Raw genomic sequence first — 142,951 nt, forward strand, 5'->3', positions numbered from 1 at the left:
AATAATAAAGATAAATGAACGTACAGAAGATGATTTACGTGGAAAATCTCCTCCTTAATAAGGGTAACTGGGTAAGACGATTACTTTACTATCAATAACATAGAGATTTACATCAATATATAAGTCAAACACGTACAAAACTATTATATCTCCATTAATGAGTTAGTGTAGACAAACCATCTTGACATACTACCTCACATGCCACCCTAGAATATAAACTACGTGTAAGTCACGAACCACATACTTTTGGAGGCGATACTCCCTTTTGGGTCGAAAACCCCACAATAGCTAGCAAGAGTGACGGTATCTTCTCTCTTGATTTATCACACTTTTAGCTTCTTTTGAGCATTCATACTGTCCAATGCAAGGACTACCTCAACGTAAAGTTTAAGTTAATGGTTAGAGTTCTAGGAATAGTTTTATACTCTATCACGCCCCCTCAAGCGGGAGCTCATTGGGTTTGAAATGTAGATGCAATATAGAGCTTAATATCTGGTGTAAATATCCATTTTAAAAAGAGAGATACATGAAATTTGTACCCGTGATCTTTATGTCAGGTTGGCTCTGATACCACATTAACTCAACCAATAACTTAAGTTGATGTTTGGACTCTTAGAATTATTTTTATACTCTATCACATACTTAAATGCTTTTCTAGTACCCATACAGGTCTTCCAAACGCTACATAAACTAGATAATTAAGAAAATACATTTGACATATCTTATCACAATAAGGCTATGTTCAGTTCACCTTATTTTTGCTTATTTCAGATCTAATCAGATCAGAAAAAATAAGGTCATATCAGATCAGATCAGTTCAGATCATGCTTATATTTAAAAATCATTATATCTTTCATTACATATTAGTAAAAATTATAATAATTGAATATTAATAAAGTACTTATTGAGACAAATCAAACAATGCAAGACCCCACATGACTATATTTTTTCTTATATTGAGAAAAATCTAAAAGATAAGATCTTGTAATCAGATCAGATCAATTCAGATCAAATCAGATCAGATCAGATCTGAAAAAAATAAGTTCAGATCTGATCAGGTAAGTTCAGATCAGAAAATTTCAGGTGAAGTAAACATAGCCTAAATGGGTGAAACATGATGTAGAATGCTCAAACCGATAAATGGGAGAAGACCAGAATGCCAAAATTTTCCATTGTCAACTGCTCAACTAATAAGATTATGTTTTTTCAGTTATATATGTAAACTATATTTATTACTTACTCCTATCATATAGTAGCTTTATTTATGAACATATAAGGAGAAAGGATGAGGAGCTAGCTCATGTGGTAGAGCACTCCCCTCTGATCCTTGAGGTCAGGGGTTCGATCCTTATCCCCAGCATTATGTTGGGGTATTTCCTTAGCATGCTTTACCAGCCAATGTGCTGGTAGTTCCTACAAGACTAGTAGCCTTGGTAGGGGTTAGTCCTTGGGCTGACTTAATTTCCTAATAAAAAATAAAAATAAAAAAATGAACATATAAGGAGAGTTGAGGTACAATTATGTTGCCATAATAAATTCTTATTAGATAAGTTGACATTAAAGTTCTAAATATATATAATAGCACGGGTTTTCTCCTTTTAAAGTTAATTTGTTATCATTAATTGTATATTATCCAAGGGGTGGTAAAAGTTATGATTTATCTTCCAAATTTTAGGAGAAAGAAAGATATTGTATTTAGTTTGAACTTTTTCTGTAGAGTAAGTTGTAGTCTGGTAACATAAGTATTTATCTGCCGGGTGATTAAAAAGAGAAAAGCGTTTGAAACCGTTCACCTTCCCTCAACCCTTAAAACCCTTGCTCTCCCTGCGGCGGCGGCGCCGTCCGCGCTACTCTTTCCGGCGTGCGTCGCCGCAGGGTCATCCCCTGTTTCATCCTCCTGTCACTGTTAACTAATGTCCCCTTCACTTCTTTCCCCACTTCCCTAGTTTTCTCTCAGCTTTAGCTTCCAAAACCTCTCTCAATCAAACTTCTCCAATTTCTTCTATCCCAGTTTCTACCATTTTCAGGGTGTTTTGTTTTGTTTTGCTGCTGCGAGACTGCACAGGAGTCAAGGGAGGTGCTCGATCGAAGTTCGAACATGGAAATTAAAATCAAAGGTAAAACTTTTCATTTAGAATTGAGTAATGGTTTTTTTGAAAATTGGTGAGTTATACAACAATCGGAAAAGGTGGATTAATTTTCCAGTTAAATTGATTGATTGGGTTTCTGTTACACTTCAAGATTGTTCAGAATTGATTGAATTTGAGCATTGTAGACGATTTGGTTGTCTTTGGTGGAAAATTCAATCTGGTTATAATCGTTGGGGGTGGTTTTTGAAGTTAAGTGTGAAGATTAAAGGTTTATGGTATTCAGTTTTTGTCCCTGCTTTAGGTAGTGATAATCCTTGGAAAATTTTTGTTCATGCCTTTTTTCATGTTGCTCAAGAGGAATTGAAGGTTGTTGGTTTTGATGGTGACTGCCATAATGCCTGTTTGGATTCTTTTTCTATTCTTCAGTACGATATTTCCCCTCCTTCTCATGATAGTGAGCTTAAATTAGAAGTGGATGCTCTGCTCATCTTAGAAAATATGCAGGTTGGTTCAAGTCATCCTAATTTAGAAAGTGAAATTCTTCATGTTAAGGAACCTAGTATATTGAACTGTGTTCCTTTAGAGAACATTGGTGTTATAAAGGAGAAGATGTTGGCAAATCCGGAGAGGTTGCCAGGAAAGTGTTGGTGTGAGTGGCATTGCTAGTGCTCTTTCATTTGCAAATGAGATGTGCATCAATGGAGGAAGTTCATTTTGTATTGACGGAGATGAGGGTTCTTCTTGTGCTAAAGGAAATGACACAATATTAGATTCAGTTGGGGTTGTCAGTGAGGTTTCAATTTTATCACCGAATTCAATTATGAGCAGCGTTGTGCCGAAGTCTTCTGTTCGGAGGCTAGCAAAGAAAAATCAATGTCCCTTGCTTAATCATCTTGGTTTCAATCGTAGCATGGAGAAGAAAAATGGAATTCAAGTATCAAAGAGGCGGTGTAGTGTTAGTTATCCCAATGGTTAATTTGGTGTCGTTGATTCGAAATCGTCTATGGAGTTCATGAGTTCTTTGATATTGTCTTAGTTTGTTGTTTTTCAGTTAGTAGGCTTGTGTGTTTCTCGGTTCTTCATTGTGGTAGGGGTGTTGTTTCTTGCTTGTTGTGGTGTTGATACTGTTGTGGGTTTGTTGTGTTTGGAGCGTTTTGGTTGGCATTTTCATGTATTTGTCTTTCAAGATGTTGTAATCTTGAGTTTTCATTGTATGCTTTTTAACTCTTTTTTGAGTTCTAATGAAATGAACTAAATTATCAAAAAAAAGTAAGTTGTAGTCTGGTGATAGTATGATGTTATGTAAAGTTAGTAGCTAGGGGTTTAAGGATTCCTATCTAGACTTGTATCTTCTTATTTGAATGTATTGTAATTTTTCAATGAGATGCCATGTCATAGACATTGATGGCAGATGAAAAAAAAAAAACAAAATGTTGCAACTAATATGTAATTTTCTAAAATGGAATAATTTCTCTACTGTCTATCACAGACTTTCTCTCTCTAAACTTTCCTCTCCAGAAAACCTAAAACTACTTCGCCGCAAAACTCGAACCCTAGCGGGCTCGACTGTCGCGTGAGCCACCGCGGACTCCTCACGCCGGCAGTCGAGCCCCACCTCTCTTTCCTTTCGTTTTCTGTAGTTGTACTTCCCATCGCCGGTTCCCCTCCCCCGCCGTCGTTGCTCTCCCCTCCCCCGTCGTTTGGTTTGCTTAGGTCTCCCTGCCAGAGTCGTTCTCTTCGTCGCCTTTTGTTGCTCGTCGGTGCGTCCCCCTCCCCTGTCTTCGCACCACCCTCTTCGTCGGCCTTTTGTTCGTTGGTCGTCCCGGCCCCGAGTCTGTGCGGTTCATCCCCCTCCCCTGTCTGGTGAGTTCCCCTTCCCCGGTTCCCCCTGTTTGTGGTCCGTTTCCTCTTCCCACCCACGGTTTTGGTTCGGCTAGGTGGTTCTTCAACCTAGCTTCCTTGGTCAAGGTTTCCCCTCCCCGATCCCCCCTGTTTTACGAAAGTTTAGTCTAAGTTCCCCTTCCCCGTCCCCCCTGGTTAGGTTTAGTCGAGTGTCCCTTCCCCGTCCCCCGCTAGTGTTAGTTGGATTTAGTGTCTTTAGTATGCCAAGGAAGTTTTCGGTTTGCGGAGCTCTATGTGTCGGGTGGCAGTTTACGCTTTCCTTATTTTCATGTTGGTATGTTTCCGATCTGTTGTTTGTCGGTCTTCTGGTTTCGAGATTGTCACTTTGGATCTTAGGATCCGTCAGTGGGGCGTAGTTCATCAATCGAACTCGGCCCAATTTATCGTGATGACATCATGTGTCATCACACCTAAAAAACGCATCTTGTGGGAGCCCCCCCAACTTGTTTTGGGGCACGTCAAGACCTCCACCTCGTTTTTCGGGTTTCAGTCTAATATGACTGAATTTCGAAGACCCTCGCAGCAGGGTCCGAAGTCACTCTCGAAAGTGACTTCTTTGTTCAGCAAATCAGGAGAATCCCAGGAGGCTCATCAAGGACCTTGGGATTTCGTGCCTAGTGGACAGGATCTACTAGCAGTTGTATGGCAATCTCTCTATGAAGATCGTCCGAGTTGTGTCTTTCAACAGTTTTTCACTCACATCCATCTTCACTCTACATCGCACAAGACAAATGTTATTCGGCCTGGACTTTTTCTAGTTAGTGGTTATGTTAAATTGTTTTTACGCGTTAGGATAGTTTTTAATACTGTCTGTTGTTTCTTGTTTTTGTTTAGTTTGTATTAACATTAGGTTGTACTCTTGATTTTCATTAATGCAAATTTTCTTGTTGTCAAAAAAAAAAATAAAAAATAAAAAATAAAATGGAATATGTTACAAGTAAAAAAAACAAAAGGAAGAAGTATATGTATAGATAGTACATTGAATTTGTTTTCTAGTTAATACTAGTTTTCAAGATCTGAGCTATTCTTTTCATACTATATGTATATTCACAAACTTTTGTATAAGACAGGCCACACCTTGAACAAATGGAATGACCAACAAATAAAAAGACCCATGCTAGGCCTTATAATGAATCCCAAGCGTAAATCCATTTTCAGAAGGGTTGCTTTTTGCAACAGGGGTTACTTTTCGTAACATATATATGTTACTTTTCGTAACATATGTTACTTTTGTTGAATTGTTTTTACAGGGGTTACTTTTCACAATAGGGGTCACTTTTGTTGAATTTAGTTTTTTTTCTTCTAATGCTAAGGTTTTAATGAAACTAGGAGTTACTTTTTCGAATGTTAAAGGGTTACTTTTACTAAATTAGGGATAACTTTTCTAATACCAAGGGATTACTTTAGTGAAATTACGAGTTACTTTTTCGAATGCTAAGAGGTTACTTTTACTGAAATCAAGGATTACTTTTGTAGTATTCAGGAGTTACTTTTACTGAAATTAGGAGTTACTTTTTTTTGTAAATTATAAGGGGTTAATTTTATAAAAAAAACGAAAAACCACACAATGAGAGAGAAACTGGCAGAGTTCTTCCTTTCTCTCCCTCATTTTCCCCGTCATCTCTCTCCTCTCATTTTTCCCATTTTTTTTGCCTCATTTTCTCTCTCCTCTCATTTTCCCATCTTCTCTCTCCTCTTATTTCCCCCATTTTTCCCCCTATTTTCTCTCTGCTCTCATTTCCATTAGAATTTTACCCTTACCGTCAATAAACAAGGATGAATCTCCGACGACGTTATCGTCAGAGCTGATGATCGCCTCAGTGCACGACTTTGATCTAAGGAGATCTACCCTGAAAACTTGCATTTTTATAGAGAATTGAAGATTGAGATAATCCTTTATTTCTGAAATTTGAGAAGTTGATTAATTGATTGAACAAAAAAAAGAGTAAAAAAAAAAAGAAAAAAAAGAATGGAGGAGCGAGGAGCTAAGAGTGAGGAACGAGGATGGAGGAGCAAAGAGTGAGAAATGAGGATGGAAGAGGAGTGCGTGGAGTGATGCTGGCCACATGATTTGGTTTTCGTGTGGCATGCTTCACAGAAAACCTGTTGATGTATATTATATGGAGTAAACACATTTTAGAATGATTAAAATAATAGTAGATTATATCCCAAAATAAAAGTGTAAATAGTATTATGAAACATATAAAAAAGAAAATATAAAAAGTATTCTAGGACAGAGAGAGTACATACATATATGACGAATATGTCACTATGGTAACTTGGTAAGGCATGTGATTATAGTGAACAGTAACATCACAGCCTACCATATATCAATAACCTGAGGAATTAGGAATATGTTACAAGAGAGGACGAATCACAGATAAATGGCTATGATAATCCTTGTTCTGTCTTGTTGACTTATTGATGATCATGTTTTATTTTTGTCCTAGCTAGTCGACTCCTGCGAATACGTCAACGTGTTACATTTCTCCTTCATTGGTTTACTGGCGTAAAGCCAAAGGAAAATATTCTTGTACACAAAATTTGGAAGTTTGCTCAAATAAAGACACATAAGGGACCTCAGAAATGTAATACAACTTGGATAGCTATGTTAATTAATTTCATCCTTTAATTTGTTCTTTTAGACAACTTTATCTTGTATGATCTTGTAATCAGGCATTGATGATTTATGATAATGTGTAGCAACAATTGAGGAAAAGTGCATCATCACAAGTGAAGTTCTTCACATTTTTATAAAAAAAAAATGGTTGCATAGAGAAGTTCTTATGTACTTAAGTATATCGCAGATCGATTTTGAAAGCAAACGAGAGTGTTAAAATACGTTTCATCTAAAATTAGATATATTAATGAGTTATTAGATTTCTTAACACGTTCATCAATTGAAATTATTGTTTCATTTCTTATAGTAATGGTTTGTGTTTTACTAAAATTAGTAGCCTAAGAAAATTATTTGCAATAGTGATGTGAATTAATGGGCCATGTCCCCCCACTTTCTTTACTTCGTACTCAGTTTTAATAATTTAAAATAATCTACGTAATGATCACTGATTATGTACGTAGTTTCTATACGACGAGTAATATGTAAAACAATTTCATCAAGTCAATTAAACTCTTCTTCCCGATAAAAAAAAAAAAAAAAAACTATGAAACTTATTAATTAGTTAGAGATTTTGTCAAGGTTTATACTTTAAACAAGAAGACATGAACTTGCATGAAACATGTGTTCATATCTTCAATATATTATATAGTTGATGCAACTTGATTGCGTACCATCTCCAAAATATACATTAGACGGTAAGACTGAAGACCAATTCACTAAACACCGTAATCAATGAGTGCAATAATATATAATATATTGAAGCTCATATTGATCAGCATATCCAAGTAGTTGAATCATACAATATTGTTAGGTAAGCAATTATATACTACGCAATGTAGCAAGAAAAGGACTTTTAATGAGGAAACAAAAGGCCGGTGCAATAAAATTTTCTGTACAAAGAAAGCTTATTCTTCACATCTTTGTAAAAGTAACATCACCATTCACCAGGCTTATACAATTAATAGAAATTTTTAAGAATGGACCATCAAGCTGATCATGTTCTCATTAATGGGCCTTTCAAAACTGTTGTTGGTCTATTTTTTCTTTCTTTCTTACTTTCCTTCGCTTTCATTTAGTTGCAGCATTTTCAGTTTTGACCTTATTAGTAATATTCACTTATATAACTAGTTTTTGTGTTTCATATGTATAGAAAATATAGTTATGTGAGATCTTGTTGGATATTTGGATTCATTTATTAGTATCAAAATTTTATAATTTTTACCAAAACATAGCTAAAGATATTAATAGTGTAAATTGTGCATCAGTAAGCATGAAAAGGGAAGTGTTGCAATTGGAGGTAATATTTTTTATTTTTACGGGTTTACCTACAATATTGTAGAAAGATGATCTTTGTTACTGTAGTTTCAAGCATGCAAAAAGTGTTCGGAATTTATTTCGACCGCTATAGTTGAATTTGTCTTGAAAAATATATTTATACATTTGACTAATTTTTTCAACATTGTTTGTATTAGAAATGGTCAACTTTATTTAACATCGAAAAATACGAACGACGTCACAATGTGTGCGGGTGTGCCTTATGTTCTTTACAATTTGGTTTCCATTCTAAGGGTTTGTTCTGTTCAACTTATTTTGTTTTATCTTATCTTATAAGATTTTATTTTATCTTATCTTATCTTATCTTATCTTATAAAATCTTATCTTATATTTTTATGAAATGCGTGAAAATATGTTAACAGGACATCGTATCTTATCTTATCTTATTTGATCTGATCTTATTTAATCTTATAAGATATTATATAAGTTAAAATAAGTTGAACAGAACGGACCCTAAATAGTGAAACAAAAGGAGTTCAACATTTTTGTTCAAATTGTTGGTGGTTAGCGAGCTATCCGAAAATTCTAAAATTTTATGAGAAACAAGTATAATTTTTAAGGGAAAGTAAATTAAAACTTACAAATCTTTAGGTGATTCAGGGTATATAATTTACCTAGAGTTAAGTGTATCCATATTCTCAAAATTATTTTTATTACTTATACTTTGTGTGGATGGTTGCAAATGGGTAAAATAATCTGATAGAGCAACTAAGACTATGTTCTTTTTAACTTATTTAAGCACTTTAGTGCTTATTTTGAATTTGATCAGATCAAATCAGATCAGAAAAGTTCAGTTCAGATCAGAAAAAAAAATTAGATCAGGTCAGATTAGAAAAATTCAGATCAGATCATATCACTTTAGAAAAAATCAGATTAGATCATATCAGAAAAGTTCATATCATAACAAAAAAGTTCAGATCAGATCGGATCAGAAAAATTCAGGCCTTATCCTTAATCCTTTTTCTAATCATTATTATTATTATTATTATTATTATTATTATTATTATTATTATTATTATTATTATTATTATTATTATTATTATTATTATTATTATTATTATTATTATTATTATTATTATTATTATTATTATTATTATTATATTATTATTATTATTATTATTATTATTATTATTATTATTATTATTATTATTATTATTATTATTATTATTATTATTATTATTATTATTATACATGCCTGTACATAATATAGTATTTAAATATATATTTTCTTTGGGTTTGGTGTACTTATACTTTCTCCATGGTAGGAATAAACTTCAATTCATTAAATTGGTATGAAGGCAACAATACTTTCTCCTTGGACATGATAAAAAAAAGCAAGAAATTAGGTATAGAAGGTCCGAAATAACATTTTGAAGTGTCGAGATTTCATTAATGAAGAATATTCGACATGTATAACTTATTGTATTAAATTCATCTTATGATATATATATTTTCTAAATACCAACTCTTTCTTATACTTGTCTCATAAAATTAAAGATATTAACCATTAAAATTGTCTCATAAAAACATTGAAAAATGCAAATAGTGATATTTATTGGAAACGGAAGGAGCAGGCAACATGCAAACAAAAGGCATATAAGTGATAAGCCATGTAACATATCATATGCCTAAATCATGAATTAAACCAAATTAAAGAAATGAAGCTAAACAACTTTGGAAGCTCAATAAATCAAATCAACCAACAAAATCTTCAAATGGAGATGCTATTTGGAACTCCCATGCCAGTAACTCCTTGCACGGAGCTAGGTTTTAGCAGCTCATAAGGTAAAATGCCAGCTCCACATCTATGCTTTAGATCTTCATCCTTATTCCTGTCATTAATTTTTTCCTCTAACTTATGTAGTCCATCTTTAAACCTCATGAAGGCTTCCTTAATCTCGGGTACTACCTCCCAAGACGGCCTTATATATTGGCCTAGATATTCCTCTTCACTTGAATGACTTGAAAGCACATCCAAAACCAACATAACTGTTGCAGCTTGTCTCTGAGAGGGGAAGCATCGGAGAAGCGTTTTCTCCGGATTTTTAAGGAACGCCTCCCACTGCTCCTGCTCCTTCTCCTTCTCCTTATCCGTATCCTTATCCTTATCCTTATCCTTACCCTTATGCTCATCAGCTTTCGCAGGCGGCACACGTCCTTCAGTAGGCATCTTAGTCCTAGTGATGGTAGGCCTATTTGGAAAGTAACCTGCATAAGCATATTGACCAAAGTTTACTGCTGCATGGTGCCCTGATGTCACCCATATTATGGTTGTGAGAATGTCAATTAGACCTTCAAGTGTTTCTAGGGTTGGCCACCATGTCTCGTTCTTCTTATCGCCGTGCCCCACTGTTTTTATGTCCTCCCACCAAGCATGAAGCTCTTTATCATTTTCAAGAAGCTTATTTTCTTTATCCCATCCATAGTAGTGATGCACATAGTCTTCAACCCATTTCTTGAGGATAAACCATAAGTCTAAACCATCTTTTGCATATGGATAGTCGTCTATTGTGAGCTTCCATCCATGTCTTGCGTTTGAATCTTCAACTGCCATTCCCCTAACATATTCACAAGATCATGAGACTGATTAATTTAGGTACCATGGCCCAAAAATATTAGAGTGATAGTAAGGCTATGTTTAGTTCACCTGAAATTTTCTGATCTGAACTTATCTGATCTGAACTTATTTTTCTTATCTGATCTGATTACAAAGATCTTATCTTTTAGATTTTTCTCAATATATAAGAAAAAATATAGTCAATATGGGATCTTGTTTGATTCGTTTCAATGAGTACTTTATTAATATTCAATTATTATAATTTTTACTAATATGTAATGAAAGATATTTAATAATAATAATAATGAGTTTTTAAATATAAACATGATCTGATATGATCTGAACTGATCTGATTAGGTCTGAAATAAGCAAAAATAAGGTGAACTGAACATAGCCTAAGTATGTTATATTAGAGACCTAGACTAATAAGGAAATGAGTATAGTTTCCTTATGATATTAGGAGAAAACTAGGAAAACATGTCTTAAACTAAATACTCCCTCCATCCCATAATATAGTGCCTAATTCATTTTTGGTGGGTCAAACTTTAAAATCTTTGACTGAATATTTTCATTTGTATATATAAAAAAACATATTAATGTGGGATCTTGTTAGATTCTTCTCAATGTGTAGTTTCATAATATCAAATTTTTACATTTTTTATTAATACGGAATTGAAGATATTAAAGGTCAAAGTTACATCTTGGAGACCGTGCAAAAAAGAAACAAACACTATATTATGGGACGGAGGGAGTATAATACTAATAATATACTTAGCTAATATCAGGAAACTATACTCGTTTCCTTATTAGTCTAGGACTCTACCTAATATCAGGAAACTAATAAAGTACTTACCTTAATAAAAAAAAGGTGGTGGTCGAGCTAGATTATGACATGGCCGGCCTATGTGCCATTATTTTGGTACCACTTTCTCTTATACTACCTCTATTTTTTTAGATACAAGTATGTAATATTTTATTATTTTAATCCCATTTCATCAAAAAGACAAATTGTCCATTTAAAAGAAAACAGAAGAAGTAGTTTATTGTAATTGACAAACCTGCTTTTAAGGTCCTCTGGTAAGGCTTCACGATCAAAGCGCCAGTCTGAGCCATAGATGCTGGAGCACAAGTGCACAACTCTAAGCTGTACTTACCAGTAGTGAAAGTCTTCTCAATGATACCGTCTGCATTAATCAAAGCTTGTCGAGCAAGGGCGTTGATCTCCATGGTGTACCGGAAATGAGGATGCAACAACCTATAGATTGGGTGCATTTCACTCAACCACCGATTTGCTGCAATTATGTAAGGTTCTGTGCAGCAATGTGTTCTAAGCCTGAAATAAATCACACACATCATTGAACAAAAAATAAATGTTGTTTGTTAGTTCCATGTTATATCATAGTATAGTTTGACAACCAAAGCAATTAGCAATGTACATATACGCTACATGCATGTGTTCTTAATTATTTAGTCCTAACAAGTTGATTTTTGCACTATCAAATTATTATATATATACTCCAATTTTATACGCAAGGAAAACATATTGACGTGGTGCACACTGCACAGGGCCGTCTAGTACAAATTAGGGGTCATGTGCTAAATTAAATTATAAGGATTGAGCATTTTTGGTGCATGGGAAGAGAGAAAGAGTCATAGTAGGAGACTTTTTTTTGGAGAATAGGAAGAGACGAAGTAGAACACCATATAGAAATTAACCTCTTTGAATTTGCATATAATATTACACTCGATAAATTGGAAACAAACACCCTGTAGTTAGATATAATTTTTTATTTTGTTACTTTGGATGGACAACTAATATAATTAAGCCTTGTGCAGTTGCTCACCCTGCACATGGCCTTAACCGCCTCTGATGGTGCATCTTATTATATACTTCACATAGCAATCAATATCTTTCAAGATGTAAATATTAAATTTTTAATAGTTTTTAGTTTGAGAATTGTCAAACTGTTGCAGTGTTGCATTGGCAAACATAAATTGAAAGTTATTACAACTAAAAAGGAACAGAAGAAATATATAGGCTCCGTTTGGTAGGGTGTAAAATATTTTCCATGAAAATGAATTTTCCTTTTCCTTCCATTTTTCGTTGTTTGGTTTAATAAGGGGTGTAAAACAAGATTTCCGTCAAGGCAGTTTTAGGTGAAAATCATTTTCCTTTCAAAATGAAGGGAAAACACATTTTCCTCCCTCTTCCTTAGCAACCTTTTACTATCCTCTTATCCATCTTCTCCCTTCCCCTTCCATTTTTCTCTTTTCCATAACTTTTTTTACATTGAACCAAACAAAGGAAAATTAGCTTTGTATGTATTTGAATTTTCCATTGTAAAATGTTTTACATTGAAAATGTTTTACATCCAACCAAACGGAGCCATAGTTGCGAATTGCAATGAAAAAGGTATAGGTACCACTTACCAGTGGCTGATAAGTTGGTGATAGCTAGAGTCATGGGCAAGGACATGAGCCTTAGCAAGCTTCCAAAGCCAACCACGAGTGGCACTCGTTCTTGGTACAAATACTTCCTTCCACTGTTTATGTTGTATTTTTCCATCAAAATATGGAGGTCGAGTTAACTCAATAGCAATAGGTTTTAATGTTTCACCATCGTAGATAAACAAAGTTCGCGATCCATACAAGTTCCTGTCCTCCATCTCCGAAACTTTGTTCACGTAAGGCAAAAATGCATCATGGTAATCAATTATGAACAATTTATTTTGCTTCAATGCCTGCAATCAATATAATTACAATGTTATGATGTTCATTCTTTATCCCACTAACGTAAAATACATATAATCATTAAATCCATATATATGCTACTTATTATAGTTAAATGATTAACCTCATCAAAGGTTATGGATCCTTTTATCTCATTTTCCACCAATTCAACTTTCAATGCTGATTCGGGTGGGCCATAAATGTTGGGGTCCAATTTACTCTTCAACGGCCAGTCCTGCAAAATTGGCAATATACCCCACTTTCCTTAAACTATTACATAGCACAAAGACAATAAAAATTACAAAAGGAAAAGAGGGAATTCAAAATTCAAAACTCATAAACTGTCGCACATAGACTTTTAGGCTTTAGTCTTAATTACTAGACCAAGATCATATATGTACCTCTTTCTTGAGACACTTGATGCTTAAAGGATTCATTCCAGCAAGAGTTTGACGAGCGAACTCCTCATCCTTAAACCAAGAAAATCCATCCCCTACAATATAAGTCAACTGAGCATTAGCAAGTTAAGTAATAATTAATAGTTAACATTAGCTTAGGCTATGTTTAGTTCACCTGAAATTTTCTGATCTAAACTTATTTGATCTGATCTGAACTTATTTTTTCTGATCTGATCTGATCTGATCTCAACTGATCTGATTTGATCTGATCTGATTACAAGATCTTATCTTTTAGATCTTTCTCAATATATAAGAAAAAATATAGTCATGTGGGATCTTGTTTGATTTGTCTCAATGAGTACTTTATTAATATTCAATTATTATAATTTTTACTAATATGTAATGAACGATATTTAATAGTAATAATAATTTTTAAATATAAGCATGATCTGAATTGATCTGATTTAATCTGAACTTATTTCTGATCTGATTAGATCTGAAATAAGCAAAAATAAGGTGAACTGAACATAGCCTTAGTTTTACTTAAAAGAATCATGTGGGAGCCCGATGGTTGGAGCTCCCACCTTATAGTCGTGAGTTCGACTCTCATCCAGCGGCGGACCCAATGGGAGACATGGGGGTACAACTGTACCCCCAAACATCAATATAAATATTTCGCATCAAGTATAATTTGATTACCTGACTTGGCCTAGTGGTCACCTCTAATTGATATAGTTGTTTCTGTCCGCAACATCGCGAGGTCGAATCTGGGTGCATTGTATAATTTTTTTTCTAAATTCTATTACCCGCACTCTTATATGGAGCCACGTACTACTTGTAGGTTTGCACTTTGGAGCCATTAGTACTTCATTTTTCACTTTTGTTTTTAATATTTTGAATGTTGCACCTTAAAACTTTGACTTTGTATTTTCATTTTTTCCATCTTCATAATTTTGTAATTGTAACTATCTTATAATGTTTAAAGATGTGTAAGACAATTGCCAATTAATTGTAATCATATGATTGATCATTTATTCACATTTTTAATGCTAATTACTAAATGTTTGTACTTAATACTAACTTTGATAGGTTAATTTTTAACTTCATTGATAAGTAAAAGTAATTATAATTATTCAAATAAATAAGAACGTGTCGTCCAATAAGTTTACTCCTTAATTATCAGTTGTAATTTGCTTGAAATTTGAACTAATTGTTGAAAAATATTATCAATTAATCATCGTCATTTTTTCAAACGATTTCGTACCCTTGCGGTTTTAATCTTAGACCCGCCATAGATGTATCGTACAATTTTTTCCCTACATTTGTATTTGTTGTATGTCTGTATCCCCAAATTTAAATTCCTGGGTCCGCCACTGCTCTCATCATCCCCATATTTGGGGTATTTGTGTGGATATTTGCTTCTGGATATAAATCTCCACTGCGAAGAAAAAAAAAAACAAAAAAAAAAATTCGGGGTTCATACGTTGAAATGACTGGGGAAGCTCAAAACGAAGAATGTGATCTGTCTCGTCAGAAACTTGTTTGATAACGTGAGGCAGCGAATCTTGCACGGTTCCATGGTGTACCATTTCAGGATTATTACTTTCTCCTTCGTTGAAGAGCAAGTTTACGGCTGTCATGTATGGAAAGTCATGATCAACATCGAGGAATTTCGTCCATAATGCAGGTACTACACTATGCAGCCTCGCCTTCAGGGTGCTAAATCCGAATTCTTCCTGTTTCAGCCCTGAGAATCTTTCATCTCTAGGTACATATACACTCTTAAACATGCCTGCACATTCATCATTCATGTATATGGTAAAGTATGTCAATCATTCTCTTTTTTCTAGTTTGTTGATTGATTCTATCAATCTTTGCAACACTAAACAGGCATAGGTGACCCGAACAAGGAGGAGGGGAGATTTGGTCCATTTTATAAGCACAAGGAGGTTCCATACTAAAACCAATTGGTGATAGTAGGAGTAACCTCTCTAGTCTCTATGTTATAAAGTGTAACAATCTCTCATATTTCTCCAATGTGAGACACTTACAAGTGGACATTCAATGAGTTTCAATTGAATAATCCATGTGTAAGTCTACCAATAATTATGGAATAAATAAATTTCCTTAAAAAGGTTAGCGTAACAACAATGAATGAAAGAAAATGATTACCTCTATCAATAGGATGTCCTGTTCTACAACGTCTTGGGTAAGGAAACTCTTTAGAACCACCCAATGTAACTCTTTTTAACTTAGTATCACCATTTTCACCAAGGTCATTGTAAGTGTCATAGTTGTAGATTCTCTGAAAGCTCTTGCGTTCTTCGTAGTCTTCATTCCCTCTTGTTGTAACCTAAGGGAACACTCAAGAAGGGGGGGTTTGAATTGAGTGGTGAAATCTAATCGTTTTTCGCAAAAATCCTTTTATGGCTCAGTGCCAGGCTCTGAGCTGAACACTCGAAAATTACTAATTTGTGTTTTTGCGAATAATAAACTTAAAAGATATTAGATTTGACACAGAATATAACGTGGTTCAATCTCACCTCTGAGATCTACGTCCACAAGAAACAAAAACTCTTTTATTTCTTTGAATCCTATAATATCAAACTCTTGATACAATACGATTCCCCTCACTACTAACCCTAGTAGTGACCCCCAACACTTAACTCTAAGTGTTGACACTCTTTATAATGTAAAAGTTACAAAAAGAACGATCCTCAAAGATGTGCTTCTTAGTCAAGCAAATAGAGGACAATTACAATTATGAAATAGTAACTTAAACCTAATTAGCTCAGTGCTATGCTCAGTGCCAAGGAAATAGTTTTCAGCTTTTTAATTAGACTCGATTTATCTCTCTGAAAACGTAAGATCTAAAAGTGAATTATGAATCCCTTTTATAGAGTATGGACTGGACGAATATCCTTCCAAGGATATCTTCCAATTTCCTTAATTCAAGGGATTTAATTCTCTTTTAGAAAAACAATCTTTATCTTTTTCCTCTTTATCTTTAAAAAGATATGTTTTCCATAACAGATTTTCTATTCAACTCAAAAGATATTTTCCAAAACAAAATCTGATTTTATGAAACTCTTTACAAACACGTTTTGGAAAATCTGGTTTTATAAAAAATCTTTTTAACAACGTTTTAAGGAAACGTGATTTTTGTAAAATCTTTTTCCTTAAAACACGTTTTATAAAATTCTGTTTTTATAAAAAATCTTTTCTTTGAAAACACGTTTTTATAAAAACTTGTTTTATGAAAATCTTTTCTTTAGAAAAACACGTTTTTATCAAAAACTGATTTTTATCAAAATCTTTTTCAAAAACTTGTTTTATTAAAATCCGGTTTTTATCAAAAACTTATTTTATTAAAATCTTTTCTTAACTCGGTTTTATCAAAAACTTATTTTCCTAACCTTTTGATTTCTGATTTAGAAAACTTATTTCCTTTTTATATAGTCATATAACATTAACATAATTATTTATTCCTTAACTCTAAGAAAATAATAATTATACTAATATCATATAATCTATATTTCGACACATAGCATATCACCAAGTTTGAGCATATTACATTTTAATCTAAAGTTACATTCTAAGAAATTATAAACAAAACTTCATTCTTGATTCTTCTTTTCTTCAAAGTCTTCGTTTATCAATTTCTTTCTTCATGCATCTGTTGCAACTGTTACATACTTTCATGCTACAACTATTATATTAATTTCATCATCAAAACATAACATGTGCATAAAACATAACATGTACGTGCACAACAAATTCCCCCTTTTTGATGATGACAAACTCATAAATATAATATTGTTACATAAACAATTGTTCCCCCTTAAGTATGCATATTAACTTTTGTTCCCCCTCAAACAATGCATGGTTTAAACATTTAGTATATTCCCTTTTTGAATCTATCCGTACCTTAGATTAATAACTTCAATCATTCACTTGTCCCTACATGCTCATTTATATTTTATTCACATTATCTCAACCTAGGATATCATCAAGATTCTAGCAATATTATATGCTTTCTTTTCCCCCTTTTGTCATTCTCAAAAAGCATCAAAAGACAAAAAAACCACATATACTCAGAATAGATCAAAATAATCCAATAGCTCAACCAAGTGGGCTAGGGATGCTGGTGCTACAACCAATACCAATTCACAATCATCAGAAACATCCAAAAAGTATCCAAAAGTACCAAAATAGTTATAAAAAACAAGTTGACAAAAACTACAAGCCATCATCATAAGTTTAAAGTGGAACTAGGAGAAAAAGATGGTAATCAAGGTTTGGACAGAAGTTGAGGGTGACGTTGAGCATCTGTTTCTTAATGTGACACACTTCTTCCACCTTCTTTAAGCACCCCACACATGCCTCCCTTGGCGTGAACCCCAAAAAGTCCCTTTTTTTTTTTTTTTTTTTTTTTTTTTTTTTTTAGTAACTCATCACCAACACATAAATCCATCCTACTAGCATACCATCACCCACACGACAGGTTACTTCCTTAGAAGTAGGAGTTAACACATCAATAACATGAAATATCTTGGTGAGCCACAGTCCATACAGATAAAGAGATCGGTGATGGACAAGTTTTAGGTAATGAAATTTTGTTTACTGTGGAGGATAGAGTTCCGAAATTGAGAAAGTTTAGAAAATTGACAAACTTCATCCTCATACACGGTGTCAAGATTCCTACCCTGAGATTGAAGTGATTCCAGGAGAAACGTAACAGCAGAATTACCTAACCATTTTGTGGGATAAATTCGACCGGATAAAAACCTTGGAGAACTTGCAGATTTCAAAACTCGTGGTCGTTTAGAGGAGGAAGGAATGTCGGTCTTCGCAGCAGGTGAACCGCGCCGTTTTCGAGGCGGCGGTGTAGCAGATGTAGTGGCAGCGGAAGGGGTTGAAGTTTTTCGAGTGGATCTTCGAGGGTGTGGTTGTGGTACAGAAGTTTCCGAAATCGGAGGGTGGTTTTGTGGCGGTTTTGTGGGAGGTCGTTTTGAGGCGAGGGTTTTGAATCGGCGTTTGGTGTAAGTGGGTGGTTTTGGGGGAGACGGTGGGTGTTGGTGTGGGAGAGGGAGTTAGTGGGTCGACGGTTTTTGTGAGAAAACGCCGGCGAGCCACTGTCTTTCGTCCCATGGTGAAGGTTAGGAAGAAGATGAAAGGTGTTTAAGGGTTAGAGTGAGAGTGAAGGGAACCGGGTAGCTAGGGGGTTTTGGATATTTTTGAAATGAGGTAGGAGAGTGGTTTTCGGTTATGGGTTTTTGAGTTGGAGTCCACTTTTCTTTTACGACACATGCCTTGCATAATTTTTAGAAAAAGTTTTATAAAACAATTTTGAAATTCTTTTAGTTTTGTCAAAGCAACATCAATGGAAATTTTCGAAAATGGTGATACTTTTGTTGGAATTTTTATGGAATTATTCTGAAGCAACTTAGGTGTCAGTTATCAGGACAGCATCAATAGCCTTTTCAGGAGTCTTGAATTAAATCAAACATCTGACTTAGTGTAGGTATAATCTTTTGAACTCTTAAGTTTGCAAAGGGATCAAATAAACACATAAATCAACTAGGCACTAGAAATCAATCCCAAGGCTAATCTAAGCTTTTCAAATCTTTCACGAGCAAGTGTTTAGTGAAAATATCAGCTATTTGGTCTTCAGTACAAATAAATTCAAGGGCTACCTTTTTCTACATGATTACTTGTTTATTTTAGGAACCCATATTTGCTTGGGTCCCTTTTTCTTACGTTGAGCATCTAGTATGTCTTTCCTAACCCAGATTTGAGTAACATGTTTGACATTCTTTGCAATTCGATTTTTCTTTTTTGCAGTCGTCAATTAGATGACCATTATTTCCACAAAAATTGCAAATTAGATATTCAGGAAGGCCCACGTATTTTCTCTTTCGAAAGTCTCTTTCGAAGGTTCTGGCACTGAGCCTGGCACTGGGTTGCTGGTCAGTATATCCTAATCCAGTTTTGTTCATGTTGTTTGTGGTGCAAGTTAAGTAATTTAGAGCATTCATCCCACTAGTCCATTTTTCGTGCATCTTACGAGCAATAGAAAGTTGTGATTCCAAAAATTCAACTGAGGTATTCAAATCATTACTTCTTTTTCGGGAAGTCTCTAAGTCTCTTTTAACTTTATCCAACTCTTCTCTTATCTTTGCATCACTAGGCAGCATTAGTGGAACAATTCTAGATTGTTGTCTTGAGTTCTTAAGATCATTCAACTCGTGATTTAATTTTTCAATTTGTTCCTCAAGACTAGATTTTTCAGCTTCGAACTCAGTGACTGGCACTGAGCTATTTACGAGATTGTCAACTAGAGTCTTTTCGTGTTTTAGTGTGTTTATCTCTATGTCTTTCTCGTCAATCCTTTTCATCAGAGTTTTGTTTTCTTTCAATAAATCCTTATATTCTGTTTCTAATCCAATTTTTAGCCTGGTCAAGTTTTTTATTTCCTTTTTCATGATATCAAAATTATCATTCATGTTTTGACAATCATCAATTACGTTTTCAAGCAATATGACAAGCTTACTTTTAGAAAGAAGATGAATTGAAGGTTTTAAAGAAGTTAGACTTACCTCACTGTCTTCTTCCTCTTCAAGAGGGTTCGAACTTTTACCATCAAGCATAGATGTGAGTCGTCATGGCTCAGTGCCGTCCTCAGAGTGGTCTTACAGCATTCAGACATAATTTTGCTTCGTGGCTCTGAGCGTGGCACTGATCTTCGTCAGAATCCGAGTCTCCCCAGACTGCTGCGATCATGGCTTTCTTGTACTCCTTCTTAGACTGCTCTCGTTTTTCTCTAGGCTTTTCTTCATCCACAGAGGGCATTCTTTAATCCTGTGATCATACTCACCACACTTGAAACAACCAGAGTTAGTAGCACTTTTCTTAGGGTTAGAAGTAGTGCCTTTACCTTTGAAGTTTCCACTTCTCCTGAAGTTGTTGCTCCTGTTCTCTTTTAAGAAATTTTGAAACTTTCTAGTTAGAGACGCTACTTCTTCACTTTCACTATCGTCCGTTTCTACTTCAGTTTTTAAGGCCAACCCTTTATTCTTTGGTTCATTTGATTTAGGATCTAAAACAAGTTCATGGGTCATTAAAGAACCAATTAGTTGTTCTAGTGAGAGTTTTGTTAAATCCTTAGCCTCTTGAATAGCAGTTATTTTAGGAAGCCATTTATTAGTCAAACTTCTTAACACTTTTCTAACTAAATCTTCAGAAGAATAGATTTTTCCTAAAGATCTTAGTTCATTAGTTATTAGTGTAAATCTGGTAAACATATCTTTAATAGATTCATCCTTAGTCATTGTGAACAGTTCATATTGTTGGACTTAAATCTATCCTAGACTGTTTTACCTCGTTTGTACCTTCATGTGCCAATTCCAATGTGTCCCAAATTTCCTTAGCAGTGGTACATGCAGAGATTCTTGAATATTCGTCAGGTCCAATTCCAGATTGGAGAATACTCATAGCTTTGAAATTCTTTTCTGCCTTTCCGTAGTCAACAGAATCGTACTCCTCTTCCTTTTTGTCGAACAGGTTACCTTTATCGTCTTTGTTTTGGATAGGAAGAGGTCCAGTCTTGATGATTCTCCAGCATTGAAAGTCAGAACCTTGAATGTATATCCTCATCCTGGTCTTCCACCATCCATAATCTTTCCCGTTGAAAATTGGACACTTGGAATACTTGTCGCGAAAGTCGTCTTTGTGTTCATGATTTCTATTCTCTAGATGTGAGTCTTACGAGAATAGCCTGCTCTGATACCACTTGTTGTAACCTAAGGGAACACTCAAGAAGGGGGGGTTTGAATTGAGTGGTGAAATCTAATCGTTTTTCGCAAAAATCCTTTTATGGCTCAGTGCCAGGCTCTGAGCTGAACACTCGAAAATTACTAATTTGTGTTTTTGCGAATAATAAACTTAAAAGATATTAGATTTGACACAAGATATAACGTGGTTCAATCTCACCTCTGAGATCTACGTCCACAAGAAACAAAAACTCTTTTATTTCTTTTAATCCTATAATATCAAACTCTTGATACAATACGATTCCCTCACTACTAACCCTAGTATGACCCCCAACACTTAACTCTAAGTGTTGACACTCTTTATAATGTAAAAGTTACAAAAAGAACGATCCTCAAAGATGTGCTTCTTAGTCAAGCAAATAGAGGACAATTACATTATGAAATAGTAACTTAAACCTAATTAGCTCAGTGCTATGCTCAGTGCCAAGGAAATAGTTTTCAGCTTTTTAATTAGACTCGATTTATCTCTCTGAAAACGTAAGATCTAAAAGTGAATTAGAATCCCTTTTATAGAGTATGGACTGGACGAATATCCTTCCAAGGATATCTTCCAATTTCCTTAATTCAAGGGATTTAATTCTCTTTTAGAAAAACAATCTTTATCTTTTTCCTCTTTATCTTTAAAAGATATGTTTTCCATAACAGATTTTCTATTCAACTCAAAAGATATTTTCCAAAACAAAATCTGATTTTATGAAACTCTTTACAAACACGTTTTGGAAAATCTGGTTTTATAAAAAATCTTTTTAACAACGTTTTAAGGAAACGTGATTTTTGTAAAATCTTTTTCCTTAAAACACGTTTTATAAAATTCTGTTTTTATAAAAAATCTTTTCTTTGAAAACACGTTTTTATAAAAATTGTTTTATGAAAATCTTTTCTTTAGAAAAACACGTTTTTATCAAAAACTGATTTTTATCAAAATCTTTTTCAAAAACTTGTTTTATTAAAATCCGGTTTTTATCAAAAACTTATTTTTATTAAAATCTTTTTCTTAACTCGGTTTTATCAAAAACTTATTTTCCTAATCCCTTTTGATTTCTGATTTAGAAAACTTATTTCCTTTATTTAGTCATATAACATTAACATAATTATTTATTTCCTTAACTCTAAGAAAATAATAATTATACTAATATCATATAATCTATATTTCGACACATAGCATATCACCAAGTTTGAGCATATTACATTTTAATCTAAAGTTACTATTCTAAGAAATTATAAACTAAAACTTCATTCTTGATTCTTCTTTTCTTCAAAGTCTTCGTTTATCAATTTCTTTCTTCATGCATCTGTTGCAACTGTTACATACTTTCATGCTACAACATATTATATTAATTTTCATCATCAAAACATAACATGTGCATAAAACATAACATGTACATGCACAACACCTCTCAAACTTTTAAGCTCTTCTTCTCTCAGACTTATCAAACCATTTGGTGTTTGTGATGTCAAGTACGACTAGAAAATTACATCAATGAAGAAGTTTCAATATAAACGTTGATGGTCAAACAAGACCGTACATGACTTATAAGTATAACAAATTTGCAAAAAAATCATACTAATAATTAAGTGCTATAGAGTTGTATCGTACCTTGTTAGTGAAGAAGACCCTTTTTTCCGAATTCTGCACCCATGAATTACAGGTAATTTTAAGTGGTGCAGTACAAGAAGGTAAGCCTTCTAGGACGATATCGATGAGGTGCATCTCTACGTGGTGTTCATTTTCAATAAGCACAGCACCCACCTCCCCAAAATCTGACTCTACTTCTATTTGAGCCACATATTTCATGAACTCAACCTTTCCAGGGAGAGACGGCCTCAAAATTTTAAAATTGATGGCGCACCAACCAATAAAATAAATTATATGATAAAAGATTGAATGAATCTTCATTATAGTAAACCAGAACTTCTGAAAATGGTGGGACATGTACCACCCAAACCCCTTATCAGATCCATGATAAGTGTATTTAGTTTTTAGCTTCATGTATCCTTCCCCTTCAATCGATATTAACCAAAGGAAAAGCAAACTTCGTTAAAAAAAGGTAATCAAATGCATACATGAAGTACTTTACCCCAAATTTATACTCATTTATCACCTTTGCCAATTAACAAATTAGTCTAGGCTCACTAGTCACTAGTATGCATAAGCGTTATTACCACCATATAGGCACAAATATATGTAATTTTATTGTGAAATAGCAAGTACTTTGTTCATTTTATAATAAGTGCAACAAATACGACTATCTATTTATCAAAGTTTCTAAGTAAGTGTAACATTATTTTATTTGACATTGAGTATGTACTCACTATCTCTCTTTTCATATCAAAGATGTCTCGGCCTAGTGGTTAAGATTGAGGTGATGTGAACGATAGGTCACAAGTTCGAATATCTCCTCCCTTCTTTGTACTTTGTACTACCTTCATGGTTCATATGGATAAAAAAAAAACTATCTTTCTTTTCATCGCATGATGAGTCCCTCTTTGTTTCTTTCTCTCCTATCCTTGAATCTTAAACCACTTCACCCTCACACCAGGCTAGGGCCAGATTAGGCCACTTGCAGGAGAGCCTCAATAGGCCCGAGCGGGCTAACCTTGGCCCACTGGCCAACTGGCCAACTCTAGAACTATATGGCAATGTATTATGGAAGTTCTCTTAAATATTGAGTAATTATCTAAGTGTTGTGAAACAAAAGGGGACATACAAATTGTAAACTGAATCATAGTAAAGAATTGATGTTTTTTTTTAATCGTGTGTATTGCAACTTATGGCAAATGCCGTATTTTTAGTACAAAATTTACTATTACAAGTCAATATGCATAATAACCTAGTATATAGGTTTTGGAAAACATGTTGCCGAGCATTAAGGCTCCGTTTGATTGGATGTAAAACATTTTCAATGTAAAATGTTTTTTCATGTAGAACATTTTACAATGGAAAATTCAAATGTAAAGCTACTTTCCCTTTGTTTGGTTTAATGTACAAAAAGTTATGGAAAAGAGAAAAATGGAAGGGGAAGAGAGAGGATGGATAAGAGGATAGTAAAAAGTTGCTAAGGAAAAGGGAGGAAAATGTGTTTTCCCTTCATTTTGAAAGGAAAATGATTTTCATCACCTAAAGCTCCTTCGATGGAAATCTTGTTTTACACCCCTTATTAAACCAAACAACGAAAAATAAAAGGAAAAAAAAAACTCGTTTTCATGGAAAATATTTTACACCCTACCAAACGGAACCTAAATGTATGCATGGGCATTCATCTTTGACTTATAACACTAGTAGATACATATAGTTGTACATTATTAATTAAGTGTGGGATAGAGACTAGAAAGTAGTCTGATAACCAGGGCCGTCTCATAAAATTAGGGGCCCTGTGCTAAATTAAATTATAAAAATTACATTTTTTTTTGTGAATAGGAACAGATGGGAGGGTCATTAATGGTCTTTTTTGGAGAATAGGAGGAGAAGAAACACCAAATAAAAAAATAAATAAAATTTGCATCCAACATTACACTCTATAATATTGGAAATGAATAGTTTTTAATTAGAGTTAGGTTTTTTTTCTCCTTAAAATGACAACTAATAGAACTGGGCCCCTTATATTTTGGGGGCCCTGTGCAGTTGCTCACCCTGCACGTGGCCTTAGCCGCCTATGCTGATAACTTACTTGGTTGATCCTCATGAGCGTTAACAAGCTCCAAGGCGAAGACGGCTTCTTCCCAGCAATCAGCATATGCATCATGCAATTTATCAGCAATATTGGTTCTTAAGCTTTCAAGAAGATTTGGTTTTTGTACGGTGATGGTGGCCGTAACAAGCACTTTATTGTGGGTAGATTCGTCGACCGACATTTTGTCCAACGTTGCTGATTAATTATCAGCTTAAATGGGCATATGAGAAAGAAGAAGAAGATGATGATTAGATGCAGGGTTTGATGGAAAATGGAGGTTCAAATGATGTGATTTTATAGATGGTGATGAAGGCATACAAGGAATATTGTACTACTGTAACTATACTAATATTAGGGCAACTTATGATTATAGTATTACTAGAGCGTGGACTATGGAGTCCGAAGATGGGAACGTCATGTAGACATGTAGTGTGTGCAAAACCATTTCAGATTTCCATTTTGGGAGCATGTTGCCTATGTCAATAAAAAAAGGTTTACTTCTTTGGTCATACTTTTAATGTATTCTTCTGCATCAAACAGAATAATTTAAATGTATTCTACCAAAATACGAGTATATAAAACAATGGTGAGAATTGAGACGCAAAAATCGGAAGTGTAGGCGTGTTTTTATTTTTGCATATGCGGGATGAGCATGTATTTGTATTTGACTACTCCACTCTAAAGGTTCTGTATTGAAAAATGTTTTGAAATCGCCACCAAGTCTGTAAAAGAAGATTCATAAACCTAATTGGAAATGAAAAGTCGTAGTGACAAATTAGGGACTTATTCAATGTAGATTTACTCGTCTAGACTCCATATATAGATGCTCAAAATGAACCAAAGATTGAGTTCAGGGGTGAGGGTACGAACATGGTCAGGAACCATGTCGTTCATTGCTGGCCTCTACGGCTTTACTTAATATCGATTCATGTGTCTACAGAAAAAAAAACTTACCAAATAAGCTTGGCCTAGTGATAAAAATGATACTTTTCAATCTTAAGATAGGGGGTTTAATTTCCGCTAGGGGAACTTTGGGGAATAGATTCCTCTTATTTCCCCAAAAAATTTTAAAAATGTATAGCCCGGTAATCGAGAATGGGTTAACCAACTAGAGATTCCAGTTCGATAGAGCTTTTCATCCTACTTATATCTAAAATTAACGAAGTATTTAGCCATTGTTTAAGTATAAATAGGGCACATCATGATTCAATGATTCATGCATATAGCATACAAATGGAAAAACTTGCTAGCTGATCTTTCAAATATATGAAAAGAATTTGCCATCTGATTTAATTGGAGATGAGCACATTTTAAGTAAGAGTCCAAATTTTTAATGTGTCCAATAATTATACCAATTATATACCGGCCACTCAATATTGTATTGTATTAGATTTAATCTAATATTTATTATTAAGATATTGCAAGAAAGATAAGAAATTATATAACGTTCTTGTACGATTGACTTTTCCAAATAGTACCATTAGAAGTTTTTGCATTTTACATGAAACACCTCTATTATTGAAATTTCTATACAATACTATTTTAAATAATTATACTACTTTCAATCCTCCCCTACTAACCACTCGTCAACCACCTTCTTAGAGTCCTAGTCATCACTCATCAATATAGTCACCTATTACACGTCTATACCCGATGTACTTTTTTTGCAATCCATTTACTATAAGTAATCAACGATAGGAGTTAGCTCAAATGGATAGAGTACTCCTCTTTAGCCTTTGAGGTCAGGGGTTCGATCCTTAGCATGCTATGCATATTTTACCAGCCAATGTGTTAGTGTTTTCTACAGGTAAGATTGGAGTTAGCCTAATTTTTAAGATGATGTCATATAAAAATGTTATACTCTCTCTGGTCTTTATTAGTTTACCCGTTTTTTTTGCACAAAGTTTTAGGAGAAATAATATTGTGTGACATAGAAGGAAAGACAAACTATTATTTTATGTTAAAGTTGAATGAAATGGGTAAAGTAATAAAGAGCGGAGGTAGTAAGTAAAAAGGAGTACGTGTAAAATTCAAAAGCTCCTAATGTTACCAATGATGTCTTGGTCTAGTGGTTAAGATTGAGGTGTTGTGAACGATAGGTCACCAGTTCAGATCCTCATCGCCTTCTTTGTACCGCCTTCGTAGCTCATATGGATTTTTTTAAAAAACTTCCTAATGTTACCATATAGAAAAGTCAATGCCTCAATGGAACCATATATATAAAACTGTAATTGGGGAAAGTTGGCCTTTGTTAATAAACGTTAATAAACAAAGTTTACTAGTAGTTAAGATTGAGGCGTTGTGAACGATAGGTCACAAATTCAAATCCCCATCGCCTTTTTTGTACTGCATTCGGAGCTCATATGATTTTTTTTTTAAAAAACTCCTAATGTTACCACATAGAAAAGTCAATGCCTCAATGCAAGCATATATATAAAACTGTAATTGGGGAAAGTTGGCCTCTTTAATAAACGTTAATAAACAAAGTTACTTCTTTGGTCGTTTTAAATATTACTTGAACATATTTAACTATATTTGGCCAGTGATTTTATTTCTATGGGAATCAAAGCATAGATGTCTACTTAAATAATTGTTCCAGCGTAATGGGAAGGCGGATATTTGACTTCAAGAAGGCTCTTATCAAGCCCAAAAGCTACAAACATAACAATAATCGCGCTAATATTTTATTTGTGGTTGGTAGGGAGGGGATGGGTCCAGGACCCTATCCGAACCCTGTTGGACCCGACCATAATTTAAGGGTTTGGGTCCAACATTTTTAGACCCTAAGAGTCCAGGTCTGGGTCTAAGTGAATTTTTTAGGGTCTGGGTCCGGGTCTTAAAATTTTGGATCCGAACCCGACCCTTAGACCCTAAACTTATTTAATATATACATTTTAACTTTTTTTAGAAAAAACAAACTGATTTTCTGAAAACCTAAACTAAAATACCAAAACACCCATTCTGAACTCTTATGTAAGTTAAGTTTGTTCCGTTTTTTTCAGTTTGTATGTTTGTGTTTTTGTTTCGTTTTTTTTCAGTTTATATGTTTGTGAATTGTGTTTGTTTCGGTTTTTTTTTCCAGGTTAGAAGTTTGTGTTTGTTTCGTTTTTTTCAATTTATATGTATGTGTTTGTTTCATGCGAATTCTTATGTTTGCTTCATGCGAATTTCAGATGATTATTGATATTAATAATAATGCTGAAAATTTGGCAAAATAAAGAATTTAGGCCTGGACCCTCCAGACCCTTAGGGTCTGGGTCTGAGTCCAAATTTTTCAGACCCTTAGGGTCCGGGTCTGGACTTGCAAAAAATTTAGGGTCCGGGTCTAGGGTCCGGGTCTAGGGTCCAACTGGACCCGACCCTTGCCCATCCCTAGTGGTTGGCCATACCGTTAGTTAACGTTTTAATAGTGCGGTTATCCAAATATTAGCTAGGGAACTGGTTGTCTCTTGAGTGAGAGATGATAAGCATACACTCGGTATATGTGGGCCACACATACACTGTATATATGTGTTACTACTTACTACTAAAATGTATACATTTTATATGCGTTACTATTAAAATGTATACTGTTACTAAAAAAATTACAAACTTACAAATTTACAATCATTCGAATCTGTTTTGTTATTCAATGATATTTGAATTTACATAATACATAGACGATTGAAATATTATATTTCGAATCTAATTTCATTACCTGGTAGGGATGAAAATGTAACATTATTTTTCTACAAACAAATTAAATAACTGAAAACGACAGGAAAGTTTAGTAGAAAAATGGTGAAGATGAATAAGATGAAGCTAATATATGAATAATCTGAAGAAAAAATTACAATTCTTTTTTTTAGTTTTAAACAAAGAATTCATACAAATCTAAACAAAGAAAATTTCATAAAACAGATTTTTAAAACAAAGATAAAGAACAAATCATTAAGAACAAAATTATATATCGAAACATTCTAAATTTGTAATATTTCTAGTAACAATATACTACCTCCGTTTCTTAATAAGTACAACATTTCCCTTATTTGGAATAGTCACAATAAGTGCAACCAAGCTCAAAATGGTAAAAGAAGTTCAATATTATTACATATGCCAATAAAAAGCAAGAAGGGACCACAACTTTTTTGTTTCATCACTTGAATTACTCTACTTTATTGTGGTCCCAACTTTTTCTCTCTACATTCCTTGGTATTCCCCCACTTTCTCTATGTTGCACTTATTAAGAAACGGAGGAAGTACATTTTAGTAGTAACACATACACTGTGGCTCACATACACTGTGGCCCACATATACCAAATATATGTGTAGCCTTTGTGCTCGTTGAGTTGTTGTATTTTGAACTTACTATTTAGTACTTCAGAAAAAGGGGTTATTCATATAATTGTTGGGGTTACTTGGGACATGTTCTCTTAGCTTCACTTTATTTTGATAATAAAATTTTAAAGATAAGAAAAGTTTAGAAACAATGATAAGAATTTAGAATAAGTTAAAAACTTTTAAAAGAAATAAGAAAAAGTTACTGCAAAAAAAAATTAAGAAACGTTCAAAGAAGTTAAGAAAAAATAAAGGTGAAGAGAACATGCTCTTATTATTATTTTTAATAGAAAAATTAGAACGACAATATTTCAATGAATTACCTGATAATAACCTAACCCAAAAGATAAGGCAACTATTTTTCATATTATAATATCTAGCAAATAACTCATAAATCACAAAGTTTCAAGCAAATTATCTATAATCTCTAACAAACTCAATTTATTAATTTAAATGAATTCAAAAAAATTCACCGAACATATGAAATTATTTGTACAAACACGTTTAATAAGTAAATTAAAATTTATTTTGATCTTAACCCAAAGCACGCATCGCGTGCACAAATGGCTAGTTTATATAAATATAAGGAGTTACTTGTATCTTAATATAGTTAATTTATCATTTATATACACATAAGACTCATTGTTTAATTCTAGATCAGAATACCATTAAATTACATATTCTAAATTCTACAATAATTACCCATAAACAATAGTGCTAGTGTTTTGATTTGTTCGTCTGGAGTATGAACACACCTCAATAGTTGTTAGTGAATTATGTACTCTGTATATTATGATTTTTTCAATTTTGAAAGGATTTGGTTTATTAAGAGAGCAGGGCAAATGTGTCCTTCCAATTACCTTCCCTTCTATTGCCCCATTCAGCCCCATGTTATGTTCAAACAAGAGAAAAATGTTTCTCTCCTTTTCATAAATCTTCAACCATTTTAACTTACACATGGTTACAACTATAGAATAATACTCAGCTTCAGCTGAAAAACAGGAAACACTAGGTTGTTTCTTAGTAGTCTTCTACTCCCTCCGTCCCATAATATAGTGCCTATTTCATTTTTGGTGGTCAAACTTTAAAATCTTTGACCGAATATTCTCATTTGTATATATAAAAAAACATATTCATGTAGGATCTTGTTAGATTCGTCTCAATGTGTAGTTTCATAATATCAACTTTTTATATTTTTTATTAATAAGGAATTGAAGATATTAAAGGTCAAAGTTACATTTTGGAGACCGTGAAAAAAGAAACAAGCACTATATTATGGGACGGAGGGAGTATTAAACAAGAGAATAACCTAAGAACAGTAGTTAACCAAACAATGAAACTCAATCACTATCACAAGAAGCCGTAAGACTCAAGTCATTTATTCTCTTGAGACGTGCATCTCAAAGTACACTAAAACACAAAGCACATCATCCTAATGTGAGACCTGTGGTCGGCTGTGGTGCACTCATAAAATGTGCCAAAGTATGAACAAGATAACTAAGCTTCAAGCGAGTCATAGAGAAATAAACCAATCGTCCATCCAGACGATGATACTGATTTGGATATGAGTTATAAAGATCGTCCCTATAGCTAACAAGAGCAAGACGATGATTCTGCTCCATAGGGGTATCAATAGGCTTACAACCTAAGATGCTTGCTTCAGTCAACACATCCAAATAAAAGCATAATTACGATAGGACAACTGTTAACTTTTAGAATATACGAAAATGGGTCTGGGTAACCCAATAAGGAGGAAGAGAGTCTAGCCCACTTACAAGCCTAAGGAGGTTTCATCGTAAAACCAATTGGTGATAGGAGGAGTAACTCCTAATCTTATAAAGTGGTTTATTCTCTCCTCTTTCTCTAATGTGGGATACTTACAAGTGGGCTTTTAATGGGTTTCAACACACCCCATCACTTGTGAGTGTCCTTAGAAATTCAAAGCTAACTGGAAAGGTTAGAGTAACAATCCTCTTAGTATCGAGGTAAATCCTTATCTAGTAGCGATCAAATACCCAGTTTAGACGAGACTCGCAACCCGAGCTCTGATACCATGTTAACTTTCAGATTATATGAAAATGGGCCTAGGTAACCCAATTAGGAGGAGGAGAGTTTAGCCCACTTACAAGCTCAAGGAGGTTTCATCCTAAAACCAATTGGTGATAGGAGGAGTAACTTCTAATCTTATAAATTGGTAATTAAAAATGATTTTGATCTTCACACATAAAGACTTACATTACAAGATTTGGGTGTATATTAGTAAACGAACATGGTGGAACTAGGAATTGTTGTATGTGGCTTTATTGAACTCTTATTAGGTAGGTATTAAGCATCTTATTGGAGTAGAACCTCTTGCAGATCAATCTAATTTGAGTTAATGGGCCAGATACTTTGGGAATGAGAAAGAAAGATAAGAGATTGCTTCTTCCAGAGTATCCCTAACAGAAATTGAACAGTTAATCTTAAAGTTCAAGGTGCTCTTCATTTCACTAGGCTAGCGAAGGCGATGTGCACCGTCTTGTGCTGCAGGAATCTGGATTGTTTGTAGATTAATCAAGACTAGGGATGTCAATGGGTAATGGATCCTATTCAGATACATGGATCCAGATCCCTTTTTAGCATAGGATTTTACATAGGAATACTCTCTAAACTTGGAATTAATCTTGTTAATGTTTCTTTTTAAGAAAACTAACTTTTTAAAATTTCTGTTAATATAAGTTAAAAGTGATCAAGTGTGAAAGACAAAATTTTAAGATTTGTGCAAAGAGAAAATGGATCCAGTTTTTTAAGACGAAAGTGTAATAGGCAGTAGTTAAGTTATAAAATGTAGAGTAATGGTAAATTGAGTGCATGGTTAATTACCTAAATTACCTATAATATAAATAAACTCTTGTCTTTTGATGTCCACATTTAATTACCTAAATACTCCAAACTAACAAAATACAAAATTACCCTTCTTTTATCACTATATCCTCAATTAATAAAAATATTTATAACATCTCTAATTTATTGGTTTAACAAAAATCAGAAGGAATATAATAAACTTTGTGAGCAATTTTTCATATGTGTTACTACATAATTAAGTTTTCTATTTGTTTCCACACGCATTACGTGCATATAAAGCTAGTGTTCCGTATATTAAAATTCAAGGCTTAAGGCTATGTTTAGCTCACCTGAAATTTTCTGATCTGAACTTATCTGATCTGATCTGAACTTATTTTTTCTGATCTGATCTGATCTGAACTGATCTGATTACAAGATCTTATCTTTTAGATTTTTCTCAATACATAAGAAAAAATATAGTCATGTGGGATCTTGTTTGATTCGTCTCAATGAGTACTTTATTAATATTCAATTATTATAATTTTTACTAATATGTAATGAAAGATATAATGAATTTTAAATATAAGCATGATCTGAACTGATCTGATCTGAACTTATTTTTTCTGATCTGATCTGATCTGAACTTATATTTTCTGATCTGATCTGATCTGATTAGATCTGAAATAAGCAAAAATAAGGTGAACTGAACATAGCCTAAGATTGACAGAGACGTGTCTGGATATACATATTGATTATTGACCATGTTCCATACATCAAAACGTAAATTTTCAACATAATAGTATAAAACATGCATGACATCTCTTACATGTTTGGCACTACCAATATATAACCTAACAAGCTAACACATTGACCATTACAAACGTAGATGAAAACATTACTAAAGTTAAATAAAGATAACAATGGTTTAAAATACAAAAGATGCTCTACTCAACTCACCAACGATAGCGATTTATAACATGATTATAGTTAAAAAAACTTTAACCCAAAATTAGAAGACGGCTGAAGAAGAGAAAGTTAGAAGTAAATAATTATGCAATTAGCTGTCACTTGGTGTAATCCCGGGAATTTTGCCTCTAAAATGGAAGATTTAGATCAAAATTTCACCACTTATTTCTCAAATTTACTTAAAATAAATCTCCTTATAAAAAGAAAATTAAACTGTCAATCTTCTCACCCTAAATTAATTCTTTTCTCCTTCAACAACGACACTAAAACATGCACCCCATATTCTCTTGCTGAATAAGACATCTTCAACCCATTGAAAAATTCCATATACCCTTTGAGAAAAACATCCTTAACTCATTGTTTGTTCAAAGAAAAACACATACAACCACCATATTATTTTTGTGTTGTTCTTGTTTACCAAACCTCAACTCAGAAATGCGGATTTAATTCCGTTAGTTATTAACCCCTTTTCCTTCGGAAAAAAAAAACAAGGTCTGTCTGAATCCCTCAAAAGGGGATTAGCAAAGACACAAATCTGTCAGAAAATAAGAGAAGTTTAGAAGGCTCAAACCAACATAATGTTGTTTTCCCTTCTTTGATAAAACTAAGAAGGGGAAAGACATTTATAAGGAATCCCCTTACAATGGTAAGAGCATTTGATCGTAGCAGATCATCATCCTTCAAGTTTAGAAAAATGTTTGAAAGACAAAATACAAGTGAATCCAAAACTCCAATGGAACATCATCATCAACAACAACAACAACTCGGTTCGCCATTGGTTTCTTCTCCGAATAATAAGGCCTTAGTTTCTCGTCCTAGCAAAGAACCTGTTGTTCATAATAATTCTGCCAAGATACCCTCATCAGGTGAATTCTCAAGAGCCTTTTTTTATGTTCAAATGATATAACATCCACATACATATGTACTAATATACTCTTGACTCGCAAATGCTAGACCAAGAACATCGTGCAAATTGAGGTCTAGACAGAGTCCTTCTCCTTATCGTAAAAAAGAAAATGTACTAATGTACCCGTAGACTCCTAGATGTGATGTGGTGTCCTATAAAAATTTCCAAAGTTCTGATGCATTGTTAACATATTATCTAATCCCCACTTTGCAGTTCATACCCATCTTGTAATAATCATAAGGTTGTATATTCTCATTAAACTGGATGATAATGCTAAGAAAATCATGCTTTAGATTTTTTTTTTTGTTTAAGCTAATAACATGGTTAATTTTCTGTTTCTTTCCTTTTTCTTGTTTATGCGAAGTATATTATAACTTTTTTATGGAAAAAAAGGTGTATGCATATAATGTTATTAGCTTCTATGTCAAAGTTAAGGACAATGTTAAACATGATGGTAACAACATAAAAGAGGTGAACATGTGAAAATTATATTAGAGATTGACATAAAGTACAGGTTTATATATGAGTAAATCCTCCTCTTATTTATTGGGTAGGTAATTGGTAAGACGGTCAGACCTGTTAACAATAATAACGAATTGAACAAAAAATTATAACTATTAATCCGAATATCATAACTAATAACTACACAATTATAACTTTTATCCTAAATATAATAACTAATTATACAAAAAGTATAACTAATTGCCCAAAAAATATAACTAATGGCGATCTGACGTTAAGCTCTTTTGTAAGAATTTGTGTTATTTGGTGGGAACTTTGGAAGATCTTTTTACAATTTCATTTGGAAGATTATGGTTGATAATGTTGGATTTGGTATTTTCAGATATAGAATTATTGAAAGAAAGGTTTGCAAAACTGTTGCTGGGGGAAGACAATTCAGGTGGTGGCAAAGGTGTTTCATCAGCTTTAGCTTTGTCTAATGCCATCACTAATCTTGCAGGTGACTCTTTTTAATTTTGTCTCTCTTTATTTTCTCTTCTCCAAACTTTGATTTCGTAACATTTAGTTAATAGTCATTGAACATTATACTTCTTCCGTTTCTTCTTAAATGCAACAAATGAATATTTTATATATAACAAATAATACCAAATGAATATTTTATATCTCATAAACGGAGGAAGTACATAATTTATTTTCGAAAGGTATTGTTTTATAGATATCAGGAAATATCTCAGTTTGTTGATTTTGCATTAAAAATCTGGCCGGTGAGTTAGTGTGAAACTTGATGAGTTAACGAGAAATGCCTGATAAATATCTGTTATAAATGCTACAATATTTGGTAGTGTATTTTGTAATAGAAGTAGTAGATATAATCATAAGTTCATAACTGTAGTATGTCAAATATAAAACTAGTATTTAAAAATTAACATAATGCAAACCATTATTAGCTATATTAGGATCGGAGAGCAATATTTTTGATTTCAATATACCACTTTTCATTGTGGTATACTACTTTTGTGATATAATATGCCAATTATTTTGAGGTTATAAACATTGTAGCATTTATACCAAATAATATTAACCAAGTTTGCTTGGTGGAGGTGATAGGAACTCACATTGTGACTTGGAAATCACAAGTTCGAACCCCACTACCTACTTGTGCTTGGGAGTAGGGATTCCCTTATACCCCCTAACTCTCAAGCGTTGACCTGTGTAGCTGGGGTAACTGACCTGAGCAAAATAATAGTCCATTAGGATCCTTCTTCTTACCAAGAGGTCCCCAGTGGAGGCCCCCAAAAAAATTATACCAAATCGGCAAAAACTCATGAGTTAACCTTCCAATTATCAATTGGGTTTGTAAGTTATAACCCTAAAGGCCTAAATGTCACAACTTTTATGAGCAATGAGGTTGAAGAGTCACTTTTTTCTATAAAAAAAAAAACTATTTTTCATTAAAAAAACAAGATTATGAAATTATATAAGCCATATAATTATATATACACCCAGCTCAAAATATTCCTATTATAATGGTGCAGCTTCTGTATTTGGAGAATCAAAGAAATTAGCACCAATGCCCCCAGACAAGAAAGCGAGGTGGAGAAAAGAAGTGGACTGGCTCTTATCAGTCACTGACCACATTGTGGAACTGGTACCTTCATCCCAGCAAGCAGCTAATGGCTCCACCATGGAGGTAAAAACATACCACCCTGACCTCATTTTACTGTGCTTCTGAAGGAATACTGCAGTTAAATAAGATTTGATCCTAAAATGTTTTCTACAGATAATGGTAACAAAACAACGAAGCGATCTCCTAGTTAACATCCCAGCATTGCGAAAGCTTGACGCTATGCTTCTTGTAAGAACCCATGGAACTTTTAAGTGTACCTAAGTGAATATCTCATAAACATTCCATCTTTTTGTGATAGAAATGAACAAGAACAAAAATCTTCTCCTGATTGATGAAGAAAATGTTTTTCTGATTAAACAGGACTGTTTAGATAACTTCAGAGGGCAGACGGAGTTTACATATGTTGATTTCAAGGATGCAAACGAGGCCGAGAAATCCGCCAGTCGAGACAATGACAAATGGTGGATACCCACTGTGAAGATTCCTCCTGGTGGTCTATCGGATGTGACGAAGAAATGGATACAGTACCAGAAAGATGCTGTCAACCAGGTTCTGAAAGCAGCCATGGCTATTAATGCCCAAGTGCTCTCAGAAATGGAGATCCCAGAAAGCTACATTGAGTCCCTTCCAAAGGTATGGGTTGCTACGTTTTGATCTAGTTGCAAGTCATATATTACCTGAAGGGAACTTATTAGACCTAATAAGACCTGATTTCACCTTACACTTACACTTGGTTCCCTGATTGGCTCTGATCTGAAACTTGTTTTCTAAAGGTTATTTAGTTCAATATAAACCAGGAGAGAAAACAATCAAGAATCAAAATCCAATTAGTTTTCAAGGTTTTGGCCATTCAAACAAGTCAATAAACTATTTGTTCCCTGATATAACCTTGTTTGGTGACGATTTTGACAGAATGGACGTGCAAGCTTAGGTGATATAGTCTACAAAAGCATCACAGATGAATTCTTTGATCCGGATGGTCTACTATCGACGATGGACTTGACGTCAGAGCACAAAGTACTCGACCTCAAGAACAGGATTGAAGCCTCCATTATAATTTGGAGGAGGAAGATGATCCAGAAAGATGGAAAGTCATCATGGAGCTCAGCGATAAGCATGGAGAAGAGAGAACTCTTTGAAGAAAGGGCAGAGACCGTGCTACTAATACTTAAACATCATTTCCCAGGACTTCCTCAATCCACACTTGACATAACCAAAATCCAATACAATAAGGTAAAACAAATATGGCCAATAGTAGTATCTCATCTAGTTTAGACATGGATTACGCTTTAGGAATCTGGACAACTTTTTACTCAAGGTTTTTTGAGAAAGTATCCTTGCATAACAGTTATGGGGCAGCAGTTGCCCATAACCATGGTAAAGATGCTATTACAGCATAAACTAAGGGTAAAAGCGTAAAAAGTTTGGCTGATATAACGCCCATTGAACCAACGTCTGGCCAGGACGTTGGACCCATGGGTCCAACGTATGGCCAGAACGGTCGCCCCATGGACCCAACGTCTGGCCAGGACGTGAGGTCCATAGGGCGAACGTGTGGCCAAGACGTAGGGTCCATGGACCTCACGTCCTGGCCAGACGTTGGGCTCCAAAATTACAAAAATGTCCTGGTTATGGGCAACTGCTGCCCCATACCTGTTATGTGTATATCAGCACTCGGGTTTTTTACTTGTATTTTGTTTCAGGATGTGGGACATGCAGTACTGGAGAGCTACTCCAGGGTACTAGAAAGCTTGGCTGCTGCTATAATGAATCGGGTAGATGATGTCATTTATGCTGATACTTTAGCTACTAAATCGTCAGGTAATGAATCAGAAGATAATCTCTCACCATCACAATGCGATTCAGAGAAACCAGGGACACCAACATCAATGACATTATTAGATTTTATGGGTTGGAATATCGACCATGGAGAAGAACTCAAGAAGGACTCTGGTGATTTTGACGAGTATTTGAAAGAGCAAGAGCATGAAAAGTTTATGTCAAAGACTCCACCAGAAAACAAGAAAGTTTCATATCTTGAGAGGCTTGAGCATTGGGGTGGCCTAAGAAGTCCAACGGCGCGGCACTAAAAGCAAGAATACAACTAGGTTGGCGTGTCGTGATGAGCGCAAGGAACGCGACAGATATCAGACTGACAGAGGCACATAAAGAGTGTAGGACTAAAGCATATAGGGAGATTTTTATTTTTCTGGGATGTATTTGTATATTAAGATTTGACAGATACTGGGGTTTGTGCTGAACTAGTCCTTTAGGAATTCTTCCTTCCTATGACAGGACAGGGAAGTTGCAGCATTTTACCACTTTCGGAGGTTTCCGGCTTCCTGACTTGTAGTTTGTGTATATGAATATATGATCCTAACTTTCTCAGGTCAAAGTTTGCTTGAGCTGTAACGAGTATTATTGTTTAAACTGCTCAAGATAATTACTTTTCATTATATCCACAAGATTGTATGGTATTGATTGCAGATGAGCAATAGCCAAATAATAAGCACATTACAATTTAACCCCAAAGCTCTCTAAAATGCGTGTTTCTAGAAAAACTTCCCTCAAACCACAAACTGATAAGATTTTAGAGGAGGGTGATAACATATTAGAAACTGGATTTGAGCAAAAGATTGGGAAGGGAACCTGGACCAGGCAAACTTACCCAACAACACAAAGTTACGTAATATTCACAAGTAGTCACACATCAACTCAACACAACTACAACCAGAACTCGACCAGAAAACGCATTATGCAATAGCCAATCTCGTTCAAATAGCAATTTTGTTCTTCAGAGGAAATTCTAGCAAAAAAAAACTTCCATTCTCAGATCTCAAATGACGACTTTTACCCGTCTTCTCAAAATGATTCCGACTTTGGATTATTCCAAAATAATCCCAACTTTGAATAATTATAGAATAATCCCAACTTTTAGGTGGTATCCTTTCAAAATAATTCGATTGTGAATGTCAATTTTTCCAAAAAAAAAAAAAGCATCATATTGGATTGTGTGAAAACACAATTGTTTACTGAGGATAGATATGAGTAGCCAAAATGACAGGAAGTTTATTGTTCAAATAAATCAGCAAACCTTCAATTAACTCCTCTAGCAGTTCCTTACAATGAATATGATTTGGCTTCTTTCAACACTTACAACCGCCTAAACCCTAAAAGAGAGAGAATAATCACGTCCCATTATACATGAGAGTGAACAAGTTTCAATTAACATGGGCTGGACAGAAAGTATTAGCACTCTTTGTCTTTGTCTCCAATTGACTGCTTCAAGCACAAAGTATGATTACTCCACTCCCTTCATAAATATACAGACAAGAGAAGAACCAAAACATGCCTCGCTCCTTTTATGACCATTGTGAAGTATGCTATAAGTGTGCGTAATCAACAAAACTAAAATGTCTCCCAAAAGAAACATATCTTACCCGCAGTATATGCGATTCTCTTAGTCCATGATATTTAGTTACTCCATATACAAGTCAACAAATGTGAACATTCCAAATTTCCAGATGATTTGACTTCAAATTGTGCCTGTCCAAAGGAATTTATAGCTGATTAAAGCAGACTGTTGGAAAATAATAGAGACACACTGTTCATCAATGACAAGGAAATCAACAATGCCAAGCATGGTCACCATATAATTTAGGTGCAGAAAAATGAAAAACTCAGATTCAAGATATGCAGAGAACATTGTCCGCAATCTCCTCAGTTAAATACAGACATCACTGCTATTTAATCAGATCGATACACCACTCATGTAAAATTTTGCTTGCACGGACACAGGATACATCAGAAAAAAGGAACAAGACAAGCAAGACAAAGAGGTGAAAGCAATGATTATCAAAGTGACACCTGACACGTTTTCTATGCAATATTCCATATCAGGAAGTCAAATTAGATATTAAGACAACAACTAAAATCAGCAAGGCATGTATCACATTACATAGTCAGTAAACTATCACAATGCATTACGTCTACAGTTGCAACATACATAACCACAAAGAAAATCACTCCCTTCAATCTCAAATCAAAATCACTTTAACAGGCTCCAAACTACATTTCTTTCCACTTTTTTTTTCACATAGAGCTTGATCATGGTTCCTAGCCTACCACCTTTGAAACCACCAAAATAAATGCAATTCGTCTTCTAACAAATAACACAGAAGGTTCATTTGTGACTTTACTAAGTATTTACACATTCCTTATCTGATAGGCATAGTCAAAAATGAGATTTTTTGGAATTTGAATCTAAGAAACTAGAAAAACAAAGAACAAAGAAAAATGAAGAAGGGAAAACAAGGGTCATTTTGTACCAGTTCCTAAGCATCGATTTTGAATTCAGCTCACCCCAAAAACAAAAAATCATAAATAAACATAAATAAATCGGATAATTGAGGTCAAACCATTGGAAGAGAACAAGAAACATCACAAAAAAGATTTGTAACATCAAATCTACAACAACAACAAACAATAAAGAGATTGAATATGGCACTTTAGGGTATTTGGTTATTACCTACAAAGGCTTAAAGAGCGAACACAGCAGAGCAGAATCTATGGAGGAGTTGAAAGATGACAACATAAAAGACCATGGCAGGAGAGCAGGAGTGATCATTGCATTATGGCTACTGGTACAACAGTATTTCTCATCAGCTGAGTTGAGGTGCTTTCTAACAATCTCTTCTGCTTAAGAGCACTTTCAAATGGAAATACAATCTTCTCCCAACTTGTCCACATATGGTTGGTGCAAGATAGTCCCTTGTATACAGAGAAGTTGTTTTCTAAAAGAAAGACATTTAGAAAATTACTCGCTGATAGAGTGATAGGTGATTGCTGGACATCTCACGTTGTCTGCGCACCAAGGCAAAGTGTTGAGAGCCTGCGAACAACAGTTAATCACCACCACCATAATTTTGTTTCCCCTTCAGCAGAAAGTAAATGAACCGGACAAGTGAAATTTGGAAAAAACCTCTACAGACACATTTTTCTTGCAGACAAATGAAATCCAAATGAACGATGGTGAGCATTGCAGCCATAAGAATAAAGGCTGTCAATACATGCTGAGTCACTATTACACTGAGAGCCAGCCATCAAATGTTCAGATCAAATCATGACACACCACCAACATCATCCATCGATAACTGGAACAGAACTTGTAGCTTTGTCATGAAGTAGTACAATATGACATGTCTCCACCTCCTGGCTTGAGAAAGGGGGGCAATTGATAGTTACACGTCTGTTGTAGGTGACGCACCAGCACATATAGCTATGCAACTTGCCTACCGGATATGATATCTTGAAGAAGCATTTCGACATGGTTTGCATTAGTACTACAAAGCTTAGTAACGAATGGACAACATAAAATTTGCCGAAGCATATAGCCAATTGATAACATAGAATTTAAAATAACAAGAGCATCATCCAGCTTATCTTGCTGAAAAAGGCATTCAATTAGTGTCTCAAAGATCCTCCGTCTCGGAATAAGCTTCCTATCTAGCATCTCAGACAACCAATGCATCCCTTCAATTGGTAATCCTTCCCTGCACAATCCATCTATAATACACTCACGGTTATATATTGAAGGTTCAACACCCTGGTTCACCATATCTATCAACAGCTCCAACGCTTGCTGGGTTCTTCCCAAACGACAAAGTTGCTCAATGAAAGGAGTATATGATGAAGTTGAAGGTTGTAAACCATGTGCCAAAAGCTCTTCAAAGAGCAACTGACCCTTAGCCAAATCCCCTTCCCGGCAGAGACCTCGAATCAGAGAGTTGTACGTAATCACATCACGTTCAACGCCATTCTTAGACATCTCTTCAAACAAGTCACATGCTTCCTTTGTCTTTCTATTCTTGCATAATGCAGCAATCAAGGTGTTATAATTCACGGTGTTCAGTTTATAACCTATATCACACATCTCTTTTTGCACCTTCAAACTTTCTTCAAGTGCATTGATTCGACAATTCCCATGAATAAGCACATTATAAGTATACTCATTAGGAAGTATACCCTTCTCTTTCATTTCAAACCACAAACTCCTAGCTTCCTTAACCCGTCTCATCTGAAAAAGCCCGTGCATCATTGTTGTATACATCACCCTATCAGGAGAATACCCTCTAGTCTTGAGATCATTAAAAATCCGATACCCTTCAACCCCTCTCCCACACTTGCAAAGACCATGAATGATTCCTTGATACGTATAAATATCCGGCTTTCGACCCATTCCAATCATCAAATGCAAAAGCTCCGAAACCCTATCAAACCTTCCTTCCTCAGAAAGCCCACCTATCAATCTAGCAAAAGCAACATTATGAGGAGCAACCCCACCATCCCGAATCTGGCAAAGAAGCTCGTACCCTCTTTCCGTATTATTATCAATACAACAAGCTTGAATTAAATACCCAGCAGTCTTAACATCAGCATCAACCCCATGATTCATCATCTCCTCATACAAACTCCACAATACATCAGTTCTCTTAACTCGAATCGCCCCCGAAAAAGCCGAATTCCAAGTTACAATCTTAGGGCAAACCCCCATTGATTTCAACTTAGCGAACAAATCAACAGCCTCAACAACAAATCCATTTTTACACAAACGACAAATTAAAGACTCTAAAGAATCTGGGTTAGGATTAAACTGAGGAAAAGCATGAATAAACGATTTTGCTACAATAAAAGCCTTAGATTTAATGAGAGAATTAAACAAAGAATTACAAGAAATGGGATCAGGATTATACTCAGAATGAGAGGTCAGCCAATTGAATAAACGAAGAGAGAGAAAAACATTGTTTTGAATCTTGAGTACCTCGTTGAAGAATCTGGAATCCATGAAATTGAAGGATGGGAAGAGAGAGATTAGTGTATTTTCCCATCTGGGGCGAGTGCGGATAATGTCACAAACTTCCCCAGCAATCTTAGTAATCAGTTGTTGATTTTGTTGTTGTTGTTGTTGGGTTTCAGTTGCCACTGTAAAGTATCGAAGATAGGGTTTAGGGTATTGGCGGAGAGGAGAGATGATGAAAGTCGCGTGCTTTGCCATGGGAGAAGTAGAATGAGGAAGGCCAACCTTGTACATTGGAAATTTGGAATATAAGCAGGTCACAATCTAAGTTCTAACTTCTAACTAGAACGAGTTTATATGAGCGAATTTCGTCTATATTATTTGTAGAAGAAGTCCTTTACTTTACTAAAAGAGACCTAGAATCAACACTAACTCCTTCACTAAGAGATACTTCCAACTTTTCATAGTTAATTTTCTACTCGGATGCTGCTTCATATTTGTTGAGAATATGAACTATAACTTCGCAATTCTATTGGGTGACTCTGGTGAAAATGAGGCTATCATTAGCAAAAAAAAAAAAAAAAAAAAAGGTGAGATTTCTGGGTCACTGCGACAGCCTTAGCACCATGGATCAACTTCTCTTGGTTTTTACTTTGCATCATTTTAGAAAAAGCATCAGCAATCAAAATGAATAAATTCGGAGAAAAAGGGTCTCCTTGACGACGACCTCTAGCAGCAGTAATAGAAACAATAGATTCCCCATTAATAATGAAGGAATAAGAGACGGATGATACACAGTCCATAATGAGATTGACCCAGCAGCCATCGAATCCCATAGTCAAAAGAAGTTTGTTGAGGAAGTTCCAGTCAACTCTCTCATACGGCTTGCTCATATCAAGTTTTATAGCAACTATCCCCTTTTACCCCCTTCAAACGATATTTCATAGAATGAAAATTTTCCATAACAATGAGGGTGTTATCTGTAATTAGGCAACATGGCACAAAAGCACTCTGGTTTTCTAGTAACAATATAAGGGAAAAATTCCTTCAATCTAATCACAATAGCGTTAGAAACAAGCTTAAGAGCGTTACATAGAGCAATAGGGCGAAATTCAACAACTTTTGTAAGCTCTTTGACTTTCGGGATCAAAGCAATGTTAGTCTTATTCACACCAGCGGGGAAAAAAACCATGAAGAATACTACTAATAAATTCACTAACATCGTCGTCAACAACATGTCGGAAACATTGGTAAAAAATGACATGCATACTATCAGGAGCCTTGCAAGGGTGCATGTGTTTGAGAGCAGCACATATCTCCTCCTTAGTAAACATTCGAAGGCGAGCACAGTTACACTCATCAGTAATAATAGAGGTCACATGTTGGAGGACTTCTTGAAAGTTCATTTCACTTGGATGAGTAGAGGTAAAAATATTACTGAAATAAGTAGCAAAAATCTACTCCACATCCTCCATATCTTCACGCCAAACACCTTGCTCATCTAGGAGGCCCTTCACATAATTTATCTTCCGACGTTGGGAGGCTTTATGATGAAAGTAAGAAGTATTTTTGTCACCGTCCTGCATCTCCGAAACTCTGGAACGTAAGTACCAATAGGCCTCGTATTTTTCATTCAAGCCATCCAAATTCTTTTCAAGAGCAGCACATGTAGCACAATTATCATCCGTTATGGGAGTTTTTGGGCTTTGAGCAAATCTTTTTCATCTTTTTTAATTTGTTCTCCCAAGTTATTAAGCTTCACAACACTCCAATATTTTACTTTAGATTCATAATTTGAGAGCCGAGCATTGCTTATATGGTGGATGAGTCTGTAGAGGAAAATAGTAGTAGGTAGTAGCTATATGTATTGACAGTTTTTTGGGTCGGGATACGTGCTGAATTTTTAACTGCTCGTATCAAAGGGTACTTGCATGTCTGAATACCCCGTTATTAACACCCCTATATTGTAATGGTGAATAATGAAAGTGGTAAAAATGAAGAAAAAAGAAAGAAAGATTACTATTACATATGATAAGAGTAAAATAATTCCGGAACTATAAGTTAGAAGGATCTTGTAGATGGAATGGAAGTCAATATTTTTTCCGTTTATGCTTCCGGGGTGACAGGTACAATCCAGATTAGTGTGAACCAAATTAACCAACCTTATTTAGGATGTGTCATTTTGAGTGCAACATATCACGAATGACATCTGACACCCCCAAAAACATCGCTAAGCAGCAACAGTGGGTTGCGCCCTGTGATGGCCCAACGACGGCCCTGCTGCCATAAGGGAACTGGTGGCCCAAACGAGCTTCAGATGGGTTCAAACTTTGGGGTCTGTCATATTTTGGGCAAATAAAGATAATGATCGAGCCACATTTTGGATATAAGGCCCAAAAATAGGAGATGGTGCTGACCATTTTCGGTGGTGCATTGGAAGGTTCTAGAAGGGCCTAGCATGGCCTTAGATGAACATATGTGTAGTAGAGCATGTGTCTAGAATGTATTAGGAAGTACATTGTGTAAAACTCTCTGATTGAGCAGGAAAGGAGCTTTCTAGATTTAGGAGAAGGTAGGATGGGGGCCTATAAATAGGCAACCCCATTCATTTGCGCATAGCATCCAACACTTGTAATCTCGATCAGTCTAAGAGCATTCCTTAAAAATCTTCTCTCTAGCAATTTTTTCTACATTTAGCCAAATTTTATAGCCACTTAGCCTATCAAAGTTAGTCATGTGTCTTGACTAGTCTTCTGAAGGGAGTGTGAAGCTAGTAGGCCGCGTGCATACGACTAAGGAAGCTAGTAGGCCGCGTGCATACGACTAAGGAAATTAGTCCGCACGTGATAAACAACTTTTGCCTTGTAAGCAAGCCTAGTAGTAATGACAACTCAAAATAAATTATATTCTTTTGTAGGTTAACCACCATTCCATGTTTAGCTAATACATATAAGAGTATGGTTAAATACCAAATGGTTGTTACCGAATAACAGAGATGGAGGGGGTGATATCCACACTAGTGCAATTTTTAAAATGTTCTTCCTATATATATTGATTTTGTAAAGGAAAAATTGATTGACGTTTAGTCCTTTTTTTTTTTTGTAATCTAACATATTATCTCGTTCTCAAGCACCTATTGTTGGTATTTCTCACCACCCTACCTCGGTCATGTGCGTGCAAAAAGGGAAGAGCGCATAAGAGGCTTGCTTGCTGGCTGACTAACTAAGTTTATGTGTCTCTATCGGCAGGAGTGCAAAGATTGATCGCATATTATTACTTCACTGGGATCCCACACGAACAACCACTACAAGAAAAATGGCAATAATAGCAATGTTGCTTTAAAAATTTCTGAAACTTTCATGTAACTTTTTATATGAACACCAATCTCAAGAGAAAATAACCCTGACATATTCATGGGTATATCATCTGGACAACAATTTTCAGAATAACATGTTCAAGTTACAATTTCAAATGTATTTTCCCAAACTCCAGAAAAACCTACTTTCTTAATTATCTTGAACTCAAACCAATACATATAGAAGTCCCAAGTCCCAAACGAAAATATTTTATGAAAGAAGCAAAAAGGTGTATGGCTTTTCCAAGATGGATCAGCCTATATTCTCCAAAAAAGTGTCTTAATTTAGCATTTAGTGTCATTAATACTAAATAACAGATATGGAGGGACATTGCTACATCTAACCGGTGGGTAATCTACCCACTACTAATTGAGTTGGATTCCACTATCATCACTTATCATTGTTCTCTATTAGTGGTGGGTATATTACCCAGTGGATAGACTAATTACTTTCCGATATGGAGCGATAAGCGCACTAGTACAATAATGTCCTTTTATTGTTTTTGTAAAGGAAAAACTGTTTGACATTTACACGGTGTTTGGTATAGAAAATTGTGATGTAGGAAATGATTCAAATAACTGTTTTCATTTTTAATTGTTTGGTATGAGCTAATAAAAAAAAATGCTATTGTTGGAATCTCTCGCCAAACTCCCTCAAATTTTATTATCTCCTTCTCAAGCAGCTACTCTTGGAATTTCTCATCCCTCCCTCAATACGTACGTGTAAGGTAAAAGCGCACAAAGAGGCTTATTTGGTGGCCTAACTAAGTTTACATAGCTCCATCAATATGGGTCCAAAGGCTGATCACATATGGCATCCGAGCATCAAGATTCTTCATTATTCTTACTCAACACAATGACAATGTAGCTTAAAAGTTTTTGAAACTTCCATGCAACTTTTCAAATGAACACCAATATGAAGAGGAAAACGCATGAGATATTCATTGGTAGATCCAATTGGACAACAATTTCCAAAGGAATATGTTCAAGTTGCTATTTCAAATTTATTTTCTTGAAACACGTAGAAGCCCCAACTCCCAAGTCCGAAACCAATCAATTTTACTCGAAAGAAGCAAAAAGGTGTAGAGCTTTTCCAAGAAAGATCCGCACATGTGCTCCAAAAAGTGTCTTAATTTAGGCAGCTCGAGTAACAGCAGCATGTATAGCATCTGCAAGATGGGGGACAGTTCGAGAACTCAAACCAGCCATGCTTATCCTCCTGTAAGCAATCAATATTCAAAAAGCAGTTGTCATAAACGATATCTCAATCAACTTTTGTGGCATCATATAACATCTAGAGCATGAATAGTCTCTGTTCAATAATCTCCTCCCCCCAACTCTCAAGGCTCTAACCCACCTTTCTCCTTACAACAAAGGCCCTCTGGAGAACTGTTTGGTGGGGAACAAGACTACAAGAGAGAGAAAGAGGGGTCCCATAACAAATGAACCTATCAAATATCCTATACTCTCCTTTCTTCACCACCAAACAATTCTCCAAATAGCATCTCTTTTCTCAAATAACCGGTAATACTTCTAAAAAAAAAGTAACACGAGCTTGTAGCACAGAATTGACAATAAAGATTATGAGTAGGAGAAGTATCCCCCAGACTAAATATGTTAAAGTACACTTCTAGTCAATCGGAACATAGTAGCTGTAGACCAATATCTATCAGGAGATCATCAGCACAATACATAACAAAAGATCCTGAAGAGTAGCGCTATTTGCTTTTTGTCCTTTAGTCACTCTCTGCCACATTGATACGTGTGTGCTATGTATGTTGAAAAATGAGGAATACATTCGAATGATGACAAAACTCCTCGATAAAGAAACAAATCTTCTTACCCATCAGATGTCATATAGATATGGTACTCTGCCCTCATGAAAGTTACTTGATCAGCATTCAAGCCTGTGAAAGTGAACATTCCAATCTGCTTGATGATGTGACTCCAGTCTCCAGGTGTACCTTTCAAAAAGATTAGCAACTCTTTAAGCATATTACTGAAAGATCGTCTGCAAACAAAAAAAGTGAACGATTCTATTTGAATGGTCTCAACTTTTAACTGATGCATTGCATTGATAGGATTGAAAAGGTGAAAAATATACCATACATATCACAATCCAAGGACATCAGCATTCAAGACAGAAAGGATACATAGAATTCTTTAAAGAAGATATGTAACCTAAATCCAAGGACCAGATAGAAGGGAACCAACCAACAAGAATCTGTATTACAGACACTTGTCCTCACTCCTCACCTCTAGCATTTAATGCATCAAAAAGCTGCTGGCGCATGCTGATAATTCGATCTGCCATTTCCTTAAGCTCAATAGTCCATTCATCATATAAACTCCTGAAGACAATGAACATCGAGGTTGAATAAAAAAGCATAAATGATAAAACTATTTATTGAAATCCGATGGGATCTGTGAACATCACATAACAACTTTCAGATTATCAATTAAACTAGCTTTGTCACAGTTTTTAAGACACACCTTGACTACTAATATCTCACATCACATATTGATGATTATAATTTACAGTTTATAATCCAAAAACACACATGAAAACAGGTCTAAAGGATCACATGTGATACTGTTTTCTCTTATATATTTAAAAAAAAATTACGGTTAACATTGATGAACTTTGACCTTGAAAAAGCTAGATCACCATTAGTAATGGGCAAATTATAGTACATGCTGACATATTATTCAATCAGAGTATACTGATTCGAACTCAGTAACTTTGTTAAGAAGACAACACTCCAATTAGTAGGAAAGGTATAGACTTATCAATCTATTATACACATAAAAAGAAGTTCAAGTTGTCCAATAGTTTTCATGTTGCTCCTAAAAGTGCTAGGGGAATATGATCTCTGATCACTTTATTAAGCAAATCTTTGTTTGTCAAATTATAGACAAAGAAAAGACATACTTGTCTTTAAGGATGCTGGCTACAATGGACGCTCCATGAAGAGGGGGATTGGAGTACATGGGCCGGACCACAAGCTTCAGCTGGCTTTCCACCCTGCTAGCAACATCTGCTGTCTTGCAGACCTACAAGTGATATCATATAAGCTATGAAGAGACATCACTATTGTATAATGTTTTATTCTTATGCTGCAGCAAAACATCAAACACAATAAAAAAGAAAGAGAATATGATTATGACATTAATTTTCCCCTTTAAGGCTTAACTATAATCATCACATAAGCCAAGCCCTCTGCAATTAGAAAGAGCATATTAGAGTTGAAATATCTTATGGTTCAAATGTCTCACAATCCCAAGGGCACCAACACATTCCACATAAAGACCCGTATGTTTCGCGTAACTTTGAATTATGAACCTAACATTTCATACATTCTTAGAAAGTGTGTATTAGAGTTTAAAATGTCTTACAATGCTAAGGGCACCAACACGTTCCCCATAGAGACCCATATTTTTTGCGTAACTTTGAGCTATGAAACATTCACCTCCATCTGCAACAAACATACGAACAGACTGTGCATCTTCATCAAGGCTGCCACTTGCAAATCCCTGCCATACAAATCATCTTCATTTCAATATCATTATATTCAATCCAACAACTACTTACTTGATTGACAATCTCATCTACATCAGAATCTAGAAGAGTAATATTACCTGGTAGGCACTGTCAAAGAAAGGTAACAACCCTTTTGACCTCATCAACTGTCTTATCTGTTCCCATTGTTCCAAGGTTGGATCAACACCAGTTGGATTATGAGCACATGCATGGAAAAGCACTATTGCTCCCGAGTCAGCAGCATTAAGATCCTCCAAGAGACCTATTTTAATTGAAACAAAAGTAACTAGAAAAGTAAGCCACTTCTAATCAACAATGATATATAGACTCGGTCAAAAGAAACACAAGGTAGGAAACTATGATAATTTCAAAATGAACTCAGCACAAGAAATTCAAACCTTGTAAGTCTAGACCCCGAGTTGCTGGGTCATAGTATCGGTAACCCTTTACATTTAGCCCTCCACAGGTGAAGACTTTCGGATGGTTTCCCCATGTTGGTTGTGGAATGTATATTGTGCGCTGAATACAAGTATACAGGTGAGTCTCACCTTCCCGTCAGTATATTTGTTTTAAAGATGATAAAGTAAATCATGCAAATTAAACATACTTGGTTGTAATGCCTTGCAAGAAATTCAGTTCCAACCCTGAGTGATCCTGTACCAGACAAACACTGGGCAGAAGCAACCCTGTTCTCCAATATGGCAGGGCTGTAGGCAATGGGAACAGTGAGCAACATAAGACAAGACACTACCATAAAACCAAGATAAACAACAAAGAATTGAACCACAAAATGAAGTTTGTAAACATTTGATATTATTTCCGATATCAACATAAAGAGGCCACATCAATAAGTAAAGGTTAAACATATACTTCCTCCGTTTCATATTACTCGCTACACTTCTCAATTCACGGACTTCAATTTTTAGAGAAGAGAGAGGTAGAAAGTAAAAAGAAAAGGGACCCATGTGAGAAGAGAGAGATAGAGAGAGTTTATTGCCCAAAAAAAAAAAGTGTAGCAAGTCATGTGAAACTTTCCACAATGGAAAGTGTAGCGAGTATTATGAAACGGAAGAAGTATAAAGCTTCTTAGTTCATTAAGCATTTTTCAAGGAAAGCAAACTTAGGGTTACATTAAAATATAAGCATCATAAAGAGTACCACTCAGTATAGACATTCCCACCACAGCACCAACCAAAAGTAGTTGCCACATTGTCATAACTATATTCTCATAGAGAGTTTTTCCTGGTTCATCTCGGATATGAACAAAAATTGTTCAAAATTGTTCATATCAACAAAAAAAAAAGCTATCATATTGAATATGAAAATAGTATTGTGAAACCAAAATATCATTCTCATAACTCTTAGTATACCTCATAGAACGCACTCATATCATATGTTGGTTTCGATATGATACTTATTTAATCAATGTACAACATTAAGGATTCAATATACAGCTAATATATATTCAATATACATTCGAAAATTGAACTCAACAAATTTTTGTTCATATCCGGGGATTTCTCATAAACTTTGTCCTTGAAAAGTAAAGTTGAAAGAACACAAGGAGTACTACATCAAGAGAGACAACCCCTTTTGTCGAACATCACAAGATAACTACTGCAATCATTTCCAAGACATAATTTACGCCGAAAAAACTCAAAATAATGAAATAAAACTACAACAATCAACAATAAGAAACTTCAAAGGATCACCTGTCAGCACCAAGAATGAGCTTAGCAGACAACTTATAGAAGTCCACCAATCCGAGAATCGGAAGATATTCCTTCACACGCGACCTTCAAATAATTCGAACCACAAATGAATCAATTCTCACAAATAAACACACAACAACCAAATGTGGTGCCAAAAATCCAAATAATCACCTAATTACACCAACACTTACGGATCATTAACCAATTTTTGCTCAGCTTTTCTAACAACATTCAACACAAGAGGTTTTCCTTCCTATCATCCATAATAATCACAACTTCAAATAAATTTCCATAAATCATACAAAAACACAATTAAAATAAATAGATGAAATTGTAAAAGAAATGCACCTCAGTTCGATAAGCACCAACTCCTAGATTCAACTTTACAGGACTAGGATCCTTGTTATAAGCAACAGTGACCTAATATTTCACAATAATTCATCAAAATTCATCATCTCATATAAAAAATAAACGTGATCAATCATATTAACAAACAAATCAAACGAAAATTAAAAATAAAAAGTTAAGAAGATCAGCAAACGAAATCGATGATAGAATAACAAATAGAGTATAGAAATTAAATTACTCCTAGAATAGGATCTTCGGGAGCTTGAACGACATTAGCGAAAATGGAATCCATGAAAGAGTTTTACAGTTATCAAATATGGAGAGATTATGAGATTTTAGAGGTTTAAGAGCTTAAGTAAAAGGTTGTTTTGTAGTTGTATAGTGCAGGAAATCGGTGGGCGCAGCGGTAATTGATCACGTATTTTGTAAAATGTGTGCTTTGTGTATTGTGGCTTGGGGAAGAGGAAAAAGCAGAGCAAATAGTAGTGACGCCAACTTTCATGCTTTTCTGCACTTTTTTAAAACTCGTTGTTGTTGCATGACGTGGCAACCGGCTAGGCGTTGCTTTTTGTATTGTTGCGTTATATAGCGAACTAGGTTAGTACCCGTGCGATGCACGACTGTAAAAAATTATAATATATGGTTGTTTTTAATAATAAATGTATAATTTGAAATTTGACTTAATTAATGCTTAGTTATAAACAATATGAATCTCGTAAAAAAAATAGTATAGATTGTGTAATAAAAACTATTAAAATGGACTAATTATTACTCTACACATCGTCTTAAATTAATTGTCACAAATGTCTTTTTAAGTTGTTCATCTATTTGTCACATGCTTTTTAAGGAATCAATTGTTCCAATTTTACACCAATTATTCGTCCTATTATATTACCCTCTAAAAAAATTGTGTTGTTTTTCAGTTATTTTAAGAGAAGAAATTTATAGTATAATAATATGATACTATTATTATTATTCTTACAGGCTATTAGGAAATAAGTTTATGGTTAACTGAGGATTTAAGTTTAGGCTAGGAAATTATGGTGACTTTTTAACGCAGAAACACTCTAGTTTAAACAATAACAATTCGTATCATACTACATAGGCATTCAATACCGAGCATATATATATTATAAGTTCACAAGGTCCAAAATAATTTCCAACATCCAACATCATTATAACCTAAGAAATACCAAACAATGCTTTTAAACCAAATTTTGGATGACGAAATAATAGAAGTTTCTCAAAGGATAAAACACAACGGCAAAAACTTTCATAACACAATGATGAGTTTGCTGCAATGATCACTCATCATCATTTTCAACCTTAACATATTTTTTCTTTTTGGTAGTTGATAGTCCAATATTGACTTCATCTAATCCAACATCATTTGTTCGTTTTGTAGAGAAGGTAGGTGACAATTCACAATTCTGTCAGAAAATGATTGTCCCTCGTAATTGAAATTGGAGCCTGCCAATCAATCGGAAATATTGATTAGTGAAAAAAATAATACTATCAAAACTAATGGTAAGATATAGGTTTAATGGATCAATAAGTCATGAAGTTTATGAAATTCATCACACAAAGAGGTAGAAGTTTGAGATTTCAATTGTGTAAATATTGAGGAATGACAATCTTCTTGATTTTTGTTAAGCCTGAAAATGAAATAATCAAGTTTGGAATGTTAGTTTGAAGTTGGACAAATCTATTACTATAAGTTTGCTAACCCTTAAAAGAAAATAATGAAATAAGAAGACAACACACGAACTTGTCTTTGAATACCTTAGCTTCATCAATAGCTTCATCAATAGCTTCACCAAGAAACACTCTGGTGGAATATAGTGAACACGATAATGTGTTTTCGCTTAGTGAACATAGAAATTCAAAACATTACTAATTAATAATAAGCTTGAGTATTTTCAACCAAACTAAATATAATGTGATATTTAAGTGCATACCCATCCATTTTTAAATTTTGGCAAATTGAATCACAATGTATGAAAGAAAAAAAAATGTTATATAGGAATTGCCACGTACACATAGTATATAATAATTAAAAAATATCATTAACTTAGTACAGTAGAAACTTGATTAGCAATTTATTTTTCATATTACCTTTTCATCAAGAAAAACCATTTCTATACTCCCATCCTCATCTGGATTTGCAAAACTTGGTATTTTCCATAGGCGAATGATTCTGATTTTGATATTCCAAGAATCCTTTATAGGAGTAATGTCTCCAACGAAATGATGCTCTTGGTTCATCAATCTGTTAACATAAAAAAAATTAAACATTCAATAGCTCTTCAAGATATTATGTAGAAGATGATATGAGTATAATAGTTAGTACTTTGCTAATAAGGAAATATAGCAATATGGAAAGAGAGGAAAAAAAAATGAAAGCGTACTTTTTTTTCTTGACGGAAGAGAGAGACGGATATAGAGGGGCATAGAGAGAGAAATATGCAGATTCAAGCATACAATTTATGCTGTCAAAATGATGTATTTTATCATTTACTATAGAAGATTAAGGGTTTTTTTTTTTTTTTTGCTGTTTTTTGTGTTATCAATAAATAAATGTTGGTTTAAGGAGGATAGAGAAAGTTATGGGCGGGAATTATAGAAGATTAAGGGTTTTATTTTTTTGTTGTTTTCTCTATTATCAATAAAAAGCTGGTTTAAGGAGGATAGAGAAAGATATGGGCGGGAATTGGGCCTTCCTTTTTTTAAGGGGAAAATTCAAGAGGGAGAGAAAAATTAGTTGTAAAATAAAAGAGATAACAAATGCTGGTTTAAGGAGGTTAGAGAAAGATATGGGCAGGTATTTTATCATTTACTATAGAAGATTAAGAGTTTTTTGTTTGCTGCTTTTTTGTGTTATCAATAAATAAATGCTGGTTTAAGGAGGACAAAGAAAGTAATGGGCGGGAATTATAGAAGATGAAGGGTTTTATTTTTTTGTTGTTTTCTCTGTTATCAATAAATTAGTTGTAAAATAAAAGTATTTACTCTTTGGAACTTTATAAAGAAGAGAAGGAAGGGACTTTCTAGTAGGTAATTGATTTGGGCAGGAATTAGGAGAACATGTGCATGCCACCTAGGATAATTTTGGGGGGAAAACTGAACCATGTTTTCTCTTTTAGTATATAGTAATAGATGAGTGGTTAAGGGTCTCTTGCTCCTTAATTAATGTTTCAGGTTCGAACATTGGGTATGGAGAAAATCTCAACTGGGACTTGGGAGGGATGTTGTCCTTTAAGATACTCATGCAAACTCACGAAAGATATTAGTTCACTTGTCAAAGGCATGAGAAACTCCTCGTAGTAGGACCAAACAAAAAATTGTTGCGTTTTATTTTATCGGTGGATGCTAAGTAGCTTAGTTGATGAAATCTAATGAAGATGGCTTCGATCATATCTTGTCTATATAGCGCTTATTGATGACGATAAACAAAAGAACAATAGACCTACTAGATTAGAACAAGTTTACAAGTCTATGCACTCGACTGTATTCAGGGGTGGACTCAAAAATATATTTTAGAGGGAGCTAAAAATGTAATTTGTATTTTTGGAGGGGGACAAATATAAAAATTAAGCTATTTTATTTTTAAAAAAAATTACATTTTCAACCTTGATTTTTAGGAAAACTTAAGAGTTGGTCGGGGAAGGGACTCCCACCGATCCACGTGATGTTCCGCCACTGAGGGTATAGTACACCCAAAGTTAAATTTTGCTTATTTTCTCATTTGCGATTCTCTTATTTACTCATTAAGAAGACTTCAAATGAGCAATGAGTAAGAGATAGCATTGAATCTAGGTGTATGATAAAGTTCCTACTTATGATGTTGTAATGCCTAAGGAGGTTATTGTTTTTGAAAAATGCTAGTCTATTTGATTTTCTCTGCCAAAAATGATATGGTTATATAGAAGGATTGAACCTTCAAATCTCATGAAAAGGTTCACTTATTATACAAGGAGAACTAAGTAAGAAGCTCTATTTAATTGGTTGCATAATCTGAAGATTTAGGGAAGTTGTATTTCTCATGTTATTGCCACGGTGCCACCAAAGAAATTCATATCTGTTTCCCATTTTCTTCTCATAAGTTGAGGTAAAAGCACTATAATACTTGAATACAACCAAGCTTCTTCTAGCATGACATTCTTCAAATTTAGTTACAAATTACCACAACACTATAAGGTACAACAGAATACCTACAATGTCAATAGATACATGAACTTTTAAAATGGAGTTCTCAAATAAACGTCAGCCATTGACAATTTTAAAAATGAATACTCTAATTTTCAATGAACAAGATATAATTGATTGATGAACAAATAACAAGAGACATTACAAATACTTGTCTCTTTGACATCTCAAAAGACATCTTACTGAAAGTAGAAGCTTACATATACCAGTAACTTGAAGGCCTATAAAATAGTGGGGGGAGAATTAGCAATGAAAATAACTACATCTAGTATTTGGAACATAACAAAAGCCACAATCTATGCAATTCACAATCACAAGATCACACAATACATTAGTCTAGCTATATCATTTTGCTGATGGTTCATCGCTTCTTCCTTCTGTATGCATTACTCCATGACGAAGAATTTCTTAGGTAGAGAACTCGAGATTAAGCTTAGAGCTTAAGCTTAAGTAATCTAGATGGCTCTCTTTTACTTTTTCTAAACAAGGATAAGATCTCTTTCTCATTCTTATCTTTCCACTGCATTGTTTGTAGTAGTCTTCTGATCCCACCACGTTTTCTATTATCCTGCAATTTAAAGCCGTAAACATAAGTCAGCTTTGTTCCTATGTGTACTGTAATGTGTATGCCTACAGAAATTTCTGGTAGAAATTATGAAATTAGCTCAATGTGGAACTTGGTTCCCCATAGAACAGAGAGAAAGAATTGGAGTCGTCGTGTAGGGACTGTACCAAGTGGATTTACCAAAATGTTTCTTCTTCACATGTTTGGTAGAAAACCGTTCTCCAGATAGCCAGACTCAAAAAAACTATGGCCATGTTTGGTAAATGGTTTTTTCATTGGCTTTTGGCTTTTCAATTTGATCAAACAGCCAAAAAAACTGTTTGGTTATTAGCTTTTTGGTTGGCTGAAAAGCTGGCTTTTAAGCCAAAATGAAAAAGTTGTTTGGAGTAGCTTTTTGGCTTGGTTTGTTGGCTTGTTGTCCCACAAACTCTCTAATAAACAACCACAACTAATTTTACCAAACACTTTTGCAACACAGCTGGCTTGAACATCCAACTCAAAAGTCAATGCATACAACCAATGCTTCCAGCCAGTCAAACAAGCCAACTAAAACAACCAACAACCAACAACCAATTGCCAAACAACCCTATAGATGCATTATGAGTATTTACCTGGAAATGGAAAGACGGATTCCTTATTAACTTGGGTGCAACTGAGAATTCATCACGCACAGGCATGACTGAAATATAGTTGATGCAAAATATGGTTAGATATCGTCGGCCAAAAAGGAGTAAAATCGAGTTTCAACTTAAAGAACAGAGATTGTGTTACCAGTAATTTCTTTGGTTGTAATGTCAAGTGGTGACCTAGGACTTGTACCTAGACTTATCTTGTTAGAGCTTGTATACATGAAAAGTGGCATATCTTCAACAGTCTTGAACTCTTGCTCACTGATTATGCTGCCAACAGTTGGCTGATTAAGTTCCCTGAACAAACATAAGATCTCATCTCACATGCAAAATCCTGATGAATAGAGAAAAATAATTCTGTTTACTAGGGCTGTGTTTGGTTCATACATCGAAGGAAAACATTTTGAGCTGGATCCTGTCTTCAACGGAAAGTATACAGCCTAATTAAATGGAGAATTTGTTTTCCTGGAAAATGATTTTCCTTCAACCAAAGTACCAAACACAGCCTGTTAATGTCTTACATAAATTCACATAGAAAAAAACTCAAGATATAGCTAGTACCTCAATTGCAAGCTCGATTCTTTACTTGAATCAGCTGTTTAAAACGAACATCAATATATTAATTCCAACTTCTTTTCATAATCAAAGTTTTAAAAGTTCAAGGAGAAGAATGCATGTGCACACGCACACGCACACACACACACAACATACACGGTGGTGAGATATATCGTGGGTAAAATCTTGGCAAATCTGTACTCCATCGAATTTTAGTCAGGGTGAAGTTGTGATTGTATTGATCACATGAATCAAGTTTCTGTTTCAACACCAAGAAATTAATATATATAAACACGAAAATTACATCCATATCAACAGTTAAACATCAAGAAGCTCTAGGCTATGTTCCGTTCAACTTATTTCAAAAACTTCTGTTAATTCTTATCAGAATCAGAGCAGAATACACCAGAACCAAAAAAAATGTTGGTGAACTTATTTTGGATGAAGTGAACATAGTCTTAGGCTCTTAGCCTTTGTATTACTAACTTGTTTTAGACAGTTGATTCGGCGCTCAGCTTCAGTAACTCGGTCACTCTTCTGAATGCAGCAATCAAGATTTGCAGAAACACTTCCAAGGTGATCCACAACTGTAACCACTGCCTGACACAAGTACTCTCTTGTGTTGTCCAACACACTGCATTACACAGAAACTGCACATATTTAGCCCAAAAGGAATCATGTTTTCCCAGTTAACTTGTGCACATGAGTTAGGAAAACTACAACTCACATTGCCTTGTCCTCAGAATTCAAGTATGATTTTTCACAATAATCAGCAGCATCATGAATCTGAGCTCTCAATTCCCTTAGCTCCTACAGAGTTTTGTGGTATTGGAGAAAATTATTTACACATAAGCAACACTTTCATGGTAGTGCAAGTGCTCAATCTAAAGTTGTCGATTGGTAAACAGTTCGGGTGCAGGTTTGCTAGGAGGTCCAAAGTAAAATTCTCATCAAAAGTTCCACTTTCCTAGCTCGAAAGTGGTTTAATACTCTATCACTCCCCCTCATGCAGGCTCTAATACGATGTCAAAAGACCAACTCAACCAAGAGCTTAAGCTGATTGTTGGAGTCCCAAGAATAGTTTAATACTCTATCAATACGCACTAATTTGACAGAAGCTTAGGTCAAGTAAATGAACCATAAAGGAGGTGATAGTAGGATCCTTGTTATTTTTATTTCTCCAAATGATTATGAAAAATTTATATCAAGTAATTAAACATCAAATAATTAAGTTTTGATGAAACTTTAAGCTTATAATAACTCAATGCAAACAAACAGAATAATTCTTAAAATACTTTACTTACTAGTTTACTACTAATAATAAAAACAAGATGTAAATAATAAACAAACTCCAAAATATAAGAAAAAGAAAACAGAAGTTACCTGAAGAGACTTAAGGAAACTAAGTGAGTCATCAGAATCACCTCCTAGATTGCCATATGCATGGATACCTGACTTCAACATTCTCTCTCTAAAACACACACTCTCTCTCTTATAGTTTTCAAAAACAAGATGAAGAATATATGATGGTAAAAGCATAGTAGTATTATATAGAAAAAATTGACAAGAATAATCCATACTATCATCGTTCCGCTCAAAATACTCTTAACTGTGGGTTATTCTAGAATAATCCAAACGATTAGGAATACTTTCTCAAAATAATCCAAATTTTTAATTATCTTATATATAATAGACCCAAAAGGGATCATAGTAGGGAAAAAAAATAAAAATTTGAATTATTTTGGAAAGGTACCCCAAATAGTTTGGATTATTCCAGAATAACCCAAAGTTGGAATTATGAACGATCATGGTTGGAATTATTTCTATCAATTTTTCTTATATAATATATATTTTTTCATTTTCTCATCCTCAAATAATTGACATGTGTTTTTGTTTGATAGGTGAGAAGATTAAGAGGAAACTATAGGCTCGTGATTGATCTAGTAGTCAGTGACAAATATCACAATGAATGCAATAGAAACAAACAAAATAACACATGGTCCAAAAAATCCAATTCTTCAACCGTTATACAAAAGAAATTTAATAAGATATGCAGCACCCGTGAACTTGTGCTCCCTTTGATTACATTGTTTGTTTTGTGATTCAGGAAAGTACATTTGTGTATTATTTCAGTTTGATATTTTAATTAATGATATTCCTTTGTTCCTTAAAATAAAGGACATTTTCAGCAAGGTCTAATAAATGTTCACTAGGGAGTATTCTTACTGTGTTACTATTCCTTAAAATACAGGACATTTTCACTAAGGTTTAATTAATGCTCACTTAGTCAGTAGCATTCTTACTAGGTTACTATATATACCTTATATTGTATATAACAAAAAATTGTTAATAATACTACTTTTTCAAGTATAACCATAAACAAGAGGTTACCATTGAGAATTGAAATTAAGTTTGGCTACCAAAGAAAAAAAGCCGGAACTCAAGGTTACTATTGAGAATTTCCCATATAATAATAGTTTGTCCTACTTTCACTATACTATTTAATTGCATCCGGTTATATTTTTACACATTAACCTAAATTTCAAAAACAAGATTGTATTATAGCCTTTGTAATTAATCATGTATTTATATATATGTACTCTTTTAAATTCGAGGGTTATTATATTGATCAATAATTCATATTATAATTTACTATGCAGAAAATTTAAAGTACTAAAAGATTATTTCACGAGCATACTCCAACGCATATCTCTCTTTTTTTTTTTTCCCCACTTTTCTCAAATGTTTGATTTAACACTTCAAATTTACATTGATATAAATAATCAAAGGTATCGCTCGGGTCAACAACTAGTTTACATATATAAGTTAAAAACACTCGTCCTAAAAGGCGGTAAAAGCTAAATGCATACATGAGTAGAACAAATTTCCAAATTTATTAAATGTGACAAAAAAATCCTATCACCAGTGATGACTGGACTAAGAAACACCATGATCACTGTGAGTCTGTACTTTGTTCTTGAACAATGTAGCTAATCAAGCTCTACAACTTGTTCATTTGCTTCACTTCTCAAGTTCTTATAATCAATCACCAGCCATGCCCCGATGACGTCATGATTGAAAGAAAAATATGACGAGCCACATCAAAGGTTTTATTATATAAACCAATAAACCCCAACAATCAATATGGCAATTAGAAGCCACAGTAAGGCAACTAGAAATCAACACATGACAGGGCTATCAAACTAATATACCAATATGCAGCAGCAAATGTCACTAACAAGCTTGAAGTCAATGCTAGAACACCACCACAAAGGATAAAGTGCAGCACAAACACATATAACAGCAAACGAGAGAGCAGGAGGAAAAAAATGTATTTTAGGAATAAACAAATAAATCTGGCCGGTGGATTTTAATGAATACCCACCGGCGGTAAAAATATATATATATATTTTTTTATGAGGAAGCGTTTGGATCAATCGAAAATTTTAGAAGGCTCCATGACAAATCAGAGAGAAGAGATGTTGTATTATTGTGCCTTTATTAACTACAATTACATTATTTATATATAGAACATAACATAAACTTAACCTAATAAATTTGACCTAATGGGCCTTGCCCATAGATATAGACCTACGATCCAATATCCTCTAACACAAGCTGACATACCGATTTAATTATGTGCTCCAAAGGAAGGTTTGCAGGAATTAAAAGCTGGTTGCTTTCAGGATCACTAGAATCCGAAGGCAAGGAAAAGGATGCACCGGGAGTTCCAAGGGTAACAGAGTTGTCTTGTACCTTAGTCACACCTTCAGCTTTTGTTGCTGCAAATTCTTTAGCAGGATTCACAATTTGCTCAGCCACAGAGGGCAGTGTAACAGGAGTTGAAGGTGAATCAAATGTAATGACTAAAGGCTTCGGCTGTGACGACATTGCTATAGGATCTGCAACAGATGATGTATATGTATTACATTTCTTCAGCTCTGGTTTAGAAGATGTAGGGTGGCCTCTTGAAGTTTGGCAATTAGCATTCGTAGAAGTGGATTTTGTCATGGGTAGGAACATTGTGTCCATAAAGTCTTTCTTCCTCTGCAAATTAGTTACAGAACTGTGTCTGTTATAAAATTGTGTTGTTTGGAACCCAACAGAGAATTTACGCAGTTTACTTCTTGAGTTGAAAAACTCTGAAATTTTATTCAAATGATGAAGCAATGTTTCTTTAGATTCGTGTGTTAGATCACTTTCTGGAAGCTGTAGAAACTTAATCATCTGTTTAAGCCTAACCCGGAGATGTCTGGCTTTATTACGTCGAATTGCACTTTGTGCCTGCAACAAAAAGTTAAAGATTCAAGCATTTAAAATCAAGAGTGTTTCCATTATTCAAAGTTGAACAGCAGAAACAGAAGAGATAAAAGTATGTCCCTATCTTAGTTGTAACTAATAAGCTGAAAAAAAATTGAATCGCAACTTCGCAAGTGTGGCTTCTAACTTTAGAATACAAGTACAGAGAAAAGAATTGTCAGAAGTTGAATATGTTAACTAATTTTGAAACCAAAGGAGAAGAATACAGTAAGAACACAAGCTGATAGCTGAATTACCTTAGCACAATCTTCCACTACCGCCTTTTGCAATTTAATTAGTATAGGTAAGCACACAGTCCGTCCATAATCAAACTGCAAAGTATCCACAAAACTTAGTAATGTACTGGATGATCTTACCTTAAACAAAACAAAAAAAAAAGAAATGAATTGGAAATACTCTAAACAAACAAAAGTTCATGCAGCCATGATATCAAAGTAGCCGTCCAAAAGACAAATTATCCAATACGCTAATTTCATGAATTGAATGTTTTTTCCTCTGCATTAACAGAATGTCAGATGCCCTCTGAAACTAAACAATGGCCCCATTTGATGGAGCGTGGTTTGGGGCCAATACAATCAGCTATTAGCTACGCACTAATACAATAAGCTAACAACTATCTGTTAATTGCCAAACACGGCCATGTAGAGAGTATGTTCATTGAATAAATATTGGGAGAACACCCAAACGCCTATAGAAATTGATCAGGTATATCTATATAATTACCTGTCTCATGAGAAGCTTCCGATCAGCTGCATCAATAGTTTCTGCATCAATAGTTTCAGCATGATGTAGAGTCAATAGTTAGGACTAAGGAAAATAATGTTCCAACATAAAATTTAGCAAGAATTGACACAATTGAGAAGATATGAAATTGAAACTATAAGTCTATAACAAGTACAAGTATAAGAAAATGATATAGTTGAAGGCACAGAATGAGAAGAAATAGAGAACTAGAAAAGTCTTCCACACACAAAGTTATGGAGATCTTTTTGAGAGTGAGAAAATCATTATATTAAACTGGAGCCGATCATTTTGGCCCGGCCTGATTTTGGGCCAGCTTTGGGCAGAATTTTTCGACCCACGGTTGGGCCCGGCTCAAATTTTTTTGGCTTTGGGTAAGCCAAAAACGACTTTTCAGTCTATTTTCTAGGCCGACCCGATTTTGGCCCGAAATAGTGGGCTTTGGCCCGGCCCGACCAATGGGCAAATTTTTTGCCGCGGCCCGACCCCATGATCACCTCTATATTAAACAGGCGGATTCAGAGTTTCACTTTGATGGTAAAGATGTACCCCTGAATCATTTTATGCATTGGCTGATTTTCTGAGAGATAAAATCCATAGCAAAATTATTACCATTAGTTTCATTGATCTATCAAGTAAAAAAAAAAAAAAGTAGCAATAGAATGACAAGATAATTAATATTACTTTTTTGTTTTACGCAGAAATGACTATGGCTTATGGACACTGATGAAAAACAACCACATAGCATTAGCATACCATAACATAAAATAGAAACTCAAAGTTTTTGATCAAAAAAACAAATGAAAAAGTTACACTGGACAAATTTCCACCAATGGTCCAACAGCTTAGAGCTTAGATATCACAAAGATAGGAATGTTTCAAAACTTTGTGCATAAAAGTTACACTAGACAAATTAGACAAAAAGAGACAACTTAATATATTTCATTTATGATAACAACCAAGTAAAAATAAAAATTATTATAAACTAATAATGTGAATCAAGTTGACCGTCTAACCTGCTGCAGGTTTTGCTACATAAATCGACTTGTAATAAAGAAGAATTTTCTTAATCATCTTTAAATAATCTTCCTGCATAAACGAATAGGAAAATGATATGTTACAACTTACAACCCCATATAATCAAATAAATAGAGGCAGGAAGGCAATGTTGGTCACTGTTATGAGAATTGAGAAATACTCAAATTCATCAAGTCGACGTAGACACAAGTGCTCAAACCAGAATAAAATCGAGTGGTACACAAATGGTGGGACAAAAGTTTAGTTATATGGATTCTCCAATTCACCTCAAGTACCCGTGTCAGATCTTTGACACTTGGACGTGGACACTGACACTTTACGTGGACACTGACACTTGGACACTTCATTTTGGACCAAAATTATTGAAAATTTTCATAGATTAACCGAGTCAGACACTTAGACACGTACCCATATCAGACATGGGTATAAGAGTCTAGGCAACATAGGACAAAAGATTAAGATTCCTCAAACCATACTCCCTCAATTTTAATGCGGGTGCAATGGTAAAATGTGACGATTTCTTTTTTGGACATCTAGATTCTAGACAGATGGAAGTTGCACTGCACTCGCCTAATTCCTTTAATAGCAGCTTGTTTATTAATGTTAGCCATATTAGATGGGTAGTTCAACCACTAGATAGCGTAGAAAAAGAAATTATAGCAAATACCGCCTTCGTCTTCTTTTTTAATCTACACACTTCCGTTTTGGTCTGTTTCTCATTAATCTACCCATTCTTACTTTTACTGTTCTTGGTAACATGTCCTAACTACTTTCTCCTCTTTTTCCACCCAGGTCATCACTTTTTTTAATATGTTAACCCACTTTTTAGTTTCCCTCTCCCCTTCTTCAGTTTCTTTCTCATACTTTTCTACTTCCTATTTGTTTCCCCCCAAAGCAAAGTGAGTAAATCAAAAAAAAAAAAAGAGTATATCCCAATTAGGAGTGTTAATCGAGCGAGTCGATCACGAGCAAAGGCTTGCTCGACTCGTGCTCGCTAAGTTTCGAGTCGAGTCAAGTCGACCGGCTCAAGAGTGGCTCGTTTAGAGTCTGTTCCACCTAATTCTAGGCACTTGATTATTATATGCTCTTTTTTTACAATTGTTTTCCTTTTATATAATACTAGATCAATATATTTTTTATTAGTGTTAATGTATTTATTTATTTCAAAGAGAAATTAATTAAAACAATTGACTTGCGTGCAAGGATATCGAGTTTCAAGCTCAATTGAGCGAGCTCGAGCTCACTCTACTCAACTCGATTAGCACCCTTAATTCCAATGATCTTAAATCAAAAAGCATTGACAGAGAAGTCTATGATGAATAAGGCAATCATAAGCTAAGTGATACCAAATTCAACCGAAAAACTATAATCCAGCAAGTGACTGTCCTTTACGAATTACGACAATATATATGACTAATTCCAAGATGCTTTAGATATTGAAGCATACTGCATACACTTGTTCATCACCAAATGTCCAATATTTATCGATGCACTACTTTGACTATTATTATATATTATAAAAGTTTATAATATTAAAATATATATTGAGAAGAATTCAACAACATACTTCTTCTTTAGTGGATAGATTAAATTAATCAAATATTGCATCTAAAAAAAATACGAGAAAGTATTAGAAGATAATCATCGTCAATATATCACCTAAATTTTATTTACTTCTAATACTTCTGTAAAAATGAATAATTAAAGAATCAGTAACAAAATGTGCGCATATCCAAAGAAAATACCTTGTTTGTTGCTTTGTCATACGTAACCCTTTCGAAACAAAGAGCTACGTCTTTAAGACGGCTCTGAACATTAGGGTTTGTATTATCTTTTCTGCACCATTTCATCAACGCTTTCATGATTCTGATCAACAATAAAACATTAACAGTAAACTTTAAACATCTGGAAAAAAAATTGATTATTTAACGAAAATTAACATTATGAGTATTAAGAAAGTATGAGAAAATTACACATTATTCAACACATTGTAGCGGAAGATGAGGTCTAATTCACCCTTGTTGTGATCACTGACTTCCATTGAATTTCTCTATTCGAAACTGCACTGCAAAATTGTGAGATTTTTTATTTTTTTTTTGAAGTAAAATTGTGAAATTAATAGATAAGGAATTCTTAGATTTTAATAGCTGAAGAAAATATTTTAGGTATAGAATTCTAATAGGAAAGATAACAAAAAAAAAAAGATTGTGGAGTATATATACTACTTATACTTCGTGGGTAATTTTTTTAGGGGAGAAGATACTTCGTGGTAATTCAATGGGTGAACTTAAATATAGGCCTAAGTAGGTTACAAGTTTACAATTGTGTTTGAGGAACGTGCGAGGAAATTACATTGTTGCCAATTTAGGAGATGTTTTAAATTTTAGAGTGGTCAATGAAGTAGTATTTTGGTCCGGGCCACATATCGGGTTACTTATAATTATAGCCGGCAAAATTGATCCCTACCCGTTGGTCCGACCCGAAATATCCGACCCAAACTAACGATCCAAATACGACCCGAAACCCGAAAACCCCGACCCAACCCAAACCCGACCCGAATTAAAATAGACCCCAATATGACCCGAACTCGAATCTACCCAAACCCAAATTTATCTGATCCGGAGTGACCTGAAAATGATGACCACAACCCGAACCCGACCCGAAAAGTTGTCATATTAGTTACTTTTTAAACAAATTTAAGGAAAATATTGTATTGAAATATTTTATATAATTTAGCCACTGTCCATGAATTATTTAATCTACTCTCATTAGTTTTAGATGTGTTTTATTTATTTGGGAGATTGAAAACCCGATCTAACCCGACCCGTTCTAACAACCGACCCGACATGCCCCGAAATCTCATGGACCCGATATTAACTTATCTGAACAAACCCGACCCGACATGCACCCGAACAAAAAGTTGACCCGATTATGACCCGACCAGTTTTAACCCGACCCGTTTGACCCGTTTGCCACCTCTATTTACAACTAGCAAATTACTTTTTTTTTAAATATAAATTCTATTCCCTCCGTTTCAAAATGGAATGAACAATTTCCTTTTATGTTTGTCCCAAAGTAATGGTAATGGATTGGTGAGGATTTGAACCAAACATGAAGAAAGGAAATCAGTAATTGATTATGTTTCTTGAACCCTAAAAATAATTCCTCAACATTTATCTTATTTGAGTTTTTCTTCTCTCTTTCTCATCTCTTAGCACATCAGATATGAGACCAATTTTTCTTTTTATTTATTTCTCTCTGGTTTGAGCTAGTTTTGTATGGACTTGATCCACACTAACATTATTGTGGACCAAAACCACCTTATAACATTGTGATCCTTTCTTTTAGTATAGTAACCTTTTAAAATCTTAAGTTACACTAATCTACTATTATCTAACATAGTGACAATTTTTCTATATAGTTACCACTTCTTACATTAGTTTATCATAATAAATTTTTCATTTTATAACATAGTAACTTTTTTTTCTCTCACAATCACCTTTTACAATCGACACCTACTTCTCTTTTATATAGTAGTATATACTTCCTTAGTTTCTTTTCATTTGACTATTACGCTTCCCAATGTATAACTTCAACCATTAATATCTTTAATTACCGATTATCAAAAATTATGAAAAGTACATTTTAAAAAAATACATTAAGAGTAGTCTAACAAGATCTCACATGAATATGTTATTCCTTAACTATACATCACCAAAGATAAACTAAGTGGAGTTGGTGAATAGTGTAAAAATCAATCGTTGCAAGTAAAAAGAAATGGAGAAAGTATATTTTTTTTACATAGTGACCTTTTTTTAATAAATCAAATGTACTAACATTAAGTCCACACTAAATACCAAGTCCATATACTCCCTACGTTCCAATTTAGTTGCTATCTTTGCTTTTTCACAGTTTACGAGATGCAACTTCAAACATCAATTCTCAGAGCCTCGGACCAGACATGGCATAGATAAAGTTTTGGACAGACCTTTACATTGTGGGCCCAATAATTCTGCAGGTTCTATCAAATTTTGCTTGAAAAACGTTAGCTTGAACGAGCAGAGCCCAGAAGTGGGCTTGTTCAATCCAGAGGAAGTTTGAGACTGAGGCACTGAGCCCATATACTGTACTTCTGAGAAACTAGACCAAGCCAATTTGAAAATGGGCTGGGCCTGGATGAGCCCTGGTGATACTAAACTGATCCACTTGAAAAGAGCACTACTATAATTCTTTGTAGGGTAAATTTGTTGAGAGAGCCAATGAAAAACCTTCTGATATAATTTGAACTGAAATTTACAGTTCCTTGAGCTAACTCATGCAATGACTAATGACACTAAAATGCTACTCCCTCTGTCCCATAATATAGTGCCTATTTCATTTTTAGTGGATCAAATTTTAAAATCTTTGACTAAATATTCTCATTATTTTATACAAAAAAAACCTACTCATGTGTGATCTTGTTAGATTCGTCTCAACATGTACTTTCATAATATCAACTTTTACTATTTTTTTATTAATACGGAATTGAAATATAAAAGGTCAAAGTTACGTCTTGGAGACCATGTAAAAAAGAAACAAACACTATATTATGGGACGGAGGGAGTACTTCTTTTATTCCAAAAATGTGACGGCCAATAAGCAGTAACCTGGAAACATAAGAACTAGCCCAGCATCTAGCGTCAGGGTTGCCAAAACCAGAGAGCAATCCATACCAGAAGCATCAACAAACTTTTATCCACCTTAACATTAGAATGCTCATTTTGAGTCAGAAGTCCTCCAAAGAAAGAAGAATCATGTCTGAGTATATACCGTATCAAATCTGAAAATTGATCACACACTCACCACGCTTCTCAGCGGCCTTTATAGCATTCGAGATGGGTATAGTATGGTCTAATTTTGAAGGTGGAGATTCTGAAAGTGCATATCTACGAGCTTTCTCTTTTGGAGGAACTAGTTCTGTAGTTTTCCGCTTGCTACGAGCTGCTAATGAAGCCTTCACCTGGTGAGAAGAGTGAGAATTTGAGCTCCCATACAGCCTCTCATCTTTCATATCCTCTTTGGAATCTAATTAATATAAGCTCTATTAACTCCTTAGAAGATACATGTGTTGTAAATGATTCATACATAAAACACTAAGCTCGGAGATTACCTTCCGCTCCAACTACGTGACTTGGGTTCCTGATATGAGAGTTGAGGCGTGTAACACACAACCATATTCTCTTCTCTTCAGATTGGTGCTCCGAAACAATGGGAATATGCCAATGGCCCTTCACTGATTCCTTTTTAGAGCCAAGAATTTAAACGAATCACTACAATATATTGAATGTTTAATTTGGTTATCTACAGCAACGATTGAGTCTGAGAAGTGGTTCACTAACCTGGATAACAACTGAACATGGTGGTGGCATGTGAAAGACAGGGCCAATTTCTGAGAAGCTAAACCGAACCTTCAAACAGACATACAGAGTCAGTTATAAGCAATGCTTCTTTCTGAAAAGCATATGACATGCTACTAAGGATGAGTTATGGGAAGGAAGGGGGTGGGGGGGTTACATTGCCTAGTAAATAGAGAACGCAAAATGTTTAAGTTGGGATAAGGTCTACTAAAAAAGAGAAATCCGATAAAACCTCTAGAAAATAACTTCCCTTCTTGAGAGGAAAATGAGAATCTGTCTTCCCTCAACTACTACCTCTATTCTCCGCAAGAACAAAAAAAATGAAAAAAACTCCCTCCCCTCCCCCAAAAGAAAGAAAAAGGAACTTAAAGAAAAGCATTACACAGCACTAATTAGTCACTTTGGCATCCTTTGGTCTCATAACAAAATGATTCTGGTAACAATAGATACCCCATGTATCCCTAAATGTTTGCCTTATTTCCTTTTTGAAGGTCAAAGTTACATCAAATCAGCCGTGAATTCCCATTGACATATATGAACAAATACTATCATGTGGGATCTTGTTACACTCGTTGTAACTTGTACTTCTAAAATAAGTATCAACTTTTGATAATTTTTACGGAGACGTAATTGACGATTTTCATCTCTTGGAATCGAGAAAAGTAAGTGGAGCAAACAATTAGGGATAGAGGGCTCTTTTTCAGTTGTGCAAAGTCAGTTCTGCTCACCTGATGCCTCTCTTTCCATTTTGGAAAAAAATCATTCCCTAGGAGCTGGAACGTATGATCTCTCATCTCGTCATTGGTTACAAGTAGACACTTAAATTTTATAGCTGCATACAACCAGTACCTGAAGAACCATTTATGAACATAACCAAAGATGAGTTGCATGTATAATATTAGAATATAAGTATCCTAACTCTGAAACTATCATAGCGAGAACAACTAACTCACCAATCATCATTTGATCCAGTTGGTGTTGCATAAAGTGCATCCGCATTTCTCCACCTTTCAACTAATTCCTTATCAATAGGTTTATCAAGATTGCTTCCACTAACTCGCCTATTGTGCAGGACAATAAGTGGCCATTTTGATGAAGGAAGCATTTGTCGTATCCCATTTACAATAACATTGACCTACAAGCATCATAACCTATGTAAGAGCAAAAAAGGTTGTATGAAGGGTACGAAAGAATGACAATGGAAGGCAGGAAAAGTTGGCAAAATACACTGAAAAATAGGTTTAAATTAACACATGCCTTTGAAGGTTTGAACTTTCTCTGACTGTAAAGACCAACATTGGCTGCATCTACGACAGCCTCGAATGGACCATTGTAGTCTAGCCACCCCTGCCAAGAGCATTCTATATCAAAAATATTGGATATTAACTACTACAAAAAGAAAAATAAAGAATTGAAAAGAGTGCCATACTTGAAACTTCTGAAAGCTTAAATTCTTCTCTCTCTTTATTGCTATTGCCGCAACTGATTCAGCAAATCTCTCAGTTTCTTCAGGATCAAGGTCAATCAAGGCTAATTTTTCCCAACAACATTTACATAAACCATCAGCTCCAATTGAAGTTCGTGCAACGCTCCATTTTCCACTACCTAACCATCCCTTTCCATGCCACCCACCACCAACATTTTCCATTGCTTGAGCTATCATATCATAATCCCATTTCCTTTTCCCAACTCTCGATGCTTCTTTGCCTTTAAACCATTTTTCAATCAAATCTGCAGTAGAAGGTGAGACAGACCTCACATTTGTTCTAAGTTTATGCAACACATAATACACTCGGTCAGCTTTACCAGTTTCAACACTTACTCTAAGGAGTGCCTCCATTTCAGGCTCTTCTGGATGAACATCATTCTCCAACATGTGCTCTTCAACACCAAAGGCCTTCTCAATTTCTCCACGGCTGGAAAAAACTGACAAAGCAGGACCATAAGATCTCAATTTCGGGTTTATCCCCAATGATTTCATTTGCTTCACCACATCAAAAGCCATGTCCCCATCTCCCATAGCCATTGCCATTCTAGCAACTGAAGTCAAAGTAGCCTCATTCATCTGGACCTTCTCCAAGCACATTCTCTCATAAATTTCAAACCCTTTTTCAAGGGCATACTTCTTTACATCATCGCTTACCCTAATCTCATTTACCTCTAACTTTTGAGTTTGATCTTTTCTATCCCCAACTTCATCATCTATATCATCACTATCATCATCTTCATCCTCAACAAAACCATTTCGCTCATCTTCTAAGTTCTGAGAGGAAACTGTATCTAAACTCCTACTACCACTACCACTTTTAGCAGGCCGAATAACCCCCATTGCAGCAGAAGAACACAAATACAAGAGCACAGTATAATGGTACTGCCCCATCTTTACATCTTCCTTAACCGCCGAATCATACAACAAAATGGCACCCATGACATCCCCCATTTTGGAGCACCTGTCTAGTCCAATCCTCAGATGAAACTCTGGTGAATTAGGCTTATCCTTCTTAGACAATTTCTTCTCCTTCTTTACTTTATTAGATTTATCATCTTTAATGGCTTCTCTATCTACACTTCGTCTAACAAAAACCGACTTCGAATTCGCTTTTTTATCCCTTCTTGTAGAATACCCAGGACCCTTTTGACCCTTATCTTCAGAATCATTAAAATTTCTCCTAACATCCCCATTACTTTTAACAGCAATTTTTCCCACAATTTCCTCCACTTTTCTTTCTCCCCTTCTACTATCTCTCCTATATGAAGAACTTCCAGAAACATTATCACTTCTTTTTCCAAAACTCACAGATTTTCCACTGTTATTTACTAACCCTCTCTCATTTTTTCCCTCCAAAACTCTGTCTTTCTTAAACCCAGAACCTAAATTTTCATTAATATTTCTGAAATTAACAGTTTCAGTGGAAAAATTACAGTCTAAGCTAGAGAAAGTTCCATTATGAATTGGGCTTATAACAGTCACAGGAGATTTAACTAAATAAAAATGAGGTAATTTAAGTGGAAGGGTGTGTTTGGGAGATAAAAATGCAAGAGAATTGTGAAGAGGATGAATAATTGGAGTAGAGAAACACTTACATAGATGAAGAGAGAGAATTTCCCGCCGTTGCAGAGTGTTGAAGGTAAAGGAAGAAGCCATTTGGGATTTGTGGCCGTTAACTCATCTTGCTGCTTCGGATGATTTTCTCTTTGAGGGGGAAAAGAAGAAAGAAAAAAATATGTTTGGATGTTGGAAGTTAGTCTCTATAATTTTAAACTTTTATCTCTTATAATGTATAGGAAAAGATTATAAATAATCAATATATTGTAAATATATGTCGAAAGAAATTTGATAATGCAAGTTAATTTTTTTCTTATGTATAAATAATATAAGAGGGGTAAAACGAAGTTTGTAAATAGTGTTAAAAAAGTCAATATGGTATGACTCAAAAAAAAAAAAGTCAATGTGGTAAAATTAAAAGAAATGGAGAAAGTACAAGCGAAGAGGGGTCATAAGGCTGGCAATGATGGGAGTCGAGCTCGAATTTGACTATATTCGGCTCGAACTCGAAAAGTCATATCCAAACTCGACTCGGAAACTCGCGAGCTTCAAATTTTCAAGCTCGAGCTCAAGCTCAGTTCCAGCTGCGTATTTGCATTCTTTGTAGATATTTTATGAACAAGAAATATATGATTTTTTCATATAGTTCTATTTCTTATAGGAGAAATTCCTTCACTTTTCCTTTTGGTCATTTAATGTACTTTGTCTTATATGAATTAAGTAACTTTGAGATTTACAACTTACAAGTAAGGGCCTAGTGAATAAACATTAGATTTTTTTTCCATGAGTAATGTCAAAGGAACTATTAAGAACTCTTATGCGTTGAACTTTAAATTAATTCCATGGATATCGTCCATGTAGGATAACATGTCAGAATTTTGGTTTTTCTAATAATTCGCTACTCCAAGTAGCGGTTAATAGGCCTGTCAATCAGGTCGGGTTGGGTCGGGTTCGTGTTCGGGTCAAGTAAAATCGGGTTGAATATCCCTAACCTGAACCTGATCTGTTTTAATTTTCAGGTCAATATCATCAACCCTAACCTGATCTGAAAATTATCGGGTCAACCTGACCTGATCTGTTTGACCTGATTTTTTTTAAAACGGGTTGTAAATGGGTCAACCTGAAAACCCGATTTTTTCAGGTTGACCCAACCCATATAACCTGATTTTTTTTTTTTCAAAAAATTGTATAGTTCATAATAGGCACTTGGCATTTGGGCCTTGAAATTTTATAAAAGTATTAGCTAACCAAGTTTATACTTCACATACTTCTACCAAGTTCTAGCTAACCAAGTTCATACTTGGCAATATTACAAACCAATTTAGCAAAAATTTATGAAACTATACAACCACAAGTCCACAACTCAAACAAACATTGTTGAATCTCCTCCTCCGCCTCTGATGAGAGCTCAATTTGCTCCTTGAAGTCGTCATCAGCCATATTAAACTAGAAACCAAAGTAAACAAATAAATAAAGAGCATGAAAAACAACAGAAATTGGTAATTTGGTAGGAAAAATAGAAAACAACATTAAACAGAAAAACGGCATAGAAAAATCAAACAGAATTAAATGACAGAACATTAAACAAAAAATAGCATAAGAAAATAAAACAAAAAATTTATAACAGAACATTAAACAAAAAAAACAAAAAATTAAACAAAAAAAACAGAAAATTAAAGAACAAAAAACAAAAAATTAAACAAAAAAATAGAACATTAATACTAATTGGTAGGAAAAATAGAAAATAACATAGAAAAATAACATTAAACAGAAAAATAGCATAAAAAAATTAAACAGAAAATAATGACATGCAGAACATTAAACAGGAAAAATAAAACAGAAAATTAAACAAAAAAAATAGAAAATTAAACAAAAAAACAGAACATTAAACAGAAAATTAAACAAAAAAAATAGAAAATTAATGAAAAACAGAACATTAACAGAAAATAACATAGAAAAATAAATGACAAAATACGAAAAAAACGAAAGACAAAATATGAAAATCACATAAATAACAGAAAATAAATGACAAAATACGAAAAAAAGGGTCAAAATACGAAAATCACATAAATAACAAAAAAATAGCAGAAAAAAACGAAAGAAAATAACGGACAAAATAAGAAAAAAAATTGACAAAAGAAGAATACCTGATGTTGAAGAAGAAGAACAAATTGTGAGACTTTGCGAGACGAAGAACATCAAATGTTGAAGAAGAGAATCGAAGAAGACTGTAGAGAGAGTGAAAGACTAGAGATTTCAATGAGAGAGAGGAGGCGTTAAATTAGGGTAGAGAGAGAGAGAGGCGTTAGAAATTAGGGTTAAGAGAGAGAGTTGAGAAAGAAAGAAAGGGGCGTTAAGAGAGAGAGTGAAGGAACGCCAGTTAGTATTAGAAATTTAGATATTGGGCTGGGGAAATCTTTTGGGCTAGGCAAAGTGGCAAACACCAATTTTTTATTTTCTTAGTTCAATCATTCGGGTCAGGCGGGTCATTGTCGGGTCAGAAAATTCGACCTGAACCTGACCCATTTAACTTTCAGGTCGGGTTCAGGTCGACCCATTTAACTAATCAGGTTGAAAACCTCAACCCAAACCCGCTATTTTCAGGTCGGGTTCGGGTTGGGTTGTCGGGTTGGGTCAGCTTTTGCCAGGCCTAGCGGTTAATACCAATAATGTGAAGTTGACCGCTACTTCAACTGGCAATTATATTGCGTCCCTCAAACAAGTTATATGGCACACATATAAATCGTTACTCATAGTAGCGGTTATTACAAATCATAACCAATGCAAGCGAAAATGAGAAGAGGCACGCCACGTGGCATTTTGCGGGGATATACCAGGGTAATAGAGCATTTTGTGGGGATGTACCTCACTAACTTTTTTTGGGGAGATATACAAACCTAAATTTAAGTTTTGTTAAAAGGTACCAAAAACACTATTTCCGACAAAAAAAGTCAAATTTTCGTCCTTTGACTTGGTAGGAACTTGCGAGTGAGCTACAAAGTGACAATATGTGAGTTGGAGGAAAATGAATGTAATAGAAACAATTGAATATCACACACTATAAAAGACTAATTAAGCAATTCGAAGGCTGAAAATTTGACTTTCTTGCTAGAAATATTGTTTTTGGTACATTTTAATAAAACATAAATTTAGATTGGTATATCCCCACAAAAAAAGTACTAAGGTATATCCCAACAAAAATGATTTATTACCCTGATATATTCCCGTAAAAAACTTTTAGACTTTAAAAATTAGTTACAAATGTCTGTTCGAATCAAAAAAATTGTAACACTGATAAAAAAAAAAAAGGGTAATATATATATTAGCGTAAAATGTAGTCAAACCATGACTATCATTTATATTTTCATAACTTGGTGTATAACTAGCTAGACTAGGGCATGGGCTGGGTTTGGGGAAATGGCGGGTCGGACCCAAGCCCATGAGTGGTGGGCCGTGCCAGGCCGGGTTTGAAAAATCCAAAATTTGTCCACGGCCTGACCTAGGCCCACAGGTCCGCGGGCTTGACTCGTGCCTCCCGCAGGCCTGACCCATGTTTTATATTGTTTTTTTTTGTATTTTTCACAGTTTTAGGCTAAAAAAGAAAGGAAAGGAGTGTTCGGCCGGCAGGTCGGCCCACGCGGGCTTGTATCGGTGTGGACCTGAAATAAAATTTCTTGACCGTGACAGGCCCGCGACCCACGTAACGGACAACGGACTAGGTCGCGCCCAAATGGTGCCGGCCCGGCCCGGCCCGCATGCTGGCCTGCCGCCTGGCCCATACCCACCTCTATAACTAGCTATATGCATTGTGTTCCTTTGAATCTAGTACATATATAATCTAGTGGTCTACCCAACAGGACCCGCTCCACTGATTAACTGGGCCAGGTCTTACCCAATTTATACAATTATACTACAACAGTTATGGCTTTAACTAGTTTTACTCCCAACTAGATTATTTTTTTTGTCCACTTGTCTTAGTCATACCTTTTTCATGAAATTAACTTTTACACTTCTATTTGATTTGCATCATACTCAACCAACCATGTATGTCTCGCCACTTGTAAAGCTATATAATCATAAAGCAGGAAGTTGGTTCTTGGTAAATGACACTACTAATTACTCCCTCCCTCCTCTATTAATTTCTCTGTATTTTTTTGAAGGGTGTCCCTTATTAGTTTACTCATTTGTTTTTTTGCTGTTTTTGGAATAGGACCACAAACTTTTCATCACCCATACATTCAACTGTAATATAAAATAATAGTTTCTCTTTCTTTCTATGACTCACAACATTATTTTTCCGAAAACTCTTTGCAAAAGAAAGGGATAAACTAATAGAAAACGGAGGGAGGGATTACTTTTGAGATCATGACAAAACAAGAGAGGAAAATTAATGCACAAGGAAAAGTGCACAACTTACAAGAAAAAAATCTAGAGGTTGAAGATCTACCAAACAAAACATTATTTCATAAAGTTAGCCATTTTATTATAAACAACAACACAAAAAAGTCTAAAACAGACCAAAGGTGCTATATGTATGAGTTAATATGAAAAGCAGTGTTAATTCCATATTCTTTGCTTAATTTTCTCATATTAGTTAGCCCCTCTTCTTTCCATGTCTTCCTTTTCTTTCTCCCCTAATACACACATATATATTTATAAAACAAATGCATCTCTCTTAACTTCTCTGTTCTCTTCTTTGTGAGAAACAAAACAAAAAAAGAAGAGAAAAAAAAAGAGAGAATGAAAGGATCATTAATGACAACTAAAGCTCTTCTTTTGTTCCTTAATTGTGTGATTATCATAGAATTAATGAGTCATCTTATGGTGATTGAAGTTTATGGAGCTACTTCAATGGCTAATCAGTTTCCAGGTGGTCGTTTTTTGCATGATTATCATGGTACTAATCTTGTAAGAAAAATGCAAGCTTTCAAGAAATCTATTGCTGCTTCACCTTCTTCATTGATTTCTCCTTCTCCTACTTTTACTCCTTCTCAGGTAAATTTTTGCAGTCATTTTTTTTAAAACTTGTATCTTCATCTTTTATCTTAATCAATGTACTCCATCTGTTCCTAAATAGATTGTCGATTTCTTTTTGGCACAGTATTAAGAAGAAATGGGCACTCTATTTAGAGACGGATGGAGTAGTTTTTATCGGAATGATGTTTATTATTGAATGTCGTCAACTATCTTAGTTAGTAAAATCACGTGGGTCCCATATAACTTGAGATCTAGTGATCTAAAATCTACATTACTGCTTTTGCACAAGTCGTAAATTCAAACAAAAGAAACAATGTTTACTTGTACGGTCATCTAAGTTTTTTTTTTTAACCTTGTAAAGTCATATACTTCCTCCGTTTCTATTTAATCGCAACAATTCACTTTTTACACTTGTCGAGACATAACTTTGACGGTTAATATCTACTATAATATATATGTAAAAATTATAAAATGTTGATATTACGAAAATATTTAACGAGATGAATCTAACAAGATTCAACTTGACTATGTTTTTCATTATGTATAAAGTTCAAATCTTAGTCAAAGCATATACTGTCAATAGTGCAAAATGTTGATTGTTGCGATTAATTCGAAATGAAGTATGTAATTTTTATTAATGTAAAATTTTAGTACTTGATTATGTAATAAAAGAAGAATAGCTTACATACAGATCATGGTAAAGGGGACAAAGGAAATGTAGGGAGTGGAGTTCACTCTAAAGTAAAATTATAAAATTGGCACTTACTATTTTCTAAGAACGATGGCAAAAACTTAAGTTTGATAGTCCAAAAACTTTATACAAATTGCACAAAGTATGATGCATGAAGAATAATTTATATTCACACGATTTTAATGGTATATTTAGTTGAATTATAAGTAATTTATACTTGAAATACAAAAATATTTGTTACTATTGCTCCAAAGCTTCCTCATATTCCTTTTATTAATTTTTTCTAATCTAAAAAATATTCCAACTAGAAACATCAATAAAGAACGAAGATAGTACATGTTTTAGCCATAGATAAAGTAATCGCGTTATGTGAACTGCAAAATGATCGTACTTAATATTTTCCGGATTATTAAATATAGGGGACGACAACAAGCTCACGAGCATACCATGTAACATCATATGGGGCGGATCCAACAGGAAAAACGGATAGCACAGAAGCACTTCTTAAGGCATTTAAAGATGTTAGTGAGGGAATAAGCAATGGATTTTTAATGGATGGTATTAAGAATCTTGGTGGTGTAGAAATTAATCTTGATGGTGGAATTTACTTAATTAGTCGTCCTCTCCAATTTTCAACCATCAACCTTGGAAATGTTTTGGTATGTCACTTTTACCTTATTGTCCTCTTTTTACTTTGTTTTATGCAAAATTGAATCTAGAATATAATTTGATTAGTCTTTTCCTAATTGTGTGACTCTATCAATGTGTTAGTATTTGACAAAAACATTGGTGTTTTTTCTAGGTTAGTTGGTTCTTGGACTTATTGTACATATATGACTAAGCTCTTGAGTCAAATTTAGGTCCTTTTGTCTTTCGCATTTTTACTGTTTTTGAGAACACAATTTCTTGATCTTCTAATTTCTATGCTATAATTCCATGATGATGGTTATGGTTGACATAAGAATTTTATTTTCCACGTTTGTATGTGGAATGGAAAATATATGCATGACTTAGGTAGAGATGAAATAGTTTGGCTCGAGTTAATTCGATTTGAGTAAAATTTAGTTGATTATGACTAAGGTTTAAATCGATTCAGATCATATTTTGTATTTGATCGTTTAAAATTTGAAGCATGTAAATTTAGGTTACAAACCCTAGTTTGAATTTAACATTGAACACAAACTAAATTTATTATCTTTAAACTTGAGTATTTAGAAAATGACCATCAAAATTAATTTCCATTGTGTATGGAATAACCAAAAAGTAGCAAACGCATTTTTTTTTTTTTACTTTTGGAATGTGCAAAATCTTCAATGCACATCCTAATCTTAATTTTTTTAATTACTTATAAGTATAAATTATTAAATGCTTGTTTTTCAAATTACATTAAATAAATTTCAAGAAAAAATGGTACACTTTCCGTTTGTTATTACTACATGTAATAAATTAAAAAGATTTCACATTTCTTTTATTGAAAAGTATATATTATAAGAAAACTTGAAAAGTAATTATCAAATAGGCGTAATACTTTCCAAGTTTTCCTATAACTCGGACAAATATCAATACTCTTTCAAGCATCGTATGCTTAATTTTAAATAAACACTTCTAAATAGACGAACATTTTGTTAGGGTGTGCAGTCTTCGTGTTTTGATGTTGCTCATAACTTTATTTTGAATTTTTATGAATGAAATGAAACAAATTATCAAAAAAAAAAGGGATTATGCTAAGGGCTGCATATAGGACATAAATACACTACTTAAAATGGAAATAAGTTGTGAATTTATGAATTTTTTTTGCATCAACCGATGCAACAAATGATCAATTAATGCAACTTATTTTCATTTTTAGCTTCTTATATACAACCCTTAGGGATGCATATAGCTTTTCCCATAAAATAATACTAATTCGTAAAAATTTTATTAATCTTTTCTTGATGTTAAAAAAAATCTTTATTAAAGTTGAGATTAATTAATTCATCTATTATTGAAACTCTATAAAGAAGAGGGACATAATTGAGATTATTAATGTTGTTTTCCAAAAAGTAAGATCATCCCTTTAATTTCTTTTAATCTTTCTCAAAAAGGGTGTGTAATACTATATCAAGCATGCCGTGATCAATTTGTCATGGAAACTTGGAAAGTACCCACCTCCTATAGTATGCTGTATGCATTCTATTCCCTAGGAAAATTAATTGTTGACCTACTATATTGAAAAAAACGTTATAATGGAGTAACAGTTGAGACTTGAGAGTGATTCAAACTTCTTTTGTAAGCACATTATTGGGCTCAAATTCCACCTAAAAGACACCGAACTTTTGTAATTAGCATCGCATGCATTTAGTTAACTGCTCATTCTATTGAAAGACGTAACCAAAAGAGAATCGTGTGGGAGCTCCAATCCACCTCCCAACCTCATGGTCGGGAGTTCGATTCTCATCAACTCTAAATTTGGGGTGTTTGTGTGGATTTATGCTTCTGGGTATAAATCCTCAATTTCCAGTCTCTGAAAGCTTCCTTGGTTGGGATTCCCTTCTTACCCCCTATCTCATGAGGGCCAAGCCTGCTTGGACCGGTAAATTACCGAATTAAAAGAAAACGTAGCCAAAAGCTTCATCTATTCAAATTTAGTGTTTTATAATTTTGTTTGATGCAAACATAAACTTTGAAATTAAAAAAACTTTGACTATTGGATGGTACTATTAGTTGTGAAATCTAAGTCGATAATATATTAGAATTTATGTGTAATATACGACTACTCTCTATTAGAGTTTAAGCCTACCATATACGGGTGTGTGACTGTGTGGCATGCACAAGGGTAATGTTTTGCATATTGCTCATTTGAAGTTTTACATGGTGATAAATTAGCAACAAAAGAAATACTCTTGGATGTAAGGTACAAACTCAGTCCATACTATAAAACGCTAAAAGTTAGTCCATAAGTTGTTGTCTAACAGGCCCTTAACCAGCGAGATCGTCGAGTTGTTAACTTGTTTAATTGGACGATGACTAAGTGTTGCCTTATAATATTGCTCAACAGATACATGGAGGAACTCTACGAGCATCAGACAATTTTGCAAGTGATCGATATCTCATTGAACTATCATCATCATCACCTTCTTCTGAAAACAATAAAGAAAACACAACTTCATCATCAGACCAAAAGATTAGCACTTCTTCATCATCCTACAACTTTGAATACATAACATTCAGAGACATTATGTTAGATTCCAACTTTAAAGGTGGTGGAATTGCAGTTATAAACTCACTCAGAGTTAGCATAGACAATTGCTACATTGTCCATTTTACTTCAGAAGGCATTCATGTCGAAAGCGGACACGAAACTCTGATCAGAAATTCATTCCTAGGCCAACATATAACAGCAGGAAAAGATTCCGGGGAAAGAAACTTTACAGGCACAGGAATTACCCTTACAGGAAATGACAATGTTGTTACTGATGTAGTAATTTTTTCAGCTGATACCGGAATAACAGTTTCGGGTCAGGCCAATCTTTTATCCGGGATCCATTGCTATAACAAAGCAACCGGATTCGGAGGAACAGGTATCTATTTGAAGTTAGCTGGTCTAACACAAACAAGGATAGTAAATTCTTATCTTGATTATACAGGCATTGTTGCAGAGGACCCTGTTCAACTGATTATAACTAACAACTTTTTCTTGGGAGATGCCTTCATTTCGTTTAAGTCCGTTAAGGGTGTGGCTAATGGAGTCAACATTGCAGACAATATTTTCTCCGGTTCAGGTAACGGAATTGATATCGTGCAGTTAGATGGGAGTTTTGGAGATGTGGATCAGATTTTGATTGATCGGAATAGTGTAAAAGGAATGAATGTGAAGTCTACTATTGCAAAGGTAGCAGTCCAAGGGAATGGAAGTTCTTGGACTGCTGATTTTAATGGGATTCTTTTGTTTCCAAACCTTATAAAACATGTACAGTACACATTAAGTACAAGTGGTAATTCATTCCCTAATTACGCTTTGCGTAATGTGTCGGAAAATCGAGTGGTGATCGAGTCGAGTGTGCCAGCTCCTACTAGTGTTTATGTTATGGTTGATCAGGGAGTTGGAAGTTGATTTGATTGTAATGTAATTTCAGAGTATTATCTTTGGTACCAGATACTCATTGAAATATTCATTCAATGTTATTATTAGATTTAGTAAATAATACTTATATCATGATGAGTATAAGCTATGCCAGATCAAAGAGCATTACTCCTACATTGTAGTTTTAGAGATATAAACATACTGTGTGCTTTAGCCTTACTTGTTTGTTCCTTCCAAAATTTTAATTGACGAATAAACAACTGTGCCGCGGTGGCGCTGAGAGGAGAGACGGTCCAGCAGAGGTAGGGGGGAATCCATGGAAACGAAAACAGAGGCCGGAGTATTACACCTTTTTGTTTTGGTCAAACAGCCAAAAAATTTGTTTGGTTAGTGCTTTTTTGTAGTGGCTTTTAAACGAGCTTTTGGCTTTTGGCTTTTTATTAACCAATGTACCATTATACCCCTAATTAATCTATGAATTTACAAATTCTATCACATCTACATTTTTATTAAATGAAGGGTATTTAGGTCATTTTACATATAATAGCCAACAACAACATTTACCAAACATATTTATAAAATCAGCCACGTGATACAGTCAGTCAAACAAGCCAACTCAAACCGCCAACAACCAACAGCTTCCAGCCAATTACCAAACAAGGCCAAAATAGTCTTATAGAATATAGATCACCATCAAACTCCAACTATCAATTTTATGTTTGATAATATTGTAGGCAAATATTCAATTTATTGCCACCAAAATAACATACATCATTCAATATTTATGTTGCCATAAACCATTAAAATAAAAGCTTATTAAGTAGAGAGAACCTAGATCACGTAGGTAATTGATTCTTTACGTCCCTAAACAACATGAAGTAGCCCAAGTAGGACATTGTTCTAAAAGAGTGTATTAATTTATTAAGCATGGTACTTTTCACAAATTAGTAACCATAACTTATTTAGGAAGTAAACACCTCCATCTAATATAACCCACAACTATGAGTAGGATACATACAACAAAAACTGAAAATGCATTAATCCATAAGCTCAGCTTCCTTGTGAGTCTCAATAGTAACATCACTAGTAGGGGTAGCTATACAAGTAAGTACCCACCCTTCGCTCACTTGGTCATCGTCCAAGTAGTTTTGATCAGATTGATCTACACTACCACTTGTCACCTTACCGGCGCATGAAGAGCACGCGCCTGCCCTACATGAGTAGGGCAAGTCCAATCCCTGCTCCTCAGCAGCATCCAAGATGTACTCGTTATCCGGGCAATTGATTTTCTTGGTGCCCTCGGGTGTGATCAAGGTCACCTTGTAGGTAGCCATTGCCGTTATCCTTCCTCCTCGAGCACCTGCCTTCAACCCAAACACGGCTTGGCCGACGTTAGTAGGAAATGCGGCTATCATCCCTGGTGTTTGGTGTTTTGGCACCAAGGTGACTGCCATCGTTGTTGCTGCTACTGCCATTACTAGTATATCTATATGTAGTATAGAATTTTTGGAAGTTTTGTTTTGTGATAGTAGGAGGGAACGTAAGGAAGGTATATAAAGGAGGAACTTGGTTTGGTGCTGGTGCTAGTGCTACCCTATCTGCCACGTGGCAAATATATAGGGATGCTATAAATTTGCTTATCCATTGTTGCAGAAAGATTGCTTACTTGCTTATAGAATTGGGAATTTTTTTAAAAAAACACTACCTTTTATAACATAATTTTTTTCAAAAAACTAATAAAAAATTTCTTTTAAAAAACTAGAACCTTATATAACATTTTCAATATACTACCATTTGACTTTTTTTTTGTCGATGTTGACTCTTAAATAAGAGCAGTCATATGTGTTGTTACCAGTGGGACAACAAATAAAAAAAAGAACAAAAATGGAGGAGAGAGAAGCTAGCGAGAGGGGTTGCTGGTTAAGAAGAAAATGAAATGCGGGGTAATTCGACACCCTATGTGGGTTGTCAGCGGTGCCTACAATAAATAGCAATGAACTTGTTATGGATGATTAAACCCTCATTTAGCGGTCAATTGGTAATATTTTGAAAAAAGGTGTTGTATAAGGTTGCTTTTTGAAAAATGTTTGTTATAAAAGGTAGTTTTTTTGAAATTTTCCCTAAAGAATTCGAGTTTGTTTTCTTCAATTTAGTTTTAGAATAAATAAGAAAAAGTTTTTAAGAAAATAAGAGAGATTCAAAAAAAAATTAGAAAAATAGGGAAAAAAAAAAGCAAAAAAAAAGTGAATAGGACAAACCCTTATAATTGGCAAAAGCTGAATCATAATTCCAACTTAAACATAACGTGAAATAAGCACATTAGAATTGAGATTTTTGACCAGTGAGATAAGGGGGTTAGTAAAATTAACTTGTTCAATCAATATGGTTAAGTTAGAGACTTAGGGCATGTTTTTTTCGACATAAAACAATTGAACTGAATAGAACTGATTGCAACTGAACTGAAGTGAATTGAATTAAATTAGATTATAACTAATATTAATAATAATAAATAAATTAGGAACTGAACTGAAGTGCCTAAAACTAAACCGAACTAGTTGCAACTGAAGCACTAAACTGAAAATAAGCTAAGGAAAACAGGCCCTTAGAGCTAACATTCTCAACTCGAAATTACCTGTTTTGACCTGTTTTATTCATATGTAACTAATTTCCCTAAAATCATTTATTCATGTGTCATCTTGTTGAATACATAAAATAATATATAGAGATGACATAATTATGCCGAGAAACTCTATATACACATAGGTATGTATTAAATTATAAGTATATAAATTGTACGAAAACTTGTTTAACAATGGATCAGTTAGGGTAATTGAAATTTTCAACCCATTTATCATATATATTTTGAGTTTACAAAATTCAACTAATCGAACAGAACACAAACCCTACCCAACCCGACCTCACAAGTCACAATCACAACTTGTTTGCTAACCCTTAGTTATAGCCGCTGCATTTCAGCGTGTGCCTGCCAAACGATGATTTAGACATCTTATCTATGTACCCCACGAGGATCACGTTGGCTTTGACATCTTCTATTGCAATCTACTATCCTAAAAAACAAAAGAAGCATTTTGCTGTAATGTTCAGTAATATGATTTTCTTTAAAGGACAGTATTATGAATTTAGTCGTCATATATTAGAAATTAGTAGTCAAACCCACTATTTAGGATAATACATACTTTCTCCATCTCATATTACTCGCTACACACCTACACTTCTCAATTCACGGACTCGTAGACAATTTTTGAAGAAGATAGAGGTAGAGAGTAAAAAAAAAAATGGACCCATGTTAGAGAAGAGAGATAGAGAGAGTTTGTTGCCAAAAAAAATGTAGCAAGTAATGTGAAACTTTCCACAATAGAAAGTATAGCAAGTATTATAAAACGGAGAAAGTATATTTTTTTATGGAGGGAATATAATAAATTACCCAATCAGTCTTCACGTAAAATTGTATAATATCCTTAATCATAAAAAGTTAAGGACAATTTGCCTACTTATTCTGGACAGAGTAAATCTATAGTGTTAAAAGTTGGAGGTGAGAATTCTAAGCAATGTCAATCGCAAAACATTTTGGCTGTATATTTTCTTTTTCTCTCCTAACACATCGGAGGACCCTTTTTAAAACTCTTCGTCTTTCTCCCGTCTTAAATTGTTGTAACATGCTCCAATGTTACACTTAAAATAAAACAGAGGAAGTATTATATAATAAGTCCATATAATACATCACAAGAAGCAAAGCACCAAGGCAGCACAATTGCACTAATGTTTGTGACAGCTACTTTATCAGCATCTTAATCTCTACACAACAATTATCCATAGTCCATACCTTGCGACCAAATTTGTTCTTTCCCTAGTTGCACGGCACCAAACAAATTTACCCAGCTATCTTCACCCCCTTCCCTTTTTCTGTACTTCTTCTGTAAGAAAAAGCAATGTCTCTCGGATTCAAGTATGTGTTTAAGTGTCCGAGTCACAACAAAGATTTTCCAAGATTTTAACCTAATAAAAAGCTTTAGTGTTCACACAATGTCGGAGCCTCGGAGGTTGGATCCATGCACAGTCCAAAGACAGGATTTAATGGGTATATCTGTAAACTTACGGATTCCTTCAATCTCCACGACGGATATCTTGCTATCACTAACAAATTTGAGGCAAATTCATAGTAAATGTCATCCATTTTGATGCATCTAGCAGCACAACACGAAACTGCACCTTTATCATGACAAACTTCAAACTTTATGGCGAGAAAGGTACATGAAAGGGAACCTAAACTAAGGTCAAGCCATAGTACCTCAGAGCTCGATCCTTAGAAGCGTATTCACATATGTGTAACTGGAAAAACATACAAATAGCTTCCTAAACCTGAAATTCATAAGAACCATCAGAGAAAGGAGAATAAAGCTTCTGAAGGAAAGAAAAAATAAACAAATGCAACGACTCAATGATCACCAAGGCTCCTATGATCCTATCGAGCAAGAGGGTCAAATCACAAATGTATGCAAACATATCCTTTCTAGTGAACAAAATGTTTCTTTGGAGAAGAACGCAAAATTAGGCAATGCCCTATTGGGGTACTCGTGTGGGATATATTGCCTACTTTCATAGAATAGCTGAATCGGACAATTTAAGTAATGGCTTTTGAGTTGAAAAAGGCGGGAAAAAGTGAACGGGAGAACAATTATTTCTCAGTTTTATGAATAAACCAAGAATATCTTTCACCCTCTAAAATGAAATGGGAGATGTCATAGAACACCTACCAAACCCACTGGCTCATGTGTTGTGCCATCGCTTGAAAGCTCTTAGCAGGATGCTCGTTAAGTAGACAGAACTGTTTCGTACCAGGGAGACACCAGGCCATAAAGATAGATACCCAGATATCAAGTGGTCCACTATACTTGCGCAATATACTTGTACTATCCTGGCAACATCAACAAGAGAGTGAAAACTATCAATAATATACTCAATGTTTATATTCTCTTCGTAAGGAGTTCTCCATTGCCTTCATCCACAACTCAAATGCAGTACAACACCACCAAAAAAACGAAATTCTGAAACTTACCAATTGCCAGGCCTCGAAGCTACTCCATTGAGGATCAAGTAAAAGCTTTCTGTTACAACCCAAGGAAACATCTAAAATTTTGGTTGGAAATGGAAACTACCAAAATGAGCCTAAGAATCACATTTATGTCTGCCTGGTTATTCACCTTATACCAAAATGTACATCTCGGTGATTGGAATGGCCAGAAACCCCATAGCTATCAAAGGTAATTACCTGCAAATGTCATCACAAGTCAAATTCACAAAAGCAGCGCTGGAGGAGCCGCACAACCTTTTAAAAGTAAATAAACAAAAAACCGATCAGCATCCCTTTCCAATGATACCAAAAGGGATACACACAGAGAAATTAGGTTGTGAAGACATTCGAACACCCAAAAGATAGGAACAAGATCTCACCAAATCAATGCCATGAGTTCTGATGCTATCTTCAACAATTTTAGCAATTAAGGTGTGGTTCCACACATTGCCAAATCCATCCTAATCATATCAAGAAAATACTTTTAACATCTGAGAGTACCACTTAGTAGTACTATTGTACTTCATATAGGCAAAATATTAAAGATAATATACTTTTCAAACCTGAAGCTCTGGGTGGTCGAGGATTTCCACTTGCTTCAGGGGAACCTGCAAAAAAAACAATAGTCAAGCCCAAAGAATATATTATTGAACAAGGTCGAAACCAGTAAAACCACATTCTTCAAAAGTTATCACCAAGCATCAAACTTAGAAGCAATATGAAGAATCCTTCTTTTTATTACTAACTACACTGTTATGGAAGACAAGCATTAGAATTAGTAGAAATGACGAGGGAGGGAAAATGTTCAGGTTTTGACTTCTAGGTAGTGCATAGCTAGAATAGCAATATGCCTACAATAGATTACCTTTAGGACAGCACAAGCCTTGTAGAGCTCATCTTTCCTAATGTTTCCCATCCTGTCTGCATTACCTATATGAACGAAGAAAGTTAATTGCACAAGATAAGGATTTTGTACTAAAATTGCCAAATACAGAATATTAAGCAGAAGGGAACAAAAGCAACACAACAGCAACAACGGCAAAGCCTTAATCCCAATAGTATGGGGATGGCTGCAAGAGTCATGATTCTATCTCTAGTTATCATCCACATAGATCCTCTGCCTTCATAAGAAGTTGAATGAGTCAACGTGGAGAAGAACAAAAGCAGACGTCTGACAAAATGAAAACATATGCACAAATATACTCAGCAAAAGCTCGGGGATAAAAGGTATACATTCCTCCCCTCCTAGGCCTCAAACAACCACAGCTTAGGCAGGGCCAGAGCTACTTCTAGTATATTGGACATGATTGAAAGCCACATGATACATTCAAGATCTAGAACTAAAGTAGCCATCTCACTTAAACCGATACAGGCAAGAATAATGCTAAAAGTCCACATCAATGTAATACACTAGCCTAGGGGAGTAGGGAGTTTGAGGAGGAAGGCAGCTAGTTAGTTAGATGAAAGCATAGGCAAATCTGATATAACTACAGGGAAAGAGAAAAACATGTTGAATATTGTGGAAAGTAATTAGGAGCTTGTAGGTTGGGAGAGTGCCATTCCTCTTGAAAGTATGGCGAGGCTAAAATTGGTGATTAGTCACCTTGATTAGCATTAATTCAGTCATATCTTGCTTGTTTTTTCCTTAATCCTTCTTCTTTCTACCTTAATCTCACGTTTCTATCCTAAATCTCTCAGTTTTGATCACTAGTTTGAGCTGGTTCATTACAATCAATAGCTACAACTCCTCTGTGACTTTAAGCTAAGTAAGAAAGTCAAAATGTGATGTCGATACATGCTTGTGAGTCTGGCTGACGTTTGATCTAATTTCAATAAATAAAAAGTTCTTGAATAAGTGGGCAAAAAAAACATAGCCATAGTCCTTAAGTTGGAGAAAAAGTGCACTACCAGTGGACAAGCATAAGATATGAACATTATGCCCTCTCGACGTTAGATGGTTTAAACTCGGAGTGAAGAACCTGGCAAAATAGTAAAAAAAAGCTAATAAGTAACAATATATAATAGTACAGGTTTATTGTGTAATGCACCAAGAAGTAATAAAGGATAATGCAAACTCAGATGCTTCTTCTAGTTTTCAGGATGGACATGACTCATAGAAAATCAGATTGACTTACATGGACTCATCATCAGGATGTGCGATTACGAGTAATACAGCCTTCTTGTGTAGGGTGTCACCTTAGCAGATAAAGAACTTCTTCAAACATCGTTTTAAACAGAAAAAGAAAATCACAAGAGCTACAGATTAATTGTAATTTGTAAACATTAGAATAAACCGATACAAACCTATAGTCTCAATTTAATAGTATATGCAAAACAAATATTTTATCATTCTATCTAGTTCACCAAGTAATAAAGAGGGATGGATTTCAATGATATATATGACAATATGAGATATAAATTTGATAAAGGATGCACCTACCAGTGGTGAAGTATTGAACTTTGGACGGAAAATAAATTATACACAAAGAGGCGATCCAAAGGACAAAAGCAGACAGGACAAGTAAGAACCAGTCCATTATGCATTGACCTGCACAATTGAGCATTGAATTAGGAATAGCAAAATAGGCACGATATATCAATTCAAAAATGTCAACAGATAAACCATGAACAAAACTTAGCAATGGAGCCGTGCCAGTAATCCCGAAAACTCAGATGAATCCCAAAACCACTACATAAAAGACTTCTTCAAATTGCCCAATTCAAGAAAGACCAAGGAAACATCACAGACAAGTTCCAAACTTTAAGACATCTCAATGCTCATCCAGGATCTCATCTATGTGGGTTCGAAATTGTTCAAATATGAATTTATAACCATTAACTAGGGAGATAACTTATTGGATTACATCATAAAGATGCTCCAAACTCCTCATTCTTCACAAAATTTGGCCTAACAATTGCCAAAACAAGGCAACACGTTTTCATCATATTTCCATTATTCAGTTAACAACAGTTAACTAAAGCCACATCCATCCCACATACCAAAAACCAAAAACTAAAACTATATAAATTTGAATTTCTAACGACCCACACAAAAATGATCAATAATTGTATTATAAAATTCTGAAAATGAACAATTTATCAACTATCAAGTACTGAAGTACACCATATAAATATCCAATCAGTCCAATTATTCAAGTATGAAATATCAATTCAAAATATAAAACTAATTAGTAATCACTGAAAAATGCCCATAAACGCAGCGAAAAATTCGGAGAGAAGATACTCACAAAGTCACAACATAAGCTTAAAGCAACAACAAGGAAATGAGGCGAAGGAATAAACGTGAAACCCCCTAAAAACAGAAGCAGAGAGGCAATAGTGGGGAAAAAAAGGTTAAATACAACAAATTAAGGTTCTACTTTCCTACTCTGCCCTCCTTCTAGTTTGAAGAACTTTATGCTCAAGGGGGGAAAATTAATAAAACTTAGCCAACAGCATAGATGGGTGGATGATGGAAGTCTGGAACCACTTCTAACACTAAAGCTTCCAATTTCATCACAACTGTTGATCACTTCACCCTTTATCTTCACACAAAGATGTTCTTTAGCTTCTCAAAATGTTTTTGTCTGAACTACAAGTTTTTTCATGTTTGAATGGAAAGTGAAGATTTTTTTAGAAAAAAATTATCATATTTTTTGTTTTTAAGGAAATCATGATGGTAAATCTATTATTATCACATTATTATTGAACTTTCTACTATAGTAAGGATAATCTATAATAGATTTTCATGATAAAAACTTATCCTTTGTTCAAGTTGTTTATAAGTTAAACTTCAAAATCTAATACTCCCACAGTCCTTACTATAGACACTTTTTTCTCCATGGAGTTAGTTTCCTTAGAACCACATCGTTTTAATCAAGCTTCAGTATGCATGGTAATTCCATAAACAACAATAACAATCATTTGGTGAGTACTCAAACTTTTTGTAATTTCAAATTTATGGTCATACTATTCAAGATTTAATCCCTCCAAATAGTAACGTCCTAGAGGGTGGGAAATTTTTTTTTCTTTTGTAGGTTTGGTTGTTTAGGGGTCTTCTATCATAAATGACCCTGTAAGAGAGGTATCATCTATCATAAAATAACCCCCTAGGAAGGTCATCTATCATAAATGACCCTCCAAGGATTATTTGCTACCTTCTTTTCATTTCTTTTTTCTCATTGTTTTTATTAATTTCAATAAGTTATAGTCCTGTATAAATATGCCATTTGTTTCATTCCCTTCAAATTTCTTAATTCAATATCTAGCTTGCAGCACAATTGAATCAAAATGGTGTTACAATAGCCATCTTGATCTATATGAATATCTATATATCACTAATTTACGAGTCCTAGATGAGGTGTGTGGCGTGGTATCCAAAAGCTCAGAATCTAAACCCTTGTTCGTGTGGATAAGGTAGGACTTATGAAAGAACAGGTCGAGACTAGTCTCCACATATGTATTTATTATAAAACTTATGTATCGTAAAGCATCACTAATAAAACAAACACTTTCAAAGATGAAGCATAATCTAATCAAACTGGGGTTAGTTCATGGAATCAATCCATACTATGATAATACCACACTTGCTACTATCCAAGAAAGATTAAGACATAAGTTCTGTCATGACCAGTATTAAAACATTTGGACCCAAAAATAACACCTCTTTCCTCCTTTCTATATCTCTAATCTCTATTACATAGACGCACACAATTCACAAACACACCTCAAAATTCATCTTTCTAAACAAGCCAAAACCAAACCACATTTTTTATTTTCCCTAAAAGTGCATATAAAAGGGAGTTGTTTAACAATGTCTGAGGTAAAATTGACACTGAAACTATTAATTAACTTCTTTTTTGTTAACAGGAATTCAAAATATCATATATGAATAGATTATCCCATCTTCTATGTCTTTAAAAATTTGACAAGAGCTCAATTGCTCAAAGATACAAGCTACATCCCACATAATTGAGCAACAAAAAAACTCTATTGACACCAGATAATTAGAAGGAAAGTACAATGTACAAGGATGATTTATACTTTATCATGAACTGAATAGTCTGAATTATTAAGAGTGATGAACAATGTCAAAGACATTACCAACCAAAGGGGTTCGTGGGCTTCAGGCGACAGTCGTCGACGAGGAGTAGCTAAGGCCCGTCCCTGAGCGAGGGCAGGAGGGGCGTCCCCCAGGGCCCGGGGATGACAACACTTGAAAAATTGATCTGATGAATTAATCAAGAACAAGTGAACAATGGCATGAAAATATGCACATCTACAAATTGTAACATAAATTTTGTTATCATTTAGTTCCATGAAACAAACAAACATGAATTAACAAGTTATAACCAGAAATTCGATTCATAAAAACATGAAATAACCAAGTATATGAGATAAAGAAAAAATAGGTTGAGTTCATGAAACAAAAAAATAACAACCGCATACAAACAATGGCATGAATAATCACATGAAGCAGATCTAAAAATGGCAATTTCACACCAAAATTCGCAACAATAACAAAAATCGTCTGAACAAAGGAAGAACCTGGAACGAGCTTCTGCAATTCGAGCACGAGGAAGAAGAAGAGGAGAGAGAAAATACGAAATTTCAGATTATTTTTTTTCACAGAAATCTACACTACAAGTTTTCTCTGAAATTAAGTACTCCCTCCGTTTCAAATTATTTGCTACATTTACTTTATCACAAAGACCAAGGAAGGAGTGGGGAGTGGGGACCATTGCCATAACAAGAATTAACAAAAAAAACAAATAGGTAAATTGTGGGACCTATGTACTATATATGGAAATATTTACAAAAACCAAGGAGGGAGTGATGACAAATTTGTAAATAAAGTGTGAGACCTATGTACTATATATAGAAATAGTTGCAAATGTAGCAAATAAATTGGGACACACCTAAATGGCAAAATGTAGCAAATAAATTGGGACGGAGGGAGTAAAAGTTTGTCTAACAGTTTGTTTGGTAAGAAGAATTTGGAATGAAAAGAAGGAAAGTGAGAAGGAAATATGTTACTTTCCAATTTAAAAAAAAATTAGGTAAAAAGAAATGAGAGGGATTGAAATTAAAGACTCTTTAATAAAATTTTACTTTTCTTTCCTCTCAAAAGTGGGAGAATTTGAGAGGAAAGAGAAAATGTATACCAAACATGGGAAGTTATGGGTTTTTTTTTCTTTCTCTTCCATTCTTTTCTTTTCTCTTTCCTTCCTTTCTCTTCTCTTCCTTTCCTTTTATAAAATGAACCAGACACACCGAAATAGTAGAAGGATGTACAACAAAAAAAAAAGTAAATGTTTAATACTTCAAGTTTGTACATTTTTTAATTTTTTTAGATGATATTTGGTGATATTATTTTAAAGTAAATATTAATAACAAAAATAATAAATTTATGGGGTATAGTCCGAGCCTACAAACTAGTTTTATATTTGATTTGGCATGTGTGAGAGAAACGAAAATTGTATGAAGTTCTTTTGAAGGGATAGATGGTAGAGTAGTTGGTTAACGCATTTTTATTTAGACTACTTATTTATTAATATATTAAGAAACATGAGACTGTATAGTATTTAGTTAATGTATATATGTGTCAAATAAGATGTAATGGATTCAAGTCTTAAAACACAAATTTATTATAAATTTATCTGGCCTCAAGCGGGAGCAGATGGTTTTCAAATGTTGTTTTTTCTTACCATTACAAAAAAAAAATTATATATCATGGCTGTAATTTTGGATTTAGATTAATTTTTTCTTCATGGTTATAGTCTTAAGAACAACCTTCCACCTTTTTTGGATTTGGATAGTGTATACAACGCAATTAAAGTCAGTCAGGACCTCCTCTAGATTATTCCTTTAATCAATATATTAATATCTAAGTTTATATATGATAATTCCATCTTCCTCTCTATCCCCTAGATATCGATTATGAGAATTTTAATTTTAATTGATTACTATATCATATACATCAATTTTGTTATGCTAAATAGCTAAAGTACATAGGTTAGAATAAAATTGATAGATCATATGATCAGTGAAAATTTGAATTAAACTAAGGATTATCTGTCTCTGCATTAATAATACAATTAAATATTGGATCATCACCTAATAAAAGTAATTATTATTTTAAAATTTAATTTAACTATGTTATGTAACACAAATATTGATGAATTCTATGTGGTATTATGAATAATTATTAATTATGAAGATATATATAGATTTGAAGTTAGCTGCTAACAAAATATTTAAATCACAAATTCTACCAATTATGCACATTATAATAATTCGGTAAAAAAAATATTAGACATGTAATTTGTTTATTAGATATAAATTTACTCAATAAATAATAATTAACCGATCATGGAATTGAGATTGATTACTTGTCGAATTTAAATAAATCATATCATATTGCCGAAAAATTGATTATGTAGAAATAAATTTCTTTGAAATTAGTTCCTTAAAAGAATTTGTAAATCACAAATATTGTCAACCTTGTATTCTATAATTAGGCTAGTTTTGAATTCATTGGAAAAGATGAAATAAAGACATGTTGTAATTCAACAATATTAGAAAAATGGTTAGTAGACAATAGACAATAGTAATATTCAAATTATGAACAATGCTACTTCCAGTAACAATGTCAAAAAGCTCAAATTTCATGTGCTTATGCTTATATTATAAATCAATCTAAAAATGGTTAGGGTTAGGGTTACGGTGAGGATTATGGGTAGATTTAGTTTCGTTAATTAGGGTTAGAGGGGGATAAGGGGTTAATGATTAACGGAAATCTAACACCTTTAGTCAAAAGAGTAAGTCAATGTATTTTTTGAAAAGTGGGGGGTATATGGTGAATTTCAAAATTTGAAAGGGTATATTGGTGCAAAAAAAAAGATCAAGGGTATATGGTGGAAAAAACTGTATATTTTAATATTATATATATGCTAATATAAAATGTATTATAAAGTGGATAATAAATCCATTAGAAAACATAATTAACACTAAGAATTCACTCAATTTCCTAATTATAGTGTTTATATTAGTACTTGAGTTTCCAAATAATTACATATCTCCTTTAACTGTTGCAACTTAACAACAAATATTAGAATTAATGTAATTGTTTGAAAATGTTTCACAACAATCAAATAGAGATTTTTTTTTGGTAATTCGGTTAACCATTCACTCAAAAATCACAACCGTAACCGTACCGTTTAACTGTTAATTTTATCGGTTCGGTAACCATACCGTTTAAACTTTTTTTGTTGTTATGGTAACCACCCATTTAGACCGATTTTTCGGTATTATCGGTACGATTTTTCGTTTCGGTTTTTAATGAACACGTGCCTCCAACTACCTCCTTACTCCCCCTTTCATTTTTCTTATATTTAACCAAACAATGGAAAACTAATTGTGGAATTATTTTTTCCATTGTAAATTGTTTTCCATGAGAATCATTTTACACTCAACCAAACGGAGTCTAAAACTGACTAATGACTGATACACTGTGTGCCAAGTTTTTTTATTTGTCATATCATTGATGAGGAGTGACTTAGGCTTAAGGTCCTCGATGTGCACTTTACAATTTTTTTTTGGTTGCCCACCTGATTTACCGGAGCTTTGTCTCGACTACATTCGAGTCCGATCCGGATCGCATACTGATTTTAGTGGATGAGTCTCCCAACCAGAGTTTGTTAGAAAAAGAATAAGGGTTAAGAAGATGAATACTATGAAATGATGAATCTTCTAGGCGTGTGTAGACACTTTCCCAAAAGTGATATTCCGACCCTATACGAAGCACGGGTTGCACGGAATTCAATTTCGAGATACAAAGAAGAACAACAAGAGTCACGCTCGTATGAATCTTGTCAAAATGAGAATAAGATTTGTGTTTTGTGTTTGATGATTAATCTTCTCTTAGACTTGAGAGAGAGTGCTTGTTTTGAGAGAAATATTATGCAAAACTACTCCTTTCATCTGTGGTACTAATCCACTATTATACACGCAAAATAACAAAACCGTCAAAAACCGCACAAAATGCACAAAGCCACGACAAGAGACAGGCTCTCGTCGCGAGTCGAGACAGAGCTCGCGAGTCGCGAGCGGGCCTGTCGCGAGTCGCGACAAGCATCGCGAGTCGCGATGCTGCTCGCCTGTGCGCTGCGATGCTGCTCGCCTGTGCGTGCGATGCTGCTCGATGCTGTGCGCTGCTTGTGCTAGTATGTGCGAGTATACATGCTACTGCTTTGCTGCACCATGCTTAGCTATAACCACCAAGCATAATATGCATTATACATATTGATTCAAGTAACATTTGTACTTGTTTGCGGTTTTTCTTATTCTTCAAATCTTATTGTTTATACACCATAAACAATCTACGTGTATATTTAACGTAATTGAACAACGACACCTTAACCAAGTTATTCAAGTTACGTTACATGAACTCAATCAACCAAATACTCTAAATTATCCAACAATCCTCCCCTTTAGAGTATTCTAAAAGATAATAAGCACTAAACATCATCAAAAACAACACTCATGCGTAAATGAAAGTGTATAAAACTTGAACTTTCATATAGTAAAGTACACATTCCAAGTATCCGTATCCAATTGGTGTCGATAACGATTGAACCAATTTCAATACATAATGGAAACCCGAAGATACAATACACACAAGATAAATTTACTTAAACTCATTATAAACCGACACATAAAGCCTTGTGTCCATATCTATTCATAAGTGTATCAAAGCTATGCCCCAATAGCTCCTTGAAGCGGCTAAACTTCACACTTACATAGGTAGATCTCTAAAATACATGCTACTGTGAAAAGCATAAACAAGAGACCTATTAAGTTATACAACCTCCTTATCAACACAGTTATAGAACTATAAACTTAGGATGAATAAAAGTTCTACAATCATCTAAATGAAGAAATTAATCTTATTGAACTTAAGACCCAACGTCATATTGGGCGTTAAGTTAAGATTCCCTCATTCGTGATTCTCGAGGGGCTCCAATCCTAAACCGATTGCCATCCTCTTTACATTATCTCTAGCCAAGGCCTTTGTAAAACAATCCGCTAGATTATACGTTGTACGTACATAGTCAACAGTGATTACACTATCCTTGATAAGTCCTTGGATGTAGCTATGCCGCACACCAATGTGTCTTGACTTACCATTATAGACTTGACTATATGCTCTTGCCAAAGCAGCATCGTTATCACAATGAATCGCTATGGGGATATCGGTTTTGGCAACAAAGGAATCTCAATCATGAGATTCTTCAACCACTCCGCCTCTTTGCTTGCGGAAGATAAAGCAATGAATTCCGAAGTCATGGAGGAATCCGCTATGCAAGTTTGTTTCTTGGAAGCCCAAGATATAGCACCTCCCCAAGTAGAAATACCCATCCACTTGTAGAAGATGATCTTCTTTTTAGAGATCCAACTTGCATCCGAATACCCTTCTAAAACCGAAGGATATCCACTGTAGGATAAACCATAGTCCTTGGTTTTTCCTAAATACCTTAACACACGACGAATAGCTTGCCAATGTTGTACACTAGGATTACTAGTATACCTACTAAGTTTGCCTACCGCAAATGCGATATCCGGCCTAGTACTCGTCATTCATACATCAAACATCCAATCACCCTTGAATACTCAAGTTGAGATACGACACTACCTACATTAGGTAGTAATTTCTCACTAGGGTCCATTGGAGTTGACACAAAAGAGCAACCACTAACATCGAATTTCTTAAGAACCTTTTCGATGTAGTGAGATTGAGACAAACTCAATTTACCTTTGCTTCTTTTAATTCTAATTCCTAGAATGACATCCGCCTCCCCCAAATCTTTCATTGAGAACTTAGACGATAGAAAAGATTTAGTCCACTAACTTGGGATAAATCAGTTCCAAAAATTAGCATGTCATCTACATATAAGCAAATCATAACACCATGACCATTGTCATCAAATTTGCTATATACACACTTCTGAATTGTTCAATTTGAATCCTTAGACAACACTACCTCATCAAATTTTTGATGCCATTGCTTAGGTGCTTGTTTTAGCCCATACAAAGATCTAATTAGTTTGCAAACTTTTTGTTCTTGACCTTTGACAACAAATCCAACCGGTTGTCTCATGTAAACCTCCTCATCTAATTCTCCATACAAGAACGCAGTCTTGACATCCATTTGATGGATCACAAGATTATGAATTGCTGCAGGGCAATCAATAATCTTATAGTGGAGATTCGAGCTACAGGTGCATATGTATCGAAATAATCGATACCCGGCTTTTGAGAAAAGCCTTGTGCCACTAACCGGGCTTTGAACTTGTCAATAGTTCCATCGATTTTCATTTTCTTCTTGAAAATCCATTTGCACCCTATTGGTTTACATTTAGGAGGTAGGTCCGCTAAAACCCATGTGTTATTCCCCATGATTGAGTCCATTTCATCATCAATAGCTTCTTCCAAAATGAAGCATCTTGAGATTGCATGGCCTCATCATATGTTAAAGGATCCCCTTCCACATTATAGACATATGGAAATTTAGTCAAAACACTATCTCTTGATCCTTCAACCAAATATACATGAAAATCCGGGCCAAAAGATTTCTCTTTCCTAACCCGTTTACTTCTCCTTGGTTGAGTTGATGTAGATGCAACATTTTCATCTAGAATTTGTTCATCTAACTCATGATCATCATTTTGATCAATTTCTTGAATTTCGGTACTTGGAGTTATATCCTTTGGTCTAGGAACCGATGAATATCTATTTTCATCAAAAATGCATCCCTTGACTCCACAATAGTGTGAACCGACCAAAAGTCGTTTTGTTCTATAACATAGAACCTATAGGATTTGCTATGAGAAGCATATCCTATAAAGATGCATTCAACTCCTCTTTCACCTAACTTTTTACGTTTAGGTTCCGGCACTTTCACTATTGCCCTACATCCCCAAACTCTAATGTAACTTAGATTTGGTTTTCTTTGTACCATAATTCATAAGGGGTAACTTGTTCTTTTTCATAGGAACACGATTAAGATGTAACAAGCGGTTAAAACCGCTTCACCCCAAAAACCATCACTCAAACCCGAGTAGGATAACATAGAATTTACCATTTCTTGTAAAGTTCTATTTTTCTTTCCGCTACACCATTTTGTTGTGGTGTATAAGCCGCGGTTGTTTCATGTATATTCCTAAAGCTTGGAAATAACTAGGATTATGAAATTCACCACCTCTATCGGTTCTAAACCGTTTAACCTTGTCACTTAGTTGCAATTCTACTTCATTTTTATAGATCTCAAATTTTTCTAGGGCTTCATCTTTAGTAGACAATAGATATACATAACAAAATCGTGAATGATCATCAATAAATGTTACTATATATTTTTGTTTCCTAAAGAAGGTGTACTATGAAAATCACAAAGATCACTATGTACAAATCAAGCAATTTAGTATCTCTTTCCACATTATTAGGGAAAGAACACCTAGTTATTTTGGTAAGCATGCATGTTCTACACTTCTCAATACTTGGATCAAAAGAAGGAATTAAATCATCCTTAGCCATAGAATATAATTTTCTATAATTAACATGACCAAGTCTTAAATGCCAAAGAGAAGAATTATCATTAATAACACACACATTGTTACTAAAGCATTTGAAATGCTGAGTTTAAACATACCATTAACAAATAACCAAGTCCAACAAACAAACCACCCTTAGATAATATAAATTTGTCCGACTCAAAAACCATTTTAAAACCTATTCGATTCAAGATAGCTCCTGACACTAGATTACGCCTAAGTTCCGGAGCAAATACAACATCTCTTAACACTAGAGATTTGCCGGAACTAAAGACCAACTCTACTTGTCCTACACCGAGAACTTGAGCTGTAGAGTCATTCCCCATGTATAGAACTTCTCCATTGTCCACCTCCTTGAAGGTTTTGAATGAAGACCGCTCCTTGCACACATGTCTTGAAGCTCCTGAATCGATATACCATGAACAATCATCCTTGTTTGGCTTGGGATTGGCTAGACTCGCCTTTCCCTCCACCTTGCTCATTCTTTTTGTTCATTTTCCTCTTCCATAGGAAGCAATCCTTTTTGAAGTGTCCGGGCTTGCCACACTCCCAACAACCACGTTGTTGAACACCTCCACCATTCTTAGGCTTCTTAAAATTGTTGCCTTTGGTGAAATTATTAGCCCTCTTCTTAGGGTTTGAGTCTTTGAACTTTCCATCCTCCACCATGTTAATGGTAGAAGAATTAGGATTTACCTCCTTTGTCCATCTTGAACCCGAATGCCCTCTTCAATCCGAAGATGAGCACCCAATTGTTCCACATTTATATCATCTTTCCTATGTTTAAGAGTATTTCTAACATCCTTCCAACTTGGTGGTAATTTGTCTATTATTGAAGATACAATAAAAGTTTCATCCATACTAATATTGTGTTGTTTAAAACTTCCTAAAATCCTTTGAATTTCATGGAAGTGTTCCATCACAGGCCTTGTTTCATTCATCTTAAAGTTATTGAAATTACTAACTAAGAACTTCTTACTAGATGCATCTTCGGCCATGTACTTTGACTCAAGGTCATCCCAAAGCATTTTAGCGGATTCATAAAATTGATAAAATCAAATAAGTGTCAGACATACCGTTTAAAATGTGACCACGACATATATAATCGTCATTCTCCCACTTGTTCCTTCTCCTTGAGGCCTCCAAAGTTTCCTCTTCCACAAACTCGGGTTTTGGAGTACTCAAAACATATGCCACCGAAAGAGAAGTGAGAAGAAAATGCATCTTCTTTTGCCATCTACGGAATCCCCACCCTCAAACTTCTCAAGTTTTTGAAAATTCGAAGTCATTTCACGTACCGTAGCCATCTTCAAGAAATATCACTTTTGGATTGTTAGAAAAAGAATAAGGGTTAAGAAGATGAATACTATGAAATGATGAATCTTCTAGGCGTGTGTAGACACTAGACACTTTCCCAAAAGTGATATTCCGACCCTATACGAAGCACGGGTTGCACGGAATTCAATTTCGAGATACAAAGAAGAACAACAAGAGTCACGCTCGTATGAATCTTGTCAAAATGAGAATAAGATTTGTGTTTTGTGTTTGATGATTAATCTTCTCTTAGACTTGAGAGAGAGTGCTTGTTTTTGAGAGAAATATTATGCAAAACTACTCCTTTCATCTGTGGTACTAATCCACTATTATACACGCAAAATAACAAAACCGTCAAAAACCGCACAAAATGCACAAAGCCACGACAAGAGACAGGCTCTCGTCGCGAGTCGAGACAGAGCTCGCGAGTCGCGAGCGGGCCTGTCGCGAGTCGCGACAAGCATCGCGAGTCGCGATGCTGCTCGCCTGTGCGCTGCGATGCCTGCTCGCCTGTGCGTTGCGATGCTGCTCGATGCCTGTGCGCTGCTTGTGCTAGTATGTGCGAGTATACATGCTACTGCTTTGCTGCACCATGCTTAGCTATAACCACCAAGCATAATATGCATTATACATATTGATTCAAGTAACATTTGTACTTGTTTGCGGTTTCTTTATTCCTTCAAATCTTATTGTTTATTACACCATAAACAATCTACGTGTATATTTAACGTAACTTGAACAACGACACCTTAACCAAGTTATTCAAGTTATACGTTACATGAACTCAATCAACCAAATACTCTAAATTATCCAACAGAGTTTCTGTATATGGTGAAGCTCAAACTGAATACCTCCCTTAATCAACATAAAACGACCTCTCTTAATATATCAAGTTGCTTCTATAAAATTTCCTCAACATTTTCATACCAATTTCCTTCAACATATTTTTAATGCCAATCTTTGACTTCAACTTGAAAAAAACACGTTTTTCCTTACACTAATCTTTCCGCTATATAACTATTACATCGATAACTACTACTCCCTCCGTCCCATAATATAAGTCCTGATTCCGTTTTTACGCGGGTATTAAGGCAAATGGAATCTTCATTGGATAAATGTACCATGATTCACTTGTATTGGGAAGCACATAATTTTTGTTTAAAAAAAAAAGAAAAAAAACTGATGTATTGGATTAGGCGTGCAGCTTTTAATCCTCTTGAAGCTCAAAGGTTTTTGCTTTCTACTGCTGTACATAATGACAAATCATGTATAACAACTTGCCAATGAAATCTTATTTTACTTCTCTCAACAATAAAATCACAACAAATACCATTACACAGATTCACAGTTTCTTAAGCCAAATCTAACGGCTGTAAGTAAATCTCATCAACTAAATTAAGGATGTTGCCAAATTTTTTGCTTTTGGCGCCATGGTAACAGTATAAATATAGGGCATTTCATTTTTTTTGTTCTCACTTCCTCATTACAAACACAGTACCATACTTAACCAAAAACCAAAAAAAAAAAAAACAAAATCTTCAGCATCATCGCTGCTCCTTCATGCTTCAGAGTGAATTTGATGATGCTTGGTCACCAATGACTATGATGACATGACAATGAATTTTGCACCGAGGTGGGGACTTGGAACACTTGGGCTTCAACTGGACATTAATGAGGCACAACCAGCATCAACAGAAGACATGAAGAAGCTGCCACAGCTCATCATAAGCTGAGGAACAGGCTCAGCAGTGATAACAAGTTACAAGTCTTGTTATTCCTTCTCACAGAGCAAAGGAAGTAATTGCAATATGGCAGCATCAAATTGCTGCAGTTCAGTTTAATGTTGCAACAAAAACTGTTAGTCGTATATGGAATGCAGCAAAAAATTTCAGAAACCATGTTAAGGTGTAGTGTTGAGGGAAGACTGCATTTATGTGGTAGGAAGAGGATACAAATTCAGTCAAGTGACATAACAAAACTATCAATGGGGCAGAGATCTTGCATAAGAGATCTTGCCACATTGATTGGTGTTTCAAAATCAACTGTCCACAGAATGGTGCAAAGGGGACTAATTAGGCCACACACAAACCCATTGCACCCTGGTTTAAAGGATGTCAATAAGTTAACCAGGTTACAATGGATTTTGAGGTTACTAATGGGAGATAGTCCTCTTACTAAGAGAAAATATTTCCCAATGTATGACTTTGTGCACTTGGATGAGAAATGGTTTTACCTTAGTAACAAATCTCAAAGAGTGTACTTAGCCAGAGATGAGGAGGGTCAGTACAGAGCAGCAAGCAGCAGCAAATTCATACCAAAAGTGATGTTTACAGCAGTGGTGGGGAGGCCAAGATACAATGAAGAAGGCGAGTGCACTTTTGATGGGAAAATTGGCATTTTCCCATTCACTTACCAAGAGCCAGCAAAGAGGTCATCAAAAAACAGAGCAAGAGGAACTATGGTCACCAAAGTGGTGGAATCAGTGAACCAGAGGGTCACTAGAACCATGCTCATAGAGCAAATCATACCAGCTATCATTGCAAAATGGCCACAAGATGATGGTGGCCCCAAAACAATATACATCCAGCAGGATAATGCCAAAGCACACATATCACAGGAAGATCCACAATGGCAAACAGTTTGTCAACAAAATGGCTTCACTTTCATTTTAATCCAACAACCACCCAATAGTCCAGACTTGAACATCCTAGACCTTGGATTTTTCAGATCCATTCAATCACTCATGCACAAGAAGATGCCAAAGACCATTGACAGTTTGTTAGAGGCTGTCAACCAAGCTTTTAATGAGCTAGACCATACCACATTAAGTAATGTTTGGTTATCTCTTCAATATGTTATGAATGAGGTATTGAAAGTTGGTGGAGGGAACAACTACAATGTTCCTCATGTAAACAAGAAAAAATGGAGAGAAATGGGATGCTAGAAGAACAAGTAACTGCACCAATGTGGGCAGTTGCTGATGCATGGGAAAGGGTGGTTAATGGGGCTTCAAGCTCTAACATGGGAAGGGACTAGCAATGTTTATTCATCAAGTTGTTTTTTTTCTGTTTTAGTGAAGTAAGCAAATGGGAACAGTTACTTTGTTCTGTTTTAGTGAAGTAAGGAGGGGACTAACAGTTTGTTTTTTGTTCATCTAAGTCCATGAACTATTTTGTCTTTGTAATGTTGGAGAAGCAAAATGATTAATGAACCATGTTTCAATTAAGTTGTTGTCTATGAACCACGTTTAAGCTTCAAAAAATTTACCAATTCATGGATAACCAAAAATAGAATGTGAAGTTGTAATCTCAGAAGTCCCCAATTTTCATAAACTAAGGTGAAGTAGCTCTTCAATCTTTGCCACAATTGCCTCAATCAGTCAACTATGTTGGACTGGTGGCATAGAGGGCTAAGAGAGAGCATTCAATCACCTTAGAATGTTTCAAGTTTTAAGAATTTTTCATCACTGATTACACTTTGAACCACAGAAGGAGCAACAGAGATGATTCATAGACAACAACGGTATTTAGAGGCCAAGTTTATAACCAAACAATTTTTTCCAACACAAATCAGGCTTAGAACCAAACTTAGCATCCTTATTCTTGAAAATTCAAGCGTTACACAGCACAATTCGTGAACAACAGTAGGAACAACAAAGCAAAATGAACCCCACAAAAATTAAATCACAAACATCCAACATCATAGCAGATCAAAATCAACAACTAACCACACGCGTCATCACTAACAACAAGACTCAGCATCACTAACATCATCATCAAATTTTTTTTCCTTTTTCTTGATAATTGAAGAAGATGAGGGTTTACCAGATGGCGTTTGTTTCAATTTACCCTTTGCTTGCAGATCTTCATCATCATCACTTATCACAATCACCTCAGTCACTGACTCACCTTGTTTTCCTTCATTTTCTTTGTCACCATCGAACTCAACTGTCTTTGATTCATCAGATCTACCACTGTAACAGTGAATTCCTTCACAATTTGGCCCCAATTCACAGTAAGGATATTCAGAGCATGAATAAGTACCATTTGATGGATCATCAATGGATTTATGCGAAAATCCATGACTCATGATATGAAAACAGAGGAAATATGAAGGAGAACAGGAGAATTATGAAATTAAAAGTAGATTCATGACAAATCAAACACATTCTTGCGTTTAAATAAGAAATTTAGGAACGATTTTCAAAAATTTAGGAACGAAAAAAAATTCAAAGATCTCTTTAATTGAAGATGGGATTCATATATGAAAACATTAAAAACTGAAAAAAAGTTGCAGATTTCAAACAAAATATGAAGAAAATCACGCATCTGAAGAAAATCACGCAATATATTCTAGGGTTACATGTGAACAGGGGACTTTGAACCCTAAAATGCAAAGAAGAAAACCCAGAGAGAAAAAGAAGGAAAGAGGAAAGTAGAGGAGAGAGAAAGAAATGCGTGTGAATGATGAATTAGCTGCCAGCTATAAACGCATTAAATAAGGGAGAGAATGGGGTCAAAGATCCCATTTCTCATTAAATCTGATGTATTGGATTCCTCAAATTTGAGGGGCATTCTGGAGATTTTTTTGTTTCCATGAGGATAGAATGGGGATAATTTATGGCTTTACTTAGCAATAGGACTTATAAATTGGGACACCTTATAAGGAAAGGGGACTTATATTATGGGACGGAGGGAGTACACATTTCGCAGCACGATTATTTGCTAAGTACCAAATTAAAGCTTCAACTTTTACGATCATAATCTCATTACTCTGATAATTCATTTTCTACTCTTTCTGCAAAATCTCCGAAGAAAAATCACTAATTTCAAGGTGTAAAAATGGCGAAACCTCGAGTTTCAATGGAGGTCGGAAACGATGGAGTTGCTCTTATCACTCTATCAAATCCTCCTGTTAATTCCTTGGCGATTCCGAGTTAGTTTCTCATTTTTCGTAATCAAATTCCGTTTAATTTTCAATTTCAACTGCGAATTATATATATGTGTATGTTTCTTGATTTTATTTGTAGTAATTGACGGATTGAAAGAGTTATATAGTGAAGCTTTGAAGAGAAATGATGTTAAAGCTATTGTTATCACTGGTAAGTTGGAAATCGTTTGATCATTTGATATTGTCAATTGTAAATTGTTATGTAGTAACTGATCTGATTTTGTGATTTAAGTGAATTATCAAGTAGCTGCTCAGAATTTATATGATTATATTGATTTGCCTCGAAATGAGGATGAAGGAAGCTTTTTGACTCCTAGAGTTTGAGATTTTACTTGATCTTACTGTATTTTGTCGGTTAAACGTTACGTACTGTTTTGTGTCGATGATCATGTATTTAATGCTCATTGTAGGTGAGAGTGGGAGGTTTTCAGGCGGTTTTGACATCAATGTCTTTCAGAAAGTTCACAAAACTGGTAAAACAAACTTACTTGATTGCTCTTGCTGTGGAAGTTTTTTTGTGTTAGATTGGATTGGTTATGAAAGTTAACGTGACGGTACTTGGTTTGGCAGGGGATGTATCTTTGTTGCCAGATGTATCGGCTGATTTGTTGGGCACAATCGAAGGTAATTGCTGAAAACCAGCCATGGTTTTCTTATTTTTTATTTTTTTAAATTTGTGGAGTACCACATGAAAAGCATTTCTATAGAAATGATGTTGAATGTGGTGCAAAGGTGGTGATGGTGACATTGGTTTAACTGACTTTAGATTCACGAAAGCCGTCTGTTGCTGCCATACAAGGACTTGCACTCGGGGGTGGATTAGAACTGGCTATGGTTTGTGCCATTTTCCTCTCACCCTTCTTTTGTAAATCTACCTCTGTCCTAATTTTAATGTCTCATCTATCATTCGCAAATGGGATTAATCATAATAAATAGCCTGGAGAAAGCCAAAAAGGATTGAATTAAGCAGAAAATCTTGCATGACTCTATTGTGAGGGTCCGAAATAAGAACTAGGAAGCGAGACCGTTAATTTGGGGGTGGAGTGCGTGTCAATATTGTCAGTTTTTCCCTTTAGTTCCTTGCCAATTTTTTTGTACTGTCTCCAGGGATGTCATGCACGCATTTCTGCACCGAAAGCACAACTTGGTTTGCCTGAACTATCACTTGGAATTATGCCAGGTTTTGGAGGTGAGTTAGATTTGCCCTTTGAATTGCACCCTCCTACTAAAGTTGGTTTTTACAATAACTCTGGACATTTTATACAGGGACACAGCGTCTTCCCAGGCTTGTTGGTCTAAAAAAGGCTGTTGAGATGATGTCGGTAAGCCTCAGTTTTGCTTATCTTTTTTCTTGTGAGAATACCTCATCATAAGGTGCATCTGTGCAGGAAAGCCAGTTTCTGTTTATCATTAGTTGAGCATAATCTCTCTTTTCAAAAATGTAACATGCAAATCCGTCTCAATGAGATAGATAGTGCTTTTTCTTTGACATTATCATTGATGTAATTGTGATAAGTCTTAAGCTTTTCATTATGCTGGTTGGTATTCAAGCTATTGCATCCAAGTTTATATCAGCGGATTAATTCTCATTTTAATTATTTGTTCCGGAAAAATGATTCATTAGAAACGCATGTCCATCTATGCACTTGTCTAGTTTGTTTATTTTTCCCCTCAAATTAGTTGTTGTGGAGACAGGTAGCAGGATACATAACTATCTAGGAAATGCCAGAACTGAGTGCTGAAGCAGCTCAATAGTTGTACATTGTTGAAAGAATATCAGATCTCTTATGTTTTGTGCTTACCATTTTGCAATTATTGCATGAACGGACAAATCATCTGTTGGTAAAACGGATTACCATCTCAAAACTGTAGCTTATAGAGTGGCTTCTTCTGGAGGAGTTATCGCTGATATCAGCGCCTTACATGCGGATTCGTTTGAAAACCTTCTATTGTAGTCCTTGGTCAATAACCATTGATAGCAACATGCAACTCTTTAAAAGTATACTTTGTAGTTTTGATGTTTGATTCAAAAGAACTCTTAGGGTATATGATCGACTAATATTTGTAATCAAGCTGGTTTAGTTTCACGGCTATTTTCACACAGTACTCAACCATTGAAGATGAGAGTATTAGGAAGGGTCAAACTGGCATAACAATAATATAAAAGCTTTAAGTTACTGAAGTCTAAAGTATTATGGAATGGGCGAAATTTTGACACTTTCCTATCCAGACACAATGCATCGGTTTCTTGCTTGAATTGATAATTAATGTTCTACATCCAATTTCTTATACAAGATTGGTGAGAATGAAATTTTCTTATGGTCAAACTCTAACTTGTATATTTTGTGACTTTCTCTGTATCTGATATAATTTTAAAGTCATCAAAACCAATAACGTCTGAGGAAGGATTAAAGTTTGGCCTCATTGATGCTGTTGTACCTCCTCAAGAGTTGCTAAAAGTATCACGCATGTGGGCTTTAGATATTTCAGAGGGACGGAAACCTCTGGTACGCTCCCTCCACATGACTGACAAGCTAGGTTCCCTCTCTGAATCTCATGAATTCCTAATGATAGCAAGACAGAAGGCAAAACAGACTGCTCGAAACATGCCTCAGCATCTAGCTTGTCTTGATGTTATTGAGGAGGGTATAATACATGGAGGCTATGCTGGGGTATTAAAGGTATTCTTTTGTGAATTTTTGAATGCTTATGATTGTTTTTACAACAAAAACATAATCTGAGAAGTTCTGCTACAGGAGGCAAAAGTTTTCAAAAAGCTAGTCCTAACAGATACTGCCAAAGGTCTAGTGCATGCATTTTTCTCTCAACGCATGACAACAAAGGTGCTTATCTCGTCTTTTCATTGTTCTCTCTCTCTCTCTCTATTCTCTGCCTCACGTTATTCTAATGGTGTGAGTTAATGACTTGGCGTATTTTTGGCTGTCACCTTTCTAACATGACAAGTTTGCTTCTGTTTTCTATTTTTGGCCTTCGACTGTATAACACGACTCCAATGTTTTTTTCCTCTATTTAGTGTGGGGAAATATATGCATTCATTACAGATACTGGTTGGTTTTATAAATACTGAAGCTCAGATGCCATACAAACATGCGTTATTTGGGTTTGCAAATATGCAACGCCTGAAGGCTTAATTCATTCTGCTCTTTGTAGTTCATATACCAGTACAAGGCTGGATGCTAAGCTTGATTGTTCTCTATCCTAAATGTCATGTCTTTGTGGTCATAAACTTGAATTTATGGTTAGGGATCATGATCTTGCTTCTTTATGTTATATTTTGTGCTCTTATGACAATGTTCGATTATGACTATTGGCCTTTTCATTGGTTCATTCCTTCTGTGTTTTGACTCTATAATGTGTCAGCATCTACGCTCTTTTTAAAATCTGCAACTTTGACCCCCCAACCCAAAAAGGAAAAAATAAATTTAGTGCATTCAAGATTTCAACTTTCCCTTGCAGCTGCTGTATGGCTCTATGTCTTTTTTCTGTTGCTTATAGAATTGGAAGCTTTCCTAATTTGTCACTATTGGTAGCTCATCCTTCTATGTAAAAGTGTGCTTTTGAATTCATTTTATCTGTTCCTATCTTCCCATATGATAGGTACCAGGTGTTTCTGATGTTGGACTGAAACCAAGACGTATGAAGAAAGTTGCTGTTATTGGTGGGGGTTTAATGGGTTCTGGCATAGCAACGGCCCTACTCTTGAGCAATGTGCAAGTTGTTTTGAAGGAAGTGAATGCTGAATTTCTTGCCAAGGGAATAAAATCAGTGGAAGGTACTTTAATCTCTTTATCGAACAATGTGCTCTTTTTTTCTTTCTTTGCTAAATATCTGAGAGGTGTTGAGTATATGACTTGGCCTTTTCGATCTGCAATTAAGTTACTGGCTCCTAACCTTTCCATTCGCAATAGTTTTCCATTATACATTGTAAATATGCATCGACAGTTCTCTTCCGAAATTAGTTATTAGTCAGTTTTTCACATCAGGAAATCTTATATGACATGTGGCAGGCAACATCAGAGGTTTGGTGACGAGAGGGAAGTTGGTAAAGGACAAGGCAGAGAAAGCACTGGCATTGCTCAAAGGTGGATTGGACTACTCAGAATTTAAAGATGTGGACATGGTCATTGAGGTTAGTTGTCTGAATCCTTTATGTTCATAAGGTTGTAATTTTAGATGAAGATGCGTTAGCAAAAGATGAAAATGTATCTTGCAATTTCATACTGATGCCTGATTAAGAAAGGTCATGACTTTAGAATCACTTACTAAGAGTATTTGATACTGTCTTCCAGGCTGTTGTTGAAAATGTTTCTCTGAAACAAACAATTTTTAGTGACCTTGAGAAAATCTGCCCTCCGCACTGTATTTTAGCAACAAACACATCAACTATTGATCTTAATGTAATTGGAGAAAGGACCAATTCACAGGAACGCATTGTTGGTGCCCATTTTTTCAGGTTTGATGCTTTTCTTATTCTCAACTTATTTTGCAGCTGTGAGATAGATTGCGTTCTTGCTTGAGTTTAAAAATAAACTTAAGACCTTCCATTGCTGATCCGAGTCCAATAATTTGGACGCTGCTTGTTGTTGTAGGGGGCCAGCCTTCTTTCTTTTTGTCATTTCGGTTTATGGAATACCGGCTTTTCTTGAGACTGGTCATCTACATCATCTTCTGCCTCCCTATTGGGGCATTGTTCTGTTTTCTCTGAAACATCACCTGTTCATAAAAGTCCCCTATTCATTGTCTGAGGTCTCTGCTGCAAAGCAGGGATACTATTAATCTGTGGTAGAGAAAGTACCTGTTTCACCTCTCTATTGACTTTTGCGTGTGGGGCCTCCATTTTTTCTAATAAATACCCGGAAAATAGAATATTCTGTAGATGAAATCCAGATGCACCCTGAGGCCTGAGAGGTATAATTGTGTCTAGCATTAAAAAGTCCTGCTTCAGCTGAGAGCCTGAGACTGAAAATAACAGCCACAAACAGTTGTAGCCATCTCTTACGTAGGGTCATCTCAAAATTTTTAGGAGCCTTATACTAAATCTGTAATTGGCCCTATACATTATACATCCTAGATTCATTTTCTTTTTCCTCAGATGTTTTTATGCTGATTTAAGGTTCTTAATTCTAGTAGACATAACATGATTAAAGAACTCAAGGGCAATCGTGCAAGAGAAATCAGTAACAGTCGAACATAGATCACCGGAAAATTGCATATGCAGGAAGTATGGGGAAAAAAATAGCAACTAAGATAAAATTACCAAAATTGGTTCTTTTAAGAATTAAACAACCTAGCCATGCTTCTAAATTATATATCAGTACATTGTTCCTATATTGGTGCATATTACTGGCAAAGTCATACTCTCCCCCTTCCTTTAGTTTCCCCTTTTTGTGTTGCTTTTAACTGTAATTTGAGCAAGATGAACATAGAAAGAGAGGGAAGCAGTGTAGGCAGATAACACAGAATCTGTTGAATACATATTCTATGATTCTAATATGATCTGCACGCCTGGGAGTGGAGATCTATCTGGAAAGAGAGTGAGGTGGAAGGTTGGAGCTTGAAAATTGAGAAAAGACCAGTGTTGGTGACAAAAAAGAAAAAAAAATGCAACACATACAAAAAAAATTACTTTGACTTTAGTCTAGCCAAGACAATAATACTGCACTCTGGAGAGAGTGAGTACGATTTAATTTGAGCCCTCTATAATCGAGGTGCCATGTGCAGCAGCAGCCTGCTCTTACTGCTTCTTTTGGAGGTTCTGTGTGCAATGAAGATCTTAATTCTGAAGTTAAATTAATTTCTACTATGGTATGGTTTTTAATAATTCATTTGGAATATTGCTGCTTTGTATTCTTCTAATTCTGTTAGGGGATTTTTTTTGACAGTCCTGCACATATTATGCCTCTCCTGGAAATTGTGCGGACACACAAGACTTCGGCACAAGTTATTCTTGATCTTATCACAGTTGGTAAAACAATCAAAAAAGTGCCTGTTGTGGTCGGAAATTGTACAGGATTTGCTGTCAATAGGGCTTTCTTCCCATACGCACAGAGTGCTCATCTTTTGGCGAACTTGGGGGTCGATATCTTCAGGATTGACAGAGTGATAAGCGACTTTGGCCTGCCTATCGGTCCTTTCCAGTAATTTTTTCCACCTCCTTATGATGTGTCATGCATTTGTGCTCTTCTCTCAATGTATTCAAGTAGCATGTTTATTGCCTCGCCATGTTGGTCTTCACTCTTTAAGTATGCTACAGTTGCAAGTGGTAATTGTATTTTCTTCACCTTCTCTATTACATTGTTTGTAGCACAAAATAAAACTTTGGTCATCTATGCCTCCCTTGACATCTTATACGGAGAATAGTAACTTGTCTGGGGACTTGAAGGAACACCAAGATCTTCCAACTGCTTCTTACTCATATACAGTCATACTATACTAGTACCAGAATTATGAATTTTAGAACTCGTAGCATCCAGAATCGCCTAATGTTGAAAATTGATATTAGATGTTGCACCACTTTATTTTGTCTGTTCTTTTGGTCAATATGAGTTTGTTATCATCAAGGACGGTAATTAGGCACTTCATTTATGTTCTAGGCTTCAAGATTTAGCTGGATATGGAGTTGCACTTGCAGTAGCAAAGGAGTTTCAAGCTGCCTTCCCTGATCGTACTTACCAGTCTTCTCTAGTTGAACTTCTTGTAAAAGATGGGCGAAATGGTAAGTATGGATCATCTTAGCTATAAGCTGGTGATTGCTTGATTGGTGAATTTATTTTAATGTGTCTTTATTAACTTTTTTGGTCACAACTTTGTGGATGTTTCTGACATTACAGGTAAAAATAATGGAAAAGGATACTATATATACGAAAAAGGCAGTAAGCCAAAACCTGATTTTTCTGTGCTACCAATTATTGAAGAATCTAGAAGGCTGAGTAAAATTATGCCAGGTGGAAAGGTAAAGACATGATATAAGCAGTCTGTAATAAAAACGTTTTAGTACTGAATCTTTGATAAGCTCTATTCCCATTTGTATGCAGCCTATATCTGTATCAGACCAAGAGATATTGGGGATGATATTCTTTCCAGTAGTGAATGAGGCATGTCGTGTTCTAGATGAAGGAGTGGTGGTTCGAGCATCTGATCTAGATGTAGCTTCTGTTCTTGGGATGAGCTTCCCTTCATATCGGTTTGTCCTTTTAACTGTTTTTGCCGCCTTACTCCTTGTCAATATGAGTTTGTCTGAAGATTTCTCTGTTTAAGAGAGCAATGGACACTGAGATGCTAGTAACTTACAGTTTCTTCCGTTTTTCCAGTGGTGGTCTGGTGTTCTGGGCAGATGCTGTAGGGCCAAGCCATATATATAATTGTCTGAAGAAGTGGTCAAATCTGTATGGCAATTTCTTTAAACCATCACGATTCTTGGAGGAAAGGGTTTCTAAGGGATTGTTACTGGTTAGAGCACTATCTCATTTTCTAATTCTCAGCTGCCTATTTTTATGTTTTATTTTATTGCATCAATTTTAGTGATGTTTTTATCTTGGATTCATGGAGATTAATAATCAATCGTTAAAAGAAGCACCTTCCCTTTTTCATCAGGATTAACATAAACTCCCCCTCCCCTCCTCACCACCACCACAAATAAAAAGGAAAAAAATGAAAGGGAAAGAAAAGAGAAGCTATGAACATCTCCGTGTCCTTGAAGGTCTTTAGATAGAGTTACTTGTGAATCATAAAAATCTGAACACTTGAGAGATGTGTTATGAAGCAAGGAATAAAACTATATTGTAAATCTGCTGAGGATTGAAAAGAAGGCATCCCCCTCTTTTGGAGACCTCAATATTTGTGTCGGATCTCAATACTCGAACATGGTATGGACGTTTTGACACTTTATTTTGAATCAATATCATTGGAAATCTGAGTCGGACACTTATACACATACCTGTGTCTCACATGATATACTCACTCCCGGGTAACATAGCTCTTGAATTTATAGTGGAGCATCATATGAAGACTGCCTCATCACATTTTAGCATGTCTTTCTTTGCAGAGTGCGCCTGCTTCATCATCAGCTTCAAGGTCACGCTTGTAGGTTGGATTCACATTGCCATTTTGGTGAGGGAGTCTTTTGACAATATATTATCACTTGATCAGGTCATTATGTAACACTGAGAATTGGTTTTATCACAGCTCCTTAGTTTAAGTGGATCACTTCAGTGGTTCAAGAATTTTCCTTCCTGGTTCCCTTCACTCTCCTCCAACCCCCTTTCGTTTTTCTCGTAAAGATGGGGGTGGAATATAAGGAGAAGAAATAAATAGATGTGTTGTAAGAATTCATCATCATAATAAAAATTGGAGTAGGAAATTGTTGAAATGAATTTTTTTTCCGCATATTGATTTTACCATCAAGTTGCACGAAGTGCTTATTTTGGGGAGCTTCTTCATGTAGTATAGCTTTCTTATCCTGATGGTATTACTTCATATTGAAATCATGATAGATTGTGTCAAAGGTGGTGCTTTAACCGGGTTTATCCTCATTTTGTTCATTTCGAAGTGTTTTATTAAACTTCTACATTTTTTGGCGTTCTTAATTTATGTTCTTCTCTCTGGTAACATTTATTTTTCTTGTACATACCTCCTCCGTTTTATTTTAAATGCAACAAAGGGGTATATTTTGTGAGATATAAAATATTTATTTGTTGCATTTAAAATGAAACGGAGGAAGTATTCATCTTCCCATGTCCGCACATATTTCTAAAACAACGAGCGGTTAAGGAACTCTACTCAATAAGAATGAATTTATTGGTATTGCGTAGAATGAAACCAAGGAAAGCCAAGCCTGTGTGGCACTGCCTCATTGTCGAAGTGCATGTTCATTCCAAAAATGATCATCTTGATCTCAGCAATTTATATTGGATGAGGGTGTTTTAGTAGTTGCAATATTAGCTTTCTGCCAATAATTTGAAAACCAATATTTTCCTCTTTCCCCCTTTTTGCACAATCACGAGCAAAGCCCTCCCCAGCATGAGATATGGGACGAGGGGTTGGGGCTGACACCTTGGCCAAGATTTCTGGAAGGCGAGACACAGCATGAGATATGAGAGGAGAGGTTGGGGCTGACGCCTTGGCCACGATTTTGGGAAGGCAAGACAACCACCATGGAGCACGGTGAGTTTGCATAAGTGGCATGTTGAGTACAACATTTTGTTACAGAAGATGAGAAAATAATAAAACAAATTTTAACAATGTCTTCGTTCAAGGCAAAGACCAGCATATCTAAATACTTTCTATAAAGTAGTACAATACAAGTGTACAACTACAAGCGTCGAAAAGGAACAGATGGTTTAGCCAAAACTTGATAATCAAATGAAAAAAGCTTCACTCCTCAAGTTCAATTTCACCGTCTAAAATGGCATGCCGAGTTAGCACAATCTCCTTGACAAGATTCCTGTAGGTAAATGGTCTAACAGCAGCTCTGAGAAAAATCTCAGGAGGAATTTTACTCTTTTTAGTCCTCTTCCTCCAAGGACCCAACCCAATAAGTTTCCATTCTTCTGGACTCACCTTGGCTCTTTTACCTCGCAAAGCGGTCTCGTCTCCATCGCCATCACCACCGCTATTGTCATCGCCACTGTCTTCGTCTTTGTTACTTGCACTCTCACTCTTCTCCATTGCCTGTAACTGCTTGTCATAAAATTTGCTTGTTCTTTCTACACTCCGTTTCACAAAATTCTCCATATCATCATTATTTCTTATTGCCTTTTCGAACTCTTCTTTCCAATACTTCTCATCCTCTTCATTGTCTTCAACTCCTAAATCCTCGTCTTGCAATCCTAATTCATCCTCATCTTCCTCGTTTGTGTTCATCAAAACATCGTCATCTAATTCATAATCATCATCCTCACTATCATCATCATCATCATCATCATTGTTCTCATCTCCATCATCCTCAACCCATTCACTAAACTCTTTCTCACCTAATTTAACACTCTGAGTATGAAAACCATCACCATCATCATCAGGAGCATCACACCCCATCTCCATCTCCTCCAATTTCGCCTTCCATTCTTTGGTGTAAGGATGCAAGAGCTGAACAGGATGATTCATCAACAAAAACTCCAAACATTTCGACTTTTTTTCATCACTCAACTTCTCATAAGCCTTCACCACATCATCCACATACGCCTTAGGACTCACCCTCACAATCTTACACAACCCACCAAAATAAGTACACAATTGAACTTTCCCCTCATCATCCTCCAACTCAAACAAGTAGTCATTCTCCGTTTTCGGATTAAGAAACGGCAACATTGCCTTAAAGAAGTTAACTTGTGGCTCAAACCGGCATTGATACACCGGTCTCTTAACATACACTATATCAGGTCTCATCCAAGCTGCACATTGAGTGATCATTGCCCTAGTCTTATTTCCTAACCTACCCATCAAATTCCATTTATCCAGCCTTTGATCCCCTGCTTCTAACACCACTTCACACACCAAAGTCCATTGCTCCCATGGCTGATCACTAAGCCGCCATCTCGGATGCCGAACAAACACCCAATAATTCTGCAAACCCACATCCAAATTAAACGTTTTCAACCTATTCCCAAATTCCACACTCATTTCATGCTGCTCAATCTTTTCCCACTCCTCATGATCTCTAACCTCACCAATAATTGTCGCACATTCATCCGACATTCGTCCACGAATTGGGTCACCAACAACTATCCCACGCCAACTATAAGGCCCAAATTCCCCATATTTATACCAATCATAAGGGTGTTTTAAATTTGGGTCATCTTTCTTCATAAACCTAACCATTCTATCATAACCTAACCCAATCATTTGAAGTTCATCTTCTGAGAAATTATCTGGGTAATTTTTATGTGGGTTTTTTAGCCTGTAAAAAAGACTTTCTGCCAGTTTTCGGGATTTACGCCGCGCATTGCGCTTTGCGTCACGACGAAGCTCAGCGCTGCCCTCGATGCGGCCTGTTGTGGGGGTTTTCTTGCTTCGACCGGCGGCAGGAGGGAGGGGAAGATGGCGGCCATGTGAGGAAGGTTTAGGGTTTTGGAGAGAGAGAATTTTGAGGTAACATACAGTTGATTTGGGGGTAAATTTAGGGTTTAAGGGTTTTTTGATTTTCCATTTGGGGTTGGAAAGAAAAGGGTTTAAGGATTTAGAGAAAGTGAGATGTTGTGTTAACATTTGAGAATTTTGGGTGGCTGGAAAATAGAATATGTGATGAAGATTTATTTATGGATAATGGATAATTGCCATCGTTTCGTTTCTTCCAATAATTTTAGGTCTTATGTCATGGCTTAGTGTTGAGGTGGCTCACCACATTTACAAAAGAATTTTGAATTTGATGAATACATAATAGAAGTACAAGTAAATTTAAAGGTATCACTCATCGAGATCGATAATACTTCCTCCGTTTCTTAATAAGTGCAACATAGAGAAAGTGGGGGAATATCAAGGAATGTAGAGAGAGAAAGTTGGGACCACAATAAAGTAGAATAATTCAAGTGATGAAACAAAAAAGTTGTGGTCCCCTCTTGTTTTTTGGTGGCATATTTGTAATAATATTGAATTTTTTTTTTACCATTTTGAGCTTGGTTGCACTTATTGTGACTATTCCAAATAAGGGAAATGTTGCACTTATTAAGAAACGGAGGTAGTATATTTTACGTATTAGGACGTTTCGTAAACGTTGCTAGAAAACACAACCTTTTCACTTTTCAGTATGAGTGTCTATTGTTTATTTTAAAGGTCTTAAAAGAGAATTTTGCCAAAGCAAGAGCAATTTGTAGGATTTGGCTATTAAAGTATAACTCACGAGTCATAGTGATAGTAGTAAGGTGGGTTTCTGATTGTAAAACTCATTTGTAACGCACGTGAGTGGTATGAGAATTGAAAAATTGGCAATTAATGCTTTTATTAATGAATCAAATAATAAAACAGTATCATCTACATACTCATACATTATCATACAAGTTATTCTTAAATGAGTATGTAGTTAAAGTGTAAAGTAGATTGAGTTTAAATTGAAAAGAAAGGTCAAAACTAATGAAAAGTTAATGTAATAGAGCTTGAATTTTAGGGTTGAATTCGAGGAATAAACTCATCATCCTAACTATGGCAATCTGCAATCATGAGTTGTATATTACAGATAAAAGATGGTGCCCAAGATGGAACTTGCACTAGATAAGCAAAAATGAGACTGAATTTCAATAATCAACTACTATTGGAACTAAAACGAAAGTAAGCAAATTTCCCATGTACAATGCTATCGTGTAGTGCCTGACTGTTTGCTAGAATTATAATACCAGCAAATTCTTTTGCTCCATCTTAGGCTAATAATTAAAAGACTGGAAAAAGAAACACTAGCATCTATCAATACAAGATACTAGTGCACGTATACAGAATAAGCATTTTACATCTTTTCGACAATTTAATCTTGAACTACGATGACATTTGTCGGTTGCGCAGATTAGGAGGATCGTAGCAGTAAAATGACTACCCATAACATCACCATCCTGGAACAGTACAGCAGCTTGCCTCTGAATGCAATCTCTTATCTTTACCAGAATGTCAATGCAATCCCCGAGCCGTTTATATGTAAACTTCTATATGCTTGGTTTGACATCACCATTTTCAGTTCGGGGAGGATTTTGGGAGATAAGATTGTTGGATGGAGCAGCAGTGACGGTAGCTGCAATCATTGAAGGAGTCTTAGTTGATGCTGCAATGATGGGTCTAGAAACACCGTTGCTAAAATGGTCTTGCTGATTTCGACCATCGCTTCTCGATTTGGCAGCGCCATTGCCGGTTTCTTGAAAGCTTATAGAATCAGATCTAGCTAAGGAAGAACATTTCGTTTCTGTACAGAAAGCCACCAAATTGTCAAAAAGATATTACGAGAAGGAACTTTATTGATATCAGTGCCTTACTGAGTTACTTCTTGAGCTAGCTTCATTCATAAATGTAAAGAGTGAGATGAGAAGGAGCAGATTCATGATCTAGATAAAATAACAGAAAGTTCGATCAACTCAAATTATGAAAGGAAGACTTGCTGCATGAGTTCAAGCATACGCGGAGTATGAATTAACCAAGTAAATAATGGTTCTCACTGAAATAGACGACCTAGCAACTCACCAAAGCAGAAAAAAGGACTTTGAACTCAGATCCTCAGTTCACTGCCCCTCCGATAGTTTTAAACTAGCAACTGAAATAGACGACCTAGCAAGTAAAAAGGACTGAAATAGACGACCTAGCAACTCAAATTATGAAAGAGTGACATGGTGACACCCCCTCCCTCCCACACCTCAAAATCCCCCAGAGAAAAAAAGACAAAAAAACCAGCAGAAAGAAATTGTCTGCCTCGATAACATTGCAATTTCACTATTAACACTTGCCCTGTACATTCAAAGTTCTATGCATGGAGCACAACGCAAAAGAAGTTCAAATTAGGCCAACTTAAACCGCCTAACCTAACTGCCAAAGATAAAAAGGCAAAAACAGAAGAATATAAGTGTGATACTTCTCTCATGCAAAATGCTATACTAGTAATATTCATGAAGTTTCGACTTCAGGTCTCCAAATATTTAAAACTGAATAATGAGCACACAGATAGCATATATGCTGAACCTTCGAGAGATAGACACCGTTGTAGAAATAAATATACAGGGAGACCACAATTTATTTTGGCTGACTGAAAGGTCATGGAACCTATTTCATAGATAAGGTTTACAAGCAATATTCGTAAAGCTAATGTTTGAAGTCTCCAATAAATGGTTAACTGATCGTCTGATCCATGAGCACACAAAGAGCAATTCATTCCAATGATGAAACCCTTGGATTAATTATGATCATTAAACAGAAACCCATAGAAACAATGATACTGTTACTGCAAATGTTTGACCACTGACCTCGATCGAAATGACAAAGACTCACCTTTTAGTTCTCCAAATGTAATAAGCCTATTGAGGCAATCTCGAAACTTTGCCAAGACAATTCTTTCTTGCTCAGCATACACCTCTGAGGTGCTCTGCTCTCGCAATCGCGAAGATGATGAGTGGACATGGTTGGCTAACCCATTAGGGGAATCAGCTGCCATGAACATAGTATCTTGCTCATCACACCTCAAAGCTAGAGTTAATGGGGACATTGGCCTGGATTTGGGTAGATCATTGCCATCTAAGCTAGAATCATCAGGGCTTATACTATCATTTACATTTCCACTGGCAGATTCATCAAGTACCGTCTTCAAATCTGATTCATCTTGGCACTGAAATATGTCCTGAACTGGCGATGCATGTGAAGTTTCTCGTCCATCTTCTGCCCGGTTTTCTTCAGCAGTATTAGATTCTGTAAGGGATTGGTAGATAAGCACATCTCAGATCAATGGAGCAAATACTGCAAGCTCTCACCACATGCAGAATGCAAATTTCAACAGCAACCATCAGAAAGCAAGATATACCTCAATTCACGGCTTTGCCAGAACATACTAAATCAATAACTAGTTATTTGCACGATAATCGTTAAAACGTTATATTTCTAGTACAACCACGTATAATCCACTAGATGATCAATAAGCAAAGTCGTAATGAGTGTCCCACACCACCACTACCCCCCCGGACCCTGAAGAATGTGTCGGAGCAGCAAAAGTAGTGATGGTCAGAAAAATATTACTATAAGTGATACACATATTAACACCAGTATGTAATACTACTAGTCTACGATACAAGTAAAACAAGTAGAATGTATTTAAAATATGTGAAAGAGTAATCTCCTCTAGAGAAGCCAATGATGGCAGATAACTTGCTTGTAGCAAGAAAGACAACTCCTTCTAGACCTATATGGCTATACGTAACACCATTTGCCTACTTGCTTATGAAGTTGCGTAGGTCATTCCTCAAAACCTGTCTTTCAAGACCAAACCCTACTTGTTAATTATTCACAGCTCAAAGACTACATGCTGACAAAGAATTCAAGTGCTCCCTCTGTTTGTAGAAATATAACATTTTTTTATGTCTGACAGATTAAGTTTTTGATCAAAATTCAAACATACTTCAAGAAAGGTTGTTCTTGGTCCAAATTTAACTTGACTAACCCCCTCTCTCTACTTTCTGTAACAACCTTTAATTTAATCTAGGAGTTTAACTGAGAAGTAATGCTAAAAATAATCTGTCTCCTCAAAAGCATCGCTGGGCAGCAGCGTCGGCTGGGCGCTCTGTGATGGCCCAACAATGGGAAAAACGCCACAAGGCATCTGGTCGGCCAAACGAGCTCCAAATAGGCTCAAATTTGGGGGTCCGCCATATTTTGGGCCAATGAAGATAATGGTCGAGCCAGATTTTTATTTGAGGCCCAAAAACATGTGATAGTGCACGGGGATATTCGGTGGTGCATCGGAAGGATCTAGAAGGGCCTAGCATACTCTTGGAGGAAAGCTTCTAGGCTAGGATACTTCTAGAATGTATCTAGATTATTACTTGATGTACATAAACCTTGTAGAGTTTGTAGAAGGTTCTAGGACAGCAATTGTGTAGAACCCTCCAATTGAGGAGGTGCGGAATATTCTAGAATTAGGGGAAGAAAGGATGGAGGCCTATAAATTGGCAATCCCTCCTCATTTGTACACAGGATCCAACACTTGTCATTTCTCTCAAGCAATCTAAGAGCTTTCTCTTAAACTCTCTCTTGCTTACTTACTTTGTTTAACCATCTTCTCCATACTTAGCCAATTTCGTAGCACACTTAGCTTAGCCAAGCCAAGCAATCGGGTGCCTTGACTTGCCTTCCGACCATCAATTTGCATGATCCGTGAGACCGTGTCTTGATACCTCAAGTCTGACAAGGTATGTATGAAACTAAAGCTTATAAAATTTGAATGGCAGGCATAGATAAATTTGGCTGTGACTCTCACCGTTGAGTAGAGAAATAGGTGCATATCAGGATGTGTAAAAACAAAATAAAGTATCTCGAGTACTGATATGGCCACCTTTTTTTTATCTGGCGAGGGCAATCAAGTCTGTCTTAAGGAGGAACAAGAAGATTTATGAATCAAACAAAGGCACAATCAAATCAAACAACATACAACATAATTTTTTAAATGAACCACCTGATAAGCATCTAAAAAGGTGGGAAAAAAAAGCATATTACAGATAACATTTTCCCATGAGTGAAGCTATCTTTACCTGCAATTGTCTTGGCAGCCTCTTCAGATAATACCACTAAAACTGAGCAGAGCTCCTTCACATCTTGTGGTTGGATGATGTCAGCTAAGAGAGACCTATTACGAGGACATGCAAGTTAATAACTCAAAATAGTTAATACCTATTTCATTAGCATTTACCATGGATGCCTGCAAAATGATCGTGATACATTATGAGTTTCAGCAACAGCGAGCAAGGACCTACCTGTATGTAAACTTGGAACCTCCTAGTGATACAGAATTAACAGCTCGGGAAGCAGAACCAGAAGATACCGCAGCAGAGGGTCCTGATGTTTTAGTATGGCTTGCCTGATGAGCAATTCGTGAAGTGGGCATAAAGTATAAGAAAATAAAGAATGTTTCATGGAGAATGATGGTACAAGGAAAATTTTAAACTTTAGATCATGTGACAAAAACAATTAAACAACGACTTGGTCATTTGAAATTGGAAATGGTAAGACATCATATCTGATGACCAAAATACCTGTTGTAACTGTCCAACTCTTGAAAGAGAAGGATCTTTAGAAGCTGGCCCAAAAAAGAGCTCTTGACCCTTCCGTTTTCTCGAATTGGGCGTAGAAGTGAAGCCAGATGATCCAATAGCACCAGTAATAGCAGCATTGGCTGCCTGCTGCACATAAGTTAAATTATTTGCATGATCACCATGGAAGAGAGCTTGCCGCTCTTCACTTCCTTCGAAATTTTTGCAGTCAATACATTTGCAATTATCGGAGCATAGAATGTTTGCTTGAAAGCACTCGCAGTACTTCTTCAAACACCCTGACTTCTTGCAATGGCATCCCTTGTTGTGCTTTGCCACCACGACATCTCCAGCATCTTCCTGAATGAAATACATATGTCGTTTAAGACACCCTAATACCAAAAGACATAACATATTCTTTTTCACTCATTTCTTCTTTCATACTATATCCAGATATTCATGTTGATTCACATATAATCATAGCAGCTTCAAGCTTTCATAGCATCTAAAAAAAGCTAACTTTGCAGAAAATGAAACGAGGCAAAATATCATTTGCTCATGCTGACAACCCTTTCGCATCATTTACATTATTGAAATATTCAATAAAATAGAAGTAACTCGAGGAAAGTCCAACAATAACATTATTCGGTTAATTACTATACGGATTTAAGTTGATAAGTATTAGAAGTAATGAAGGCAACTTATCCGTGAGAGAAGAGGTTAAAAGTACATCTATTCTCATCGGAGGTAATACAGTCGTTAGTGGATAATTTTCAAGTTTAAGCCATGATGTGATAAATGAAAGGTCTGAGTGAAAGACTAAAGTAATCAATGCATAAACTAAACACACTCTGCTGTCTCTATTGCCATGTGGACTGCTTGCAATTTTTGGCCTGAAAGCATTTGGGTTGCGTTCTAAGGTAGCTTCAACCGCTTCTCTTCGAGCAGCCTCATTCTCAACATTGTTACAACAATTATTACAGTTGCACCCATCACAGTACACTCCAGAAGCAAAGCACTCACAATACCTGCACAACATAAGTGTCAGACTTGGTAACAAGCAACAAAGCTTTAAAAGGCACACATCTAAAACAACAATCTCACAAGAATAGGATGCTCGCAAAAATTTGAATACAATCTTCAAATTTATTGAAGGTTTGATTGGATACTCATGCCTAACATCATGAACATCGCAGTAATGATCACAAATGCTAATATGATAAATAATCTTGAAAAATGTCTATGTAAAGAGAGTCTCTTGTAGTATACATAAACAAAAGCATGTGGCTCGCATCTTTTGCGCTAGATTAACTTCCTCATGTAAAGCTCCCCTTTCCTTATATAGATGTCCTAAGATATTGTCAAAGACTTGAAAGTTTATTCATAAATAAAAGGTAACACTTTCATTCAGTAAGTTTGAGATCAAAGCAATAAATGGTATTATAAAGAGGGAGTATAGTACAAGTATAGGTGGGCATTCTACCACAATGCTTAGCACATGCATCCATGTTCATTCATCCACATACATGCAGCACAATAGGTAGAGATGGAGGATAATGACATACTAGCTTCTAGAGATGGAGGATGATGAGATACTAGCTTCTGTTTTACAATTTTAAAGAACATGCAAGATTCAAAAAACACATAAAAGACCTATTAAAATTTGATTTTCGATTTTCCACACAAAAAGGCTGTATATTTTAATAATATAATATATAAAAGAACACAACTTCCCTATATTTCAATCAATTTACTACATGAAGCCCTTCAAGGTTAAAACAATACTGAGGCCAACTGGAAATACCTTTTCAATAACAACCAGACCATGTGCTTAGGATACAGAATATTTGAGATGGATGCACAGAGTCTACTACTCAAGCAAGTGCATACATTGGCAAAATTGTGCTAAAGTGACACCAAAAATAACAGGAGCTTGTCATGCAATCCTAAAGAGGAACAATAAACTTACAACTTCAAACATCGTGAATGTTTACAGTTACATTGCTTCTGCCGCTTTGGAGTACCATCTTTGGCTTCAACATTAGCTCGTGGTCGTGCCCTAGGTGATTCAGGCTTTCTGGAGAAAGAAGTATTACATTAATCAGCAATTCTGTAAAATTTGCTAAGTGAAGTTTCATGAAATGTTAAGAAAATGGACATATTTACTTATATACATGTACACACATGTAAAATTTAATCAGATAATCAAATTTTCCTTTTTCATAACTTACCACATCGCATAAGTCCAACAACTTAAAAAAAATAGATTTCACAATTTACATATGTTTTCCCACGAAAATTAAATGTACTAATTCCTTGCAAATTCAATAAATTAGCCCCTCACTCACTACGGAACTAGAACAATTCTATTTCTGAACTCAGGCAATTAATGACTAGTTGAGGTTCATAAGATGTCGCTACTAGGTCGTCCGAGGAAACAAGATGGGCAAACCTAGGCAAAAATTGCTTAGCCTTCCTAATCGATCCTAGATAAAGGAGCAATCTTGTGTTCATAGAGTATTGAAGATGGATTTATTATACTCAGTCTCTTCACTTCCACCTTCTACACAACATAGTAAACTCGCAAAGATTTCCAATTTCAACAATGATGTGATCAAATTCCACAACCTCAAAATTCAGAACACACACATTAAAATGACTAATGAAAAACCAAACAAGATAATGATATTTCATCAAGCAAATGCAAGACTATATAATCCAAATTTAGTATAATTCACCTCAAGAAAACCTAAAAAAATCACTCGAAACATAAAAAAGGAGGGAAATTTTTCGGAAATCCGAAACTCTTACATCAGTCGCACTGAAGGGAGAGGTGGCGTTTGAGCCGCTTCCAGGTGCGACGGCGGCATAACAACCACTTGAGGCAGCGGTGGAGGCTGAGGTGGCCGATGAGCTGCTGACGTGGAAGGAGGTTGAGCTACTGATATGGAAAGTGGTTGAGAAGCACCACTAGCCGAGGTGAAATCAAGCTGTCTAGCGAGCTTCTTCGCCGGAAAATCAGCAGTCGTAGTCGATTTCGGAGGAGAATTACCTCCTTTTTCTCTCTCCTCCATTGTTTCCGATCAATCAATCTTTGGTCGCCGGAATTCGGAGGAAACAAGATAATAAAAGTAAAATTAAATTAAATAAAACAGAAATTCAAAATACCCAGACCTCAAATTACACCATCCGAGCTCGAATTCAGTGACTTTTGCATTCAGATATCAAAAAATTCACCGCGTTGTCGATCGAAAACTCGTGTAAACACTAACCAAACGCAAACGCAAGCAAACACTCCACTTGTCTCCTTACCACTCCACAACATCAACAACAAGAGAAATTTGCACACGAATGTTTCAGAATCGAATGTGAAATTGTTTAAAAGTGCGATCTTTGAAGGAGTGAAAGAAGATAAACAAAACGAGGAATTTGAGGAGAGAGAAAATGGAGTAAGAAAGAAAAAAAAATGAAGAAGAGGGAGGGAGAAGAGAGAAGGGGGTTTTCCTTTCTGTTTCTCGCTCTCTCCCTCTCAGTTTAGAGGTTTTGAAATTGAATTTCTTGTAATTATTGGACGGTAAGATTCGTATTTCCACACCATCGGATGGTTAGCTTTTCTTATTATCATCTAACGGCTGATATTCATAGATGTTCTTTTATTTATTTTTTGGCCTTTGTAATTTTAAGAAATCATAATTTCCTCCTCTTGTAATTAGTGGTTAAACTAGTTATTAGGCTCAGGCTATGCTCCGAGTAAGAAAAAAAATTTATTTATTAATATAATATTTTATGATAATAACACTAAATACAACTTAGGCTGGTTAAAACTTTAGTAAATGTACTTGAGATTTGGGGATCAAACCCTATACTATGTAATTTCTTAATTTTTTTTATAGATCACACTTAAAAATATGTTTCACAATAGCCTCAAAATTTTATATGTGGGGTTTAGTATCCCTCTTTCTCTCTCCTATCACGTGAAGCCACAATTTCCTTTTACCTAATTATATCTCTCTACTTTTTTCTCGACTTTAGGTTGTTTGATTGACATAAAAAATTATTGGAAGTAGATTTTCCTAAAGTTGTAAGCTTCTTATGTAATAAGATAACGTGAGTTTGTTTGGTTGATAAAAGAGTAGAAAGTAAAAATAATTAAAAGTTGGGCTTATTCGTAAATAATCAAATGTTCAAATTGTTTTGAGAAGCTATCCCTAAAAGTTGGGGATTATTCTAAAATAATCAAAGAGTGGATTAAATTAAGTGAATCAGATGGATTATTATAATCAATTTTCCAAAACATGAGAGTCATACAATATAGATTAATATGGTTATCTTTTAAAAAAGTTGCTTATAAGGTGGTTATTTTAAAAAAAAAAGACTTTATAAGCTGGTTAAATTCAAATATAAGTAAAGCATATAATTCTTTAAGTTTGTGATTAACGTATTTTTAGGAATGTGTGAGATAAAATTTACTTGGAGTATAAAATGTTGTAAATGGGATAATCGTGTCTCCGTGCGCTAAACGCATTAATTAAGTTGCGCATGGCGCACCGCTCTCGTTATACTCATGGATGTGCGTCGCTAGCAGCAATTTTGCGTGGCATGCAACCTGCGCATCACATGTTTTTGTCGATTTAATCGTCGTGGTGGTCGATCCTACATTATTTTCTTCTGCATTCGCGTAGAATCATGGTCATTATAGGGGTCTCACCTAATTTAAAAAACCAGTCTTTTCATGCATGTAATCCAAGGTCGAGTCTATTGTAAAAAGTACATCTACAAGAGTGATCATGATAGAGTTAGAGTCGTCATGCATGTCTACCTTCTCCCTGCCTTCTCAAACTAATCTTCCCTATCAATCCTACCCGATTATATTCAATCAATTAAAAAAACTTACATTTCTCAAAATCAATCCTACACCCATTTCTATTCTATATTTTTTTCGAAAACATCATTATACAAGACATAAAAAAAATATTTTCCAAAATTAATCCATTATCTTTTTCCAATAAAAGATAAAAACAAGGGGTCCCTTTCAAAAAACGAATTTCGAAAATGATAAGCCTAATCTAAACACCTTCACTAAATACAATCCAATCAACCCAATTCAATACATTTGCATTCATTTTAAACCAATGTGCATTAGAGTCCATTTTGCATTCATACTAGGCCCATCTAAATTTGAGTTCATACATTCACTAGCATTAGAGTCGATCTTAAGCCCATATAAGTCTAGCATATGTCAAAATCTAGGCCAATTTGCATCTTTATGTGAACCCTAGCATATGTCAAGTCCAATCTAAATCTAATTTCAATCCATTCCAATCTAAGTCCAATCCTAATTATTTTAAATATCAAGCCCATGAGCATCTCCAAGTCTAGCTTCAAATACATACAAAACACAAACTTCTGATAAAACACATACTTTCTTCAGGCTTCACGATTGCTTGTCCCGAAGATTATCAATCTTTCAGACCTAAGCCGCCTAGGTATAATCATGAGGGTACTTGAATAAATCTATTATTTTTATATTAACTTACTAACCATTCCTTTCCTGATGTAGATTCTTAATATAGAACTCGTTTTTTGTACATTCTAACCTTTTTCTTATTTATTTTTCATACATAAGTTGTTACATGATTGTCCTGTTTATGCTTTCATCACTTCACATGTTATTATTGCTAATCAAGACCTAAAGAACTGTACTAATATTAATCAGATTAATTGAACAACATAGGTTCTTTTTAATATTGGTTGCTTAATAACATATCACTAAAAAAATAGTCTTTTTTGTGTATCATGGACCAATATAGACTAATATATTTTTAGGGTGTATGAAAATATTATCTGGTTATTTATTTGCACAAAACATGTCATGAACTAATATTCAGTAGAGGCAATCAATGGGCGAATGTGGTTCCCAGCCGTGTTCGTACCCTCAGCCGCAAACTCAATCTACGGTTGATTGGCCATCTCTAGAGTCAGGACGGGAGAATACACATTTGATAAGTTACTAAATTGTCCCTAAGATTTCACAATATCCAATTAACTTTATGAGTCTTCCTTTAAAGAATTGTTGGCTACTTCTTTCAATTCAAACATTTTCAATACAAAACCTTTACAATAAGTTAGTCAAATACGCGATCTTCCCACGTGGGTCAAATAAAGCACGCCTACAATTTAGTGACATTCTAACCTATCTAATTCAATGTGTTTATACAAGTTAGATTTTACTTCGAGTTGGTGACTATATTCTTTCTCACACAAACTTTAAATTGTACTTAGACTTTATGATGCACGTCTATATATAAAGAAAGTGATATTTCCTATTAAGATGTTGGTTTTCACATTGATAAGTGCATATTACAATATCATTTAGCAACTCAAGCTTCATGATAAGGTACATTTTCATATAGTATTAGAGCATTTACATTGTATTTGTGCATATTCAGGACCTTTTATATAAGATTTGTTGCATTCATGAGTTGTTTGGTCTTTGGCACCGATATTCACCAAGGAAGGCCAATATGGTTCGTAGAAGCCCCATATAGTGGGTTTGGGAGGCAAGAAGTTGAATATAAGCTCAATGGAATAGAAAAGGGTGATGATTGCATATAACTTTTGATTGTGCACGAATGCGCACATTTTTGATAGGTTGCGCGAAGAGTTGCAGGACTGAGCACACCTTTGTTCGTCCATGCAATTTTGAAGATAGAAGGAACAAAAGGTTATGCCTCGAGAGCACGATTAACAACCCATGAACATCCCCTACACATGCGTACGCTATCTAGTCATTACTCATTAGGTAATCTAATTGGTTGGGACGGGTGTAATTGTGTATTGGGAACAAACTTTTATGTTTCTCTCTTATATATTTCATCCGTTCCATAATAAGTGAAACACTTGCTATTTTAGAATGTTTCAAAATAAGTGAAACATACCTTAGATGCAAAAAAGAAAGTGACAAAATGACAAGAGTACCCACCACAAACTTGTGTGCTTTGTTTTTATCTCTCCTCCTTTGGATAATGAAAAGGGTATTTTGTGACTTTTTGGCTGTTGAAAGTAATATATGTTTATCAAATCTTGTGCACAATCCCTATGTTTGACTTATTATGGAACGGAGAAAGTACGATTTATCTTTGATTTATCTTAGATTCTCAATCCTATAACTATTAAAATGATCCACTAACCGTAAGCTATGGTATTGAAGAAGTATTCCATGAAGTGAGTTATCAGAGCATCGATGGCTGAAATCGGTAATCGTGCATCAACAAGCCGAACCATGGCATGTCAACGCGAAGAACAGCGCGGTGAATTATAGCAGCAAGCAGCAAGCAGCAAGCAGCCAGCAGCCAGCAGCCAGCAGCCAGCAGCCAGCAGCCAGCAGCCAGCAGCCAGCAGCCAGCAGCCAGCAAGGTGTTGCGTCTTGCAATCTTCTGGGTAGGCAGTAGATTTTTGCCCCAGCGGGCAGTGACCTGGCCCAGGCAGGCGGTTCCCTAGCCCGGGGGAAGACTCGTCCGATCGGTTTTGCGACGCGGATTTTTAGGTTTACTCAGCTTATGTTGGTGCCCTATTATAAATATGTTTTAGCTCGTTTATTTATTGTATGACATAAGTGAGTTTAAAGAGATCAAATTATCTCCTTATATATGATTATCTCATATTAAAACTGTTAGAACTAGAAAAAGGGTGAAGAAGATGAATACAATGAACTACGAATCTTCTAGGCGTGTGTAGACACTTTCCCAAAAGTGATATTCCGACCCTATACGAAGCACGGGTTTCACGGAATTCAATTTCGAGATACAAAGAAGAACAACAAGAGTCACGCTCGTATGAATCTTGTCAAAATAAGAATAAGATTTGTGTTTTGTTTTTGATGATTAATCTTCTCTTAGACTTGAGAGAAAGTGCTTGTTTTTGAGAGAAATATTCTGAAAAATACTACTCCTTTCATCTGTGGTACTAATCCACTCTTATACACGCTAAATAACAAAACCGTCAAAAACCGCACAAAATGCACACAGCCACGACAAGAGACAGGCTCTCGTCGCGAGTCGAGACAGAGCTCGCGAGTCGCGAGCGGGCCTGTCGCGAGTCGCGACGAGCATCGCGAGTCGCGATGCTGCTCGCCTGTGCGCTGCGATGCCTGCTCGCCTGTGCGCTGCGATGCTGCTCGCTACCTGTGCGCTGCTTGTGCTAGTATGTGCGAGTATACATGCTACTGCTTTGCTGCACCATGCTTAGCTATAACCACAAGCATAATATGCATTATACATATTGATTCAAGTAACATTTGTACTTGTTTGCGGTTTCTTTATTCCTTCAAATCTATGCATTATACATATTGATTCAAGTAACATTTGAACTTGTTTGCGGTTTCTTTATTCCTTCAAATCTTATTGTTATCTTACACCATAAACAATCTACGAGTATATTTAACGTAACTTGAACAACGACACCTTAACCAAGTTATTCAAGTTATACGTTACATGAACTCAATCAACCAAATACTCTAAATTATCCAACAATCCTCCCCCATTTAGAGTATTCTAAAAGATAATAAGCACTAAACATCATCAAAACAAACATCTCATGCGTAAATGAAAGTGTATAAAACTTGAACTTTCATATAGTAAAGTACACATTCCAAGTATCCGTATCCAATTGGTGTCGATAACGATTGAACCAATTTCAATACATAATGGAAACCCGAAGATACAATACACACAAGATAAATTTACTTAAACTCATTATAAACCGACACATAAAGCCTTGTGTCCATATCTATTCATAAGTGTATCAAAGCTATGCCCCAATAGCTTCTTGAAGCGGCTAAACTTCACACTTACATAGGTAGATCTCTAAAATACATGCTACTGTGACAAGCACAAACAAGAGACCTATTAAGATTTACAACCTCCTTATACAACACAGTTATAGAACTATAAACTTAGGATGAATAGAAGTTCTACAATCATCTAAATGAAGAAATTAATCTTATTGAACTTAAGACCCAACGTCATATTGGGCGTTAAGTTAAGATTCCCTCATTCGTGATTCTCGAGGGGCTCCAATCCTAAACCGATTGCCATCCTCTTTACATTATCTCTAGCCAAGGCCTTTGTAAAACAATCCGCTAGATTATACGTGTTACGTACAGTACTAGTCAACAGTGATACACTATCTCTTGATAAGTCCTTGGATGTAGCTATGCCGCACACCAATGTGTCTTGACTTACCATTATAGACTTGACTATATGCTCTTGCCAAAGCAGCATCGTTATCACAATGAATCGCTATGGGCGATATCGGTTTTGGCAACAAAGGAATCTCAATCATGAGATTCTTCAACCACTCCGCCTCTTTGCTTGCGGAAGATAAAGCAATGAATTCCGAAGTCATGGAGGAATCCGCTATGCAAGTCTGTTTCTTGGAAGCCCAAGATATAGCACCTCCCCCAAGTAGAAATACCCATCCACTTGTAGAAGAATGATCTTCTTTGTTAGAGATCCAACTTGCATCTGAATACCCTTCTAAAACCGAAGGATATCCACTGTAGGATAAACCATAGTCCTTGGTTTTTCCTAAGTACCTTAGCACACGACGAATAGCTTGCCAATGTTGTACACTAGGATTACTAGTATACCTACTGAGTTTCCTACCGCAAATGCGATATCCGGCCTAGTACTCGTCATTGCATACATCAAACATCCAATCACCCTTGAATACTCAAGTTGAGATACAGCACTACCTACATTAGGTAGTAATTTCTCACTAGGGTCCATTGGAGTTGACACAAAAGAGCAACCACTAACATCGAATTTCTTAAGAACCTTTTCGATGTAGTGAGATTGAGACAAACTCAATTTACCTTTGCTTCTTTTAATTCTAATTCCTAGAATGACATCCGCCTCCCCCAAATCTTTCATTGAGAACTTAGACGATAGAAAAGATTTAGTCCATCAACTTGGGATAAATCAGTTCCAAAAATTAGCATGTCATCTACATATAAGCAAATCATACACCATGACCATTGTCATCAAATTTGCTATATACACACTTATCTGAATTGTTCAATTTGAATCCATTAGACAACACTACCTCATCAAATTTTTGATGCCATTGCTTAGGTGCTTGTTTTAGCCCATACAAAGATCTAATTAGTTTGCAAACTTTTTGTTCTTGACCTTTGACAACAAATCCAACCGGTTGTCTCATGTAAACCTCCTCATCTAATTCTCCATACAAGAACGCAGTCTTGACATCCATTTGATGGATCACAAGATTATGAATTGCTGCAAGGGCAATCAATAATCTTATAGTGGAGATTCGAGCTACAGGTGCATATGTATCGAAATAATCGATACCCGGCTTTTGAGAAAAGCCTTGTGCCACTAACCGGGCTTTGAACTTGTCAATAGTTCCATCGATTTTCATTTTCTTCTTGAAAATCCATTTGCACCCTATTGGTTTACATTTAGGAGGTAGGTCCGCTAAAACCCATGTGTTATTCCCCATGATTGAGTCCATTTCATCATCAATAGCTTCTTTCCAAAATGAAGCATCTTGAGATTGCATGGCCTCATCATATGTTAAAGGATCCCCTTCCACATTATAGACATATGGAAATTTAGTCAAAACACTATCTCTTGATCCTTCAACCAAATATACATGAAAATCCGGGCCAAAAGATTTCTCTTTCCTAACCCGTTTACTTCTCCTTGGTTGAGTTGATGTAGATGCAACATTTTCATCTAGAATTTGTTCATCTAACTCATGATCATCATTTTGATCAATCTCTTGAATTTCGGTACTTGGAGTTATATCCTTTGGTCTAGGAACCGATGAATATCTATTTTCATCAAAAATTGCATCCCTTGACTCCACAATAGTGTGAACCGACCAAAAGTCGTTTTGTTCTATAACATAGAACCTATAGGATTTGCTATGAGAGCATATCCTATAAAGATGCATTCAACTCCTCTTTCACCTAACTTTTACGTTTAGGTTCCGGCACTTTCACTATTGCCCTACATCCCCAAACTCTAATGTAACTTAGATTTGGTTTTCTTTTGTACCATAATTCATAAGGGGTAACTTGTTCTTTTTCATAGGAACACGGTTCAAGATGTAACAAGCGGTTAAAACCGCTTCACCCCAAAAACCATCACTCAAACCCGAGTAGGATAACATAGAATTTACCATTTCTTGTAAAGTTCTATTTCTTCATCTGCTACACCATTTTGTTGTGGTGTATAAGCCGCAGTTGTTTCATGTATATTCCTAAAGCTTGGAAATAACTAGGATTATGAAATTCACCACCTCTATCGGTTCTAAACCGTTTAACCTTGTCACTTAGTTGCAATTCTACTTCATTTTTATAGATCTCAAATTTTTCTAGGGCTTCATCTTTAGTAGACAATAGATATACATAACAAAATCGTGAATGATCATCAATAAATGTTACTATATATTTTTTGTTTCCTAAAGAAGGTGTACTATGAAAATCACAAAGATCACTATGTACCAAATCAAGCAATTTAGTATCTCTTCCACATTATTAGGGAAAGAACACCTAGTTATTTTGGTAAGCATGCATGTTTACACTTCTCAATACTTGGATCAAAAGAGGAATTAAATCATCCTTAGCCATAGAATATAATTTTCTATAATTAACATGACCAAGTCTTAAATGCCAAAGAGAAGAATTATCATTAATAACACACACATTGTTTACTAAAGCATTTGAAATGCTAAGTTTAAACATACCATTACACAAATAACCAAGTCCAACAAACAAACCACCCTTAGATAATAAAATTTGTCCGACTCAAAAACCATTTTAAAACCTATTCGATTCAAGATAGCTCCTGACACTAGATTACGCCTAAGTTCCGGAGCAAATACAACATCTCTTAACACTAGAGATTTGCCGGAACTAAAGACCAACTCTACTTGTCCTACACCGAGAACTTGAGCTGTAGAGTCATTCCCCATGTATAGAACTTCTCCATTGTCCACCTCCTTGAAGGTTTTGAATGAAGACCGCTCCTTGCACACATGCCTTGAAGCTCCTGAATCGATATACCATGAACAATCATCCTGTACACAAAAGATTTCAGAAATCATACACATATAATTCAAACTGAATTACATGAAAGTTGTGTACAAGTACCTTGTTTGGCTTGGGATTGGCTAGACTCGCCTTTCCCTCCACCTTGCTCATTCTTTTTGTTCATTTTCCTCTTCCATAGGAAGCAATCCTTTTTGAAGTGTCCGGGCTTGCCACACTCCCAACAACCACGTTGTTGAACACCTCCACCATTCTTAGGCTTCTTAAAGTTGTTGCCTTTGGTGAAATTATTAGCCCTCTTCTTAGGATTTGAGTCTTTGAACTTTCCATCCTCCACCATGTTAATGGTAGAAGAATTAGGATTTACCTCCTTTTGTCCATCTTGAACCCGAATGCCCTCTTCAATCCGAAGATGAGCACCCAATTGTTCCACATTTATATCATCTTTCCTATGTTTAAGAGTATTTCTAACATCCTTCCAACTTGGTGGTAATTTGTCTATTATTGAAGATACAATAAAGTTTCATCCATACTAATATTTGTTGTTTTAAAACTTCCTAAAATCCTTTGAATTTCATGGAATTGTTCCATCACAGGCCTTGTTTCATTCATCTTAAAGTTATTAAATTACTAACAAAAACTTCTTACTAGATGCATCTTCGGCCATGTACTTTGACTCAAGGTCATCCCAAAGCATTTTAGCGGATTCATAAAATTGATAAACATCAAATAAAGTGTCAGACATACCGTTTAAAATGTGACCACGACATATATAATCGTCATTCTCCCACTTGTTCCTTCTCCTTGAGGCCTCCAAAGTTTCTCTTCCACAAACTCGGGTTTTGGAGTACTCAAAACATATGCCACCGAAAGAGAAGTGAGAAGAAAATGCATCTTCTTTTGCCATCTACGGAATCCCACACCCTCAAACTTTTCAAGTTTCTGAAAATTCGAAGTCATTTCACGTACCGTAGCCATCTTCAAGAAATATCACTTTTGGATTGTTAGAACTAGAAAAAGGGTGAAGAAGATGAATACAATGAACTACGAATCTTCTAGGCGTGTGTAGACACTTTCCCAAAAGTGATATTCCGACCCTATACGAAGCACGGGTTTCACGGAATTCAATTTCGAGATACAAAGAAGAACAACAAGAGTCACGCTCGTATGAATCTTGTCAAAATGAGAATAAGATTTGTGTTTTGTTTTTGATGATTAATCTTCTCTTAGACTTGAGAGAGAATGCTTTTTTGAGAAAATATTCTGAAAAATACTACTCCTTTCATCTGTGGTACTAATCCACTCTTATACACGCTAAATAACAAAACCGTCAAAAACCGCACAAAATGCACACAGCCACGACAAGAGACAGGCTCTCGTCGCGAGTCGAGACAGAGCTCGCGAGTCGCGAGCGGGCCTGTCGCGAGTCGCGACGAGCATCGCGAGTCGCGATGTGCTCGCCTGTGCGCTGCGATGCCTGCTCGCCTGTGCGCTGCGATGCTGCTCGCTACCTGTGCGCTGCTTGTGCTAGTATGTGCGAGTATACATGCTACTGCTTTGCTGCACCATGCTTAGCTATAACCACAAGCATAATATGCATTATACATATTGATTCAAGTAACATTTGTACTTGTTTGCGGTTTCTTTATTCCTTCAAATCTATGCATTATACATATTGATTCAAGTAACATTTGAACTTGTTTGCGGTTTCTTTATTCCTTCAAATCTTATTGTTTACTACACCATAAACAATCTACGAGTATATTTAACGTAACTTGAACAACGACACCTTAACCAAGTTATTCAAGTTATACGTTACATGAACTCAATCAACCAAATACTCTAAATTATCCAACAAAAACTCATAGTGCAATGTTGTAGTAATCTCCTTATTCAAGGTTTTTGTTAGGATGAGTATATCCTAATAGTTTTCCACGTTAATCTTGTGTGTGTTTTTTGTTCATGTCCGTTTTTTTCTGCATATTATACTTATGTTGCTCGATTTGTTAGTGTTAGCGATACTTTTTCCGATGACTAACCATAGAGATTCCTCTTTCCATTTATAGATAAGTAAAACCAAATACTTTGCATTGGTTACATTTACAACAAATGCAAGGAAATAAACATCCTGGTAGATCCAAAAAGAATGAGAGTAGAGGGATAAAGAACAAAGCTAGAAAACAATAGAAATAACTCAAATTTATTACATATCTTCCTCTAATCAATGCAATGAATACAAATGATAAATTGAAAATGGCGATTAAATTTACTTCTTCTTGGCCTTGACTACAATAGGACTTCTAACAACATGTTTAGCATCCGACCAAATCAAACTTCCAAATACATAATCATTAGGAAGATGATTAACATCAGCTGTGAAAACAAGTTTAAATGTAATATTCTGATCTTTGTTAGAGAACACCAAAGTTTTAGGCTCCACAACAATTGAAATCCCTTGTGGTGCTTCGATGCGTGGAATGTAAGTGCTTGGTTGCGCAACATTTTTCAGTGTTCGAGTAACAATGGCTTGGCCAGTAAACTCAGGAATTGTGATGGAAGGATAATTAAAATCTAAGATATTTAAAGAGGGAGGGCATTCATAAGAATGTTGCTTGCTAAAAGCTTCTGAGATTGTAGATTTATGCATATGTGCACAAAGAAAATTAAGGTAATCATTAGGATTCATGTCATAAACTAACCCAGGATCCATTGCTAGATTAGGTCTTACGTGCCCTGCTCCGTATGCAAATGGTGATGCCTTAGTCACCTGATCATAATCAAGAATTGGCATCCCATTGCTGTCTAGAGGATTTGCTGCATTATCAAAATCTCATAGTTAATTAATTTAATTGCGTCGCTTAACTAATACTCCCTCCATCCCATAATACAGTGCTTGTTTGTTTTTTACACGGTTTCCAAGACATAACTTTGACCTTTAATATCTTCAATTCCGTATTAATGAGAAATGTAAAATTTTGATATTATGAAACTACACATGCATTGAGACGAACCTAACAAGATCCCACATGAATATGTTTTTTTTATATATACAAATGAGAATATTTGGTCAAAGATTTTAAAGTTTGACCCACCAAAAATGAAGTAGACACTATATTACGGGACGGAGGGAGTACTCCCTCTGTTTCCTAAAGATTTTCCTTGTTACTGTTACTACAGATACCAATAAAAATCAATTTGTGTGGGGTATGGGATGGGTAAAGTAGGAGAGAAAAAGGGGTTAAGATAAATAAACAAATAAAAAGGGGTTAAAATAAGAGAGAGGAAGGTTAATAAAATTGAATTAATAATGTAATGGTGGACAATATGATAGGGATATGAGAGGGTAAAAAGGGGAAAAAAAATTTCAAATAAGTAATAAAGTAAAAGAGGGAAGATCTTTTAGAAACGCACTTAAACAGAAAGAGAGAAGATTTTTAGGAAACGGAGGGAATACTTCTGTATCAATAAGAAGTGGCATTTTTTTTTTTTTGGTGAACTAAGAAGTGGTATTTATTGACGAAGACAATGTCTATATGCTTGCAATTTGCATGCATGCATTCTCTATTAATCTCAGATATAGTTAAATCCGTTGGATATATACCTGTAGTCATGATTGCAGATTTGATAGCAGCAGAAGTCCAATCAGGGTGCAATTTTTTGATAAGAGCTGCGATTCCAGCCATGTGAGGTGCTGCCATTGATGTTCCACTACCTAAAAGAAACGACGAATTTGCGATTTCTGGAGGATGAGCTCCGAGAATATTCACCCCAGGAGCTGTAACATCTGGCTGTAATGTATAATGAAGAGCTCGTTCATATTAAAATAAATATAAAATTTTCCAAAAATAATTATTAAAGATTTTATAAGAAAGGTCCGTCTCCTTAAGGCTTTCTATTTGGGGTGAGGTTTTCTTTACCATCTTCTTCCCTTTCGAATAATGTGACCTATAAACCTGATTGGTTATGTACCTTCGAGATCAGGTCAGTTGAGAATGATATTTCATCTTATCAATATGTAAAAGAAAATTGAATGTACATACTCAGGAGTATGGCGTACTATATTTTTTTAAAGGTAAGATGAAGTTCCTTGCAAGGAAGGAGGAAAATTGGGGATCCCTCCTTGCAAGGGGTGAGACTCGATCCCTTAACCTCTGGCATCGGAGGTGATATCAATAACACTAGACTATCACCTGCTGCTCGTATGGCGTACTACATGTGCACATGTTAATATAATTATACTTTAGCTTGACAAGGTAGTGATAAATGAAGCAAACCTTTAAAATACTAGGGCTGATTGCATTTGGCCCTCTTGACGAGAAATCGGCCATGACTGGAGCAGGCTTTATTTCCAACGAAGTTGTTGGTAGAGTAATTGTTGCAGTTGGAGTCCTATCACATACATAAGCCTTAACTTTACCACCTTTTGCTAGAAGTTATGATATTTGAGAAATAAAACACTTATTAAATGAGCATATATAACTACACAAGTAATAATCAGGTAAGCAAATATCAAAGCGTGGATTATGTACTAGCCTCCATTACTCTTACAATTTGCGAGCAAATATATGTGTATTCTCATATTAATCTTACATTTTGGTTCCTCCTTTCCCTTTCTCTCCTAAACCTTAGCCTCCATTAGGGAATTTCAAAAGGGCTTCCATCGATTTATCGGTGGATAACCCACCTTAATTTAATTTTCATTGTTGTTTAGCTTTGTTTGTTCGTTCTTGTGTGAATAATATTACTTTCTTCTTTAAAGAGAGGATCGTTTCTCCCTTGAAAGAACGGGTTTATTATCTTCTCCTTGGAAGAGACGTTAGTTTACTCCTTTGTGTTCTAGATGAATTATTGTAATTTTGGATCATTGATGAAGAATTATGCACTGTCGAAGCAAATTTCAGATCTACAATTACAATCAATGGTATCAGAAAATAACCTAAATTAATTTTATAAAGCAAAAAATTACTTTTTAGAATTTATAAATTGCAATTTAGAAAATAACCCATAACTAATTTTAAAAAGTAAAAAATTGATTTATATATGTATATGCATATTAGGAATATAGTGTGTGAGTATATCCATAGTAATTAGCCATAAATATCATTTGCTGATATAGACAAATTCGTTGCTCACATTAATTTCTTACGGTAGCCTATTTTTTCGAGAAGGCTATTATAAAAACATCCATGAAACTAGTGTATGAATCATGAAATTGATGTTATACCTTGTGGAGCTGATATAAGCATAAAGAGTTTTGCTGTCATTATAGCTAAGAGTCGCAGTGGGGATCACATGTTCTTCAGTAGAAATATCATACACTTTGCCTTCTTCCTTTGTTAATAACATCCCAACGCCTTCAATTTCTCTAATTAGATCGCTCTTCTTAGTTTCCTCATCACTTATTCCATGACTGAGCGTCTTATAGCATACTACAATCTTTCCCTTCACCTTCTCAGCATCTAGAGTTCCTTCTTGACAATAGGAACTAGAGCCATTAATGCATATCATACAAAGAAGAAGAACAAGGTTAGTAAAAGATTATATATATCATGAATTAAGCATACATGCATAGCCAAGGTGTTGATATTTGATGGTGTTGTGACTTGTGAATGTCTTATTGCTAATTGCTAGCCAAGGTGTTGGTCTATTGGTTATTTGGTTTGGGAGAAGTTCATATATCTTGTGGACCGGTTCTTGGTGGTACCAGATTCTGATCTGTTTTTTGAGCCTAAACCCAGATTTGGACTGGATCCTACGGATCTCAAAAGGCAATACCCATATCCGAATCCACTAGATCCACGGTTCTACGGATCTGGATCAAACTGTTTCCCCCAAAAGTTGTACAAACAATTGCCAATATTTTATCACTTAATGATATAATTATTATAACATTCACCAAAGTACAATATAGCAACATCCCAACATTTAAAATATTCAATCTTGTATGAGAATGAGATAAACAATAGCCTTAAGTTACTAATTAAAAATTAAAGTATTCAAACTATAAAAAACAAATCTGTGGGTCCGATCTGGATCCTCTCCATAAGATCCAGATCCATATTTTTTGTATAGGATCCAGATTCGACCCAAATCCGCAGGGTCCAAAATGCTAAGATCCAGATCTTTCTTCAGATCCTTCAAAATGGATCTGGATCCACGGATCTGCAACGGGTCCAAGATCCATTGCCATCTCTAGATTTTTTTTTTTTTTTGAGGGGAAAAGTAGCAAATATATTAACTCAAGGACAAATTGTCCATCAAAACATAGGGAGCCACCTCCGGAGGACAATGGTTCTCCCAAATCTGTTCAACCCCAAAAGGGATGAGCTTAGCTAGATGATGTGCTACATAATTCCCATCGCGTTTAACATGCGACCAAATAAACGGAAAAAAACTTACGCATTGTTGATGTTAGCGCTAGCAATGCGAGCATCTGCTCCAGTAATTATTGGGTACACCTTATTTGCTGTTTCCACAAAAATGTCATGAGCCGCGATACCCTAAATTAGTTAGATCAGATAAAAATTATTTAGCTTGTTACACATAGGTAAGAACATATATAAGTAGTAGTATTAAATTAGTTAGTTTAGTAATGAGTACCTTGATCTTATAATTGTTACCAAGTATCACATCACAATAAAATGCTCTATCAATGCTACTAGCAGCAACAGTTAAGAGCCATGGTGCTACATTTGTAACACTCCCAGGCACCGGTCCATCATTACTAGCAGCAGCAACAGTAAGGATTCCATTCTTCATAGCATGGAAGCTCGAAATCGCAATCGCGTCAACAATATAATCAGTAGCTGGTGTTCCCATAGATAGATTAATGATGTCTACATTGTCATCCATGGCAGATTCATAAGCAGCCATGATATCTGCATCTGAGCCTGATGAACCTGATGGAAGTAAATTTGGCCACATAACTTTGTAAGCAACTACGCGTGCTTTTGGTGCCATTCCTCTTGCAGTCCCATTTGCGAGTCCTCCATAGTTAGCTCCAGGGACAAAACTACCTCCTGCTGTTGATAATGTGTGTGTGCCATGCCCCATTATGTCGTCTCGAGGGCTCAATGTTTGATTGAAGGTTATATGTTGTAAGGCAGCCTCTTCTGCAATACCTTTGTGCAAATATCTCGCGCCTATTAGCTTCCTGATCATGAGAATTGTTTTCGTTAGAAAAAATTGATAGGAATAATCTCAACTATGAGCATTCCCAAACTAATTCCAATTTGTATTAATGTCGGAATAATCACAACTATTACCCCATCCGTTCCTAAACTATCCCACTCTAATTTTAACCTGATAAACGAGTTAAAAGTGCTAACTGCCCCAAACTGTTTTTAATTTTCAATTCAAAAATTTGAAAAAAAAAACTCCCAAAAAGTGACATATTGGTACTCACTTCGACCTGCTTCTCAAAATTCACAACCTCGGGTGCTTGTTAGCGTACATTTTTTCCAAAAAAAAATATGTCTCGAAGTTCAAAAGTACGGAGTATTGTTTTAAGATCACCTTGAATCACGTGCCGAAAAAACTGACTATTGATACTCATTTTGACAGGTTTCTCTAATAAATTCGCGTTAACTGTGTATTGTCTACTTTTACAAAAAAAAAGTCCTTTCAAAAGTTAAAACTGCATTTTGAGATCGTTTTGAAACACGTGCACAAAAATTGACTTATTGATACTTGTTTCGACTGACTTCTCGAATTTTACATAAAATACACTAGTGTCCATTTTTTCAAAAAAGAAAAGTCACTTTAGAGGTCAAAAGTGTTATTTGAGATCTCATCGAAATAAGTGCCAAGAAATTGAAGTAATGGTACTCATTTCAACTAGCTTCTTGAATTTAAGCCCATAAAGGGCGCTCTATGGCGCCTGTTTTCTCAAAAGAAGTCGTTTAGAAGGTTTAAAGCGTCGTTTAAAATTGCCTCGAAACACGTGCCAAAAAATTGAAGAGTTAGTAATCATTTCAACTG

General features: G+C 35.2%; 15 protein-coding genes across 27 annotated transcripts; 4 read left to right on the forward strand and 11 right to left on the reverse strand.

The window, feature by feature from the left end:
- Positions 1-9,476: 9,476 nt before the first annotated feature.
- On the reverse strand, positions 9,477-25,316 carry LOC104902482 (linoleate 13S-lipoxygenase 2-1, chloroplastic-like). Its single transcript, XM_057391612.1, is given in 8 exon segments — positions 9,477-10,505; positions 11,563-11,633; positions 11,636-11,837; positions 12,935-13,245; positions 13,359-13,469; positions 13,636-13,727; positions 15,116-15,424; positions 25,133-25,316. Coding segments are annotated over 8 exon segments (2,127 nt in total). The 3' UTR covers positions 9,477-9,658.
- An 8,100-nt stretch (positions 25,317-33,416) lies between these two features.
- LOC104902225 (rho guanine nucleotide exchange factor 8) lies at positions 33,417-38,597 on the forward strand. Its single transcript, XM_010689924.4, has 7 exons — positions 33,417-34,107; positions 34,993-35,109; positions 36,146-36,300; positions 36,391-36,465; positions 36,598-36,870; positions 37,150-37,470; positions 37,941-38,597. Exons 1-7 carry the CDS (start codon positions 33,885-33,887, stop codon positions 38,325-38,327), a joined length of 1,551 nt encoding a protein of 516 aa, XP_010688226.2. The 5' UTR covers positions 33,417-33,884; the 3' UTR covers positions 38,328-38,597.
- Positions 38,598-39,241: 644 nt separating this feature from the next.
- On the reverse strand, positions 39,242-43,364 carry LOC104902226 (pentatricopeptide repeat-containing protein At5g18950). 2 transcript variants are annotated; one of them, XM_010689926.4, is made up of 3 exons: positions 41,219-43,364; positions 40,766-41,128; positions 39,242-39,783 (listed from the first exon to the last, which is right to left on the reverse strand). In XM_010689926.4, the coding sequence occupies exon 1, from the start codon at positions 43,325-43,327 to the stop codon at positions 41,516-41,518; it is 1,812 nt and encodes a 603-aa protein (XP_010688228.1). In that variant the 5' UTR covers positions 43,328-43,364; the 3' UTR covers positions 39,242-39,783; positions 40,766-41,128; positions 41,219-41,515. The 2 variants fall into 2 exon arrangements, with proteins under 2 accessions (XP_010688228.1, XP_010688227.1); XM_010689925.4 differs by having other exon boundaries at positions 40,766-43,364.
- Positions 43,365-47,305: 3,941 nt separating this feature from the next.
- On the reverse strand, positions 47,306-52,458 carry LOC104902228 (aspartate aminotransferase, cytoplasmic). Its single transcript, XM_010689927.4, has 12 exons — positions 52,228-52,458; positions 51,990-52,061; positions 51,833-51,894; positions 51,642-51,725; positions 50,537-50,636; positions 50,328-50,448; positions 50,028-50,191; positions 49,785-49,922; positions 49,321-49,442; positions 48,645-48,739; positions 48,232-48,352; positions 47,306-47,607 (listed from the first exon to the last, which is right to left on the reverse strand). The coding sequence occupies exons 1-12, from the start codon at positions 52,279-52,281 to the stop codon at positions 47,523-47,525; spliced, it is 1,218 nt and encodes a 405-aa protein (XP_010688229.1). The 5' UTR covers positions 52,282-52,458; the 3' UTR covers positions 47,306-47,522.
- A 3,808-nt stretch (positions 52,459-56,266) lies between these two features.
- LOC104902229 (uncharacterized) lies at positions 56,267-59,486 on the reverse strand. Its single transcript, XM_010689928.4, has 8 exons — positions 59,328-59,486; positions 58,672-58,754; positions 58,431-58,578; positions 58,101-58,203; positions 57,951-57,984; positions 57,532-57,686; positions 57,372-57,439; positions 56,267-56,763 (listed from the first exon to the last, which is right to left on the reverse strand). Exons 1-8 carry the CDS (start codon positions 59,481-59,483, stop codon positions 56,629-56,631), a joined length of 882 nt encoding a protein of 293 aa, XP_010688230.2. The 5' UTR covers positions 59,484-59,486; the 3' UTR covers positions 56,267-56,628.
- A 1,801-nt stretch (positions 59,487-61,287) lies between these two features.
- On the reverse strand, positions 61,288-66,506 carry LOC104902230 (hypothetical protein). The gene is made up of 6 exons (XM_010689930.4): positions 66,017-66,506; positions 65,789-65,909; positions 64,022-64,094; positions 62,988-63,028; positions 62,501-62,575; positions 61,288-62,228 (listed from the first exon to the last, which is right to left on the reverse strand). The coding sequence occupies exons 1-6, from the start codon at positions 66,082-66,084 to the stop codon at positions 61,536-61,538; spliced, it is 1,071 nt and encodes a 356-aa protein (XP_010688232.1). The 5' UTR covers positions 66,085-66,506; the 3' UTR covers positions 61,288-61,535.
- A 1,328-nt stretch (positions 66,507-67,834) lies between these two features.
- On the reverse strand, positions 67,835-72,688 carry LOC104902231 (proteinaceous RNase P 1, chloroplastic/mitochondrial). Of its 3 annotated transcripts, XM_048634683.2 has the most exons (8): positions 70,869-72,688; positions 70,697-70,786; positions 70,393-70,574; positions 70,168-70,288; positions 69,422-69,490; positions 69,193-69,322; positions 68,886-69,107; positions 67,835-68,782 (listed from the first exon to the last, which is right to left on the reverse strand). In XM_048634683.2, the coding sequence occupies exons 1-8, from the start codon at positions 72,582-72,584 to the stop codon at positions 68,775-68,777; spliced, it is 2,538 nt and encodes an 845-aa protein (XP_048490640.1). In that variant the 5' UTR covers positions 72,585-72,688; the 3' UTR covers positions 67,835-68,774. The 3 variants fall into 3 exon arrangements, with proteins under 3 accessions (XP_048490640.1, XP_010688233.1, XP_010688235.1); XM_010689931.4 differs by having other exon boundaries at positions 67,835-69,107; positions 70,869-72,687; XM_010689933.4 differs by lacking the exon at positions 67,835-68,782 and having other exon boundaries at positions 69,006-69,042.
- A 4,255-nt stretch (positions 72,689-76,943) lies between these two features.
- On the forward strand, positions 76,944-82,348 carry LOC104902236 (polygalacturonase QRT3). Its single transcript, XM_010689940.4, has 3 exons — positions 76,944-77,480; positions 78,573-78,812; positions 81,191-82,348. The coding sequence occupies exons 1-3, from the start codon at positions 77,226-77,228 to the stop codon at positions 82,244-82,246; spliced, it is 1,551 nt and encodes a 516-aa protein (XP_010688242.1). The 5' UTR covers positions 76,944-77,225; the 3' UTR covers positions 82,247-82,348.
- LOC104902233 (uncharacterized) lies at positions 80,955-92,968 on the reverse strand. Of its 9 annotated transcripts, none has more exons than XR_007268682.1 (14): positions 92,856-92,968; positions 92,412-92,536; positions 89,749-89,856; positions 89,444-89,504; positions 89,217-89,287; positions 88,174-88,238; positions 87,872-87,916; positions 87,689-87,769; positions 87,439-87,506; positions 87,294-87,342; positions 86,992-87,152; positions 86,526-86,596; positions 86,334-86,440; positions 85,905-86,151 (listed from the first exon to the last, which is right to left on the reverse strand). XR_007268682.1 is itself a non-coding variant. In XM_010689936.3 (13 exons), exons 3-12 carry the CDS (start codon positions 89,843-89,845, stop codon positions 86,527-86,529), a joined length of 768 nt encoding a protein of 255 aa, XP_010688238.2. In that variant the 5' UTR covers positions 89,846-89,856; positions 92,412-92,536; positions 92,856-92,968; the 3' UTR covers positions 80,955-81,272; position 86,526. The 9 variants fall into 9 exon arrangements, 6 of the variants coding, with proteins under 6 accessions (XP_010688238.2, XP_010688239.2, XP_010688237.2 ...); XR_007268681.1 differs by having other exon boundaries at positions 86,334-86,446; XR_007268680.1 differs by lacking the exon at positions 85,905-86,151 and adding an exon at positions 80,955-81,272 and having other exon boundaries at positions 86,334-86,596.
- LOC104902235 (ferredoxin-2) lies at positions 83,112-83,829 on the reverse strand. The gene has a single exon (XM_010689939.4). The coding sequence runs from the start codon at positions 83,689-83,691 to the stop codon at positions 83,254-83,256; it is 438 nt and encodes a 145-aa protein (XP_010688241.1). The 5' UTR covers positions 83,692-83,829; the 3' UTR covers positions 83,112-83,253.
- A 10,246-nt stretch (positions 92,969-103,214) lies between the features above and the next one.
- Positions 103,215-104,174, forward strand: LOC104903065 (uncharacterized). The gene has a single exon (XM_010691040.2). The coding sequence runs from the start codon at positions 103,215-103,217 to the stop codon at positions 104,172-104,174; it is 960 nt and encodes a 319-aa protein (XP_010689342.2).
- A 1,756-nt stretch (positions 104,175-105,930) lies between these two features.
- LOC104902237 (peroxisomal fatty acid beta-oxidation multifunctional protein AIM1) lies at positions 105,931-114,586 on the forward strand. 2 transcript variants are annotated; one of them, XM_010689941.3, is made up of 18 exons: positions 105,931-106,165; positions 106,260-106,331; positions 106,591-106,653; positions 106,751-106,804; positions 106,947-107,014; positions 107,288-107,369; positions 107,447-107,502; positions 108,559-108,861; positions 108,937-109,023; positions 109,799-109,973; positions 110,209-110,330; positions 110,491-110,654; positions 112,084-112,338; positions 112,795-112,916; positions 113,032-113,153; positions 113,236-113,384; positions 113,512-113,650; positions 114,246-114,586. In XM_010689941.3, the coding sequence occupies exons 1-18, from the start codon at positions 106,072-106,074 to the stop codon at positions 114,285-114,287; spliced, it is 2,169 nt and encodes a 722-aa protein (XP_010688243.2). In that variant the 5' UTR covers positions 105,931-106,071; the 3' UTR covers positions 114,288-114,586. The 2 variants fall into 2 exon arrangements, with proteins under 2 accessions (XP_010688243.2, XP_048490685.1); XM_048634728.1 differs by lacking the exons at positions 108,559-108,861; positions 108,937-109,023.
- Positions 114,587-115,412: 826 nt separating this feature from the next.
- LOC104902238 (hypothetical protein) lies at positions 115,413-117,485 on the reverse strand. Its single transcript, XM_010689942.4, has one exon. The coding sequence runs from the start codon at positions 117,401-117,403 to the stop codon at positions 115,574-115,576; it is 1,830 nt and encodes a 609-aa protein (XP_010688244.2). The 5' UTR covers positions 117,404-117,485; the 3' UTR covers positions 115,413-115,573.
- A 918-nt stretch (positions 117,486-118,403) lies between these two features.
- LOC104902239 (protein tesmin/TSO1-like CXC 5) lies at positions 118,404-126,436 on the reverse strand. The gene is made up of 8 exons (XM_010689943.4): positions 125,707-126,436; positions 124,865-124,972; positions 123,746-123,923; positions 122,899-123,255; positions 122,620-122,723; positions 122,398-122,492; positions 120,152-120,565; positions 118,404-119,078 (listed from the first exon to the last, which is right to left on the reverse strand). The coding sequence occupies exons 1-8, from the start codon at positions 125,967-125,969 to the stop codon at positions 118,825-118,827; spliced, it is 1,773 nt and encodes a 590-aa protein (XP_010688245.1). The 5' UTR covers positions 125,970-126,436; the 3' UTR covers positions 118,404-118,824.
- Positions 126,437-137,237: 10,801 nt separating this feature from the next.
- LOC104902240 (subtilisin-like protease SBT5.4) lies at positions 137,238-142,024 on the reverse strand. Its single transcript, XM_010689944.3, has 6 exons — positions 141,572-142,024; positions 141,371-141,471; positions 140,196-140,456; positions 139,246-139,360; positions 138,573-138,759; positions 137,238-137,785 (listed from the first exon to the last, which is right to left on the reverse strand). The coding sequence occupies exons 1-6, from the start codon at positions 142,022-142,024 to the stop codon at positions 137,238-137,240; spliced, it is 1,665 nt and encodes a 554-aa protein (XP_010688246.3).
- Positions 142,025-142,951: the final 927 nt, after the last annotated feature.

Source organism: Beta vulgaris, chromosome 8, assembly GCF_026745355.1.
Source record: "Beta vulgaris subsp. vulgaris cultivar EL10 chromosome 8, EL10.2, whole genome shotgun sequence".
NCBI lineage: Eukaryota > Viridiplantae > Streptophyta > Magnoliopsida > Caryophyllales > Amaranthaceae > Beta > Beta vulgaris.

Coding starts and splice junctions, on each gene's coding strand:
- LOC104902225 (XM_010689924.4), top strand. CDS start 33,885: ATGGTAAGAGCATTTGATCGTAGCAGATCATCATCCTTCAAGTTTAGA. Junction 35,110..36,145: donor TGCCATCACTAATCTTGCAG/GTGACTCTTTTT, acceptor ATAATGGTGCAG/CTTCTGTATTTGGAGAATCA. Junction 36,301..36,390: donor CTAATGGCTCCACCATGGAG/GTAAAAACATAC, acceptor TGTTTTCTACAG/ATAATGGTAACAAAACAACG.
- LOC104902226 (XM_010689926.4), bottom strand. CDS start 43,327: ATGTACAAGGTTGGCCTTCCTCATTCTACTTCTCCCATGGCAAAGCAC.
- LOC104902228 (XM_010689927.4), bottom strand. CDS start 52,281: ATGGATTCCATTTTCGCTAATGTCGTTCAAGCTCCCGAAGATCCTATT. Junction 51,726..51,832: donor CAAAAATTGGTTAATGATCC/GTAAGTGTTGGT, acceptor AATTATTTGAAG/GTCGCGTGTGAAGGAATATC. Junction 50,637..51,641: donor CTCATTCTTGGTGCTGACAG/GTGATCCTTTGA, acceptor CATTGCCTACAG/CCCTGCCATATTGGAGAACA.
- LOC104902229 (XM_010689928.4), bottom strand. CDS start 59,483: ATGCTTTTACCATCATATATTCTTCATCTTGTTTTTGAAAACTATAAG. Junction 58,579..58,671: donor AATTCTGAGGACAAGGCAAT/GTGAGTTGTAGT, acceptor TGTGTAATGCAG/TGTGTTGGACAACACAAGAG. Junction 58,204..58,430: donor GAATCAACTGTCTAAAACAA/GTTAGTAATACA, acceptor GTGTTGAAACAG/AAACTTGATTCATGTGATCA.
- LOC104902230 (XM_010689930.4), bottom strand. CDS start 66,084: ATGGAAGTCAGTGATCACAACAAGGGTGAATTAGACCTCATCTTCCGC. Junction 63,029..64,021: donor TGTAGCAAAACCTGCAGCAG/GTTAGACGGTCA, acceptor CTATTGATGCAG/AAACTATTGATGCAGCTGAT. Junction 62,229..62,500: donor TAGTGGAAGATTGTGCTAAG/GTAATTCAGCTA, acceptor TTTTTGTTGCAG/GCACAAAGTGCAATTCGACG.
- LOC104902231 (XM_010689931.4), bottom strand. CDS start 72,584: ATGGCTTCTTCCTTTACCTTCAACACTCTGCAACGGCGGGAAATTCTC. Junction 70,787..70,868: donor TAAGCTTTCAGAAGTTTCAA/GTATGGCACTCT, acceptor TGCTCTTGGCAG/GGGTGGCTAGACTACAATGG. Junction 70,289..70,392: donor ACTGGATCAAATGATGATTG/GTGAGTTAGTTG, acceptor ATGGTTCTTCAG/GTACTGGTTGTATGCAGCTA.
- LOC104902236 (XM_010689940.4), top strand. CDS start 77,226: ATGAAAGGATCATTAATGACAACTAAAGCTCTTCTTTTGTTCCTTAAT. Junction 77,481..78,572: donor CTACTTTTACTCCTTCTCAG/GTAAATTTTTGC, acceptor TATTAAATATAG/GGGACGACAACAAGCTCACG. Junction 78,813..81,190: donor TCAACCTTGGAAATGTTTTG/GTATGTCACTTT, acceptor ATTGCTCAACAG/ATACATGGAGGAACTCTACG.
- LOC104902235 (XM_010689939.4), bottom strand. CDS start 83,691: ATGGCAGTAGCAGCAACAACGATGGCAGTCACCTTGGTGCCAAAACAC.
- LOC104902233 (XM_010689936.3), bottom strand. CDS start 89,845: ATGGACTGGTTCTTACTTGTCCTGTCTGCTTTTGTCCTTTGGATCGCC. Junction 87,770..87,871: donor TCGACCACCCAGAGCTTCAG/GTTTGAAAAGTA, acceptor TGATATGATTAG/GATGGATTTGGCAATGTGTG. Junction 86,597..86,991: donor CACATGAGCCAGTGGGTTTG/GTAGGTGTTCTA, acceptor TATGAATTTCAG/GTTTAGGAAGCTATTTGTAT.
- LOC104903065 (XM_010691040.2), top strand. CDS start 103,215: ATGGGGCAGAGATCTTGCATAAGAGATCTTGCCACATTGATTGGTGTT.
- LOC104902237 (XM_010689941.3), top strand. CDS start 106,072: ATGGCGAAACCTCGAGTTTCAATGGAGGTCGGAAACGATGGAGTTGCT. Junction 106,166..106,259: donor TAATTCCTTGGCGATTCCGA/GTTAGTTTCTCA, acceptor TTTTATTTGTAG/TAATTGACGGATTGAAAGAG. Junction 112,339..112,794: donor CTGCCTATCGGTCCTTTCCA/GTAATTTTTTCC, acceptor TTTATGTTCTAG/GCTTCAAGATTTAGCTGGAT.
- LOC104902238 (XM_010689942.4), bottom strand. CDS start 117,403: ATGTTAACACAACATCTCACTTTCTCTAAATCCTTAAACCCTTTTCTT.
- LOC104902239 (XM_010689943.4), bottom strand. CDS start 125,969: ATGGAGGAGAGAGAAAAAGGAGGTAATTCTCCTCCGAAATCGACTACG. Junction 124,973..125,706: donor CTCCCTTCAGTGCGACTGAT/GTAAGAGTTTCG, acceptor TTCTTTCTCCAG/AAAGCCTGAATCACCTAGGG. Junction 123,256..123,745: donor ATGGCAATAGAGACAGCAGA/GTGTGTTTAGTT, acceptor TATTTCATTCAG/GAAGATGCTGGAGATGTCGT.
- LOC104902240 (XM_010689944.3), bottom strand. CDS start 142,024: ATGGGGCATGGCACACACACATTATCAACAGCAGGAGGTAGTTTTGTC. Junction 139,361..140,195: donor GCTTATATCAGCTCCACAAG/GTATAACATCAA, acceptor TGTATGTGATAG/GACTCCAACTGCAACAATTA. Junction 137,786..138,572: donor ATCTGCAATCATGACTACAG/GTATATATCCAA, acceptor TTGATAATGCAG/CAAATCCTCTAGACAGCAAT.